Source organism: Lissotriton vulgaris, chromosome 7 (genome assembly GCF_964263255.1).
Source record: "Lissotriton vulgaris chromosome 7, aLisVul1.2, whole genome shotgun sequence".
Classification (NCBI taxonomy): domain Eukaryota; kingdom Metazoa; phylum Chordata; class Amphibia; order Caudata; family Salamandridae; genus Lissotriton; species Lissotriton vulgaris.
Genome location: NC_141695.1, coordinates 981,313,722 through 981,457,900, shown reverse-complemented (window position 1 = coordinate 981,457,900; position 144,179 = coordinate 981,313,722).

The window sequence follows — 144,179 nt, the reverse complement described above, 5'->3', positions numbered from 1 at the left end:
AGGAGGATATTTTTATTCTTCAAACAGACTGGCATAATTTGCTCCAGTAATTGTGTACTGAAATTTAATGTGCAGCCAGGAGGATTGTAGATTAGTACTCCTCCAAATAACACATTAGTGTTTAAGGACACTGAAAAAGCCATAGTTTCACAGTTTTCCACTTGTATGTCGGTCTCTTGCTTACAAGTGAGAAAGTCTCTAAATAAAAGAGCGACGCCTCCTCCCTTTGTCCTCATTCTATTCACGTTCAGAATCTTATATTCTGGAGGGAGGGCTGTGGCTATATCTGGAGTATTGTGATCATCCAGCCATGTTTCAGTTAAAAAAGCCAGGTCGGGTTTGTGTTCGTTTAAAAAATCCCAAATGTATGTGGAGTGTTTGGGCAGAGATCTAACATTCAAATACATGCAAATAAGGGGGGTTGTGGGGGTATTCATTGTCACATGAGTTTGTTTAGGAATGCTCTCCCATCTACAGTTATAACAGCTGAATGGGCCCAACGTCTCTGTTGGACCCACTCGAGCACAGGCATGGATATTAATTGGCGCCTTGTATTTGATCTCCTTCAACTCATGACTAGAGTAGGTTATAATGCTTGTGTTAGGAGCATTACTATTGGTTTGGGCAGGGGTTGTGGCCCCTGGTCCCGGCTTGTCACGGACGGGCGCAGACGGGCAGGACTTTGGCGTGACTTTGGCGCGGTTCCGGCGCGCCCGCTGCGCCAGCCCGCTGCGCCGTCTGCTCACGGTGCACATTTATAGGTAGCTGAGGAGGGCAGGAGTCTGCCAGCGACTAGCGCGCTGCCCTGTCTTCCTCCAAGATGGCGGCTGTCTCTCGCCCCAGCACCTAAATCGTAGCCTTGCAATAGTGAAAAACGAAAATGGCTGCCTTTCACTACCAGTGCAATTCACCTGCACTAGTACGTGCTCTACCTCTCACATACACTGCACCCTGCCCAAGGGGGTACCTTGGGCCTTCCCTAGGGATGACCAAAGTGTACAGAAAGGGAAGTGTTAGGCCTGGCCAGTAGAGACACTGATAACCAAGCATAATAACAATTTACACAGGGAGCACTTGCCCTTTGACACTGATCAGCAGTGGCAAAGGCCCCAAAGCATCTAAACCAGCAGAAACGAAATCCAGCACAGCATCAAAAATACAGGAGGTAGAAACAAAAATATAGGGGGAAAACATGCCTAGGAAGCCAGGTCTAACAAGCTTCTTGCTGGGTGTCCACATTACCCACTGCATGAAGTGGGTTATCTTATTGTCAATTATGCTCTGGCAGCATTCATTGCGGTTGAGCTTAGATCAACCTCAAATGTAATCAATTGTTCAACATTTTCTCTGGGTCTGCCGCCTTATTTCTCTAAACATACTTTAAAGGAGAATCGCCATAATCCAATTCTTAGCTGCATACTATGCAATAGTGCCCAGGAGCGTCTCAAATGTTGGTCACCATGCTCATGGCCATGTCTCACCTTCATCTCTGCATTTCAACTCGCAATGTGCAGAAATTATGATTCCTGCCCCTTTGGGCATATTGGCCATATGAGCACAAAGAGCGAAACTGATTAATGTTTACGTCAAGGAGAGTTAATGCGGCTACTATCTGCTACACCTTATATCCCTAACCTGCATATGAACAGTATAAGCTGCCTCCTATGCACAGCTTACATTTGTAATGGTTACCATCGGCCTTTCACACGTAGTAGCCATTGCAGGCTTAGCGATCGTTAACACACCTGCAAGACATTTACGCATATCATTGTGAGTTGCCAGGGAGAAAAATAATGCTCCTTGGCCATCGTTCATCGTGCCAGTGATGTATGAATGAAACCAGAGAAAGAGAGACTTTTAGCACTGTAAGCACTAAGTAAAACAATTAATACTCTGGAAGATGACACTGTATTTTTTCACTTTCCCCTAGGGTTTGAATTGTTACTTTTTGTCCGTAGCATTTCCTCCATGTGATGGTTTGTATATTTACCCCGTTGCACATGATCTAGTATTGTGCAACCACTGGGCATATTTTTTTTTGTATACAATTTTACTGATCTGATTATGAGAACCAAATATTTTGAACTTGAACTATGAGAACCAAATGTTGCGATGTTGTCATATTAATTCAAAAAACATATAAAACAATTAGGAAGGACATTTTTCAATCAACATCTCAATGTTAAATTTAGACAAACCGTTTATTATTGCATTTACCTACATTCATTTATTTACATTGAACATACATACTTTCACTTAAGTAGTTATCATGTTGCCACCAGGTCAGCTGAATATTACACTTTCATTAAGACACTTAAGCTGCAATATTTTCTGGTCAGCTTGTCCCCCAGAGCCTAAAGATTGAATTGCAAAAAACGCCCCAAATGTAGGACTCTAGCCACAACTGCCATTGGATGCGCTGTATTTCCCTGCTAAAGCTGAATACTGCCATCAGTACCCAGCTGTAGGGAAATGAGCTCAGGGCATTCATGCGTTTATTACACGCCGCATGGATATTAAAGTAGTAATATTAAAAATCATAGTAATGTGCAAAGATGACTCCCTTTTGCTCTTTACAAGCTGTCATGCGGTCAAAAACAAACAGAAAAACAATAGTTCTGCAAAAGGTGATTTGCGCATCATGTTTTTCATAGTTATTGGAAATGTTGGACTAGGGATTTCTTTTTAATAAAAACATGCACATGGAAAGGTTTATACTTCCCCAAACTATTGTGGACCGAACGGATGATAATTAACACTGATGTAGCTTCCGTTATGCCACTCAACACCAGTGTCTGAAATCGCTGGGTAGTCACTGGCTATGTTTTTCTAATGGGCTATCTCGATAGAATTATGGTTTTGCATTCATTACCTTGTACAGTGAGCAGCATTGGCATCTGTTAAAATTTAATTAAGAAATGTGGTGTAACGGTACCCAACATGTTGTTTTAAAATGCAAATGATATTGAACTAGTGTTCCACTGGTCCTAATGTTGTACCATTACTAATGTGCTGTTCTGCTCTCTTAGGGTCCAGCTTAGCTCTCAGTGGCACAGCCCAATAAATTATGCCACAGTGTTGTATTGAACCGTGTCAAGATCACACTATAGGCTGCACAGTGCATTCCCAACTCGACATGGGAGAAGCCATAATAACTCCTCCAGATAGAAGAAGAATTGATTAACTGTGATTGAAATTCCATGTGTCTCCCACAGATACATTTTTAGAAAGTTTGAAAAGATTTGTCAGGACTCCATCGCCGCTTGTTTAGGGTTTGAAGCTATTGCCGATGGCATGTGTGAATGGCTATACCACACTGTAATGTCTAGTTTATGAATTCAGATTTATCACTGGCAAACTAATGTCCTAATTTAACGGGTGTTCGCATAGGGTAGCCCAGTATGTCAACCTTGCTGCACTGCCTTACGTCAAAGTGAGAGAGCAGGAATGTACGGTATGTATCCAATACAGTTGATTCGAGTCCTTTCATCCTGCTCTGATGCAGTTTTTGCAGCCTAGTGCCAACGCAGCCACCATCGCACCTTGGTACAAGGATGTCTGTGCTGTCAGCAGGATTGTTTTTGTGCAGGACAAGGTAACTGCCTACACAAAACAATTCTGGGAGACCTTTTCTTCTTTCTATGTGTGTTGCAGAATGTAATGTAAATATAGTTATTTCTACTCTTTGCACCACCCCAGGAGGTGTAAGATTTTGGCCCATCCCCAGGTTTCCATAGTTTTGTAAATCTGAGGAAGAGTCAAATTCCATGAGTGTTACGTGAGAAAATCCACTGCAATGCCCATGCAACGCCTCCTTAGTGCATAGTAAGTCAATGCAGCGATTTGCACTGCCTTGCCTCACTCTATATCTATGAGACCATTCAAAGCCACGCAAAGTGGATTTGCGTGACCTCATAAATAAGATTTTGTTGTTTGCCCCGCACAACACTCACGAAAAGTGACCCTCCAGAGGCACAAGGGGCTCATAAACATGTCCCTGAGTGCGTTCATACATGCTCCCACTAATAGCACACCGTAAAGTTTTGGTGCATTATAACACTGAATGAATCATCCTAGTTGTGAGTCACAGAAACAAACCTGCTACTAGGAAATTACCTTGGCTACTAGCCTCTAACTAAAAGGAGATGAAAATCCTACTGACGTTACCACACCCTCAGGCATCAAACAAAAAACACAGGGGCATATTCACAAGGACTTACCTCTGCTTTATCACCATTTCAATGCATCAAAAGTGGAGATAGAACTAACACCCCATTCACAAGCTGGTGCCAACAGCAGACATCATCATAATTCCAGCGATAACGGACCAAAAACCTAACACCACGGCGGACACCACCAACTAACGCTAATGAGATGCAGAGTAGGTGTTCCCCTGCAGAAACAGACAAAAAAACAATAACACCACTTTCACAACATACTGACAGATCCGTGAAGCGAACCGAAAACAAACGCCGCCATGGAGCTACTCATCATGCAGCTCAGAGCCCCAATTAGGGTCACAACACCCACCCCCACCACCCCCAGGACCGCCACCACCCCCAAGGACCCGGACAAGACCCTCTCGGACCACAACAGAGGCAGCGCAGAGTAAGACAGGGGACCTACCAAAAACGCACCACTCTCACAGACCTGAAGCCCAAGGAAGCCATTGCCCATTACAGGCTCAAAAGCACAACCATTCACCACATCATGACCCACTTTGCCCACAGGCTGACGGTCCGAACACAGCGGAGAACCAACATCTCTCCGCAGGCAAAGCTGCTGGCTGTGCTGCACCTGTTGGCCTCTGGTACCTTCCAACCAACAACTATCAGAGTCAGAGGGGTCTCACAACCAGCCCTATCAAAGTTCATCACACCTGCCCTGGATGCCATCCTCAGCTTCATATCCCAGTACCTTTACTTCCCCAAACTGCGCAGGAACAGCTGGAGACAAAGCAAGGCTTCTACGCCATAGCCGAATTCCCAGCTGTGTTGGGTGCAATCGACTACACACGTGTCCCACTTGTGCCCCCTGCAAATACTGCACACCACTACTGCAAAAGAAAGCACCTGCATTCCATCAATATGCAGGCAATAGTGGACCACCGGGGACTCTTTACCTATGTTGTCGCCAACTACCCAGGCAGTGTGCAGGATTCCTTAGTCTTCTGACAGTCCATCATCAACCAGCGCTTCCAGGATGGCACATATGGAATGGGACTGCTTGTTGGTAGGTACCAAATCAACACATCCCAAAGCCTCGAAAGCACAATGCACAACTGTGGGGATGCACATGTGACCAAACCACAATCAACTTGTCAAACTACACGACCACCTACCGGAAATGACCAACCCACTCTATGGTCATCCTGGCCTACCCCTGCACCCAATACAGATTGTTCATGGCACCACAGCCACACAACAGTTGAACGTGTGGAGATGCGGAATGCAGCATTAACACATTAGAAGCACTGCTCTGCCCACATGACCCTACCCCAGTCCCTGGAAGGTCAGCGTCCCATGGCGGTGGGCCCGTGTCGGCCGCTGTGCATCCGGGGCCACTAGCCCTGTGTGACTCGAGTCATCCCCCCTTGTAGTTCTGACATTGCATTTCTGAGTGCCTGATGACTGTTGGTGTAGTTGCCAGCACCGGCTACTTCCTTAGGGTTGGCTTACACTCACCCCACATCCTGCCGAAACAAGTATTGACTCTTTTCTCCCTGTACTGTCACAGGTGATTAAGGATATGCACTCTGCCATTGGATGATGACACCCCTCCGAGATCCGAACACACCCACCCAGAGGCAGTACAGTGTGGCCCACATATGCACCAGGGGCATTGTTGAATGCACATTTACTGTGTTGAAGTCACGTTTCAGGTACCTGGATGGCACAGGTGGGAAGCTCCTGTACAGCCCGGACATCATGTGCACGGCGATAGTTGCATGTTTTTGTGCATTGGCCTTTATGACCACTTACAACTAATGCTACATGTTATGTAAAACACCATTCCTTGGTAGTTCTTTTAAGCAGGGATTGTGTTCCAATTCTTGATAGAGCACACAAAGAATCATCATTTGAATAAAGTTTAATTCCCGCAGTACAGTCAACCCTCATGTGGATACTTGTGGTTAATGCTCAGCCGAAAATGTCATGCTCCTGTAACGCCTTCAGCCAAATTAGACCTGGTATGACATAGAATCTTAAGAATCCTTAATTATATTTGTCTGCAAGCTGGATAGAGCAATTTTGCCCAAATCAACATGCATTTAGCCCCAAGGATAGGAACAATATAGAGTCAGCAGTTTGTCTGTGCAAATGATAGTTTTTTAAATATATTTCTCCTCTCAATCTTTCTCAGCTGTGTAAAATGTCAGATTCGCTTTCGTTGTTATCACAGGTGTTTGCAAATAGTGACCAACCTGCATAGTATGCCAAAAGTGGAATGTCTGACATAATATCGACAGACAGAATATCTACATACAAAAGTATCGACACAAAAATATCGAAATCAAAAATATCGGAGTCATATCTTCATAAAGGTAAGTACAAAAATATCGAAAAATTAATATCGTAGTACAAAAATATCGAAATTAAAAATATCTTTTTTAAAATGTATTAATAATAATGTAAAAATAATTTTAAAATACATATAATTTTACAAATATTAAATAAAAATATTAAAACATAATTAAAACATTAAAACTAATACATATACATTTAAAATAAATTAAAAACGTAATCATTTAATGTAATTTTTTTTTTAATTTCATTTAATTGATTTAATTTAAATTTATTTTATTTTTACCCTGTACGACTGTACCCCAAAAACCCCAAACTGACCCTGAACCCTAAAAATACCCCTTTACCCAAAAACTGAAAACTGACCCTGAACCCTAAAAATACCCCTTTACCCAAAAACCCAAAACTGACCCTGAACCCTAAAAATACCCCTTTACCCAAAAACTGAAAACTGACCCTGAACCCTAAAAATACCCCTTTACCCGAAAACTGACCCTGAACCCAAAAAATACCCCTTTTCCCAAAAACTTAAAACTGACTCTGAACCCTAAAAATACCCCTTTACCCAAAAACTGAAAACTGACCCTGAACCCTAAAAATACCCCTTTACCCAAAAACTGAAAACTGACCCTGAACCCTAAAAATACTCCTTTACCCAAAATTAATTAATATTATTTAATTACCAATTAATTATTAATTAACAATAACAATAAAGTAAATATATTAACACATTAGCTGTAATTAATTAAATTTAATAATTAATATTATTTTTTCCCAATTAATTAATTAACAATAACAAAAAATTATATATAAAAAAATTACTCTAATTAATGTAATTAACTAATTAATATTAATTAATTATCAATGAATTATTAATTAAAAATATGAACAAAATTATATTAATTAATTAACTACTTAATTTCAATTAATTACCAATTAATTAATAATTAAACATATTTACAAACATATATTAATTAATTAATTATTATTAAATTACTTCCCACCCTATTCCCCTATAAACCCACAACCCGCTCTGATACTAAAATGCAAAATGTAAACAAATTTACAAATTTTCAAACATACATTACAAAACATGTTTAACAAACATATAAACAACATAATAAAATACATAACACTAAAAATGTTTTCGATATTAGTAAAATTCGATATTAGTAATATACATACCTTAAAAAAAAGATATTCTGTCTGTCGATATTTTCGACTTCGATATTCTGTACTGTCGAAATTAAAACATCGATATTATTGTATATCGATATTTTAATTTCGATATTTTGTCTGCCTACCCCAAAAGTGAACCCCAACTGTGGCTGTAGTGCAAAATTTCAGGTAAATCATAAAAAGGTGTTGTGCAATTAGCATTCACTATTTGCTAATTATCTGTTCGTACATCAGCCATAGGTTACTTAAACTGCAGGAATCTATTTAACAATTTTTTTAACCTAATCCAAGTGTTTGATATTATAGGTAAATTGGCTGGGTTAGTCAGATAGTTTAACTTAAAAGAGTGCGTTTCAGAGAAAAGCTGACTACCTCTGAGAGAGTATCAATCAAGTCTGCTGTATAGAGTTAGAAGAGTACTGTAGCCTGCAAAGACCCTGTCTTTAGGCCACTGAGAGTGGCAAAGTTATGGGTTAAACATATCTTGCATGAGTGATTGACCCTGTCCGAAATTATGTCATTCATTTGGGAGGGGGTACCACTGTCAACTCAATAACCCACTGTGGTTAGGTCAAAACACAGGTCTGAGAGAATTCCTAATTAATCTCTGGTAGCTGTGCACAACCAGGAGGCATTCCCAAGATTAGAGGGTACTAAGTTCCCGCAGCATCAACAATTGCAGTGTGAAAAAAGTAATCCAATAAAGTTCCCAAATCACTTTTAGTGTGAAAATCAGCAACAAGATAATCAAAATAGGTTAATGGGAAACAAGAGGTAACACATTATTAATATTGTAGGTGAAAAAGTGTCAAGAAAAAGTAAGGTGGCAATTAAAAGTCACTGTTCACTGTTGAATGGGTCCTAGGTGTGATATTAGGCCAACTAAAATGGAGAAGGGTTCGGATACACCAAGTGGACCATCCCAGTCAAAGTCTTTTTTTCTGACTTGCTCTGTTGAAATGATGGAGGACAATATGTCAGCCATTCCGAGGGACCTCTTCCTGTCAAATTTGAAGTTGTCTGCTGGCAGTGAAGGCACCTTTCCACGTACACATAAATTACCATCATGGTGGTTCTGTCAAAGGAGGAAACATTTGACTGTCAGTATTGTTAGCCTTGATGGCCAACCATAAAACAACAGTTTTTTGTTTTCCAAAAGCAAACACCCAAAGTCTCTAATAATGAGATTTACCTTGTGATGATGAATGGGAAAAATGTATTTCACACCATTCACCCTAAACAGGACACATGATATAACGTTTTTGCTTCACCAGCCCCTACTTCGTTAGGCTGTTGGCTTTATTAATGGAATACTTACAGTCCACCCAACTCTAAAAGAGGCATGCAGTCCACAGGTTTGGGGACAGGGTATCTGTCTAATTTGTGATGGAGTACCCCGTCCACCAAAGTCTAAATCAGGTGTTTGTCTTTTTCATGGAAGTAAAAATTTGCCTGTAAGGCCAAGTTCACTGATGTAGTAGGCAAGGCTTTTTGGTATCAAGCTGTATTGGCATTTATATATAATCAAGCCATTTGTTTTGGTGCCAACCCTGTTCCAAAGTTTTACATTTCAGCTTAGCCACTTTTTTGGAAGTCAAACTGTTCCAGTAGGGCAGGCTGAAAGCTGCAGCTGGGTCTCAAAAAGGTTGTACATCTTCACCATCAGGTCTCACTGAATCAATTTCTAACATGGTAAAAAAGCTTTGTGTGTGACAAACCTGATTTTTTGTCAGTTTCTTGAGAATACACATGGCACCTTATTCCACAGTTTCAGAGGTCCATGACATGACTAAGTCTCAACTTTTTCAGTTTCGGAAACAAGTTTATTTAGTCAATTTGTACAAGCGAGCGTAAATTGCCTCTGGTGCCATCACCGAGCCTGATCACAGGCCACGCCCACTCGCACTAGGCCACGCCCCTAACCCCGCTTATAAGAAATGTGCTTTCCACGTACGCGCAGCGGACGGGCGCAGCGGGTGCGCCGTCTGCGTGCCGAAGGCGCGTAGCGCCTAAGGCAAGCCCGTCTGGGCCCGTCCGGGCCCAGCCGGCCCCAGGCCCAGTCACTATGCCCAATTCTCCTGCTGGTCGACTAACCTACACCAGAGACAGACTCCTTGCACTTAACCCCTCGAAAAACTCCAAGTGTAACTACACCTACTCAGGAGAAAAACCTTATATTAACTGTGACCTCTGCAATCCGGGGCCTACTGTCGCAAACTGCCACGGCCTTCAGCTTGGCCTTCTCAACTGTAGGTCCCTACCTAAACACTCCCACGAAATCAACCTCCTGGTGCATGATCATGCCATCGACATTCTGTTCCTCACAGAAACGTGGCTCACCCCTGCTCTGACTCTGACATTGTCAATGCTCTACCACCTGGTTACCAAATCCACTCTCAGAATAGACCCCTCGGCAGAGGAGGTGGCCTGGCAATAATCTACAGAGAGCAATTCTCCTGTAGAACCAATGATGGTAATATCGACGACTGCGAAAGTTGCCACTTTGCCTTACAGATATCTTCTGCAACCTCACTCTCTGGTCTACTGATATACCGCCCGCCGGGAGCCCCAGCCAAATTACCTGGCGCTCTTGCTGACACAGTCACCCAAATGGCATCTACTACTCCTAACTTTCTAATCCTGGGGGACTTGAACCTCCATCTACTAGACCCCAAGGACACAACAGCCACCGAACTCCTCCTTGACCTCATGTCATTTGGTATCCGACTAGTGAATCTAGAGCCCACCCACGACAAAGGACACCTTCTGGATCCCGTTTTCACCAACATCTCTGACCTCAAAACCCTCACTCCTCTTCCCCTACCCTGGACAGACCATTTCTTGATACCCATTCACTGGCCTCTTTTTGTCCCACCTACCCTTCCGTCTAAAACCCGGGTTACCGAGCCACGCTGGCACAAACTTTCGCCAGAAGAATGGGCTGCCACACTCAGGGTCACTACCCCCCCTTTGGCTTCCGACCCAGTCACTGCGGATAGTCAGTTCAACTCCTGGCTCACCCACTCACTGGACAATCTTCTCCGTAGAACTACCACCTTAAAACGAGTCAAAAGAGTGAACTCGGCTCCCTGGTACACTCCTGATCTTAACCTCTTACGGAAGGAGTGCAAAAGAACAGAGCGCGCATGGAGAAAGGATAAATCCATAGACAAAAAAGTCGCCTTCCGCACCTCCTCAAAAAACTACAAACTAGCCTTACGCAATGCCAAAAGCACATCATTTGACGAAAGGATAAAAAACTCATCCAGCTCCGCCAGGGAAACCTTTATCATTTTAAAAGAATTACTCAAAGTTCCAGATCCGAGACCAGAGAAACTTCCAGACTATAACACCTCGGAAGAGAAATGCATTAATCTGGCCAAATTCTTTGATGAGAAAATCCAGAAAATTCTCACCTCCCTACCCCCTGTCCACCTCAGTCTCATTGATGAGGGTTTCACTAACTCGGGCCGCCTAAACTCTCTCGGCCCGGTAACTATTGAAGAGGTTCTAACTACGCTAGCGACAATCAAAAGTGGTTCCCCTAGCGACCCGGTGCCCTTACGCATTCTAAAAAAAGTGGCCCCCACGATCGCCCCCCCCTCTAACTGACCTCATCAATTTATCACTGCTCCAGGGAAAAGTCCCCCCCAGCTGGAAGGCGGCCGTTGTCAAGGCGCTCCTTAAAAAACCTTCACTCGACCCCCTGGACATGGCCAACTATAGGCCAATCTCCCTCCTCCCCGGAACCAGTAAAATCACCGAAAAGCTAGTCAACAAAAAGCTCTCTCAGTTTCTGGAGACTAACAACCAGCTCAGAAACTTGCAAACCGGATTTCGCCCGGGACAGGGCACGGACATCGCCGATGCCAGAATCATTTTGGATGCAGGAGGATCAGTGGCAGTGATCCTCCTGGACCTCAGTGCGGCCTTCGACACTGTCAACCAGCGGGTCTTAATACAGTGACTCAAAAACATCGGGGTGGACGGCACCGCCCTGGCCTGGTTTACATCATTCTTGGACCATCGCTCCTTCCAGTTTTGGGAGAACGACACCCGCTCCCCCGCAACCCCCCTCCAATGTGGAGTGCCCCAGGGCTCGTCATTTTGCCCGACATTATTTAATGTCTACATGTCCCCATTGGAGGAGGCGGTCTTCCCATTCGGAGTGAAAATCATTAGCTACATGGATGACACTCAATTAGTGGTGTCTCTATCTCATCCCAACCAGGAACCATCTAACCTCCATAGCTGCCTCTCAGAAATTCAGGGATGGATGAATAGTTCATCGTTGAAACTCAACGGATCTAAGCCAGACATTCTACTCCTTGGCCAAAAGGGGCCTCCCCTTCCGCTAACATCTGGCCCCTCTGTTTGGGTGAACCTCCAGTCTCCAAGACCGAGATCAAGAGTCTAGGAATCTGGCTAGAAAAAGATCTGTCCTTCAAGACCCAAGCCAAAAAAATCGCTGGGACCTGCTTCGGGCTCCTTAAATCTATCAGGAAGATTCTGCCCCTACTCCCCCCTGTCTCCCAGAAATTGCTCATCCAAGGCCTCATCCTGTCAAGGCTGGACTATAGCAATGCCATCTATCTGGGTGCCCCCGAAGCAACCCTTAACAAACTGCAAAGGATCCAGAACGCCGTGGCTCGGATTCTTACCAACACTCCGGCCAGATCCTCGGCCAAACCAGCGTTGAAGCATCTTCACTGGCTCCCAGTGAGAGAGCGAGTCGAATTTAGAGTCCTCTGCCTGTCCCATAAACTCCTGCAGGACAAAGCCCCCCCCACATCCTTAACAAATTCATTAGGCCCTACAAAGCCACAAGATCCCTTCGCTCTGACCACGAACACCTTATCACCACTGTCAGAGTGAAGAGGGCACGCACTGGCGGACGGCGTTTTTCTGTGAACGCAGCCCGCCTGTGGAATACTCTCCCCCGCACTCTAAGGATGGAACCAGACTTCCTTCGGTTCAGAAAACTTCTGAAAACCCACCTGTTCCCTTGATTTCCTCCCTATGTCACCCCCTCGACTACCCTGATCTTAGCGCTGGGATGCTTACGGGTTACTACGCGCTTTACAAAACCCAAATAATAATAATAACATTCACAAAAAAAGTTCACTTAACAATTAATACACTTTAAAAAGAAGCCCCTCCTAGCTACCCGCCCCCCAACCCAATACATGTAATCATTAAAATTTTGTTTCACAGATCGTAAAAACAGAGTGATTCCAACTGCCACATCTAAATAACACATTTCTGACAATAGCTCCACAGCTTTCCTCCTATGGAGAACATCATATTTAAAAAACAGAGGTCTTAACGACTTGATTCAATTTGCAAAATAAAAGATGCAATCCATAAGAATATGCGCAAGGGAGCATTTAACTATCAGGGGCAGGGGCAGGGGCAGGGGCAGAGACCACTATTATTCAGCATCCTAATCCTGTGTGGGCGAGATGCATAGATTGGATTGCATCCCACCCTAGCCCTTAATACTTGATTCCTCAATCCTGGGTCTGCTAACTGTGATAAATAAGAAAAAACATTATTCTGGCCCAATGTAACAATGGAGAAGCTAATGGATTATTTCTTCATTAGATACAGTAGGTCAATTGATTCAGATGCCATAGCAACATATTCTCTAAGTGCACGTTTCCCTGGAAAGGGAAACCAAGATATAATTGTACCACTATTTAAATGGAGGTTCTTAAATGCGATTATTCTGGTTTTTACAGTCTTTGCCCACATCTTTTTACTGATTCGGATGTCTTCCCAACACAATTTAGAGACTTTAACCACTTCATCATCCTCCAACAACGTGTTGAAGTATCTTAGAACCAGAGTAGAGGCCGACATATTCCAAAAGACCAGATTGCACTCTCTCCTTGTGGATTGAACCATGGTACCTTGAAGGGTGATAGGAGTCTATAAGCACTATCTCTTCCAATCTATCCCATTAATAGGTTGGATCAAGGGAGAAAACCTCTCCCCCATTCATGCCTAGCTGAGGTATCTTCCCTTCATAAGCATTTAATAATGGAGTATGAGATAGCACCCCAAACCTACTATTGAACCTTAACAGACAGCTGGCCTGGTAATAGGACTTTCTGCTTAGTGGCATCTCAATGCGCACCCCAATTCAGGTTCCTCCTAAAATTAAGCCTAGATATTTATATTGATCACATTGCTCCAGCTAGATGCCAGGAAAAAATCTTTACTTTTTTACAAAAGATCATGAGCTTGGTCTTTTCCAGATTGATACAGAGCTGGTTCTGCTTACCATAAGTTGCCAGGGCGTTGAGTTTCTTCTGCAGACCAATTGGTCTGCATAAAGCAGACAGACAATAGGCTAGCTCCCAATTTTTGGTGACTAGGAATTAGATTGGGAAATAAAGGTTGGGATGTTGGCCAAAAAGAAGACTAAAAAGCAAGGGTGCTAAAACACACCCCTGACGTAGGCTGTTGTCAATAGAAATTCTTTGTGATAACCGACCCAATATATCTAACTCCACCTGGGCCCAATTACCAGAATGCCAGGATTGAAGTGCCCCAAGAAGGTTTGGTGGGAGGTTCCAAGCAGCAAGTTTTCCCCACAGAATATCCCTGTCCACAGAATCAGAGGCTGTCCGGTAATCTACAAAGAAATAGCATAGCCTTTAATTTTCCTCCAGAGCCTTTCGAATATTGTCCCATAGGGTAAAACAGTGGTCTATGGTGGAATGACCCTGATGAAATCCCCCTTGTACTAATGGGACTCTCTTAGTATGAATGGCCCAATCTTCTAAGGTAGCTAGGATAATCTTGGAAAGATTTGTTGTGAAATATCCAAGAGGCTGATAAGCCTACAGTAAGTAGGGTCTGTACCACTCCCTTTTATTAAAATCGGTTTCACTATAGACCCCTTTTAGGAAAAAGGGTACAGGCCAGACATAGCAATCCAACTGAACAAGGAGGAATAGATCGGGGCCCACCAGACACTATTTGTTTCAATTATTACTGCTGGGATGTTATCGGGGCCAGCGGCTCGGGAGAGTTTTACTCTCTCGATAACAGCCTTTACTTCCTTTACAGAGAACCATATAACTGGAAAGGTTTGCCCCTAAATTTTCTGTAGTCCATCTGAATAAGAAGGTCCCCTATATAAGTCTATCAAATAAGTAGCCCATTGAGCTTCCGGAATCATACACATAAGTTGCCCCTATTTTGACCAATAAACTCATTGACCTTTGGCCGAAATATTTGCTGATCATTTAATAATATGATTTCCTGCATCTCATACCACTTACTATGGTAAAAGGCTGTTCTTTTCATCTGCAAAAGAGATTTACATTGGTGTTAAGTTTAACCAACTCTTGGTTAACTCAGGGGACGTTCTGACTCCTAACAGTCTTGTCTCTCTGTCTCGCCAAACGTTTCAGCTTTTGGCATTCCAAGTCAAACCAGCCCCCAAATCCCTTAGGACGGGATTTTACCTGTACCCCCTTTTCACATATATTTACTGAAATGAAACCCAAAACTTGTTGCACAATATTATAGTACCACACAACAAAATCATCAACATAGATAGGGTAAATATAAATCATCTCCTCTAATTGGAGGGGGGCTATCTGTTGAAGATGCATGGAATCTAAACGTGCTGTGAGTCTACGTGGATAGGGCATCTCAAAAGGCAGAACCCTCTCAGGGGACACTGGCTCACATAGGTCAAGAACTGTTGTAGTTGCCCAGTGGTCACTACCTTCATATTTTGCCACCTCAAAACTCTTAAAAAGGTTGAAATGCCAAAGGGAAGTGCATATATATCAATAGGAACCAGAGACTGGTCCCGTCAGAAAGTCACTGCTGCTGGTGAATCATTTTTTAATCTTCAGTTTAGATAGATCAGACCATGGCTTGCTAGCCTTTGACTCAACACCTTAGCCTCTTTTTTGATGATACCAGGGGGAAACTGTGCTGAGGGAATATTATAAAAATCCAATGATTCCTCCAACTGCTGGTCTAGCTGAACAGGGAAGAGACGACAATTAACATCCCCAGCCATTAATATCACTGCTTCCGGATATTTTGCCACCAAATGCTGGAAAGGAGATTCAAATATTTTCAACCAGTATTTTATTTGCTGATGATCTTCTTTATGGAGATAGACATTTATGAGTAAAAAGTATCTAAGAACATTTTTACCCATACCCATTTCAACCAATGATAACTGCTAAGCATGGGCGGAAAATCCGTTTCGCTCGCGGATTTTGCGGATTTTCGGTAAATTCGCAATCCGCGAGATTCGCGAATCTCCCGCAAAATCCGCAAATCCGCGAGCAGCGGATTTTGCTCGCACTGTTCGCGTGAGTTCGCGGCTTCCCAGTACAACTTCGCGCCCCGCGAATAAGTGCAAAATTGCAGAAATACGATCTTAGCAAAACTGAAACTACTTACCAGGTTCAAAAGTTCAGGCTCATCATTAGTAGCCATTTCCTGTAGTGCTTCCTAAGGGGCCCCTCCAGAGTTCAGTTGCCAGTTGCAACTATTATGTGACCCTGCTCTGAACCTCAGAATAGTTACACATATGCCACAAAGGTCCTGAATTACAGCTAAGGGAGACAAGCAAGAGCCAGGCTGGAAGTTCAAATCCATTAATCAGCCCCTAATTCATTATTGTCAGTTGGGGCAGGGCAGGTGTTGTAACTAATTTTGCAACAATGAAAGCACTTAGCAAGTGCAAAAGATCACTAATCAGGAAGCACTAAGGAAGCAGGTGCCAGCTAAAAAAATATTCTGTGACACATTAATCAGCCCCAAATTAATTCAGGTCACTTGAGGCAGGGAAGGTGTGCTTGCATTGCCACAATAATGTACACTGACTGGACAACCAGAGGGTGCTGTGATGAAACAGAGGGTGGCATGGGTGGGCCAGAGCGTGGCATGAGTAGTCAGAGAGTGGCAGTGGTGACAGAGAGTGGCAGTGATGAAGAAGAGTGTCCCAAACAGGCTGGACACGTAGAAACAACAAGTTCGCGAAACTTGCGACCCGACAGGTAAGTTCGCAATTTGCGACATTGTACAAAACCCTCGCGAACTGGCAGAAACCCGCGCAAACACACAAAAAAAAAATCCGCAAATTCGCGAGAATTCGCGGATTTTGCGGATTGCGAGTTCGCAAATCCGCAAAATTCGCGAACACGAGATTCGCAAAATTCGCCCATGCCTAATAACTGCAAACCACTTGAAACATTTATGACCTCTAATGGTCTCTTATTCACCTTGGTCGATATTACTGTAAGCACACCAGCAGATGCTCTCCCCTTAACCCGGGACTGGCCTATTCTATTCAAAGCCATAAAGCCTTCTACTTACTGATCCTATCTTAGCCAAGAATCCTGAAGGAATACCAGATGGAGGGGTTTCAAACTGTCTTCCAATTCACTACTATTCCTCAAGCGTTCGAACCCATGGATATTCCAACTTAGGATTCTCAGGTTTTGAGAGGACCCTTCGTTCCAGGATAAACTGCGGGGTGGAGAACCTGTTACCTTGAGCCCATGCTGCTGCATAGACTGTGAAAATGGTCTGTCATTTACCATAACTACTCTTAGATCGGTGGGTGGGTGGCTACTTTGATGTGTACCTTCGGGCCTTAGAAGTGGGATATATGGTATAGATTGCTCCCATTGAGTATCAGATAACCCGCTGTGCATATTTAGAATGGCAGGTGGAAAACCGCCCAACTGGCGGGTTAATATATAAGGGCTCTTTTTTATAGGCATAAGGCCGGTAGACCTGCTTTAGCTAAATCAACTTCAGCCTTAAGTACTAGGTCCGCAATACAGGGGGAAATAAAAGAGACTCTGGAAACTTCCCTACCTTGTTCGCTCCATGTTGAAACCCAACAGACGTTAGATCCAACAAGGTTATCCCTGAAAGAGAAATATTTTGTTGGAATAGCTGAAGAATTTTGATTCAAAGGTCGATGTTTCTTGTCTTTTTTACCTCGACATATGATATCAAGCAATAGCTCTGGGCTTAATAATTGCGACCTGATGGAGGATTCATAAGCAAAAGGAAGTTCTTTGAGCAATTTATTCAGAAACTGAAACTCAACCACCTTACTATGGGCCGCTATTTTATATTCATTGGAAGAGGTGGGTCGGGCTGCCAGGGAAGTAGGAATAGGATCCAAGCTGCTTTTAAGGTGGGGTTTTACATTTTGTTTCACCTTTTTATATGGGGGTACATCCACGGAGCTGCCGCAATGAGGTCTAAAGTATTGGGCTTGGGGGCAGGTGCTATTACTTTCATATACAGGCATTTCTTTTTACCTAACCATGGGGCACGGGACCGTACTCATCCATTCTGAGATCTTGTGCCCACTGTATGGTACAACGTTGTGGTGAATTTTGAAGGAATTAAAAAATGCAGCTTTTTCCTCACAAGCATAGGACATTTAAAGATATAAACAGATCCTTGGAAATTTTTTCTGCCATTCAGGTTTCCCAGGAATTATACTATATGTCCCTCAAGGCTCTGCAACCTTTACTGCAGCAGATGATTGAGTATTCGTGGAACCACCTAAATTATTTTCAAAAGATTGCAATTTATTACAAATATCGTTCAAAAAGTTTGATTTGTCCTTATTGACACCAGCATTTCCACAATCCCAGGTAAAGTGGTCTGCATAAGTAACATACCATCCAACAAAGACTATGAAGAGATGGACTGGTATGATATAGACCTTCCCTGCGATCCAAGTGTGGAGTTTGGCGCCACAACCCTGGATAGCAATATATTTAAGATGTAGGGCTAGCTCAATCCTGTTGGTCTTCTGGACAAGGCTGCTGGAAGGAACTGGAATCATCAGAACCGAATAATGACAAGGAGATATTCAAGCGAGGAGAAGAAGACAGTCTTAGGCCCCTACTTGCGGCGGCACTTATAGCCCATATGGAGACACTGAAAGATTGACTAATTGGCTATTGGTTGTTAGTACTTTATCCAATCCTGTGCATAAAACTTTTATTGCCAATTCCAACCCACTGGGCTGCCCCTGGGGTGTCTTGTCCCCCTCCTTCGAGGGCAGTTTGACTCCCTTATGAAAATGTTTAAAAACAAAGTTCATTATTGAGGTTACTAGAGGTGAGCGTGAAGCCTCCCTATTTGATAAAGCACTTTGATTGTGTTGAACAGACCCATTATTCCCTCCAATTATCCTCTTTTTACAGGTTGTCTCCTGCGTTCTAATATTTGGGACGCTAAGGAGAGGTCTCTTGCAGCGCAGCACAGGGGGCGATGGATGATAGGAGGTATTCATTTTCCAAACTGGCAGAACTAGGTGAAGTTAACCACATCGCTGCTGCAGCAATTCCCCCTCTGTGCTGCAGATCCTTATTTCCCATTGTTTCATGACGAGCTCAGCTCGTCATCAGCACAGCTCCACTGTGCCTCATGACGAGCTGAGCTCGTCATGAGCATGGAAAGGGTTAATAACAAAAAGCAAAGTTTGGACTTACCTCCTTCTTGAATACATCCAACAACCGCCATCACCTCCACACCTCTTCACTGTGTAGTCCTATGTTTTCAAAGAGTTTTTCCAGGAAAGTCTTTAGGAGCCTTCAAAAAACAAATCAAAGGACTGTTTTTCCCTTTTTCCTCAGTTGCAGCTACCAGGCACTACCAAGCCAGGTAAAGGCTTCACGGTGGAATATTGTCCCCCCAACACACCATCACACTGTTGAACACATGTGTGGCCAAAAAAGGCTGCTGACTCTGGTTTCTCAACAGCTTCGACTGAGCATCCACCAGAAAGCCATTGGGTGTCAGAAAACCAGATATCGGGTGCCTGCGTGCCAAGTGGAGCCCCCCCCTCTCGGGCCGATGTTACAGATGCAGATGATGGCACTGGCCAGAGAACAAAAATACTAGGGCCGGAGCTGGAGCTGGAACGCTGATGTTGGATGGCGGAGTCGATGAAGGAGCAGCATGACCAGCCTGGAAGTGGAAACTCAAACTGAGCAATTGTCACTTTTCGCTTATCGGACTACATCTAAACTCTATAGCTATTATGTGTGATAAACTCCATTGTTATCCATGAGTGATGTAACTTCAATACAGCGACTAGGACAAAACATCACCCTTTTATTAAGCTTTCTATCTTTGAACAAGACACCTTAACTAATCCTGGGTATCTCAAATCCTGTCGCTCTCTATCTATTCAATTGTTTGGTTTGATTATCAACTATATACCATCATGTTATGTACTCTGCATTTTTTGCTGATATTGCAGTGTATACCCAGGTGACTATTATAGCCAGACATGGATAATAATATCTATGAAATATATATCCATTATCTTCATTTGTGAATGTCTATATGTCTGAAGGCATACTAAATCTTAATACATATATGTGTCAAATGTCATGACTGTCTGTCTTTAATTAAATTGAGACTTCATAAACTTTATTATTATGTCAAGCAATTTTAGGATTATTTGTTTAGCAATGTGTTTTTATGAATTTTAGGATCTGTGGCCTTACTTCCTGATGAAGGCGCTACACACACCGAAACGCGCATCAAACAATATACAGCCCTGCCACAGCTCTGTTTATTGTATTGTATCTTATGGAATAGAACTATTTTATATATATGATCTGTATTTTATTTCTTCTAACAGTGAATAGAATGTATTAAATATTTGTACTGTTTTTACTTTTATGAATGAAGTATTGAATAAAATAACCATGGAATCTTTTTTAAAATTGTTTCAACTTTATTGATTATGTTTGTTTGACATTCCTCGTATGAATTATGAGACACATACTTTGCATTTGTTCATCTTTTATTTAACTGTCTAGGAAGAGATATGTATTGCACAACAGTGGCACACGACTCAAGGAGATCCAGACCAATTTAAGAAAATGATACTGTGTTTATATTTTATTTTAAGACCAAGGTCTTCGCATTACAGTAAGTATGATTCTCATAAAAAAATACCTTTCAGGTTTCAAAAATCTGACAGGGCAAATTTCAGAGCATTTCAATCTTATCCTGTGGTGGCAAACAATTGGGTGGTGTAACATGTACATATACCATTTACATTTCCAGTCTTTGGGTCTCTCAGGCCAACACTGTAGATCGGATGGAGAAGTTCCACCATCGTCGGACCGTCACAGGTATATCATGGTCAGACAGGCAGTGCACAAGGGGCAGGATGAGGCTGACAGGGCCATTTGCACAGGATATGGGCTCTCAGGCACAGGGCTGGACACATTTTAGGTCATGGGTCTGAGTGTATCCCTCGAGGTTGTGGCAGCCAACCAGCTGTGAGGTGTTCTTTTAGCCGGATAGAGAAGCGTCAACACAAATGCCGGTCCTCTACCACTGCTGTTGTGTAGTTCTTTGGTAGCAGTGAATCACGTCAACACAAGGCTTGGTCTTCAACACTGAGGTTCCGGTATGGGCAGACGCTGTGGACTAGAGCCTCTAGTCCGAAGGGAAGTTCCTTGCATTTTGGGGAAGGTGAAAAGTTTCCGGGTTTTTATTGGAGGCCTGCAGCAGCTCAGTTCCTGGTCCACCAGCGGTCATTTTCCACTTTGGGTCTGTCAACACTGAGTATCAGATCCGGGGGAGCCATTTAAATGCTCAATTTAAAAGGTGTTTTAGGGGAGTAGCAGGGAGGGTCAATGGCACCTTACCTGGGGTGACTACATCCTCTATTATGGGCACAGACTTAGCCCTGATTGGAGGGATCCCCCATCCTCAGAGAAGGCAGGGACTGAAAGTTGTGCTTGACCTCGCTTCCCCCACCTTAGGGGTTGGGTTGGCAGAGATCTGAAATTTGCAAGTCTTGGGAGTCTCGGGTAGGCACTCTGGCTCTTGAGGCCTCACCTGATGTACCCTCCGTAGCACCCTCTATACCATGTTTGACAGGAGGGGGGATTGAGTCCCCATTCTATCCAGGTCACAATTAGCCTCTGGTGTTTTCCCTGAAAGTTGGAGTGAATGTGCAAGTGGCTAAAGGTGCAACCAAGGTAATAATCCTCCCATGCTAACATCGAATCTTACTCTGGTAATTAAGAGCATTCTTCCACAAGTCAATCTACCTCATAGTGTTGTCTTTTTGTTGTTGTTTTGGGAAACATACCTGGCCTGGATAACCCTCATAATTAGACCTTTGAACAACTTAAAAATATAGTATCCCATTGCTTTTCTTGCCACTTTTCCATGAGTAAGTTTCACAACATCTTGATGGTGAGGCATGTGATTTGGACTGGGCATTTGGAGAAATCTGTTCCCGGGGACAGTGTTAATAATAATTTCAGATATACATCTCGACCACCAAGTAATGGAGCCATTAATGCCTTTAGGTTTCTTTTACAGGCATTTGAAAGAAGATACAAATTCCCTATTTGTTCTATGTCCTCAACCCGTACCACAGAGGCCTATTTTGAGTATCCCATGTGATAATATGTTTCCACCACTAGAATGAGAGGTGTGGCATAGTGGCCAGAGCGATTGACTCAAGAGTACTGGCTAGCAGTTCAATCCCCGGATATGGTGGAAGCTTAGCACCACATCATGTGACTCTAGGCAATATCTCACTTAATCTCCCTGATGGCCCCCAGCACCTTGAAACCCTTAAGGAGTGATATGTTTGTGCTTTACAAATATGAATTATTATTAAAAATAGAAGGCCTACTGAGGTGGTTGTCCCTCCCATGAGCAGTTCTGTCCAATGACTCTATGGTTCCAATTGATTCCACCACCAATCTAGTTTCCTTCAACATTGCTGACGTGGTGTCAGAGTTGTCCTGCCCAGACTGGTGCCTTTTTAGAGACACACATGACATTTGTCTTTTCCAGGAGACTAGAGCTTTGTCCCCACAGTTTTATTCTGGGTCTATTGTTTTTGATCAGGCTGCAACATCCTCATGGAAAGGGAGACCATCAGAGGGCTAGAAACCTGGATTAAATCCACTTTACTGTGTGTCCAAAGTTGTTGATTTAGATGTTTTGTGTGTCATTTAGTACTTCCCCTCTGATTCCTCTCAGTTCATATACAATCAATCAATAAATCAAGAAATTTGTATAGCGCACTACTCACCCGGAGGGTCTCAATGCACTTGGGAGGGGGGGGGGGGGGGTCCGCTACTGCTCGAACAGCCAGGTTTTGAGTTGCTTCCTGAAGGAGAGGTGGTCTTGGGTAAGCCGGAGATGGATGGGGAGGGAGTTCCACGTCTTGGCTGCCAGGTAGGAGAAGGATCTTCCTCCCATGGTGGCTCTGCAAATGCGAGGAACGGCGGCGAGGGCGTGGCTGGTTGATCGTAGCTGAAGGGTGGGAGTGTAGAAGGTCAGGCGGTTGTTGAGGTAGCTTGGGCCCAGATCATGGAGGGCCTTGTGTGCGTGGGTGAGGAGGCGGAACATGATTCTCTTGCTGACGGAGAGCCAGTGCAGGTCTCTCAGGTGTCCGGAGATGTGGCTGTGTCGGGGGATGTCCAGGATGAGTCGTGCAGAGGCGTTCTGGATGCGTTGGAGTCTTTTCTGCAGTTTGGCTGTGGTTCCGGTGTAGAGGGTGTTTCCGTAGTCCAGTCGGCTAGTGACGAGTGCCTGGGTGACTGTCTTCCTGGTTTCGGTGGGGATCCAATGGAAGATCTTTCGGAGCATGCGTTCGATGTTGAAACACGATGATGAGACGGCGTTGACTTGTCTGGTCATCGAGAGGGAAGAGTCCAGGATGAATCCCAGGTTGCGTGCGTGGTCCGTTGGTTTGGGTGCTCTGCCCAGGGCTGGGGGCCACCAGGAGTCATCCCAGGCCGAGGGTGATGATGCCAGTATGAGGACTTCCGTCTTGTCTGAGTTCACTTTCAGGCGGCTGTTCTTCATCCATTCGGCTACGTCTTTCATCCCTTCATGTAGGTTGGTTCTGGCTGTGGCGGGGTCATTGGTGAGGGAGAGGATCAGCTGGGTGTCGTCGGTGTAGAAGATGATGTTGAGGTTGTGTTGGCGTGCGATGGCCGTGAGGGGGCTCATGTAGATGTTGAAGAGGGTGGGGCTGAGTGATGATCCCTGTGGTACGCCGCAGATGACTTCGGTGGCCTCGGATTTGAACGGGGGGAGGCGGACTCTCTGGGTTCTTCCGTCAAGGAACGATATGATCCACTCCAGTGCTTTCTCTTGGATTCCGACGTTGCTGAGGCATTGTACTAGGGTAGTATCGAACGCTGCGGAGAGGTACAGGAGGATGAAGGCCGCTGTTTCCCCGTTGTCGAGCAGGGCTCGGATGTCGTCAGTGGCTGCGATGAGGGCGGTTTCGGTGCTGTGGTTGGCTCGGAAGCCAGAGTGTGATTGGTCGAAGGATCTGTTCGTCTCGAGGAAGGCGGCAAGCTGTCTGTTGACAGTCTTCTCGATGACTTTGGCAGGGAACGGGAGGAGCGAGATGGGGCGGTAGTTCTTGAGGTCGGTGGGGTCTGCTGATGGTTTTTTCAGGAGAGCGCTCAGTTCGGAATGCTTCCAGCTCTCCGGGAAGGTGGCGGTGTTGAAGGAGCAGTTGACGATGTCCCGGAGTTGTGGTGCGATGATGGAGTCGGCCTTGTTGAAGATGTGGTGGGGGCATGGGTCGGTTGGCGATCCAGAGTGGATGGAGTTCATTGTGCAGATGGTGTCTTCGGTGCTGACCGGGGTCCAGGCGTGGAGGGTGGCGGGGGGTGTTGGTTCTGAAGTTGGGTGCGAGGTCTTTTCGTCGAAGCTGTTGTCTATGTCTCCGATCTTGCTGTGGAAGAATGAGGCGAGTGAGTCACAGAGGTCTTGTGATGGAGTGATGTCGTTGTTTCCGGCACTGGGGTTGGTGAGCTCTTTGACGATGCTGAAGAGTTCCTTGCTGTTGTGTGCATTGTTGTCTAGTCGCTCCTTGAATGCTGATTTCTTGGTGGTGTAGATCAGCTGGTTTTGTTTGCCCGTGGCGTGCTTGAGGGCGTCATGTCAGTACAATGGTTATTGTATGCTTGAGGTGGCATAGATGGAATATCTATTATTGATTTTATTATTAATTATTGATCTATGATTGATTTTATTTAGGCCCACTTAGCGACACTCCAATTAGGATATTTTCAAATCGAGGCGGTGATTTTGAACTGTAACTTTCAGCCTCTGGGTATTGATTACGAGACCATGTCCAGTGAGGAGGGTACAATATATTTGGTCCCAGTGCTCACACCTTCACCTATTAAGAGGTGGACAGCTGCCATTTTACAGTTAAATGCCTCACCTCCAGCCATGTAATTGGAGATCGTAGTCTGATAGAAAGGGGAGGCAACCTTTAACCACCTGCATAGATCTCATATACTGTATTTTGCTGGAGCTTAGATTGTGGCTAATGATTATTGACATGTCTATGATCCTCCGATATGATAGTCACAACAAATCATTGAGCCTCACTTTGAAATCATAGTTGCTCTAGCTCTCTTATGGAACCTTTTGACGGGAGGCTTAACCCCACTAGCAACCACCACAGATTTAAATAGAGTTCTGTGGCTGATTCCCTGGCATCTCTGAGGCAGGTTTATGAGATGGTTGCTATTGGTTTAGAGGTGGTACAGGCTGAGGGTTTGACCTTGCTGCATGCTGACTCCTTGATGAGAATTAGTGCATTCACACCACTATTATTTCTTCCCTTAGAAGTTTTTTCTTGGTGGAATGTCGGCTTGCCCAAGAGGGTAAAAAAGTCCCCTGGTATTCTAAATCATGCAGAACTGTGAAGTGAGCCCTGGCAATTGCTATTAAGGATGAGAATAGAAATGTGACACAAACAGCTAGGTCCTCTTTAAAGCTTTTCTAACACGTGCCAAGAGAGATTGGGTGAGTGCTAACTGCAATGGCATGATACCTACTGCCAAGAGAAAAGATCATTATTCGTTTTGGCATATTCTAGCAAATAGTACCTCTGATTCTAAGTTGCTTATTGATAGTAACATCTCTGCAGCTGCCTTGGCTGACTATTCTTCTAAATTGTATTCTTCTGACACGAGCATGGATCAACCTGCATAAAAGAATAATGGTACTTCTCCTACTGGTGGGAATAGCATTATAGCTACATTTTCCTCAGGTGTCACCAATCCAAGGAGGAATACTCATGAAACTGGGCTAGTTTCTACAGATGATGTCCATGAAGCAATCTATTGGTTCACTCCCAATTAAGCACTCGATCTAGATAAGTTTCCTGGGGACCCCTATGAGGCTGAGATGGATATCTGGAATCCTTTGTCCCCAAAAATATTTTGTCTTTGTGGTGTGTTCCGCGTATTTCCATTATGTCCTTGAAAAGAGTTGTTCAACCAGTAGCTTTCATAAAGTTTGTAATGATTGCTACTTAAAATTGGATGTTCAGGATATATTAATTACATTGAACAAAGAAATTGTAACTCTCCCGACGGAACCACTTCTTTATATACCACAAACAGAGTGGCCTGGAGATCAATCTCAGGAAGACCAAGTACATGCAGGCCCATTTATCAGCCTTTTTTATGGGCGCAAATGGTGTGATTCGCAAAAATTGCCCATTTGAGCCCGCAAAAAGGGCTTCTGCGATGCATCAAACTGCAAGGCTCAAGCAATTTAAGAAATCACAAGTAATTGTGATTTCTTAAATTGCGATTGCATTTAAGGAATAGCAAATTGCGATTCCTTAAATGCAATGCATGATGTAATCGCAAATAGCAATTTCGCTAATAAGAGGCCGCAAATTACCATCAATTTGAACTTGATGGTAATTTGCAAAAACATTGAAAAATGCACTAAAGTGCATTTTTCAAAGTTGTAGGTTACACACACAAATGCTCTTGGGGTATGTGTGTGCACAACTTGTGTGCACAGATCAATTACAGGGGTGCAATAGGGTGTCCTTTTGACACTCTTGCACCCTTGAAATTGCATGTGCAATTTGCGAGTACCTATTGGGTACTCGCAAATTGCGCATGCAATTTCCCATTCATTCCTATAGGCCTGCAGGCCCATAGGAATTAATGGGAAGGTATTCCATAATTGCGACTCGCAATTTGCGACTCACAATAAAGGAATGTTTGGGAATCACTAATTCTATAGCGATTCCTACATGCATAGGCTTTTGCAATTCCTTATTTGTGATTCCTTAATAACTGCAATTAAGGAATCGCAAAAGCCTACATTGATGCATGTGCCCCATGATTTTTAACCCCTGTTTATATGCCCCCAACCCTAAATGGTGTCCGTCTGGAGAGAGCTCACAAATGTGAATACTTAGGGTTCACAATTACAGAACAGTTTGACTTGATATCACAGATCCAAAAGTATAGATTAAAGACGGAGCATAACACAGGGGGAACATTAGGTTTAATCAAGATTCAGTATTCAGTAACAGTGTTCTCCCACTCCAAATTTATAATCTTTAAAACCAGGGGGCAATGTTCAATGGAGGGGTACTTTGGGTTCACATAGATGTTAGATGCTTGTAAAAAGAAAGAAATCTGTTCCTGCGTCTCCTCACTAATCTCCTTGTTAGTACTCAACTAATGCCCTTGTGGTGTGATAGGTCTGAGACCACTCTCTGATAAAGTGAGTCTTAGACCAATTTTCTATTGGTAAAGGATTTCGGTGACGTCCGAATTATTGCCATGCTAGCAGGATTTGGAGGATGTCAGAAGATTGCCTGGGGACACCAGAATGTTCCAGCTCAGGTTTTTTCAACACCAATTGAGTGAGATAGGGTGTAGGAGCCTCTGGTCTACCCCTAAGAAATGTTCTGTGTTTTCGAAAAAGACACTTTAAGCATTCACATTGGCAACACACAGACAACAAACAAATAATCTGTCCCCAGGTTCTGCGACGGTGGGTTCCCTCTCCACCGCCTTTCTTAGAAAACTAAGAGTTTTATGTTGCAGAAGCATATTTATATTTACATGAGATTGAGCCTCCCCTTGCCAAAACCTTATATATGAAATGTCAGTTTGGGAACCTGCCTCTTCATTCATTCACAACTAGGTGGCTGCATGCATCCAATTTATTTAATTTTTTTACGGAGTTTAATATAACGCAAACTAGACCCGAAGGTATCGGGTAACAGAGCGCTTTACACGAGCACCAGTTGTGTTGCATGAGGACACAATAATTTTTTTGTTCCGCACAGGGACATTAAGCCCAGAATCACAGGATGTTGGGCGTTCTTGCTGAGACTCAGGTTGACCGCCCTAGCCATTCGGTCAACTCCTCTCCCCAATGATTTTATTATTTATTTATTATTATAATGATTCAGAGGATAATTGCCCTTTTTGTCACCATGTGTCCAATTGACCATGTTGTAATTCTTTGCCCATCTTATGCTGGGTATAGAAGGAAGTGGATCCTACCAGTTTGTCATAAATTGTGGTTTAGAGACTGCAGAACAGCAATCATTCATTCATTCATTCATTAAACGTTATTCAGTGTTTAGGTACAACCATAAAAGCATACATAAACTACAGTACATCCAAAGTAGTTCATAACATAAAAACTCATAAAATGGCATTACAAAGATAGTACAATTACATTAAATCATCATGAGTTTAGTGCTCTATGGGAACAATTATGCTTTTAAGTATTTTACGTATATTAAGTGCATTTATAATAAAAAGTGCCACGTTAAAACAGACGCTAGGATCGCTGAGCTCGGACAAAACCTTTGCTGCAGCAAGATGTGATCCACCACCATATGCTAGCAAAAGTTGTTTAAGGTAGTAAATTCTAAAACCAGTATAAAATTTGCAAAACAACATAAAGTGCACAGTGCTTTGTTGACGTCGTCCGTCGCATGGTACAAGTGCTTCTTAGTTTTACATGGTAGTGAATACATCCTAAATTCTGTTTTCATTACTGCAGAACAGCAATCAGGTTCCTTAGAAGTGATGTTCGACAATTTACTGTATTTGCTGCTTCACATTTGTTAATGCTTCACTTTCCAATCTTTATTTCGGCCATTTGGCCATAAAAGAAAAACAGTACACATATACAATCACAATAAGTCAAAACATTAAAACATTGGAAGTACATATGTTAAAAATACTATAAAAACTGTGCATCTAAAATTTTAAGGGGGACCCAACACCTTTAAAATACGGTTGCGCGTATGCCAAACATTGGTAAGAAATTTTGATAATGCAAGGACAGTTGGGCCAGAGAGATCAGATTTTAAAATCCTATACATTGGAGCATATTCCCTGCCGCCCATATTCCTAATCAATGGGAGAAGCCAGTATTTCCGCGCTGCCCTGTAGGCTGGGCAGAAGAAGGCCACATGTAAATCGGTTTCCTCCATAGCATCACAGGCCGGGCACTGCGTCGTAGTGGGGGGCGATGACCAAGTACTTGTAAAAGACCGAAAGGGCAGTGAGCCGTATCTCCATTGGAGAAACAGCTTCCTAGCAAGTACAGGAAAGATAGGATCCAATACCCTCTCAAACCTATAAAGGTCCTTGCTTTGCAAAAACACAGAGGATAGAGACCCTTCTGCCTGGGTAACTCGGGCCCTAGCTAATTTGTGTTTGTGGTATACGTTAGTCAGGGACCTTTTAGAGATGTTCAGTGCGGCATTCGCAGGGTCAGTCCATAAGTCAGGGAGCCCTAGTTCCATGCAGGTGGATTGGATGTTTTTGACCCAAGGGATACGGAGCGCTTTTGGGTGGTTCAATAATTCTGCCAGTTCCGCCCTGTATGCTGCAAGATCATTACTGCTCCACAACCTACGCCAGAAGGCTATGGGTCTCAGGCTTATTTCATCAGATAATGGTCGTAGACCGAGGTTAAGCCTCAAGGGGAGGAGCGGGGTACTGGGGGGAAGCGCGGTTATCTGTATTATAAACTTGTTTTCTGTTAGTGACAGGCTACGGCATGGTGTGTGTCCCCACAGTTCCGCCCCGTACATGATCGCTCCCCTGGCCTGGGCCTTATATATCTGGATTAGGGCCCCCAACGGGCGATATGAGGAGCCGGTCATCATCCGGGCAATACCCCCAGTAGTTTGTGTAAGTTTGAGGTTCGCCCTACTCTGGTGGGATCCCCAAGTCATGGTTTCATTAAGAGTCACACCTAGATATTCAAAGGTAGCAACCCTCTCGAGCCGTACTACTCCCAATTGCGGATTCGGCCGCAATTTTTGGCTCGGATTTAAAACCATGAATTTAGTTTTGGCCGCATTGATTTCTAGCCCCCTGTCAGTACAGAAGGCTATAAACGAATCAAGGATCCTCTGTATCCCCATGGGGGTTTTAGATAGCAGCAGGGTGTCGTCCGCAAACATGATTGCGGGCACCCTGCTGCCATTTAGTTTGGGGGCGTCAGTATAATCGGTGGCATTTAGGTGGGCGATTACCCCGTTGACGAAGAGGCAAAACAGGGTCAGTGCCAACACACAACCCTGCCTTACCCCTTGGTCAACGGGGAATCTATCGGTCAATTCCCCCGACCTCCCACACCTCACTCGGGCATAATTATTATGGTGGAGCCTCTGTAAGATTACTAGGATGTCCGGGGGGACGCCCATCTCTGCCAAGACGCTCCAGAGTTTTCCCCTGGGCACCAGATCGAAGGCGGCCCGTAAGTCCACAAAAATTGTGTACAGACTGCCGCCCTCGAATATTGCTGCCCTCCAATAGATAAGGTTCAACCTAAAAACCTGGTCCACTGTGGATACCCCCTTCCTAAATCCCGCCTGATAGGGACTAAGGGCACCCACCTCTTCCATCCAATCCTGGAGGCGATTCAGCAAAACCCTGCCAAACAGCTTCTGTGCTACGTCGATTAAGCTGATGGGTCTGTAGTTGGCCGGGAGGAGAGGCGAGCCCTTTTTAAAGATAGGGACCACCTCTGCCCCCAGCCAAGTACCAGGGATTTCCATGCCGCTTAGAACTCCATTGAAAAGGGCAGTAAGGTAGGGGGCCCATACAATGGGCTCCTGTTTGAACATATCCCCAGGTAAGCCATCCAGTCCTGGCGCCTTTCCAGAAGCAAGACCTGAGATGGCAGCGGTGACCTCTCCCAGCGTTATCAGCTCTCCTTCATAGCCTGGCCAACCAACCTCTGTGACAGTAGGAGATTCTCCCGGCTCAGAACTGTAAAGAGACTGGAAGTGAGCCTGCCACACCCCTGGGGCAATATTGGGCTCTATTTCCGATTGAAGATGCCCCGACCCCCCATTCACTATCCTCCAGAACAGACGTTGGTTTTGGATCGCTAGGGCCTTGCTAAGTTCTTCCCACTGATTTTCCTCCCACTCGGCCTTAGCGTGGGCAACTAGTTTCTTGTAAGCATATATGGAGGCTTAGGCAAAAAAGGTTAGCCTCCTGATTATTCTCACTTTTAGACTGTAACACAAACGAGTCTAGGGGTAATAACCATTTTAAAGGACTCATGTTTAACATGGAATACATTTGGCCTGTGTTTATTGTATTTTTATGGATGATATTTTAGGCTTTTTATTGTTATTCTACTATTCAGTTTTCAAACTTTTTAGGATGATGATGATGATGATGAAATTGACTATGTGCTCATATCCTGTATGGCCATGCTTTGATATTTACAATATAATGATTTTAATTATTTTGATGGTTTACGCGTTATTTTTCACATACACCAGGAGCATTATGGGTTTTCTATGCACACCATGGATTGAGGGTCCAAATGTTTTTAACTTTTTATGTTTCGATTACTGTATGATGTGAATAAGCAATACCTATATTTGTTTGTTGTGCTTATTTTATGGATTTTACAATCCTATCAAAGATTTATGAGAAATATTCTGCAATATTGGATTGTCTGGATGATGTGGGGTATCCTAATGTGGGGTATTTGCTTTTGTACGCCGGAGTGCATTAGGAATGGCAAATACATTTAGAATAGGGTGCTGGGTATATCATGGCATTACCTGGCATTTGAAGTGGAATTACAGGCCATGTGCAGGCACTGAAAGTCATAACATGGTATCAGAACATATGATGAGTATTGTAATAATGCTGACTTTGTTCAGACCGATAGTAGACTTTCAATTCTGGTTCTATTTGGTCAAAGGAACAATTAATTATCGAGCAACAGAAATAGTCTTGGTTATAGTGTACAAATGTGCATATCAAGGCGGTACTGATTAACATATGGCCGGGATGCCCGTCACCCCCTCCCAACACAATCCCCAAGGATGGGAAGTCGGACGCAGGCTTGAACTTTTGGAAGGCGGGAGGGAGTCACCCTCCCGGCCGTATTTATTAAAATATGAAACAAAATTTAAAACATTAAATAAAAAGTTTCATAATCATGTACAATTTTACATTTATTACATTTCGATGAAGACATGTTCATTGGCTAACCTTAACAGATCTCTAATACAAAGGTTTCCTAGCCGAGTCTAAAATCCTCAAATGCATACATTCTAAATTAAAATTGTACATCCTAGCATTAAGGGCCAACGGCAAGGTCTTAACCGGTGTCAGATCCCTACTACCAAGACTCTCGCCCTAACGGTGTGAGTGGCGCATGCGCAGAGGACTCTACCCTCCTTGCCAACTGTAATTTCCCTTGTCGTGGTGGGGGCCCCCTTTCCACTCGACGCCATCTTAAAGGTCATCCGAGTTCCCGTGTGAGGTAATAGTAGGAAGGACAGCGTGGACTCCCCCCCCATCCCCACACTCTCTATCCGCCGTCGCGGATATCCGACCCCCGGGAAATTATTAGGAGGGGCATTTAGCCGCCTCCTCCCCTGGGAGGGGCCTATGGCCGTCTCCCCTTAGGAGACTCATCCTTAGTGGGTGCCGCCTCCCCGTGGGAGGGGCCAATGGCCGCCTCCCCCCGGGCGCTCCCATCCATTCTGGGTGGCGCCCCCCTCTAGGGACCTTGAAATTACTGCTCACCGATCATGACCTTACCGCCACAGGCCGGATAGTTGACCGACTATCCGGCCCCCCAAACTCCTCCTAAAGGTCATGCCTCCTCAAACCCCTTAGTCATGCTATGAAGTCTCCTATGAGTAAATCATTCCCCTCCCGGGACAGGTGAACCCCATCATTCAGATACATGTGATCACCCCGAATACACCCATGAGGAATGCTATGCAACTGCGCAGAACGAAACAATCTACCAAATTTATTGTTTACCCTCTTCACCGAATGGTTCAGTGCTGACACCGAAAGGCCCCCCCACCATACCTTCCTGGGAATCATGTGGGACCAGGCAATCGTGCACCCCGGGATTCTTTTCGCCAACCAGCTAACAGCAGACAAAACTTGTTCAAACAACACTCGTCTACCAAGTGTCACCAAGTCATTGCCCCCCAGGTGTACTATGACTACAGATGGCGGTGACCTTTGCCGCCCTAAGAGACCCTCAACAAATGACTCGAATTGGTCAAAACAGAGCCCGCCCTTCCCATGGAAGGCCACTCTGTACCCGTATTCCCCAGCTGTGCGTGTCGCGCCACCTGCTTTGAATACGTCCCCGGCGCGCCTCACGTATGAGTGGCCCACGACCCATACCACTCTCTCTCCAGTCGATGATCATTGACCGCTGGTCTCCTGGTGCTGGGTCGACTGCAAATTCTGCCCCACGTGACAGGCTCGCGAAACTGTAATCCAAACAAAAGACAAGAAGTGTGAGTGCATGTCAATTGATCATTACAACATGTGCAATCGCACATACCTTTTGAAGCAATTCGAGGACCATCGTCCCAACTGTTTCACTTCCTCCGCACTCTGACCCCTGGCTGTAGCCTCAGTAGCAGCCCCTATCCTAAAGGAGTGGGTCCCAAAATCGCACGAGTTCATGCCCGCAGCAGCGATTGTCAGTGCTAGCACCCTCTGGAACTGAAACCTCGTCAGTGGGGTGCCATCCATGTGCCTCAGCAAACTCCCCCCCCATATAGCCGCCCTCAGTGCCAAGTATTCCTCTATACACATTATCGGGCACGTGGGGGACCCTCGCGCGCGCTGCACAACAACACTATTTCCCATAGCCCCTTGGTCGGTCTTGGACCTGGCTATCGTGACCACCATCGAATCACCCCTAATTTGGATGTGATCCCTGCACAAGTCTCCCTCAACGTCTTTCTTATTCCTTGCGACCAGTTTGCTCACCCGCATAGCCCCGTGGAACGCTAATGCGAAAGCTGCCCGGAACAGAACTGCTTCGAATTGGGAGGAGCATGTCTCATCTAGTTTCGCTATGAGTAAGGACAACCTATGTAAGCCAATCGGGCGCCTTTCATCTTGCTTGCGACCCTCGAGGCGCTGCCAGCCGCGAAGGACTTTTTTCACCAAAAAGGAACCCGTTGGGTCTTTTATGCCATGCACCTGCGCCATGAATGAAATGGCCGCCCTATGCCTATTGGCCGTTGCCGCTGATCGGCCTTCCCTGTGCAGTGCTACCAGGAACCCTAGGAAGGATTCCTCCTGACCCCAGCTCTGATTCCCTGTCGGACCCAAAAATGTGCAATAGGAACGAAACGCTCCTTCGTATGCCTTCCTTGTCCGGGGGGCTAAGCTTGCTGCCACGAGGTCTTGTAATCCGGGGCACCGATTAGCCAAAGTGCTTCGGGGAATGGTGCCGCCACTAGGTCAGCTGTGGGTAGATAACCCCTGAACGCCTGCATATGTGAATGAGAGAGTGCATCAGCCGCATGATTCAGTACACTCGGCACATGTTTCGCCCTGAACTGTACATTCAGTCTCATGCAAAGCAGCACAACCTCTTTCAACAATCTCAAGATCCATTTGCAGCGTGCTGCCTGTTGGTTAATGCATTCGACAACAGTCATATTATCAGACCAAAACACCACTGAGCGGTCTCTGAAATCGTCTGGCCATGCCATCAGAGCAAACCAAATGGGGAATAACTCCAAGAACCCAATGTTCCTTGTGAGACCGCTGGAGTGCCACCACGCCGGCCATGTTTGCGCCGACCATCGATTACCAAAAATGGTGCCAAATCCCACGCTCCCCGCCGAGTCAGTCCACAGACCTAGCTCATCTGAAGACGCTGGCGGCTTGTTCCACACTACTCGACCGTTGAAGTCCGCCTGAAATGCCAACCAAATGCGCATATCCTGGCGAACCTCTGCAGACAGTCTCGTACGGTGGTGTCCTTCTTTGAGACCAACATAGCTTGTGCAATAGAGCGTGAGAAGGGGTGGGCCATTGGTATCACTCTCAAGGCAAAGTTAAGCTGATCCACTGCTTGCTGCAACTGGTGTAGGGTCACTTTCTCCTTACCAAGGCATAGTTCCAAGGAAGCCCTAAATTTGGCCACCTTTCCCAACGGCAAACGGAAACATCCCTCCACAGAATCGAGTTCAATTCCTAGAAACTCCAGTGAAGTAGATGGTCCAACCGTCTTACCTGGTGCCAATGGGACTCCAAACTCCCTCATGAGGATGCAGAAGTCGTGCAGCGCCTGCGCACATCTCGTATCGCCGGCTGCTCCCAAAAACAAGAAGTCATCGAGATAATGCATAACATGCCTATGCCCTGTGGCCTCGGTGAATGCCCACTCTAAAAAACAACAGAACATTTCGAAATAGGCACAAGAAATGGAGCAACCCATAGGCATGCATTTATCCATGTAATAACTCCCTTGGAATGCAAAACCCAGCAAACGCTGATCCTGCGGGTGTACCGGGAGCAACCGGAACGCTGACTCGATATCTGATTTCGCCATCAGCGCCCCGGGGCCCATTCGATTCAGCATGGCCACGGCCTCATCGAACGATGCGTACCGCACCGAACATACTTCTGGGTCAATGGCCTCGTTCACCGAGGAACCCCTTGGAGCAGACAGGTTATGAATAAGTCTAAACTCCCCTGGCTCTTTCTTCGGGACAACCCCTAACGGGGAACAGATGAAATCCGCCACTGGTGGGCGATGAAAAGGCCCTGCCACTCGCCCTAAGCTGACTTCCTTTGCAATCTTTCTCTCTACCACACTTGGATTATGTTGTACCGATAGCTGGTTTTTACAAAAGGAGTTCCCTCGAAAAAACCCCGCCGGGATGTGGAAGCCGTGTAAGAATCCCTTCCTCAACACCCCAGCGGAGACATGATCAGGGTATTTGTTTAACCAAGGAGTCATAGCCATGAGATCAACAGGTGTGGGCAATAGGTCACAACGTTCTACCTTACTCCTGCTTGGACCCTCCCTTTCCTCCCGCCCCGTTATTTTTTGACCTACATGAACTCTCCGGGTGTGGGGAATTCCCACAGCCCGCACACACATGCTTGAACCTACATGTTCCTTGCAGTCTGTTACAGTTGCCTCGATTGAAGCCCCAACAGACCCCCCGCTTGCCGCCAGTCCCGCCGGTTTTCGGCTGGTGATCGATACTGGCGCCTGCTCGAAAGGGCACCACAGGCTTTTGACGGTAAGCCCCCGACCCACTCCCGCCCGGCGAGGATGTACCTGCCGCCCCGGGCAGAAGCTGCTTATGCCATGAGACCGAGTCGAGGCAGTCCCATGTCAGAGAGGCATCATATTCTTTCGCTTTTCTGAATTTCATGTCATAACCTTTCCATTCCTCACCCTCATACATTGCATAAAAACCCATAATACGAGTTTGGTAGCAAGACAATTCAGTTAACACTTCGGGTTTACGTTCCCCCATAACTGCAGTAAAGATTGCAAAGGCCTTTGCCCAATTCGTTATCGTTTCATCAACCCTGAATTCCGCCATCTTGGCGCGCCACACGCTCGGGTGCCACAAATCTTTCTGGGTTTTAGCATATTCCATCTCGCAATGGTCAGTTAATAACGAAAACATATTGACATACTTGTCTCCCCATATTAACTCTTTTGTGGCCATAGGGATGTGCTGTGCCACCCTCTCCCGCCTTGAGGGTAATGAGCCCTCCCCCGCCACTGGCAAAGCGAGCTTACCCGGTTCGGTCGCTGTTCCCGCCGTTTTCTCGAGACCAACTGCCGATCCTACCGGTGTCACCTATGGGGAAACAAGAGGAAGATTCGCCTTTGCGGCATCTCTCGAATGCCGCAATTGCTCGATTAGTAGCTTGGCCTCTTCGGCCATGTCTCCGGGCGCCTTGGCCCCCCCTGCCTTTTTATTGAGCCATGCGGCCAACTGGGTGGCCAATTCAGGAGGCATATCTTCATCATTAGCGGGGGGTAATCACTACCGGGATCGGTTGACCCGCGTCTGGAATTGATACTGGGTTGTCTGCCGGTGTGACAGGGGTGGCCGGGGGTAATTCTGGGACCGGAACCTCTGGGACCGGAACCTCCCCTGACACCGCCCTCCTCTTGACCCGCTTCCCTCTACCCTCGGGGACGACTCCCGGCAAGGCCGGGCCTATTACCTTCTTAGGGTTACCAGGATTGCTCAGCGCAGCCAGTTGTTGTTTGACCTCCGCCAAACCTCGACCGATCGATGGGACTTGACCGAGTTTCCGCTCCATGCCAGCCATCCGGTTCACCAACATGTGTAGCACCTTGTCCGTCTCGGAACCCTTTCCTGCTTTCTTGCCAGCCATGGTTTCGATTATCTGCTCCTAGGCGGTCAACACGGTCCTGGACTCTTGGCCTTCGAGTAACTGAAAGAAAAACACAAGAATTACAAGTTCTCAAAATTGCTGCTTGTTCCGTCGAGGGCTCACGAGCAACGAGTGGGTGCAGCCTTCAGAGCACAGGAACAAGAGGACGCTTCTTCGGATTCCCGCTCTATTTATTCTTCTGCGGGAGGGCGTGTACCCTCCTCCGGTACGCCTACTGGGCGTGGTCATCGGTGTAGGTGTCTAGGACAACCCCTCTTGGGCGGGAAAAGGCGCGCCCCGGCTACGCCGCTTCGGGCATACCAGCCGAGACACGCCCCCCGCCCAAAATGGTTTCCCGGGAGGATCGGGGAACCCAACCATACGTTCGGGGGGACCAAGTGGTCGCCCCTTTCCATTTGTTATGAAACACCTAAGTGCATCTTGGCACTGACTATTTTATTACAGTGGTACTGGGGCACATTGTCCTTTGATATGCGATTCCTATACACAAGGTGTCAACGAATGCTACGGTTGGAATTGAGAGCACATAATGGCAATAATTGGAATATAATGGGAATGAGTAAAAAATAGAAATTACTAAAAGGTGCATTCTTACAAAATTATTAGCTGATAACTGAATATTTTATTTACTTAAGAATAAATGCGTTACAACATTTGATTATTTACTGAACCTGAAAGCTCTTGTTTAGAGACAATGGTAGCAATTCAGGAAGTTATTTTTCTGTGGGAACTGTGACATATGTATGACTTACTCCTGATTTACCAATTAATTTCAGGAGTAAGTCAAACGTAGGCATGAAAGAAAGTTTGCAGGTGATTTACAGATTGTAGTAATTGTAATTTTAGAAAATCGCAATCTAATGTTTGGGCTGGCATTAGAACTGAAATATTTGTGAGTAAGTTGTTAATACTTTGGGACAAAACAGGTGTTTCTGCAAAATATTTAGATGAGATACTTAGGTGTTAAACCTGGTAGGATTGACTTGCATCCAATTCGGCACATTTACTTTACTTGTAAGTCCCTAGTAAAAGGGTGTTGGGCCTGGAATTGATATGCTTTTGGATCTTCCAACGCTTCAACTGAATTAATCTTGAGACAGGACCCCTTCTTGACTGTGTCCTCCTTTTGGTTCTCCTCTTGCCTAACGTGGCTCCGTTACTGCGCCGTTACCAATATCACTAGCGCATTCGGCAACCCGGTCCTAATGAAGATCCTAAATCAATGGGATCGAAACGCCGTTGACCCAAAATACAGCGCAACTCATAGCGCAATACTACCTCTGGTTTCCAAACCAATTGTAAATACCCATTCACCAAAGAAGAACCAGCGATTGTATATATTGTCTCTCATCTTTGTTATAATTGCGTCCCTCGCTGTTTCTTCACGCATATGTCACTTGCGCCGTCACCGTTTGTCTCACTATCACATAGCACACTAAGCCCCCTTGGGTTGCCACAAGCATTATATGCCTCCAGTGCTGTTATTTCTAACTGTTTCCTAATTTTCCTTATGTAAATATGTCTTTAAATATATGATGCTATATGCACGTCTAAATCAATTGAAACTCCGAGTCTCTCTTCTATGTTCAGATCTTTTGTAATGTCTTGTACATACGAAAGCCTCTGTTAACAAAGTGAATCCGATTGAGATATTGTTGGATTTTACACCTATTTGGCCTGCAGCACCGATTATGCCACCCACATAAGTAGTCCTTTCCACATATATCAGGACTGCCACTGCTGCTTTTTTGTGCAGTTTTAAGATTGACTTGCACCCAAATTGGCACATTAAATTTATTTTTAATTCCCTAGTAAAGGGGATACTGGGCCTGGAATTTATATGCTCCTATTAAGCCTCTAATACCAATTGTGCCACCCACATAAGAAGTCCTTTCAACAAATATCGGGTGCCACTGCAGCTTTTGTGTGCAGTTGTAAATTGTCATTTTATTTTTGACCTGGAAAAATAAAACTTTTGCCAGGCCTAAACCTTCTTAATACATATATTTACTCTTATGGTAGTCCCTTAACGGTCCAAAGGTAAGGGTGCAGTGTATTTTAAAAGTGGTACAAGTACTTCTTACTTTTACATGGTAGAGAAAAAATCCTAAATTTCATTTTCACTCCTGCAAGGCATGCCTTTCCCATAGGATAGTAATCCTTACATTATTAAATGTAATAAGTGATAACTTGCAATTGGGAGCAGTTAGAAAGTAGGAATGGTAAAGCCATATTTTAAATCACAATTCGGAAACAGCCACCTTTAGAAATTTGCCCTGTCCTTGTCCTAAACATTTGGTGCCTGCAGCCTGTATCACATGACTAAGTGTAACTGGCAGTTGGTATTAGTGTATTACTGCCAGGCAGTGAGACAAAGATAGAATAGGTGTTGGCAGGATGGACTGTTGTATAGCATTTTAGGACCCTGGTGTAATTTTCCTGATTCATGCCCTTTTACAGGCATAAATCACCATGTCCTAATATAGGCATAGAAATCACAACCATATTTAGACATAGCTCATGCAGTCCAAATACGGCATGGCTACTTCCACTAGTTCGGAAAATCCACAACGATTTCTTGGAAAACTCGGCTTCAGCAGTTAGGGACTTCCACTTGCTTGAATATTGATTCGTCCAAGAACTCATGGAGTTTTCAAAGAACTGAGACTCTTTGATGACGTTATTATGTTCACCTTTACGTCAAACTCGGCACCTTCAATGTATAAATATGCCCACAGTTACCCAAGCAAACACATGGTGGTTTGGAGCAGTTTGACTATCTACTTGCCCAACGCATCTCGCTACAGCAAGTGCCGAAGGAAGCGGACCCTCCAGCAGACGCACTGAGAGAGACGCTGTCTTTTCTCTTGCTGAGAAATCCAGCTCCAGTGTTTCCAAGCTCCCCTTGCGGGGTGTTGGGAAATCGAGTCCTGAGACAGAAAGATACCAGACCTCCTTCATCTAAACCAAGGTACAGAGCTGATTAGACCCTAAGAGAAATCTTGGATAGAATCTTGGCAAAAATATACCAAACTTATGCTACACCACACTTACTTCTTCCCTCGTACTAGACTTAGGTTAGGTACATCAGGGTAGGCGTAGTTTAGAAGCACCAGTTGAGTACTTTTAGTCTTTATTTATTTATGTATGTATTTTATGGCTTAGAAACCATACCATGCCTTTACAGTATTATTTTATAATACTCATCTTGCTGTACGCATTATACTCTACAACCATTCTTACGATTGTAGCAATTCATTTCTTCTACATGAGAAAGAAGACTGTTCGATAAATAATTTTTATTGAAAACTTCAGTTTCTCTATTTCTCTGCACCTCTGGTGAAACGAAGCATGCACGAATGACTGAGTGAAATATCTATCTATTGTTTCCACGACTCTGAAGATCAGTTTTATCTTGGGGAAACAAAGTTGTCATGTTTATGCAGTTGTCAGAAACTAATCCCTTCTTTTGAATTCGAGAACACTTCTAGTGACCTCTGAGCTAGCTGGCACTCACAATTAAGTTTAATATATTCGATAGAGACATAGTAGACATAAGTCCTACGTCACATCTATAGGATATATTATTCCAATGCGCAGAGCCTATTGGGAATATAGGAACTACACTACAGGACCATCTATGACTTGAATGGGAACAGAGATGTCACCTACTACACTTGTAAGTCACAAAGACTCTGTCTCAGCACACTCACAAAGGGTTTCACAATAGTCTTTTGTTCACCCCAGAAAAGCTGGTGCCAGTGCAGGGAGGGAGGCAATTTCAGATTCTCCTGTAACAGGAGGACTCTAGAAGCTTCTCCAACTTCAAAGTGGGCACCAGGTATGAATAGTGCACCCTCAGACCTAACTCTTCAGCACACATCTGGACCTGTGGAAGACTCAGAAGAAGGACTGCTGTGCTACCCTGCGACAAGAACTTTTCTGCTGTCCTACTACCCTACTGCCTTGCTGCCTGATTGAGAAGGACTGGACTTGCATCTTGAACCCAGGACCACCAGAGTGACTCCCACGCTAGTTAGCTGGCCTCCTGACCAGCGACTAGCGAAAGAAATTCCTGAACCCTGTACCTGGACTCTGCCTGCTGTGATTCCTGTTCCCCAAGAGATTTCATCCCAGTCCTGGAGCCTCGGAAATTGACCTGAAGGAGCACTGCTAGTCCAACTGTGGTCCTAGCAGGATTGATACAGCACAACACATTACCCGACAGATCCGCATCAGAACCATCAGTGAATGATGCAGGACCTTGTAGCTCCTTGTAATCACTGCAATGCATCCTTGACAGAACCTCATTGCAGGACTTCTCATCGCAGCCCTGCAGCTCCTCAGAGCTGTCACTGGGTGGTGCACCCTTGATGTAGGCCCTCAACCAGGAAGGATTTAAGGTACTTTGTTTGCAGGCCTAACTCGACCCCTGTAGTTGGCTCACACTCCATTTTGGTCAGCTTGATTTTGTGATTTTATTGTGGTCCGACACAACAAGATAAAGTTTACACATTGTGCTTTTAAGCACTATTTCTACTTAAATATTTAAAATAGCATATCTCTGGTTCAACTGATTGGATTTTTGTTGTTTTGGTTTCAAATAATTAATACAATTTTACTCTAGGTATCTAATATTGTGTGGGGGTTGTCTTTGGTGCTTTTCCTGTTATTAAAGTTTGTGTGCTGAATAAATACTTCACAGATTGCCTCTAAATTAAGCCTCACCATTTTTGTGCCAAGCTACCAGAGGGTATGCACAGGTTAATTAGGGTAATGCTTGTGTTCCACAGACATGAATGATGGTTGCTGCTTGTGTAGGGTTTCACCCACCCCCCCAAGCAGTAACCCAATTTCATACAGTAATAATACATTTTAATTTGGGGCCACCTTATACTGGTTCATAACTCAGTTTACTTGGTCATGAATAGGATTTTCTTGCAACATTTGAGGCTTTAAGCTAAAATGTATACCCACCTGTTTTTTTTTAATTATCTTTTTATTACCAAATTAACAAAAATAGAGAAACATCAGGTGAAATCACAGTCTTCTCATTACAAAGGTTAAAGATATTGCATGTACAGAATCACATAAAACAATATATACTTGATAAGATCACGGCGATTCCGGCCCTTCTGCTTTCACTCGCCGCACCGGAGGTTCGTAGATCTCACCCCTGTGACTGTTCCATGCCCCCCAAATCTTCCCCCACTTTCCCGGGAAACCCTTGGCCTCGTACACAGATTTCGCCTGAAACATGCAAAAGTCTAGATCATGCACCCATTTGGAAACTCTGGGTGACTGGCTAGCCCCCCACAACTGAGCTATAATTCATTTTGCCACCATGCACGCCAATGTCATCCATTGCCTTCGATACACATTAAAATCCGTGAGCTCCCACACATTCAGTATACACCTCCGGGCTGCTTGTCGTATCTCTTTCCCCAATAATTCTTTCATCTCGTCATGAACCTTGGTCCAGAATTCCTGTATTTCCACACAATGTCACAGAACATGCATAAAAGTGCCAGCTTCTCCACATCCCCTCCTACATTCCCCACTTACGTTAGCCCCATAAGCACCAGCCGAGGCCCGGTTATATACACTCTGTGTAAGATCTTTAACTGTACCAATCGAAACCTCATCTGAATCGCCGCTACCTTCGGGATGATTCCTATATATTAAGGAGATAGTTTTCTTGGGCAGGTGCCCATCTAATACCTGATCCTCAAGAGGAGAGGCCTCTGGAAGCGAGGTGTCTCGAGATATATGAGCGAGGAGGGCATGTCTAACCTGACGATATCGGTAGTGCTCATTATCATGTAAACAATATTGGTGTTTAAGCGAGTCGAAGGTATGCATCTTATCTCCATCCCACACATCCTTGAACTGGGTGATACCAATGAGATCCCATTTGTCAAATCCCTTGGATTTCCACAAGCTCCCTAGTCTCTCAGAATTTAACAGGGGGGTCGGCATCGTTAACTTCCCTTCCCAACCCAAATATCGATTACTAACCTTGGCATATACTTCCCGTAGAGAACGTAGCGAGTTTCACAGAGGCTTTGGTGAGTAACTGGATAACTGGATACGGGTGGTAGAATTCCCCGTAATCCGGTGTTGTTTTGAAGCTTCGCTTCTTTGGAGCGATATCAGCGCGGATGCGCTTGGTTTTGCATTTGTGGAAACGTTAACTTGCTGGATCTAGTTAAGTGAGGTATTAAGGAAGAATAGGCGGTGGAGGTTAACCGCATTAACCCTGGGCTCAGGGGTTTGTTCCTCACTGTACTATTTGAACTGGGCATCATTTGACTTTCATTTGTTTTCATGAGTGTCATTTTCACATAAGCTGAACCCTGATTTCTAAGGAAGCTTGAAAGTCTCATGGAGAAAACAAAAGAGAAGGTGACGGTTATGCTAACACCGTGGAAGCCTTGTTCTCAGGGGTTATTTGTTTGGATTTAAATTAAAGCAAAATCAGCGGTGATGTAACCGCCGAGTTAAGTTGTGTTTCTAACATTTGATGGCTGGTCCTTTATTTGGATAGGGCAGCGGTATGAATACATTGTGGAAGCCCATCCAATTCGATCATTGGTTAAAGAAGAAACACTTTTCAAAACAGGATTGCTGTTTAATTTATAAGCTTACAGATGTTATATTCAGCTTTGACATTCTATGCTGCCTTTCCTTGTCCCCTAGAACCGGTGAGCTAGCACACATGTCATTTTAGATATTTCAAGGAAGTATTGTTAATAGGTTCTACATCACTCTTTGCTCTTTTGTGCATTAGATGGTATTGAATGGAGTGCTATATTGAGATGGATGGTCCCCATAGGGTATGCTGTTCCAGTTGATGTCCAAGGTATGCAAGGGCTATTTGGCAAGACTTAATAAGAGTAGATTTCTGTATTCTTTGTGTCCTGACCCTCTGCTTTTCTTCTTTCAGGTTCTTCTCCCCGCTGTCCCCGCCCTTTTTTCCCTCACCTGATAACCCTGCAACTCTGTTATATTTATATTCAGAGTTCGGGGATGTCTGGAGGTGGACCCCTTATTGGATCATCCAGATCCTGAGGAGTGCTGGTTCTGACAGAATTACGCAACCACAAATTGATACTCCTCCCGATCTGGGTGATACCAATAGCCATGGCTAATATGGATGATGTGGTACAGGCTTTGACCTTAGTGCAGCAGGAATTGATAGCTTCCCAAATAGAGACTGCAGCCTTGAGAGACAGGGTGGATAAACTTTCCAGAAACCCATTTGATGTTAATGTCACTAGCAACCCCCAAATACAAGTGACAGTACCACCCCCTATACCTTTAGCTAGTCCGGAAAGATATGCAGGGGATCCCCCTAAGATTCAGATTTTCTTGACTCAGGTATTACTCCATTATTCGTGTAAACCCTCGTCTTTCCCTAATCATCATTCTAGAGTGGCTTTCTTACTGGAGACGCAGCAAATTGGGTGGTTCCTTTAGTTAAGAATAATGACCCGATTTTGTCCGATTGGGACGCTTTTTGGACAGCTTATGAAGGAGTTTTTTAAAGACGTACTACAACTTTCCGTGCGGATAAAGTACTGTTAAGTCTGCGTCAGGGGAGGAATGATTTAGTGACATATCGCACATCTTTTATTCGCTTGGTGGCCGAAGCAGATTGGCCAGAAGAGAAGAGGATGTCTCTTTTCTATCAAGGGTTACGGGACGGTTTAAAGGATGTGATAGCCCAAATAGACCCTCAGCCCACTAGCTGTTCTGGTCTGATCAGTCTTTCCCTTCGCCTGGATGGAAGAATAGGCGGTGGAGGTTAGAGCGGGGGATGAATGGAAGACGGCTTTTAAAACTTGGTATGGGCTTTATGAGTACACCGTGATGCCTTTCGGGCTATGTAACGCCCCAGCCGCTTTTCAATTCTTCCTGAATGATGTTTTGAAAGAATATGTTGACCGCTCGGTGGTGGTCTTCTGGTCTATATAGATGATATCTTGGTGTATTCTAGGTCTACCGAGGAGCATACTCGTCATGTTGTTGAAGTATTGACACAACTGAGAGAAAAACACCTTTATTGCAAACTGAGTAAATGCAAATTGGGAGTGCATGAAGTGGAATTCCTGGGTGTGAACCTATGTCCTGATGGGTTGAGTATGTCCATACAAAAAGTACAGGCAGTACAAGAGTGGCCCCTTCCTAAATGTGTCAGGGATGTCCAATGCTTTTTGGGATTTGTGAATTACTATCGCAGATTCAGTAGGAACTTTTCACAGGTGGCAGTACCCATCACCAGACTGCTCCGTAAGGGCGTACCTTTTATCTGGACTCCTGAGGCATCCAGGACATTCATGTATCTGAAGCAGATTTTTACCACAGCTCCTGTGCTCAGACATCCACAATTAGAGTTTCCTTTTATTGTTGAGGCAGACGCCTCGGACGAAGCCATTGGTGCTATCCTCTCCCAAAGAGACAAAGAGACTGGCCAGCTGCACCCTGTTCCGTATCTTTCCAGGAAGCTCAATGAAGCAGAAAGAAATTACACCATTGCCGAGAAAGAACTGTTGGCTATAAAAAGAGCTTTTCAGGAGTGGCGTCATTTTCGGTGGGGTGCTAGACATCCAATCACTGTATATTCCGACCATCGCAATCTACAGTACATGAAGTCAGCCTGTCATCTCACACAAAGACAGATGAGATGGTCACTGTTTTTTGCCGAATTCGACTTTGTGATTACCTACAGGCCAGGGTCGGCTAACCGCAAGGCGGATTCGTTGTCACGCCAAGACACTGTAACGGAAAGACAAACCTCTGTTCCCAAGGCCATCATCAATCCAGCGAAAGTAGTATGTGTGATCCATATCGACTAATTTCTTACGGAAGTGATCAAACCTAAATCCACAGAAGGATGGCTAAAGTGGGCAAAAGGTGAGAACAATCGCAGTATCAAAAAAGGATTACCTTTCCAGAAAGACAGGCTGTTCCTGTCGAACAAATCCCTACAAAAAAAGGCGTATGAATGGTGTTATGTGGTGCCGTTGGCCGGGCATCCAGGTTTTCGCAAACCCATGGATCTGGTGCAACGCCATTTGTGGTGGAGAACCATGTCCAAGGATGTGCGTGCTTGGACGAGTCTATGCGAAGAATGTGCAAGGGGAAAAGGAGTGAACACAAAGAAAAAAAAGAAACTCATGCCTCTGCCTACTCCTCTTCGTCCCAGGCAGAACATTAGCATTGACTTCATCACTGGTCTCCCACTGGACCAGGGGTTTTCTGCCATCCTGGTGGTGGTCGATAGCCTCTCGAAAATGGACCATTTTCTCCCCTGCAAGAACATGCCCACAGCAGGTCAAACTGCCCTACTGCTGTTGGACAGTGTTTTCAGGTTGCATGGTTTGCCAGAAGTGATCGTTTCAGACCGGGGTCCTTAATTCATCGCGAGCTTCTGGAGAGCGTGGTGTAAAACTCTTCAGATAGAGTCGGCGGTCTCTACAAGTTTTCATCCTCAGACCGACGGCCAGACCGAACGATTGAACCAGACTCTAAAAAAGTATCTGCGTTGTTATGCGATGGAAGTACAGGCCTCCTGGGTATCTTTACTATGGATGGCGGAGTTGGCCTATAACAACGCTTGGCATAGCTCCACTGGGTTGTCTCCGTTCAAGACGAACTATGGTTTTGATGCTAAGACCTTGCCTATCACCATACCTGGGAGTCTGTCTGATCAGCCTTCGGTCTTGGTGCACGTCAGGAGGTTGCATGCTGTTCACAAGGCAGCCTGCAGACATTTGCTACTCACTAAACAGGAGTACAAAAAATGGGAGGACAAGCATCGGATAGAGGGACCACAATACCGGGTGGGCGGCAGCGTCTGGTTGTCCACAAAGAACATCAGATTCAAGATGCGTAGCATCTTTCATCCTCGATTCATCGGCCCGTACAAGATAGTGTGTCAGGTACAAGCTGAAGCTACCGGGCAGTCTTCGCATACATCCGGTTTTCCACTGTAACCTTTTGAAGCCAGCATTGGGAATGCGGCGTCGTCGTCCTCCGCCTGTGATCTATGATGGTGGTGCAGAATATGCAGTACGGAAGATCCTAGACTCATGCTATTGGCGTGGTAAGCTCTGGTATCTGGTCTCCTGGAAGGGCTACACGTTGGAGGATGACTCCTGGGAGCCTTGTATCAACATACATGCCCCGGCGGCTGTCCGTGCTTTCTTTCTCAGAAATCCCTCTAAGCCTGGTTCTAGGAGGCGCTGAGTGGGAGGACCTACTGTCAGGAATAGTTCCTGTATCCACCTTTAGTTACGTGCCTGCCTAAAGACTTCAACTCCCAGAAGGCCGTGGGAAGTGTTCAGGGGTCATTTCGGCATCAGTCACGCACACTTGTGTGCGTAATTCTTTTTCCGTTTCCTGCAGTCCTGCCAGGAGGATTCCGCGTTGAGGACTCCCGTAGAGAACGTGCCGAGTTTCACCGAGGCTTTGGTGAGTAACTGGATAACTGGATACGGGTGGTAGAATTCCCCAGAATCCGGTGTTGTTTTGAAGCTTCGCTTCTTTGGAGCGATATCAGCGTGGATGCGCTTGGTGTTGTATTTGTGGAAACGTTAACTTGCTGGATCTAGTTAAGTGAGGTATTAAGGAAGAATAGGCGGTGGAGGTTAACTGCATTAACCCTAGGCTCAGGGGTTTGTTCCTCACTGTACTTTTTGAAGCGGGCATCATTTGACTTTCATTTGTTTACATGTGTGTCATTTTCACATAAGCTGAACCCTGATTTCTAAGGAAGCTTGAAAGTCTCATGGAGAAAACAAAAGAGAAGGCGACGGTTATGCTAACACTGTGGAAGCTTGTTCTCAGGGGTTATTTGTTTGGATTTAAATGATAGCAAAATCAGCGGTGACGTAACCGCCGAGTTAAGTTGTGTTTCTAACATTTGGTGGCTGGTCCTTTATTTGGATAGGGCGGCGGTATGCTACACCACGGAAGCCCATCCAATTCGATCATTGGTTAAAGAAGAAACACTTTTCAAAACAGGATTGCTGTTTAATTTATAAGCTTACAGATGTTATATTCTGCTTTGACATTCTTTGCTGCCTTTCCTTATCCCCTAGAACCGGTGAGCTAGCACACATGTCATTTTAGATATTTCAAGGAAGTATTGTCAATAGGTTCTACATCACTCTTTGCTCTTTTGTGCATTAGATGGTATCGATTGGAGTGCTCTATTGAGATGGATGGTCCCCATAGGGTATGCTGTTCCAGTTGATGTCCAAGGTATGCAAGGGTTATTTAGCGAGACTTAATGAGAGTAGATTTCTGTATTCGTTGTGTCCTGACCCTCTGCTTTTCTTCTTTCAGGTTCTTCTCCCCGCTGTCCCAGCCCTTTTTTCCCTCACCTGATAACCCTGCAGCTCTGTTATATTTATATTCGGAGTTCGGGGATGTCTGGAGGTGGACCCCTTATTGCATTATCCAGATCCTGAGGAGTGCTGGTTCTGACACCCTGGCCAAGGGATTCGTGTACAATAGTCTTACCCATCCAATAAACTCCGCTCCAACACCCAATTTCGCCAGCACTGCAAACAAATAGGCCCACTCGATCCCATTGAACGCCATTTTGGCATCCAAGGATACTAGGACCACCGGCTCCTGTATCGCAGGAGAACCACCCAGGACACCATGCAACCTCCGCAAATTTAGAGCTATGTTCCGGCGAGGCATAAAGTCAAATTGATCGGGATGTATCAAAGTTGTAACTACCTTAACCAGCCTTGTAGCGAGTAGTTTAGTCAAGACTTTAGGCTCGGCATTAAGCAGCGAAATAGGCCTTTAAGAGGAGCATAGTGTCTTAGGCTTGCCTGCCTTATGGATAACCACAACATTTGCCACACGCTGACCCTTCTCCATACTCTCCAGGAACATGGCTCGGCTATACGGGCGAGTCTATGGGCATTTAATTTATACAATTCTATTGGTATCCCATTAGGGCCAGTCACCTTCCCAGACTTTATCACCCTGATTGCCTGCGCGACTTCATCGTCCGTGAAGGGATATCCAGATACTTCCTATCATCGTCAGACAATCCAGGCATACCAATATCCCTGATCATTTCACAGTTGTCTGCCTCCGTAAACCCACCAACTGAGGTGTACACCCCTCTATAATATTCTGAAAAATCATCGGGCACCACCTGCGGGTCTGTGACCATGCCAGAGTCCTTCCCCTCCAACTCAGGCACCATCCTAGATGCCCATTCCCCACGCTCAAGCCACGCAATCAATTTGCCAGCCTTGTCTCCATGCTGATACACTCGACTCTGTATGGCATTATTCTGGACATTCGCTCTCTCTCTGGCAAGGTCTTTATACTCGTCCTGTCTTAACTTCAAAAAGTAGAGATCCTCCGGAGTGGAAGAGCTGACCACCCTTTCCTCCAATCTTATCACCTCGGCCACCACCCTGGCCATCTCCACCTGGCATTTCCTCTTCTTCCCCGCCACCAGAGACAGGACCTCACCCCTCACCACTGTTTTATATGCTTCCAACAAAGACTGCGCAGAAGTGACAGTGCCCTCATTTTCCTGGAAGTAACTGTCCGAAACTCGGGCAATTTTCTTCTTGGTGGCAGGTTCCTTCAAATACCATGCACTAATAGGGACAACCCTGCCTACCGCTTGCTGCCTGAACTCGACCTGCAACCACATTGGAAAATGGTCTGAAATGCCCCTATCAAGGTATCGTGCCTCTTTGACTATAGCTGCCATAGCCGTCGGTATCAATACGTAGTCTAATCTGGACATGCTACTATGTGCAGCGGATATGTGAGTGAAGTGTACCTGTGTCAGATTACGCACCCGTCAACTATCTACCAGCCCTAACGTTTCAAGGAAGTCTGGGAGCCACCTCTGCGATGGTCTAAGTATCCGCTTCGAATATCTATCGATCTCCCGATCGAGCACCGCATTAATATCGCCCCCCAACACCAAGAGGCCCAGGGGCAGGGCGAGAAAAATGGCACTCAAGTCCTGGAAAGTGTTGGATTGAAGGCCAGGCGGTACGTATATTGACAAAAAGGTAACCGTCCTTCCCCCTAGCTGCCCGAGACACCAACATACCTGCCTCTCTGGTCCGACCATGAGGCACGGATTGCCAAGGGGAAGGAGTTCTTCGTTGAAATGCCGACTCCTCTAGACCCCGTTGTAAACCCTGCATGTGCCACCAGTTTATACCCTCCTTTGTCGAGGGCCATGCAGCGATTGCCAATCAGATGCATCTCCTGCATCAATACAACATCTGGGGAGTGCCTTCTAACAAACTGATTTACCATCCCTCTCTTAATCCTGTCACCCAGGCCGTTTACATTCCATCTCAGCACTTTTATCCCCGATCCCTGACTACCATGCTGCACCAATAACGTCTAGCTGCAACATTCTCACCTGATGAAAACAAAGGAAAGAAAAGAAAAATGCAAAATGAAAGCCAACAATGCAATTATCACTACGTAGGATATGATCACCAAACCAAACAACAACTGAACCCATCCCAATATCCCCCCCCTCCGTGCACCCCTGCATACGGCAAACGCCCATCCCCAACTAGCAGTGTGCCTGTCGCCAAATATCTCCGGTGATCACTTAACTAAAAGTAGAAACAGTAAGGTAACCTTAGCCCTGTCCCTCCCCCTGCCTCCAAGGTAGCATCAATTGCCCTGTATTTGTACATTTTCTGAATTATGGCCATTCAGAGCCTAAGAAATGGCTGCTTGCTTGCCTCGTCATTCAAGTCTCACCACCCGTGCCAATGGACCCCTGGTCACAGTCTTACTGTTCAAGTCCCTCTTCAACAGTTCTGGATTCATGTTCCGCTGCCCCAACCACGGTCCTACTATCAATCAAGTCCGCTGCCACTTCTGGATTATCGCGGAACCAGGCCATTTCTCCATTTCTTCCACTTCCACATGCAGACGAGCTGGATACATCATCGCATACCGCAGCCCTTAATCCCTTAGCTTCCTCTTTACTGGAAGGAAACTTTGTCTTAATTTCTGGATGGTCTGGGTGAAGTCCGGGAAGAAGGAGAGCGTTGAGTTCTCATACCGCAGTGGGATCCCTGCTCTCGCCGCTTGCAGAATAGCATCTCGGTCACGGAAATTGGGCACTCTGGCGATCATCAGGCGGGGAAGTGCCCCAGGTCTGGGTCTCAACCCCGGCACTCTGTGGGCCTGTTCTATTGTAAAAAAGTTGGTAAGACCCTTCGGCTTGAGATGATTTAGGACAATGTCTTCTACAAATAGATCTAGCGCCTGACCTTCTGACCTTTAGGGAACTCCGAGAATGCGCACGTTGTTGGGCCTGGCTCTCCCCTCATATTTATCCAGCTTCCGATCCGTGGCTTCCTGAGAGGTTATGAGGGTGCGCACCTCCTGTTGCAGTTCCGCTACATCATCCATCCAGCTCACCGTCTTGATATCTACTGACTTCACCTTCTCGTTGGTCTTTGTAAGATCTGCGCATATCAGATTCACCACTATAGTGACGGTATCCAATTTATTGTCCAAGAACTCCATCTTACCGCCAAGTGAAGACTGAAATCCGTTTATCTCTGCCATGACGTCTGTCAACTTTGGCTCGGTTAGAGCGCCCGCGCATCGTCCCCCATCGACTGGACCTTCCTGGGTTCCACCGGTGATCCTTTGGGCATCGCATAGCAATCCAGTTTGTTAGATTGCACATGCTTCACCCCCTTCGAGAACCTAGACATTAGCTTGTCGGAGTCAGGCTTCGTCGCCATCACCTCACTTTAACTCTTGTGTGGATAGCCGCTAGGATCAAACGGGCACTCCACCCCTGAGATCAGCAACAGTCCACCCGCAAAGAGAACATGGTGAAGTTCTCCACTGCTGCCTCCCTTTGTGGCTTTTTATTTTATTTATTTTATTTTATTTTATTCGATTTATATAGCGCATTATACCCCCGGGGTCTCTAAGCGCTTGTCAGGTAAGCTCAGCAGGAGTTCCTAAAAAAGCCCAACGAGGAATTATAGCCCAACCCACGCCTTCTGAAAAAGAACCGTTTTCAGCTTCCTCCGGAAAGACATCAGATTAGATTCCTTCCTCAGATCAGCCGATAGATTGTTCCAGGAGAGAATTGGAAATGGCGCGGCCACCCACTGTAGCCAATCTGAAGCGTGGTTGGGTAAGAAGAGTTGCTTCAGCAGATCTTAACAACCTACCCGGTTTCTAAGGAATCAGGCGGGTCTTAATATATTTTGGCGCCTTACCGTAGAGCGATTTATGTGTGATGCAAAGCCCTTTAAAGAGCACCCTCTGCCTTATTGGCAGCCAATGTAGCTCGCGCATAAGTGGGGACGCATACGAGCTCCTTGGTTTCTTAAAAATTAGCCTAGCAGCATCGTTCATCACCACTTGAAGTTTGTCCAAGAGTTTTTGGGGAAGACTAAGATAGAGCGAGTTGCCATAGTCCAACCTTGATAGTATCATTGCGGACACCGCCCGTCTCAAGGTGGAAAAAGACAATAGTGGCGCAATTTTTCTGAGTGGTGACTTGCTTCCGCATAGAAAGCTTATCATCCACATAGATGCCTAGGCTTTTTACCTCCACTGCAGGTTCTGGGGGTGGCCCAAGTTCCCTTGGCCACAGCCCGTCATGCCATGGATTTCCAGCAATGGTGATCGGTAAAACCTCCGTCTTATCTGGGTTGATTTTTAAGGAGTTCAACGACATCCAATTCACTGTATGTTTAAGAATGTTATGCAGCCTTGCTGATGCCCCAGGAGCGTTATCCAACTGGATAATGATTTGGGTGTCATCAGCGTAGTTATATACCTGACAATCCATTTGATTAAGGAGTGAAATCAATGGTTGGAGATATATATTAAATAGGAGAGGCGACAGGGCAGATCCCTGTGGTACTCCACAAGAAATCGGTGTTGCAGTGGAGAGCAGTTCTCCCAGTTGTACTCTTTGCGTCCTCCCTTGCAGGAAAGATGCAAACCAGGCATGAGCTGTGCCCTGAATGTTTAAGTCCTTCAACCGCGACAGAAGTTGTTTGTGACACACGGTGTCAAACGCCGCGGAGAGGTCTAGCAGCACCAGGGCACCGGGTAGCTTCTTATCTGACCTAATCCTGAGCTCATCAAGGATGGACAGCATGACCAATTCCGTGCTGTGATTCGCACGGAACCCTGATTGATTTGGTTCCAACAGTCCATTCCTTTCCAGATGGTCGGAAAGATCGGAAAAAACATGCTGTTCTAGCACTTTGGCAAGGAAAGGAATCTGAGAGATAGGCCTGAAATTTTTCAGGCACTTCACGTCTGCCCCAGTTTTTTTTAGCAGCAGAATCAATCGTGCTTCCTTGAATGCTGTTGGAACCTTGCCTAGTGCTAAAGATGAGTTCAGGAGAGCCAGGACCTCTTCTTCTATTCCTGGCATGACCAGTTTGAAAACTTCAGGAGGGCAGGGATCAGCCTGGGAGCCAGACATGACTCGCCCCATAAGCAGGGACAGTTCATCCCTCGTAATCAAGGGTAGGGTGTCCAGAGGTCTATCCACCGGCTTCTTAGCCGGGGCGGTCTGTAGGGGGCAGGCATGCATAGGAGTACGAGCAATATCCGAAATGAGGTCTGTGATTTTGCTAGTAAAGAAGTCCTGAAACCTCTGACAGTCATCTAACGTGAACTCCGACCTCTGCTCTTTTGTTTTCCTGAGTTCATTTAGGACTCGAAAGATTTCTTTTTGTGGATCTTTAGCTGTAATGATCCTTTCCTCATAGAACTCAGCCTTCCTGGCTATTATTGCCCGTTTATAGGTCGCCAGTTCTATCATATAGAGACTTCGCACATTAGTGTCATAGGCTCTGCGCCAAGCTCTCTCCCCCTTGCGTAAAGCCCTCTTCTTCTCCATTAGAGAGTCATTATACCACGGGGATCCCGAGCCTCTGTTTACTAGGTTGACTCTTCGTGCTGGCGCCACGTAATCTGCCGCCCTACGAAGTCTATCATCCAAGCAGCAACAAAGAGCATCCGCATTCTCATCCATAAATTTCTGGGGTGGATTCGCTATGAGGTGTGCTACCATTCTGTCTCCATTGATGTTCTTCCATTTCCTCACCAGCCTCTGACCTTCAACAGGTTTTGTTTTTTTTACCTGGTCAGATCGCTTGCCTACGTGTTGTGTCATGCCCAAAAGACCACTAAACCAACATGTCCTCACAGTGATAATACTGGGTTAGAAAAATTCCCATCAGCCCACCCTTATTGGCGGAGTGTCGTCATGTGGGATGTAAACCATGAACCCTAATTTCTCCCAATGCACCTGGTAATGATGCGGAGATAGGTTCTGGAAGGTGTTGTTCTGAACCACAGTATTTCAGAGGTAGGACCGATGGAGTGCAGTGCTCGTGCAAAAAGAAACAGAAGTGAATAAAATTGGCTCCTGGGACAAAAAATATGTTTATTCAGTATTGTCCAGGGTCAAGAGTAAAAACAACGCCCCATAGTCTTAAAGAATAACTATGTCATGGCGTAGTGCGTGGAGGTCGACATGTTTCAGCTGGGAGGACCACTAGTCCAAGCTTTCTTCAGGACCATTAGATGTTACGCATCTGCACTGTGTGAAACATAAAGTGTATTAACATTTTGGATTAATCCTACTAGATCTTTGAGCCCAAAGTATTCCCTGGTGTTTATCCAACTGGTCGTGATTTTCCTAAAATGGAAAAAAGCGGTGTGAGAGGCATTTGTGATATAATGGAAATTAAAAACACAACACAACAAAAGTAGGCAGGGCGGCAGAAAACTGTTCTCCGCCTAACAGAAGCTACATAGGTCTCCTGATTTGAAAACTGATTCAGTTACACAGTATTAGTTTATCTATGTTCTACTCACCCAACAATCTGTGGGAGAACACCTCACCTCACCCGGCACCTACTCGGGAAGAAGGAGGCCCCGCTCTGTTAGGGATGGAAAAGTATAGTGACCTCAGATGAAGGTTCTATTGAGGTACAGAGTAAACATGCTCTACTTATCCATATGTATATACTAACAAACACTAGTTGATTAAAAAGAGAGACTCAACCCAAACAGAAGAAACCACCTCTTGAGACACTAACATTTGTGAGTACTTTCAACGCACAATCCAACAGACTTCAGCAAGCGGTGCGAAAACACTGGGGTATTCTCAATACTACGAACGCCAACATCCCCTTACCTCTCTTTTCATTTAAAAGAGCACCAAGCTTACGTGACACGTTGGTCCATACGAGACCTAGGTTACAGAATACCGTAAGACCAACCACCCTGTGGGATCTTCCTCCGGTCACTGGCCATCATCCATGCGGATCCTGTAGCGTCTGCCCCCAGACCAGCAAAACCAATACTATTGATTTGGGTTCGGGGAGGACTTGGGTCCTTAAGAAGCACACTAATTGTAATACAGAAAACGTGATCTATATGATCACTTGTCCTTGCTCTCTCAGATATATTGGGTATACAACTCGAAAAATCAAACTCAGGATTGGAGAGCACAAGAGCACTATTAGGTGTCACAAACAGGCAACTAAACTCACAAAGCACTTCTTGATTTGCAAACACACAGCAGAGGACATGAGATGGGTGGTTCTAGAACATCCATACATCCCCACCCATATAACTGATGTCTCGAAATTCCTATTCAGAAGAGAGCAGAAATGGGTTTTCCAACTACAAAGTGACTCCAGGGGGCTCAACGATGACATACCTTGGGCGTCCTTATAACTTACCAAGGCTGCGCTAACAACATATCTGCACTCTTAAACATACAGTGCTTTAAAGTTTGGACTGCATTCAATACAACTACTGATAGACATAGACATATAGGGACCATAGGATTACATCTTCCCCTTGCCTCTTGCTAGGTTGACATTCTTATACATTTGTTGCCCTATACATCTGGAATGTACACTCCAGGACCAGTCATTCACGCACACAACAGACATAAATGTGGGTCATACACCAACCTCCTAGCCCCCCGCGTGTGGATTGACAACCTTCCAATCCTATTATTGTTATGCCTCTAAGCACAGCATTGATCAGGAGGCTCGTTTACATACACCGCGATATGCCTGTTAAATATAGCTTTTTTTCAACACGTCCTCTTGTGCAAACACATTTAATGGAGGGCTAGAATCACACTATGGTAATGCGCAAATAACTAGTAAAGCTAATACAGCGCAAACAAATGCGGGTGATGTTGTTCGCTTTGCGCATGCGCGCTATACTTTACAGTGTGGTCGCTACCGCTGACATACGCGAGCGATGTCTTCGCCTCGCGCATGCACAATACATTCCCACTCGGCGCATGCACGATTTGTTCAATTCTGCTCAAGAGACGAATCGCGCCAGAGTGTCAGCGCGTAGGTTTGAGGCTAATTATCGGCACATGCGCGTTTAGCGTTTGCAGCAATTGAACATAAGAGTCAGGCAGCGCCAGCCAATAGGCATTGCCCTTCCATAAAAAGTGCAGTTTTTTCACGCTAATTGACCAATTAAAGCGGGTATTTAACAAAGAGGTTTTCACAGCTCAAACCACCTCCACTCCCACTCGGACGCTGGCCATTGGGGTACGGACGGACAGGTATGGCTCCCAGTAAACCTAAGATCTAACATCTAGGAGTACCATTTTAAGTCCTCTTCACTTAATTTTTGTTGTCCTGTATGCACCAATCTAGACCCTTTGGTCTCTCCTATACTATGCTCTCAAGAAACTGTTTTGTGTAGGTTAAGCCAGTATCTATAGCTCATCTATAGAATCTTATTACAATCAGCATTATCCCCAAGCCTGGTCATGACCATGTCTTCTGTTTGGGTTGAGTCTCTCTTTTTAATCAACTAGTGTTTGTTAGTATATACATATGGATAAGTAGAGCATGTTTACTCTGTACCTCAATAGAACCTTCATCTGAGGTCACTATACTTTTCCATCCCTAACAGAGCGGGGCCTCCTTCTTCCCGAGTAGGTGCCGGGTGAGGTGAGGTGTTCTCCCACAGATTGTTGGGTGAGTAGAACATAGATAAACTAATACTGTGTAACTGAATCAGTTTTCAAATCAGGAGACCTATGTAGCTTCTGTTAGGCGGAGAACAGTTTTCTGCCGCCCTGCCTACTTTTGTTGTGTTGTGTTTTTAATTTCCATTATATCACAAATGCTTCTCACACCGCTTTTTTCCATTTTAGGAAAATCACGACCAGTTGGATAAACACCAGGGAATACTTTGGGCTCAAAGATCTGGTAGGATTAATCCAAAATGTTAATACACTTTATGTTTCACACAGTGCAGATGCGTAACATCTAATGGTCCTGAAGAAAGCTTGGACTAGTGGTCCTCCCAGCTGAAACATGTCGACCTCCACGCACTACGCCATGACATAGTTATTCTTTAAGACTATGGGGCGTTGTTTTTACTCTTGACCCTGGACAATACTGAATAAACATATTTTTTGTCCCAGGAGCCAATTTTATTCACTTCTGTTTCTTTTTGCACGAGCACTGCACTCCATCGGTCCTACCTCTGAAATACTGTGGTTCAGAACAACACCTTCCAGAACCTATCTCCGCATCATTACCAGGTGCATTGGGAGAAATTATGGTTCATGGTTTACATCCCACATGACGACACTCCGCCAATAAGGGTGGGCTGATGGGAATTTTTCTAACCCAGTATTATCACTGTGAGGACATGTTGGTTTAGTGGTCTTTTGGGCATGACACAACACGTAGGCAAGCGATCTGACCAGGTAACTCTCGTTTGTTTCTTCAGTTGATAAAGGGGTTTGAGCTACCGTGGTCGTTAAACTTTCCCCTTCTGACCCCCCCACCTTCTTTTTCTAGTCTTTTGTTTTTTTTACCCCTTGCACAAACCACACACCAAGCCGCTCTTCGATCACAGCTGCAGAAGTCTGTTGTAGGAGGAACCGTATCCCACTCCACCCTATATCGCCACGGTCAATGCGGCTGGCGACTCAGCACTCAACCCCCAGTGCGTTGTGCCCCCGATGCTGAGATCAATGCCACCACCAACAATACTTCTTACGTCCTCCTGGAGCTGCTTGACGACTGATCCATACTTTACTTCCACTGATGTCTGGTTATATACCAATTCTAACTGCAGGGCCGAGACCTCGTCTCCAAGTGCCATCGAGTCTGAGATCTGCTCCAGGCCTCCCACGAGGCAGACCTCAGCCTCCTATCTAGCCTTAGTCACCCACAGCCGGAGTTCAGCCACCCACTATTAAACAGCAGGTAGTACCAAAGCACTGTACTGAGTGTAATGAGTCAACTCCTACCAAAGCTGGTCAACTCCCGCCAGCCTCTGGTGCAGATTGTGAAGCCATGTGATGATGGACTCGAGATATGCCACCCAGACTCCCAGTTTCTTTGCGTCGGCTGCAGAAGCAATGTTATTTGCAGGCAAAGCACCCCTGATCTCATTCAAGGCCTGTACGGGCCTCTGGACGCAAACGTTTCCAGCTGGAACCAATGGCACTGGCCGGTGCTAAGGCAGAGCTCTTATCTGATTATCCTACTTCCGCCTCAACATCTAATTCCACCGTCCACACACCGGTCAGGCTGTCATACAACCAATGTGGTCGCCCAGATCACCAGCGACGCCCTTCCACTCTAGACTCAGCCGGGTCTCATCGCCTCTTCTTATCCCACTGATGCACCACATACAGTCCAAATGACTGGGCCCCTGTGGTCATGGACGCACTCCTCAGCCCCCATTGCAAGTTTATAATCCAAAAGTACCCGGGCCACGCACCCTGTCCACCGGCCCCCGGACGTCCCTCCACAGTCCGCAGTCCGCCACCACCGACTCACCACCAATTAATGCCATTTATCCATGGGCTGCTCCACAACAGTGCTTCTGATCGCTGTCCCCATCGGGGGCATCAGCAAGTGTCCCTTATACCTCGTCCGGCAGACCTGGCCAGCATCAGGGCCGCCAGCGGGACAATGCAGACTCTGCCACTCGCGGGGCCATGCTGGTGACTTCCGGTTGCAGGCCCCGCTGTTGTTCAACTACGGCCGGGGTCAGGAACAACTCGAGACCCCTGCTTGGCAGCTCGCAGGCCACGAACTGAAAGGCGGCGTTACTCCAAATGTCCGCACTGGAGCGAGATGCGGAACACAGCATCGGGCGTCGCTTTCCCTCCGCCGCCGAAGTCACGGCACAGGGCACAGGGCACAGGATTACATACAGGATAGTTCCGGAGGCGGCTGGGGTCTCGGGACCTAAGAGCTCACGTGGCCATCTTGGTGTCTTACGTGGCTCCTCCCCATCTCAGCTGTTTTTGGCCTTATTGTTCATATATCACTTCTCTCTGAGGACAATGCTTGTGGATATGTCTAATTTACCTAGTAAACCTACTGGCATGTGACAACTGTAAAACTTACTAGATGGTGATTGTGTCTAAGCCCTGTAATTGGGAGATCTGTGTAGCTTAGATTTTTAGTTAGCTTATTGTGGAATGCAACAATGTCAGGTGGGCAGTTTCATGGTCCCTTACAAATAAAAACATCAACATTTTGGAAAAATCCAATACATGTATATATGTGAACAAGCTCATTTATGGAGTGAAACGCGTCATGGAAGTCTATGAATTTTCTTGAATAAAAGAATAATACTGCTTTCACAAACCTTTGGTGCTATGGCTCGTCATTGAAAGAAAAACCTCGGGGAAGTGGTCTGCGCCTGTTGTAATCCGCCTTGCCATTGGCGGTCAGGATCTGCACTTAGATATATATATATAACAGAGAAACCTGTGTGATATACATATATATATATTACCTACTGGCGGTCGCCAGTAGGTATATATAGTTAGGATTTTTTCTCTATGGGATTTTTGAAAATTCTATGTCTAATAACTTTGGCGTTTGTGGACGGAATTGGCTGAAATTTTCAGGAAAATGGCACATTTTGTTTCTGAGCAGCCCCTGAAAATTTGGGGGGGGGGGGGGTTCGTCAAGGGGGGGCCGAGAAAAAAGGGGGGTCCCAAAACGCGTTTTTCCCATGTTAATTTCCATAGGGCGGTTGGCCTCACTTTTAGCTCGAACGGCTGAATGGATTTGCATGAAACTTGCAAAATTGTAGGGACTGTTAGCCCGATGTGCCTTTGCTAGGTCTCAATATATGTGCTCCAGTGGATTTTGATAAATTAACGTTCAAAAAAATATATATATCTGTGACAGCGCTCCGGGTAGCGCTCCGGTTCGCGTACTTGACGCGTAACGGAACTTTGCGAAGCGAAGCTGATTGGCTCTCCGGTGTCTGTCAACATTCTAAACAGTCCGGAGCGGCCGCCATCTTGTCTCTCGGTAGGATCGAGAGACAAGAGGAGGCCAAAACAAAGGGGGAAATGACTATAAGGGGGCATAGTAGATCCTCCCTGACCCCCTAGGTTTGATGTGGAGGCTTTAAAAGGGCCCCGCGGGGCAAAAAAAAAAAAAAATAAATAAAAAATAGTTTTTTTTGCGTGGGGAGCGCCCGGTACGCTTTTGAGCAATGGGCGGTGGTAATCTAAATGATGAGGAGGGGGGGGGCAGCGTTCAAAGCACATCAGCGTGCATGAACACGAAAATGTTTTCATCTACCACGTACTTGACTTATCTCTCTGAGATGTATTCCCTTGTGTTTCAGCAATGGTAGTCTGTTCATTACATAGATCGCCCGAGGGCGGTAGTACAGACCGCGCGTAGGAAAGGGTCAAAAGCCAGGGGTATAGGAGTCTCCAATAAGTAGCGGCAGGACCAGAATCCCTTTCGGTAGTTCTGGCTTCGTCATTACGAGCACTAGAAAACAAGACATTCTGGGCAATATCACCCTTGACGCAGCCCATTATTGTACAAGATGGTGTCTTTCAAAAGCCAGGGGTATAGGAGTATGTAACAAGCGAGCCATTTAATTGAAAAAACTAAACGTGACAAACGGTTGCAGGATCAGTGAAGGTTGATTTTTTAATTGAAAGTATAACAGGATCAGTTACAATGAAATCGTCCATACGCACACCATGGGCGAGTATCTTGGGTAACATTACTTCGAAGCTTTATTAATACAATAATCAATAATGAAAAATCAACATCAATAGGGTTGTCCGTATTCCCAGTCAGTACCCTTCCCCGCCCACCATGTGCACAAAGACCGCATACATTCCCCGTAACGTCAAGGCTAAGTGACTAGAACGTCATAAGGAGTTGCAAGTCACTCCCATACTGGCGCCATTTTGGTCGAGGCCAGGCAGGTTCACAGTATAGTTCAATGTCTCCAATAAGTAGCGGCAGGACCAGAATCCCTTTCGGCAGTTCTGGCTTTGTCATTACGAGCACTAGAAAACAAGACATTCTGGGCAATACCACTGTTGTAAGCAAGACAACATAGAAGGCAGGAGTTATATTAAAAGTGTTTATTTAGAATAAATCAGGAAAAGTAAACCCACAAGAAAAGGCTAGGAAAAGCGATGCTGTCGTGTCCAGGTAACGGAACAGAATGACACGACAGCAAAACTCAATCATAGAATACAGAACATTGTACATGTCATGAAGGAACATTATACATGTCATGAAAGAATAATTTAAAGGTACAGATACAACAACCACCCTTGACGCAGCCCTTTATGCTACAAGATGGTGTCTTCCATTCAGAAAATATTGTTGGCAGCATTTTGAAAGGAAAGATAAACGGTCGTTCTCCTAGAGAGTCTCACATTGTTACATTTATGAAGAATGTTGAAGAGTAGTATGTTGAAAATCTGAAGCCATCATTCTACAAACTCTCAACCAGCCTTGGATGGAAAAATCCTGAAGAATGTACAAACTGAAAATCAGTTTTTGTCTGCATAGCATCAGCAGCAACACTTGAGTCAGCTTTGTGTGAAGCCGCCATCTTGATCCAATCAATACCTTCCCCCTGCACACATTCAGGGACCAGGCCGCAGGACGTGTCTTCAGGTTAAATGGATTGTGGGACAAGGTCCAGAATTGAAGAGTCACCAAAAGGCAAAAAGTTCCGCTGGACCCCGGGAGCCGGCCGCCTATGTCGGGGGCGATCTCAGGCCACACCAGGGCAACAAGACTTGGGGAGGGGGCAGGAGCCAAGCGCCCCCTCCGAGTCCGCGCCACCACACCGCCCCTCGGGGGCCTCCGTCAAGCGGTTCAGGGAGGCACCGCAGGCAGCGGTTCTTCAGATCAGTGGCTCTCACCGGCAAGGCTCCCCTCCGTCAGCAGCGATCGTTGGCACTGTGGTTGGGGCCGAAGGGCCCGCCTAGTCAACGCCCCGGCCTCTCCATGTAGTAGGCCGCAGAGTAGTCGGGGAGAAATCCCGGGAACGGCGGCATTCATTTGGATCGATGTTCCAGCAGGCTGCCATGTAAATAGTTATTTAATAAAACTTTTACCCTGTTACTTTGCTGGTGTGTTGTATATATTTATAATATTTGCATAGGGTTTGTCGTTGTTTTGGGCGGGGTGGGCGGCGGAGCCGAGCTGTCTTGCAGCCATCATGGCGTCGAGCTCAGTTCCTCTCACTAGTTTCATATTTCTCATGAGGGGTTGTTCCTAATGTTTCTATTTTAGCGAGGTCAAAAAGAGATCCCATTAGTGGCCTACTGATTTTGCTTGATTCCTTTTGTTTTTTCTAACGAATTTTCACTATCTGCAAAGACTAAACAGAGTATTGCGACTCTGTGCTTGTTTGTAAATAGAGAATGAACCAAAGAGAACCAATTCCAAAACAGTAAATGCTTGGATAACAATCAATCAAATGGAGAGGGAAGCAGGCACGACGGATTACAACAGGGGCAAAGGCCTGCGTTACCTACCCTTCACTATCAGCAAAGAGAGAATACTCCTAAAAGAAAAGAGGGGGGGGGGTGGGCAGCGTTCAAAGCACATCAGCGTGCATAGACACGAAAATGTTTTTACCTACCACGTACTTGACATTTTAAAGCTTTTGATATTTGCTATTCAAAAACCATTGAAATTCCCTGAAAAACCCATAGGTTATAGACCATATATAGTTAGGAATTAGCATTTACAAAACCTTGAAAATTCACTGAAAAAACCATGGGTTATAGACCATATATAGTTAGGAATTAGCATTTACAAAACCTTATTTTACTCACACAAAACCATTGAAATTCCATATATAGTTAGTTGCACTAACTATATATCGCGCACCCGCAATCCACTGCTGATGATGTCACATATTACATCATTCATGACATGGTCAGTGACATCACTGATGACATCACTGATGACATCTCAAATAATACTGCTTGCACAAACCTTTGGTGCTATGGCTCGTCATTGAATGAAAAACCTCGGGGAAATGGTCTGTGCCTGTTGTAATCCGCCTTGCCATTGGCGGTCAGGAACTGCACTTAGATATATATATATAACAGAGAAACCTGTGTGATATACATATATATATATTACCTACTGGCGGTCGCCAGTAGGTATATATAGTTAGGATTTTTTCTCTATGGGACTTTTGAAAATTCTATGTCTAATAACTTTGGCGTTTGTGGACGGAATCGGCTGAAATTTTCAGGAAAATGGCACATCTTGTTTCTGAGCAGCCCCCGAATTTGGGGGGGTTTCGTCAAGGGGGGGCTGAGAAAAAAGGGGGGTCCCAAAACGCGTTTTTCCCATTCATTTTTCCATAGGGCGGTTGGCCTCACTTTTAGCTCGAACGGCTGAATGGATTTGCACGAAACTTGGCAAAATTGTAGGGACTGTTAGCCCGATGTGCCTTTGCTAGGTCTCAATATATGTGCTCCAGTGAATTTTGAGAAATTAACGTTTTAACAAACAGATATATCTGTGACAGCGTCCCGGGTAGCGCTCCGGTTCGCGTACTTTTCGCGTAACGGAACTTTGCGAAACGAAGCGGATTGGCTCTCCGGTGTCTGTCAACATTCTAAACAGTCCGGAACGGCCGCCATCTTGTCTCTCGGTAGGATCGAGAGACAAGAGGAGGAGAAAAACGAAGGGGGAATTTAATGAAAGGGGGCAAGGTAGACCCCTCTTGACCCCCTAGGAATGATGTTGGGGTTATTAAAGGGTCCCGTGGGGCAAATAAAAAAAATTTGATATTTCGCGGTAGAAGCGCTTCCCGGTTCGCGAACCGGGTCGCAAAACAGGAATTCGCCATTTTGTGTTTCGTTTTAATTGAATTACAAGATGGAGGAAAAACAATGTGAGAAATGGGTATAAGGGGGTATGGGAGACGTATCCTGACCCCCTATGTTTTCTGAGGATGGCTGAGGATGCTCATATATGTTGATACATGTCTTCCAGCGGCTGCGCGTGAGCGTTTTTTTTTTTTTTTGCTGCGTGACGTCTGTTAACGTTCGATTCAAAGGAAATCAGGAAGTGTTGACCTCCATTTTGTCACTGCGAGTAAATATATTGTTAAAAATAATTTTTATAAATTAATCCGTATTGATAAACATTGTCTGCGCCATCTTGCCTTTTTTCCAATGCCACACTTTTGTCGTGCACGGCAGCCATTTTAGATGCCTTGACCAGACCCAATCTCTGCACCCGCAGATCCTCAGCATGGCTCCCCACCCTCGCAAGCATCTCCCCCACGCACAGTTCATCCCCGCTCTCTCTCTCATGCATGGGCCATAAACCTCCCCCCATCTGCGCTGCTCTTCCCTGAGAATCACACCCTGTACCCGCCCGACACCTCCCTTTCACCCTATTCACTACCGCACCCTCTGACACTCCTCTTCCTCTGTGTCTAATTGTCCAGGCCGGTCCCAGGCTATCACCTAGCCCTGCGGATGTAGTTTATGGCCCCAACTGTAAAGAACAACCCCTCTTCAAAGGAGTTACAGTAGATCAAGGCCCCCACCCCATGAGATCCGTCACACCACACGCATTCCTACTATCTGATAACGATCCTGTATTGTGATTGGGGAGGGGATTCTCACTGTAAGGGTGTGTGGGACCGAGCCTGAAGCGGAAGATTCCAGGGATGCCTTTTTGTACATCAAAGTCTTCACAATTATGTGTCACATTAGAAATATATAGCACTCCAACAAAGTAGTAGGATTATAACACTTTAATAACTTATAAATATATACAACGCTCCAACAAAGTAAACACATTAAAAAAAAAAATGTAAACAACTATTTACATGGCAGCCTGCTGCAACATCCATCTCAAAGCAACAATGGGTTGCTTTGGTCTGTCTTTTAGTCGGCAAAATCCGTCGGCCTGTGAGGTGGCGTCAGTAGCGGTCCGTTGTGCGAATAGGCCGAAGGCAGCACAACGCGCCGAGATCCGGACGGCACCCAGGAGGTGTCCAGTAAGTTGCCGCACTGGTCTGGACATCCTACAATGCTGTGCCAAAAAACGGCGTGGGGCGCCCCGGGGGGGGGGGGGGGGGGGGGAGGCGGCGCGAACGGGCCTCCCCCGCCTCCCCAGGTGGAGGCTCCTCTGCTGCAGTGGGGCGCCCTTTAGCATTTCAGTCGCCATTCAGCTGTTTGCCGCCCGCTTTTGCGGCACTGTGCCTCATCCGCCATTCAGCTGAGTTGCGCCCGCTCTTGTGGCTACAGCGTCTCGCCCACCGTCCAGTTGAATTGCGCCCACTCTTGCGGTGCAGCGATAGGCGGCTGCCACAGGACTCTTAAAATGGCGGCCGGCTCTTCGGATTTGTGCCTGGTCCACTAAAATGGCCCTGGGACACAATTGAACTCGGACATTTGCCTGCTAGGGCTTGGGCCCCATTCCCGAAAGCGTCCCCTCAGCCTTGAAGATTCTACAAAAGTCATCGGGGCCCCCGACTCCCGCAGGGGAGCAGCTGCCATGATTGCTTGCGGAATGGCCACGACGGAGCTACGAGATGGTGTTGCTCTCATACACTGTAGACTACCAATGCGATGACTTCCAGTGGAGCCCCAACGTGACCCGGTAGGGAAGAACTTGCCCTCCCCTCTTTTGACTGATGGTTCTTGTTGCCTGTCCCCTCTGTTGTCATCTAACTGAACCTTTTTGGACTGCCGAGTGAGAAAAAAAAAGGTGGGGCTATCATCATTTGGGAAAAAAAAAATGTTTCAATCCAATGAAAAGTGTTATTTTTAGGTCATATGATCAAGCCTTCCATCATTAAGAAACCAAAAGTAAAATGAACCAATGAAAAGTTTTATAAACAAGTCACATGACCTGTTATGCGACTTTGGGCTATAAAAAGCCTACAAAATCCGTTGGCCTGTGAGGCGGCGTCAGTAGCGGACCGATGTGCGAATAGGCCGAAGGCACCACAACGCGCCGAGATGCGGATGGCACCGAGGTGGTGTCCAGCAAGTTGCCGCACTGGTGTGGCCATCCTACAATGCTGCGCCGAAAGACGGCGTGGGGTGCCCGGGGGGGGGGGGATGCGGCGCAAACGGGCCTCTCCCGCCTCCCCAGGTGGAGGCAGCTCATCTGCAGTGGGGCGCCTCTTAGCGTTTCACTCGCCGTCCAGCTGAGTTCCGCCCGCTCTTGCGGCACAGTGCCTCACCCGCCATCCAGCTGAGTTCCGCCCGCTCTTGCGGCACAGTGCCTCACCCGCCATCCAGCTGAGTTGCACCCGCTCTTGCGGCTACAGCGTCTCGCCCACCATCCAGCTGAATTGCGCCCACTCTTGCGGTGCAGCAATAGGTGGCTGCAACAGGACTCTCAAAATGGCGGCCGGCTTTTTGGATTTGGGCCTGGTCCACTAAAATGGCCCTGGGACACCTTGGAACTCGGACGCTTGCCTGCTAGGGCATGGGCCCCATTCCCGAAAGCGTCCCCTCTTTTGACTGATTGTTCTTGTTGCCTATTTCTTCTGTTGTCATTTAACGGAACCTTTTGGAATGCCGAAAGGGGTTCTGGTCCGACCGCTGGTTGGTGGAGACATTTTGACTATATCCTGGACCTGCCCGGCCTCGCCCAAAATGGCGCCGGTATAAATGGAACTCGTAACTCCTTGTTGTGTACTGGTTGCCCAACCTTGATATCACGAGATACGTATGCAGTTTTGAAGCACATGGCGGGCGGGGACGAGTACTGATTGAACATTTGGACAACCCTATTGATATTAAGTTCTGATGTGTTATTGATTACTGTACTATTGAAAGTTCTAATTAACGTCACCCATGGTACTTGCCCGCAAATGTATATCTAGATAATTTTATTGTAACTGGCCCTGTCGTACTTTAATTATAAATCGTACGTCCACCGATTCCGCAACTGTTAGACACCTTAGTTCTTGCAACCTAATGGCCCGCCCGTTACATTCTTCTACAGTGTAAATGTCCCCTCATCATATACGATTACAGTTTGCTCCGTGGCCGGCCCTCGTGGTTATAGGCCCGTATTTGTATACTGACATTTTCACAATAAAGGTTTTTAAAACAAAACATGGTAGTAGTACCTAGATTGGTAAAGTTTTGAATAATAGCCACTGTTTTCGAATCAGTAAAAGGCAAGTGAAATAAAGCAGCCCGATTACATGACGGTTAAAAGGTATAATACGCAGGAACGCAGTAAAGATAAATGGTCAAGGGCTGTTGTGTTTTCCACTTCTGCAACATAAAGTGATCGATAAGAATCCGATATTCATGCCTATCAGCGACTAAGACAGCAGGTCGAGCCTCTTTTGTTCAACGGCTCCCTCATGGGACGAAGAAACGCCCTTTTTCTCGAAATAGGAATATTTTACTTGCAGGACAGTTGTAAATTTCCCGGGAAAATACATTAGCCTGGAACATTGTTAGTGATAAACTGTAAATGCATCTGGGTCCTTTGCTTTACAAGTCAGAGTGAGAAAAAAAAAGGGAGGGCTTTCATCATTTGGGAAAAAAAAATGTTCGAAAGCAATGAAAAGTGTTATTTTTAGGCCATATGACCAAACCTTCCATCATTAGAAAAACAAAAGTAAAATGAACCAATGAAAAGTTTTATTAACAAGTCACATGACCTGTTATGCTTACGTTATGCGCTGCGCGCCGCGCCCTGGATCGCTTCCGGGAAGCTGCGCCTCGCGCACCGGAGCACTTCCGGGTGCGCTAACGCTGCGCGTCATATGACGCATTACGCGACAAAGCAGGTCCAGATTATAGTCAAAATGTCTCCACCAACCAGCGGTCGGAACACAACCCCTTTCAGCAGTCCAAAAAGTTCTGTTAAATGACAACAGAAGGGACAGGCAACAAGAACCATCAGTCAAGGAGGGGAGGGCAAGTTCTTCTCTACCGGGTCATGTTGGGGCTCCACCGGAACTGATCGAATTGGTAGTCTACAGTGTTTCTGGATGTTTCAGACTGAAGCTGGCGTCAGCATGAGAGCACCACCATCTCGTGGCTACGTCGTGGCCATTCCGCGAGCAATCATGGCAGTCGCTCCCCACCGGAAGTCTACGGGTCCCGGTGACTGTTGTAGAATCTTCAAGGCTGAGGGGACTCTTTTGGGAATGGGGCCCATGCCCTAGCAGTCAAGCGTCCGAGTTCCACGGTTGCCCAGAGCCATCTTTGCAGGCCAGGCCCAAGTCTGTGGAGCCGACTGCCGTTTCGTGAGCTCCGTAGCAGCCGCCTGTCGCTGTACCGCAAGATTGGGTGCAATTCCGTTGGATGGCGGGTGAGACGTTGTAATAGCAAGAGCAGGCGCAATTCAGCTGTCCGAGCGAGGCACTGTGTCGCAAGAGCGGGCGCAAGTCAGCTGGTCGAGTGAAGCACTGGAGTGTAGCTGAGAAACCTCCACCTGGGGAGGTGGGGGAGGCTCGTTCGCGCCGCCTCTCCCTTCTAGTGCACCCCACGCCGTCTCCTGGCGCAGGTATATGTGATGGTCGGACCAGGGCACCGCAGGACGTGTCTTCAGGTCAAACGGATTGTGGGACAAGGTGTGGAGCAGGCGCAATTATCTCGGGGGCCTCCGTCAAGCGGTTTAGGGAGGCACCGCATCACATTGTTTTCCAATGCAGTCAGGTCCACAAACAGCCCCCACTTACTTTGAGAATAGTGAAGCTGCAGCAGGTGCAAATAAGCTTCAGACAGTGTTACAAGCGCTGCTCGGAATCCTCAACTGTGGCACCCAACATCCAGGACTTATGCCATTTGTGCAAGGCAGTGACATCGAAGCATCTCAGGGACCAAGCAACATACCATATCCAGAGTCCTTACCACAACCTCTGCCTTCCATCTTACCTAGTTATTGTTCTTTCACTCCTACTCCAGGCTTTTAGTCTGTGGATGGAAAACCATGAACCTACACTCACCTATGAAAATCTTACTATTGATGGTTGATTTTGAGCCACAAACACAAAGGCTTGTTTGGATCGATGTTGCAGCAAGCTGCCATGTAAATAGATATTTAATAAAACGTTTTACCCTGTTACTTGTTGATTTTGAGCCCCAAATACAAAGGTTTGTTTGGATCGATGTTGCAGCAGGCTGCCATGTAAATAGTTAATTAATAAAGCGTTTTACCCTGTTACTTTGCTGGTGTGTTGTATATATTTATAATATTTGCATAGGGTTTGTCGTTATTTTGGGTGGGGAGGGCGGCGGAGCCGAGCTGTCTTGCAGCCATCATGGTGTCGAGCTCAGTTTCTCTCACTAGTTTCGTATTTCTCATGAGAGGTTGTTCATAATGTTTCTATTTTAGCGAGGTCAAAAAGAGATCCCATTAGTGGCCTACTGATTTTGCTTGATTCCTTTTGTTTTTTTAACGATTTTTCACTATCTGCAAAGACTAAACAGAGTATTGCGACTCTGTGCTTGTTTGTAAATAGAGAATGAACCAAAGAGAACCAATTCCAAAACAATAAATGCTAGGATAACAATCAATCAAATGGAGAGGGAAGCCGGCACGACGGATTACAACGGGGGCAAAGGCCTGCGTTACCTACCCTTCACTATCTGCAAAGAGAGAATACTCCTAAAAGAAAAGAGGAGGGGGGGGCAGCGTTCAAAGCACATCAGCGTGCATAAACACGAAAATGTTTTTACCTACCACGTACTTGACATTTTAAAGCTTTTGATATTTGCTATTAAAAAAACATTGAAATTCACTGAAAAAACCATAGGTTATAGACCATATATAGTTAGGAATTAGCATTTACAAAACCTTGAAAATTCACTGAAAAACCATGGGTTATAGACCATATATAGTTAGGAATTAGCATTTACAAAACCTTATTTTACTCACACAAAACCATTGAAATTTCATATATAGTTAGTTGCACTAACTATATATCGCGCACCCGCAATCCACTGCTGATCATGTCACATATTACATCAAATTTGACATGATCAGTGACATCACTGATGACATCACTGATGACATCTCAAATGACATCACTGATGACATCACTGATGACAACATCCAATGACTGCATGTTTCTGAAAAGTCAAAATATGTCTTACATATTGAAGAATGAGTGGATGTATAAGTGTCTGGATGAAGGATTTAGTAGGTGCATGACTGACTGTATGAGTGAGTGAATAAATGTGTCTCACTGAGTGCATGGGTTAGTGACTAAACTGTCTTAATTTGTGCATCATTATATCTGTTGTTCTGTAAACTGCTGCATGTGTTGATCAGTAGCTTTATGATTAAGTATATGGGTTATTGATTGGTTGCCCAAGTATTTGTATGGGAGACTGAGTGTGTGTGTGGGTGGCTGGGAGGTGTATGACTCTGTGCATAGATGCGTGAGCAGTTGATTCACTAGATGTATGGGTTCAAAAGTGCATGTGGAAATAGCTGTATGGGCGGTTGACTGTGTGCATGAGTGTATTGGTGAGTGAATGGATATCTCAGTGCTACATGTCAAAGTAAGTACATATGTAAAACACAGTACATGTGAGAGTTGACATATATAAATAGCTGTGCATAAGAGCCAGTGAATTTGTGAGTGGCTGTATGGATCATTGTGAACTTGTATCAGGGATTGTATAAGAGAGTAAATATGTGTTAGTATATGTTTGAATAAGTAAGGTGTGTATAACTGTATAGTTGAGGAAATGGAAGTGTGATTGATTCTTTGCATGACTGACTAGGTGTGTGAGTAACTCCATGGATGAGTGACAGTCTGTGAGTGTCTATTTACTCTGAGTGTATCTAAGAATATATTAGAGTCTGAAGAGGTTCACAGTATTATCACATGAATGATGTCATCAGTGATGTGATCAGTAATGTCAAATGAGATGTCATCAGTGATGTCATCAGTGATGTCATTTGAGATGTCATCAGTGATGTCATCAGTGATGTCACTGATCATGTCATGAATGATGTAATATGTGACATGATCAGCAATGGATTGCGGGTGCCCGATATATAGTTAGTGCAACTAACTATATATGAAATTTCAATGGTTTTGTGTGAGTAAAATAAGGTTTTGTAAATGCTAATTACTAACTATATATGGTCTCTAACCCATGGTTTTTTCAGTGAATTTTCAAGGTTTTGTAAATGCTAATTCCTAACTATATATGGTCTATAACCCATGGTTTTTTGGTTTTTTCAGTGAATATATATATATATTCACTGAAAAAACCAAAGGTTTCACACCAGTTATAGTTAGGAATTAGCATTTAAAAAACCTTTGAAATTCACTGAAAAAACCATAGGTTTCACACCAGTTATAGTTAGGAATTAGCATTTAAAAAACCTATTAAATTCACTGACAAAACCAGTTATAGTTAGCTGGAAATTTTACTGACATAAAACCATTGAAATTCCCACGTTATAGTTAGTTGGACTCACTATAACTTGCGCGCCTGCAATGCACTGCTGATGACGTCACATATTACATCACTCATGACATGGTCAGTGACATCACTCATGACATCACTGATGACACCATCCTTGTGACAGAGTGACAGACCTAATTTCAGTGTAATGTAACGCTTGAAACAAATATTCAAAAATAGAAACAAACATTTTCAAAAAAATGGAGATACCCAAACCAGTAACAACAACCAATTCAGTAATTCCACCATCTATATACTCATCCACTCATTCACCAACAGTTCTATATAGTCACTCATATATATACTCACTCATCATATGTAGTGATACACCTATACATCCTGTTACACATCAGCAGTCATCCAAAAGTTACTCACACACATACTCACACATGCACATAAACTATTGAACATCCATTTATTTGCATATACATTTATACACACACTACCACCTTACTTCTAAGGAAACTTCTAAGGAAACTTACACATACTTACTCTCTTAAACAATCGCTTATAGAAACACATACTTATTTAAACAGGAACTCCTACAATCTCTCACTATATATACTATACTCACTTATATACATCAATACTCACATATACTAGATTAAAACATATGTCGTTAGTAATGAAGACACTAGTGAGACAGTCATTCACTCACTAACACACTCACTAACACACACATATACACATATACACACTCGTCCACCCATACAGTCCTGCACATATTCTGTCTTCAAAACACATACAAACAGTGAGTCAGTCACCAACCCCTGCAGCCACTTATACACAAAGAGAAACACTGATACAAACATTTAAATATTTAAACAATACTCGCTAATATATGTATTCACTAAGATACACTTAATAAGCCAGTTAACCAACCAATTTTTTTTAAAAAAAACATCCATTTACACACTTATTTAAACATTTATTCTTCCATCGACCTTTACAAATACATATATAAAACAAATTTATTTTTCAGAAAGACACACATTCACTGGATGGTGTCATCAGTGATGTCATGAGTGATGTCACTGACCATGTCATGAGTGATGTAATATGTGACGTCATCAGCAGTGCATTGCAGGCGCGCAAGTTATAGTGAGTCCAACTAACTATAACGTGGGAATTTCAATGGTTTTATGTCAGTAAAATTTCCAGCTAACTATAACTGGTTTTGTCAGTGAATTTAATAGGTTTTTTAAATGCTAATTCCTAACTATAACTGGTGTGAAACCTATGGTTTTTTCAGTGAATTTCAAAGGTTTTTTAAATGCTAATTCCTAACTATAACTGGTGTGAAACCTTTGGTTTTTTCAGTGAATTTCAAAGGTTTTTTTAATGCTAATTCCTAACTATATAAGACCTGAAAGCCCACCAGGAATCTCCAGTATGCGCCAGGGGACTGCATTGCAGAGAGGTGTAATGAAGCCACAACCCTTTTTACACCTCTCTGCAACCCCGTGCATGTTTGTAGAGGGGGGACTAATTCCCCTTGCATACTGGGGGTCCCTGGATCATATCTGCCCAAACACCGATATTCCGAACGATTGTAAATGACTTTTCTTGAGAAACATTTGGATTTGGATTATCATGTCCTATACTTTGGAATTTTTGAAAGACTGACTTTGAGGATGCTATAAATTACTCAAGTCTGCCCGAATTGTGTGGGTAAAATTGATACCTAGTCACTTTTAATAAGAATATACTTATGTCTCGTCTAACATTTGGAAGAAATATCTAGTTATATGACAACGGGATACCGACATAACTTGAAGGAAATAAGAACGCCCTGAAGAAGTTCTGTTGTACAGAACGAAACGTTTCGGCTGGCTGTGGTACATAAACTTAAGGAAAATAAAAGCATTTGAATATACACCAAGATTCAGCGCTTCAATAAGTACTCTAAGTGATATGATTTGATTGGACTCATTGTGAAAGTGGTGCTGTGCCAAACTTTGGAATATTCTCCACTACTCTCTACTACTTACTCTCTCCTACTCTCTACTACTCACTCTCTACTGCTCTCTACTACTCACTCTACTACTTACTCTCTACTACTCTCTACTACTCACTCTCTACTACTCTCTACTACTCACTCTACTATTCACTCTACTACTCTCTACTACTCACTCTGCTACTCTCTCTACTGCTCTCTACTACTCTCTACTACTCACTCTCTACTCTCTATTACTCACTCTCTACTCTCTACCTCTCTACCTCTCTCTTCTTCTCTCTCTACTAATCTCTACCTCTCTACCGCTACCTCTCTACCTCTCTACCTCTACACCTCTACCTCTCTACCTCTCTCTACACGCACACATATAGACATATATGCATATATATATGTGCATATGCATTTATATATATGTATGTGTATGTATAAAAAAAACAACTAAACATTTTTTTTTCTAAACAGCTACTTTTAAAACTGTCATTCTTTTTTCCCATGGTACGCTCCCCGGTACGCGCACCCGTGCGCGTACCGGGCGCTCCCCCCGCGAAAATCAAAAAAAAAATTTTATGGCCCCCACATCAAACCTAGGGGGTCAGGGGGGGTCTACTCTGCCCCCTTATGTTCATTTCCCTCTTTGTTTTGGCCACCTCTTGTGTCTCGATTTTACCGAGACACAAGATGGCGGCCGCTCCGGACTGTTTAGAATGTTTACAGACACCCGAGAGCCAATCAGCTTTCCTCGCGCAAGTCGCGTGGCGCGCACGGTACGCGCACCCGTGCGCGTACCGGTGCGCTGCTATAGATATATATATTTTTTTGAACCTTAATTACTCAAAATCCACTGGAGCACATATCTTGAGACATAGCAAAGGCACATCGGGCTACCAGTCCCTACAATTTTGCCAAGTTTGGTGGAAATCCATTCAGCCGTTCGGGCTAAAAGTGAAATCGACCGCCCTATGGAAATTAACATGGGGAAAACGCATTTTGGGACCCCCCTTTTATCTCGGCCCCCGCTTGACGAATCCCCCCCAAACTTTCAGGGAAGGACCGGACCGCCATGAGACCATTTTCCTGAAAATTTCAGGCAGATTCGTCAACCGGCGCCAAAGTTATTCAAAATAGAATGTTGAGATTTAACATTGAAAATTATCCTAACTATAACTACCTACTGGCGACCGCCAGTAGGTAATATATATATATATATATATATATATATATATATATATATATATATATATATATATATAAGTCTCCAACTTGAAAAACGGCAGCGCCTCTGCCCGTTTTCCCAGCGCGCAAACAGCAATTATCGTCTGGAGTCAGGCTTGTGGAATTGCTTCTATTATTTTGCCATTAAAGTGCAGGGTGCAGAAATCATCATACAGACGCGTTTCGGGCGCGGACGCCCTTGCTCACTGTCAGCGAGAAAATGGACATGGTAACCATCAAATAACAAACACTAATGGTCAAAAAGCGCGCCAGTGCACTCACAGAAGTTAACATGGACAGAGGACTAGTAGCTTAAGACCGGATAATAGGTAACTACCATAGCGGCCATTGGTAAGTGGTGAAACATACATTGTCCATTCATATATGTATAAATACAATAACAATATTAATGGTGATCACATTAGTGCAAATAGCATTATATTCAACCGATATTAATGTAAACATAAGACACATGTGCAAATACGCAAGTTGATGTGCAAATAGGCAATTTTTTAAAATGTCAAGTGCAAATACGTAATGCCTAAAAAGACATGATTTGTATGTTTAAATACATTTCAAGTAAAAGTGCAAAGTGCCATGTAAACTTTATAACTGTGCAAATACGCAATTTGAAATGCTATCACATTAATGGTAGATACAACTTCAACCATATATGATCACACAAATCTTTTTTGGCATTTTGATGTTTTGCTAGGCCGACTATGGATTGTTACAAACTTATTTAATGTACATAGGTAATCACATGTATTCTATGATATTTGATACCTGCCTCTGTAGGTTCTATAGATTAAAGATACAATATTGTGCTTGAGGGACTTGCGCGCACCTCGTCATGGTTAATTTCATGTCCATCTAATAAACAAATTGTTAACTTAACATAACGGTGGGGAAGGAGTGTGCATCAGTATAAACCAAGATGGTGCCAAATGAAACTTAACTAAATCTGATTAAACGTGTGCCAGTGCTTTTGTTACATATAAAATTAAAATCAAAAAGAATTCTTGCCTTGCTCTAAATGATAGGCAACTAAATGGTACTAGACTACTGCCTCTTGTCTGGTGTAATGTTGAGGCATAAGGAAAAAAGATTGTGAATATCTGATAAGGGTATGGGTATTTACAGGAAGTTGCTAAGTGCTTCACCCATGTTGAGCCCCCCCCCCCGGGCTCTTACTGTTCAGCCGAACAATATATTTGGATTCTAAACGTCTAAGTTGTTTTTCATAGTCTCCCCCTCTCTTTAAAGTTCTCACTGCATCAATCACATAATACTTGAGATGTGACAAATTTCTATTGTGATGTGAGTGGAAATGCCGAGCAACAGGGTAACTTTGGTCATTATTTGTTATTGCTCTTAGGTGTTGTAGAATGCGTTGGTGCACAGGTAATTTTGTGCTCCCAACGTACCGTAAATCACACGTGCAAGTGAGAACATACACTGCCAGCTCAGTTCTGCAAGTGAAATGTGCCCTGATGTTAATGGGTTTTGGATCAAAGGGGGTGACATATGATCTTGTGTTCATACCAAAATTACAAGCGCGGCAAGATATGCACTTGTAAAAGCCCTTACGTGGTGAAAGCCAATCATCGTTTTTTGGCATCTCAGGACTGCTTGAAACCAACTCATTCCGCATGCTAAAAGCATGCCTATATGCGACAGTTGGTTTGGGGGGTAAGATTTCTTTTAGCACTGGATCTGTGAGGACAACTGGCCATTGTTTCCTAATAAGGCTGGAGATTTGGCGGGCCTGACGGCTGTATCCTGTTATTAACCTGATACCAGTGTTGGTTTCTTCCTTCTTATTTGTGTCTGTTTGTGATTTATCCTGGGGAGAAGCATTGAGCAGCTCTGATCGGTTATGTTTATTTGCTCTAGTCATAGCTGAATCTAACATGTTCTTGCTGTAACCTCTAGCTTCTAGTCTTAGTTTGGCCCCAGATTGGTTTTTGTCCCTGAGCTCTGTCGTACTGCAGGCTCGGTGTATTCTGAGGAACTCTCCATAGGGAATGGCCCTAATGGTGTGTTTGGGGTGGAAACTTGCAGCGTGTAAGATGGAGTTACCGGCTGTTTCTTTTCTAAATAGACTGGTTGTTATCTTATTGTCTATAAGTTCCACCATCACATCGAGGAAACTAATTCTCGTGCCATTTATGTCTGATGTAAACACAAGGTTACAGTCATTGTCATTGATTGCATGTACAAAATTCTGAGCTTCTTCTCTGTTCCCCCTCCAGATCATGAATACATCATCTATATATCTCATATACATGACTATATTCCTCGACCATGCATCAGAGTGTTTTACCCTGAGGACATGCTCCTCCCACCAGCCAACGTGGAGCCCCGCGTAGCTGGGAGAGAAGCATGCCCCCATGGCCACCCCCCTGAGTTGCTTGTAAACCCGATTATCAAAGAGGAATACATTATTGTACAGGCAACGTTCAATCATGGTCAGAAGCATGGCATTATGTCTGTATAATTCTATTGGTCTCTTGTCCAAATAGAATTTCACTGCTCTAAGTCCATCAGTGTGAGAGATACTTGTGTATAGTGTAGATATATCCATGGTCATGAGTAACAGGTCAGCCGACCAGTCGCAATTTTCAAGTACTCTCAGGAATTCAGTAGAGTCACGTATGTATGAGGGTAATGAAGTGACGAAATCCTGCAGATAGAAATCAATGAATTTTGATGTATTTTCAAAGAGGCTGTTAATCGCAGACACTATGGGTCTCCCTGGAGTTGGTGTAATGCCTTTATGTACTGTTGGGATGAAGTAAATGTTTGGTAAAATTGGGAAATCTTTCAGTAAAAATTTCGCTTCATCCTTGGTAAGAAGGCCCTCATGTCTCCACTCATTCAGTTCTTTGTGGTATAGTTGTTGTATCACCTTGGTAGCTTTGAGATCAATGGTAATATAACAAGAAGTGTCATTAAGATGTCTATATGCCTCTTCCATATACTGTTTCTTTCCCCAAAGGACCACATTGCCCCCTTTATCTGATTGATTAATAATCACAGTCTCATCCGTTCTGAGTTTCTTCATGATATTATTATAGGGGCGCATTCTGATATTCATAGATCTTTGTGTTTTTCTTACCTTGGTCTGCAGTTGTTTCAGGCCACTGGTAATCAACTCTGCATAAGTATCTATTGAGTCCTTCGGCATATTGGGAATAAATGTTGATGGCAACCTAAATGCACTTGTCGGCGCTGATCCCAAATTAATATCCTCTTCTATTGCAACTTCTTGGGTGTTAAGTTCCAAAGAGTATCCACGACGTAGATGATGCATCGTTTTTAGCAAACTTGAGTCTTTTGCTTGCAAGCCACTTTTATTTGGTGGTAAAATGTCTGTGGTCTTTTTCTTGGAGGCTAAGCTGGTTTTGATGGCATAATATTTTTTCAATTTTATTTTTCTAATGAACTTAAAGACGTCCACCCTCGTGCTGCAGTAATCAAAATTGCTTTCAGGGCAATATGAGAGGCCAAGAGTCAACAGCTGTTTTTCAGCCTCATTTAGCTCGATTTCTGTCAGGTTAATGATGGTTTTGTCATTCATTGTTTTTTGTTCACCCATGTTTTCTTTTTTTGTGGCCGTCCTCTTCCTTTTGGCGCATTTTCTGCACTCGCGCCTCCTTGAGTTCCTGAGGAATTGCCTTGTTGGTTCGTGTTCCTGGACCTCAAGGTACCTTTTCTCTGTATCCTCATATATTCCAGTTCTTCCTGTAGGGTTAGTTGGCCCATATCCCCTTCCTTTGAACCGGAGGAACCACCATCTGAGTCCTCGCTAGTGGGTACTAGACTCTCATTTGATTCTGATGCATTGGACTCACTCCGCAGCGAAGATGAGGCTTGTGCTTGCACTGGCGCAGGTCCCTGTTTGAAAGGTATTTTATTTAACACACGTTGTTTTCGCAGATGATCATATTTTCTTGCGAAAGTGTAAATCTGCCCCAGCTTATAGTCCTGCTCATCGCGGGCAAATTTATATACCTTTCTCTGCTTGATGGTATTTTCATGTTTTGACAAACGTTCCTTAATTTCTTTTTTGGTTTGTTCAATTAGTGCTTTGTCCTTCACAAACACCTCTCTGTCCAGTTCCTCATTGATGCAGGTAATCTCGAATAGATCCTTATCACAATCTATTTTTGCGTACTTAACTAGGAGGCAGAGCAGTCTCATGGAAGCCTCCAAGTTACTCTCTGCCCAATCCTTTAATAATAGTGGGTTCGGATTTTCAAAGCTGGGTACCAGCATAATTCTTAAACCACGAGGCACTCTTCCAACCTCGTGGTACTTCTCCAAAGATCGTATTTCCCACCATTTTGTTAGTTCGCTTTTCATATGTTTCTCCAGTTCTTTTAGCAATCTCTTAACATCTGCCTCATTATCCACAGCCGTGGTTTTAGTTTTTGTAGCGTTCCCATTTGGTCCTATTTTAGGCAGGTTTAAAAACAGCTGGCCGAACGCCTCTTCCCGTTCTCGCTCTTCTGACATCTCTGCACCCCAATACGTTATGCACTGTTGTTAAGTTATAAACTGAGGGGAAAGTGGAAATGAATAACACCGCCCCCGATTGCTGACTCGTAGGACACCTTTCTAACCTGTGCGGTGATTTTGCAGAAGCCTTCCGTCTCGAAATTACCAGGTCTTTTCTGCTCGCGTGTTCCGTCCGCCGACAGTCACTGTTGCAGTTTACCTCCCTCGGTAATCGGAAACTTTGCTCCACCTTGTTTCACTCGCTCAGGGGGCCGACAGTCCTTTACTTTCTTCAAGTAGCATTCACTCGATATATATATATATATATATATATATATATATATATATATATATATATATATATATATATATATATATATATATATATATATATATATATATATATATATATATATATATATATATACTACTGTTATAAAGAGAGAACACAAACCTTTGAGCCAGGTAAGCTCGGGAACCACAGCGCCAATCCACACACCCGATACATCGTTGAAATTGCCAGGGTGTGCAGATGGACATAGGCTATAAAAAATAGAAATTAAACGTAAATTTAAAAATGTAACTAAAAAAAAAAAGTAGTCCCCTGAAAGTAGCGCCGGCCGCGACGTGCGTGATAAGGAGGAGCGGTGGACATGGAGCGGCGGAGAAAAGAGGACCGCGGGGAGAAGCGGCGGCTCAGGTAAGGCAAAGGCGAGGCAGGGCGGGAGGGGGGCGGGGGGTTGGCCCTGCTTCCATCTGCTCTGTGTCCGTCCCTGAATACAACAAAAAACCAGCAATAGCGGCGGCTCAGGTAATGCAAAGGTGAGGGGAGGTGGGAGGGAGGGGGTCGGGACAGGAGGGGGGCGGGCGGTTGGCCCAGCTTCCATCTGGTCCGTGTAGCTAATAGGTGTCTTGGCGGCTCAGGAAAGGCAAAGGCGAGGCAGGGCGGGAGGGAGTCGGGGCAATGTCGGGGCGGGCGGGGGCCTGGCTGGGCGGTTGGCCCTGAAGCCTCATTGCCCCCGGACAACCACTTCTCAATGGACTTGTGTACAACATATCTCTCTGGAGCGAACTTCCACTTTTGTTGCTAGGCAGGGCAAATCTTTAAAAAGTAACCACTCTCCCACTATGCATATTTCAGAGTTGCCTGACCGCATGACTACAACAGCCCGTCCCCGCCCGGCCCGTCCCCCGCCTGCCCCGACCACCACCTGCCCGACATGGGTCCCCTTACCTCCGCCGGCGCTCCCCCCGCCTGTCCACTCGCACAGCCGCTGGCCTGTCCGCTGCTCCTCACGTGACCGCTCCTCCCCCACCCCATGTCCGCCGCTCCTCCTCCGCCGGCGCTCCTCCCGCCTGTCCGCCGCTCTTCCCCGCCTGTCCGCCGCTCCTCACCGCCTGTCCGGCGCTCCTCACCGCCTGTCCGCCGCTCCTCACCGCCTGTCTGCCGCTCCTCACCGCTCCTCCCCGCGCCATGTCCGCCGGTCCTCCTCGAGCTCCTGGACGCCGCTCCTCACATCGGGCACGCACGTCGCGGCCGGCGCTTTTTCCAAGGGCCAACTTTTTTTTCGGTAAATTTTTTAAATAACGTATATTTATTACGTTTATATAGCCTATGTCCATCTGCACACCCTGATGATTACAACGATGTATCGGGTGTGTGGATTGGCGCTGTGGTTCCCGTGTTTACCCGCCTCAAAGGTTCAAAGTTCTTCCTTTATAATAGTAGTATGTATATATATATATATATATATATATATATATATATATATATATATATATATATATATATATTACCTACTGGCGGTCGCCAGTAGGTATATATAGTTAGGATTTTTTCCCTATGGGATTTCTGAAAATTCTATGTCTAATAACTTTGGCGTTTGTGGACGGAATCGGCTGAAATTTGCGGGAAAATGGCACATTTTGTTTCTGAGCAGCTCCTGACAATTTGGGGGGTTTTCGTCAAGGGGGGGCCGAGAAAAAAGGGGGGTCCCAAAACGCGTTTTTTGCATTGAGTTTTCCATAGGGCGGTTGGACTCACTTTTAGCTCGAACGGCTGAATGGATTTGCACGAAACTTGGCAAAATTGTAGGGACTGTTAGCCCGATGTGCCTTTGCTAGGTCTCAATATATGTGCTTCAGTGGATTTTGAGAAATTAACGTTTAAATCAAGATATATATCTGTAACAGCGCTCCGGGCAGCGATCCGGTTCGCGTACTTTTCGCTTATCGGAACTATGCGAAGCGAAGCTGATTGGCTCTCTGGTGTCTGTCAACATTCTAAACAGTCCGGTGCGGCCGCCATCTTGTCTCTCGGTAGGATCGAGAGATAAGAGGAGGCCAAAACAAAGGGGGAAATTTCGATAAGGGGGCATAGTAGATCCTCCCTGACCCCCTATGTTTTATGTGGAGGTTGTAAAAGGTTTCTGCAGGGCCAAAAAAAAAAAATATATATATATATTATTTATGCGTGGTGAGCTCCTAGTACGCGAACCAGGAAGCGCTCTGGGCAGCGTACTATAAGGATAAAAGAATGATAGACTTTTCTAATACTGTATGTTAATTATTTGTTGTTTTTGTTGGGTTTTTTTTTGTTTTCTTTATTTTTTTTTTTTTTTTATTATGATTGTGTTTCATACTTTATTAAATTTTCTAACATTTCATTGTCAGAAATGTCATAATTTATTATAGGGTGTAATTTTTTTTCATTTTGAAGCAGGTTGTCCACTGCTTCAACACATTGTAGAAGTTCGTGGTCTCTACTGTCATCCATAAAGTCATCAATTTTGTCTTGGCTGCTCTCCTTCAGTTCAATTGAAAATGTAACTTGTTGTTCGCCTTCCATTTTGCCTGAAATTTTGAATAAAAAAATATATATTAGTAGAGATTGGGCACTGTTGGGATTAATTTTAGATAGGTAGTTTTTATCAGTGAATTTGTCTTTTGGCAGTGTATAGTATCAGAGTGGAAATATGACTATAAAAAAGTGTATGTGATTTAACGAAGAGAAGCCTAACTCCATTCCTAACTATAACAGAGAAGTCTATCTAAATCCATAACTACTACAGAGGGATAGTGTATATGTTTAAGAAAAAGTGTACCATATCAAGTTATAGTGCACAATATACTTCATTTTTAAAAATAACAACTTACCTTCAGAAACAAGTTGAAGTCTTAGGTAAGTTTTGTAATGTGATGTACAACAAGAAGTAGCAGTCAAAATGGCTGTGTTTTCTTCTGTTCCTTTATATATATACAGGTATATAACCAATCAAATATCAGGTAATAAAAGTAGAAAATGAAAGTAAGATTTTTATTGGTTGTCAATTCCAACACTTCAGATGTGTTTTGTGAAGTAATTTACCTCAAGGTATTTAGAGAGTTCTACAGGCTTAATGGCTAAATGGAAATTCAATCAAATTTGTGAAAATGAAAGGGATTGTTATGTAGTATGAGCTAATCTATATTTGGTGAGAGTGTCTCCAGTTCTTTTTTTTTGTGAATTACTTTCCCACCTTTTTTTTGGGCCGCTTCCCGGGAAGCAGTTTAGTCCACGAACTAGAAGCGTAACGAGAGTCCACCATTTTGTGTTTCGGTCGAATTAACATATAAAATGGAGGTTAAATAATGTTCAGAAAGGGTAGAAGGGGACACGGTACAAGTATTTTGACCCCCCAGGTTTTCTGAGGGTGGCTGAGGAGGACCATATGTGCGGAGAAAAAACATTTTTAAAATAATTTTCGGCGGTTAGCTTCCAGTTCGCGTACCGGGTAGCGCTCTTTGAGCGTAGTTTGTTGAAAATTACAGAAATAAGTTAGAGAAAAGTATTAATTGTGAGTGATCAGATGAAGGGTAGCTCTGAGAAGAGCTTTTGGGTTTATGTTCCATTTAGGTACTTATAAGTAGGTACCAATGCACAGTCTTAAATTCAGAATGAAAATTCTGTTGCCCTCATCTGAGAAGTGAACTCCATCTCCTCTGTAGATATCTTGCATGTAGTAACGCAAGTTATTATTGTACAGGGAGCCCATTCCATGGTCTCTCATGAAAGCTGAAACAGATTTGTTTACATGCTTCCTCGCTTTCTCAATTTGTGGACCAAATTGGTTGGACCACCTCCATTTCTGTCTTTGGCATATATTGGAATATACCAAGGCAGTTTGAGGAAAAAGTGCCATTAATTGCTCAAAGGTGTCCTTTAAAAGCATTTCCAGACCTACTCCTGTTAAAGTGCCCAAATCATTACCTCCACAATGCACTATTAACAGGTCAGGTTTTGGCAAATGCATAAATGTTTTCACCAATGGTATCAATTGGTGACATTTTAATCCTCTTTGGCCCAACCATTTAATTTCCACATCTTGTAAATTGAGGTTGTGTAAATTTCTGTTGTCAGCATACCTTTGAGCCCAGTGGATGTAACTATGTCCAACAATCCAGACGTTAAACATGGTGGGAGAAGGTTGTGCTGCAGTCAGATGAAGTGTGGTAATGAAAGGGCAGTTGAAACAGTAGGAGTTTGTAAAGAAAAAAAACTGTGGATTTTCAATGCTAATGATTCATTAGCAGTGATTGGTGCATTTCCATTTCTGAAAACAGAAAGTTAGGGTGCATGGATGTGTTCTTTGAAAGATGTAATTTCAATGGTCAAGGAAGAAACTTTTAATGAAAGATTGCACTGGATACGCAGGTGCACTGAGAGTTCAGAGTTCAATTGAAACATTGTTGTGTGAATTTGCAAACATGAGAGGTCTTCCAGGAGGTCGTTGCTATGGAAAAAAGGCAGAGAGGGCAGAGGGGGGAAGGGTTTTGATTTGAAAAAAGTGAGGGAAGAGTTATGATTGGCTAATATGAGAGATATGTGAAATGAATATCTGTATTTCTGTGCTTTCAATAGCTGCAGCCTCTGGAGTGCATCCTGTTTGATCTGCTCAAGACAATTTGGTGTATTTCTGAGACTGTTTTGAAACTCAAAAAGTATTTGCTAAGGTGAGAAAAGATTTATTTAATTTAGAAAGAGAATAGTATGATTTAAGGAGAAAATGATGAAGAAAGCTGTGTTTTTAAAATGTGGTATACAATGCAGGTATACAATTGATTTATATGCTGTGTTTAAAAACGATTCTTTTCTATGATGTTATTTTTTCTCTTTTAAATGGAAAGCGTTCCTCATGGGGCTCTGAGCAGTTCTTAGTCATGTTATCCAATGGGAGGTGGATAACATGGCTAAGAGCATTTGCTGAATAATGCATGAATATCGTTGACTTTTCACCGTTATTCATGCATTGCGGCCGTTTTTTTTCGCATTTGCGAGCAGTTCTTAGCCATGTTATCCAATGGGAGGTGGATAACATGGCTAAGAGCATTTGCAGGATAATGCATGAATATCGCTGATTTTTCAGCGTGATATTCATGCATTGCTACCGCTTTTTATCGCATTTACGAGCAGTTCTTAGCCATGTTATCCAATGGGAGGTGGATAACATGGCTAAGAGCATTTGCAGGATAATGCATGAATATCGCTGATTTTTCAGCGTGATATTCATGCATTGCTACCGCTTTTTATCGCATTTGCGAGCAGTTCTTAGCCATGTTATCCAATGGGAGGTGGATAACATGGCTAAGAGCATTTGCAGGATAATGCATGAATATCGCTGACTTTTCAGCGTGATATTCATGCATTGCTACCGCTTTTTATCGCTAAGGAGAAAATGATGAAGAAAGCCGTGTTTTTAAATTGTGGCTTTGTCTGTAGTGATATAGAAATAGATTTTGTTACTTTGCGAAATTGTAATTGCATATGCGGTGCAGCATTCTGGCATGCAATAACACAAGTGTTCTTGGCAAATTTAAATTTTGATTATGGGAGTTACATAGCCATGTTAATAATGTCCAAACAATGGTGCTGAGTAGTTTTTAGCCATGTTATCCAACATGGGCTTCGATTGGATTTCCACAGAGCATATTATGAAGCCCATTATCGCCGCTTTATCAGCCGTTTTAGGCCGATAATGCGACGATAATTTTAGTGTACAGGTTTGATAATATTTCCCTATATTCGCAGGGCTAGGTGATAGGCTGAGACCAGCCTGGCATGTAAAATGGCTGCCGTGCACGACAAAATTGTGGCATTGTAAAAAAGGCAAGTTGGCGCAGACATTGTGTCTCAATAAGGATTCATTTATAACAATGTGGTATTTTATCAAGCCTGTGCGCTTCAATTATCGCCGCTTTATCGGCCGAAAACGACCGATAAAGCGGCGATAATGGGCTTGATAATATGCTTTATGTATTTCAAATCGAAGCACATGCTAGATGTGAAGACATCTAAAATGGGCTTCGATTGGAATTCCACAGAGCATATTATCAAGCCCATTGTCGCCGCTTTATCGGCGATAATTTTAGCGCGTAGGCTTGATAATATGCCCCAAAATATTTTATCGCACTGAGAAATTGGTGGTCAACACTTCCTGATTTCCTTCGAATCGAATGTTAACAGACGTCGCGCAGCAAAAATAAAAAGAAGCTCACGCACAGCCGCTGGAACACATGTATCAACATATATGAGACTCCTCAGCCACCCTCAGAAAATATAAGGGATTAGGATACGTCTCCCGCACCTTCTTATTCCTAGTAATTTAATTAAAACGAAGCACAAAATGGCGTATTCTCGTGCAGTTTGCGGCATAGCTCGGTGTTTGGGAAGCGGTTCTATCGTGAAAAATATATATTTTTTTATTTTCCCCAGGGGACCCTTTAAAAATCCCAACAACATTCCTAGGGGGTCAACTGGGGTATACCTTGCCCCCTTTCATTAAATTTCCTCTTCGTTTTTCACCTCTTCTTCTCTCTCGATCCTACCGAGAGATAAGATGGCGGCCGCTTCGGACTGTTTAGAATGTTGATAGACACTGGGGGCCCAAGCAGCTTTGCATTACAAAGTTCCGTTTCGCAGGTGGGAGCGTATTTACAAGAAACTTGCACCATGAAGAACGCTTTCCATTTAAAAAAGAAAAATAACATCATACACAGTCATATGCCTTGATTTGCTATGTTAAATAATAAGTAGGGCATTAAGTTTTTGATGACTGTTATTCATTTACTGTTTGGTAATAGTGGTTATTAACATTTTTTATTACATTTTTCAACAGATTCAACTGCAGATTCTTTCACAGTTTGGAAAATGCCTACCAGAAATAGAATTAGAAAGGCTCGAAAACGTCAAAGACAGCACAGTGATGTTTTATTGCAGCAGTCCTCTTCCCTAAATACTTATCAAAACACCAAGAAAGCTCCGGGTAAGAGCACAAAATCTTTCTTAAAAAATATTTGTAGTACAAAAAGTATTTCTCGACGAAATGTTTCAGTTCAGAAAAAAAAGAGTAATTTAAATGGAAAGCAAAGACCCATGAAAAATGTTACTGGTAGAGGAAGAGATAACTCTGTGCATGATAGTAGAAGGAAAGAACAGTTTAGGGACATTCGACAACGAATGTTCCGTAAAAGGATAATAGTTAATTTAATGAAAAATATTAAGAAATGCAAACAGAAAGCGGCATTTTATAAGAAGAAGAAAAATGTCGAGAAAATTATTGATCATGCTTTTGAAATTAAGCGAAAGTTGTTTATTTTGGTAATTAATAGAATTAGGAAACTAAGCAAGGTAATTTCTGATTTCCAAACAAACAGTAGATGGAAGAGAGTAGTAAATCGTACTAACTTTTGTGAAGTTTTTTCCGGAGAATGGATGCATAGTTCAAGTTCTGAGGCATTTTTTAATGAGGAGACTTATTTTCAGGATAATGATTTGGTGCATGCAGTTGACATCAGTGGTCGAGCTTATGAAGTGAAGGATGGTTGTCCAGTTGAAAAAGAAAAACTTGTGACAACAGAGACAGAAGAGGCGCTAAGTGATGAGGTTTTAGGAACACGTCCTAAGGTTCCTGTGTACATTTGGAAGTGTAGTTCTATTTGCAGTGTGCGACAGGTTTCCATCAATTTGCTTTGTGATTTTATACGGACATTTAATAAGAAAAGTTTGAAGCAGAAAATGAAGTTGTTGCAAGATTTAGATCCTTGCAGAGTGAGACAAATAACAGGTTTGCGTGGTCATTCACTGGCTTGTCTTTCCAGGAGAGTATGCCAGAGTGTTTTTCATCACTTCAGGATGCTAGCAGTGCATCATAATAAAGTGAGAAAATTAGTGAGAATGTTGTATTATGCAAAGAGTCCAGCAATTATGCTTAAACAATTATGTGCTGCTCTTTTGCATGGTTCTGAAATAGATGTGAAGAATATTTGTGAAGAAATTGAGTTTTGTTACTTTAGTAGTAAAGATGAGAATGTTCAAATTGACCCTGAAGTAGAGAGTAATGTGGAAGATAATGTACAGGTTTACAGTACAGATAATTTTCAGAAGGAAATTGCCACGTTTCAGATGAAATCAAGTGAGAGGCCTAATTTCACTTGTGTTTGTTGTCGACGCACTTATTATAAGAATCAGACTAAGGTAGTGGATTTATATGCAAAAACTGAAAGGGAAAATAATAGTGAATGGAAGGATTTGGCCACATACTTGATGGTAGAAAATTATTTTGATTTGGGATCGGATCAACGTGTGTGTACTTATTGTTGTAATAAATTAAACCAAAACCAGATGCCTGCTAGGGCAGTTCATAATAATCTTGAATTGGTTGAGATTCCTTCTGAATTGAAGGATTTAAATACTTATGAATCTATTTTGATTCAAAGTATCCATCCCTTTCAGGCTATTGTAAGAATGGAGCCAAAGACAGGGAAGTTGCCTCCAGCAGATTTACAGAGAGGATTAAAGGGAAGAGTTGTTTATTTGCCTTTAGATTTGAATAAAAACATTAACACAATTGGAGTAGAGGAAGTGGAAGAGGAACCTCTGGTTATCTTGGTTAATGGGGTTCCGACAAAGAATAAGAAAATATGGCAAGATTTAGTGGATGTTAGGAAAGTCAAAAAGGCAACAGTGTATTTGAAGAAAAATAATAAGTATTATAAGAATGTGTATGTTGCAGAAGAGGAAGTAAGTGATGAAGAGGATAGCGATTTGTGTGCTGGCCAAATTGAGAAAGTAGAGGCCTCTAAAAGTGAAGAAATATATGAACATTATAGTGTTCATCCTTTGCATTCCAAGGAAGTCATGGGGAATGCTATTGAGTTGTTTCAAATGAAACAAGCCAAAGGGAGTCCCATTAGTGTTTGGGAGGAAAGTTTGGAAGCTCGGTGTTTCCCACAGCTATTTCCCACAGGTCGGGGAGGAAGATATGATGAGCGATCTCATCAAATTCCTGCGTCTGAATACCGGACTTTACGATTGTATGGAGAAGATCCTAGGTTTCGTCAATGCATTCCCTATTTGTTTCATCTCCTGTTTGAAAGCGATCTGTCTGGACTGTCATATGCAGTGAACCACATCTTAAAAAGTGGTATACAGATGCGAAATATCTCGGCAAGAGACTTTATGCATAAAGTCAATGTCCAAGATAGTATTTTGGATTCTCACTTAATTAATCTCATGGCGTGTCAGCGTGGTACTAATGAGTACTGGTATCGTCGTCATGGTGATTTAAAATGTATGCTGAGGAACTTAGGAACTCCGACATGGTTCCTCACTCTGAGCTGTGCCGAGTATGGCTGGGAAGACTTACTTGAATTTCTACGAGAAGCAAATGGAAATATTGAAAACATTGAATTCAAGACACCTGGAGAACTGTGTTCTTTGGATCCTGTGAATGTATGCAGGTACTTCAATCATAAATTTGAAGCTATGATGTCTTTCATTACAAATAAGAAGAATCCACCTCTTGGAGAGGTGTTGGATTTCTTCTGGAGAAAGGAGTACCAAGCAAGAGGTGCTCCTCATATACATATGTTGTTGTGGATCAAGGATGCACCTAAATTTGGAACAGATCCCGATCACTTAGTGATGAATTTCATAGAACAGTATTCTACGTGTGCTGTTCCAAATGCAACGGAGAAGAAAAGCCTAAGAGAACAAGTTCTACGTTTCCAAAGCCATCGTTGTGGAAAGTACTGTCGTCGTAAATTCAGAAACAAGGACAAGTTCTACACCAAATGTCGTTTCAACTTTCCACGGCCGGTGATTTCTAAAGGAAAAGTGAACAGTTTGATGTCTTCACTACGACATAATGTGACGAGGAAATCACACAAAAATACATACAATTTGAAAAGGAACGAAGAGTCCAAGTACATCAACGACTACAACCCAGTGATTTTGTCCATGTGGAATGCTAACATGGATATACAGTTTGTGGGTGACAACTGCATGGCTGTGGCTCGGTATGTGACATCTTACATCACCAAAAAAGAAAAGACAGAACTGAAGGATATGTGGGAGGACATTTCCCATGAAAAGAGCCTCAGCAAGAAGTTGTACAGTTTTAGTCTGAAGATGTTGTCGCATCGAGAAATCGGAGCTTACGAATGTTCAGATCGATTGTCTTCAGCAAGTCTCTATGCCAAATCTAGGAGTATCGTTTGGGCGAGTCTTGGTCTTGCTGCAACGCGAAATCGAGTTCTTAAACCTGTCCGGGAAATTGAGTATTTGGCGGAAAAGGAGCCAAACAGTACCGACATTTTGAAGACCAACATGTTGGATACATATTATCCAAATCGAAGCAGTCACCTTGAGAATGTTTGTCTATATGAGGTTCTCCAACATTATATATTCAAGAGGAACATCAAAGAAGATATTGAGAAAGGAGTGTATGCTGTAATTGGAAGTGAGGGATGCCTGGTCAAGCAAAGAAAATGCCAATTAGTAAACCATCGAAAATTGAGTGGTGAATCTCCAGAAAAAAAGGAGTTTTTCTATTTAGCACTTTTGCAACTTTTCAAGCCTTGGCGTGCAGAAGAGGAACTGCTTGGAGATTTCCTCTGTTACGAAGACTCTTTTAATGCAGCCAAGGAGTCCATAGCATGTCCTGCTTTTCCTAAATATCAAGAAATGCTAACTTTGGAAATTGAGCAGGAAGCAACGATTGCAGCCGAGATTGCCAGAGACAGTTCTCAGGACAGTCAGAGTTCTGTTTCATTGAGTCAAGATCCACTTGGAGGACCTATTATCGAAAATGAAGCTGCCACTGCTATGAATGAAGTGGAAAGAGCCATGGCACATGCTCAGGAGGATTCAGTTAACTTAGAAGACTTGGAAAAACAACTCAACGTTGAGCAGAGGAAAATATATGATGAAGTTACCAAGGAAATTGAGCACGGATTAAGTCATGAGAAGAAAGAGTGCTCATGTACGTCGTTGAAGCCTGTCCGACTGTACGTGAGTGGAGAAGCGGGAACTGGAAAGAGTTTTCCTCATTAAAGCAATTTCTTGTTATTTGCAGGAAAGGACTGAGTCATCGCTGTCTTGTGTTGTCACCGCTCCTACTGGACTGGCAGCACATAACATTAAAGGTATTACTTTGCATCATCTACTGATGCTGCCGGTGGAGCATGACAACAAATTACAATACAACAAGTTATCTGGAGATGCTTGCTGTGAAGTTTCAAGAGTCTTGAGGAAAATGAAACTACTTATCATTGACGAAGTAAGCATGGTTTCCAATGTCATGCTTGCCTTTGTGCATTTGAGAATGCAAGAAGTACTTAAAACTGAATATGATGTGTTATTTGGTGGCAAACACATCATTGTTTTCGGAGATCTTCTGCAGCTTACACCAGTAAAAGGTCAACCTGTGTTCAAAATACTCACGCATGAAGATACCAGGAAGTGCCTAGGGAGCATTGGCAACGTCAATATATGGTTAAACTTCAATTATGCTGAACTGCATCAAACTTGAAGCTATCGACAAATTAGAGCATATGGGATCAACAATTATTTTGTCAGACAATTTGAAATCAAAATTGGATTCATTAGAGAAGACTATATCTAAAACAGCGGGTTTTGAAAAGACTTTGAATGTGTGTTTAAATTGCCGAATCATTTTGAGAAGGAATTTACATGTAGAAAGAGGTCTGGTAAATGGATCAATGGGTAATGTTGTTGATTTTGAGAAATACAGAAATAGAGATGGAATAGAATTTTTAAGAATTAAATTTGATGGCATTGAGGAAGTACAGCAAATTGGTCGTTGTTCTGCTAGGTTTTTGCTTGTTAAAGACTTATATGTTCGCCGGAAACAGTTTCCTGTTTGCTTGGCATATGCGGTGACAATCCATAAATCGCAAGGTTTAAGTGTAGACTGTGCATTGGTCAATATTGGCAGTTCTGTGTTCAAGGAGGGTATGGCATATGTGGCATTGTCACGAGTTAGAACTTTATCGGGATTGTACTTGATTGACTGTGATGTCACAAACATTTGTGCGGATCTAGATTGTGTTAAGGAATACAATAGGTTAAGAAGAGAGTATGCGCCACATTTGCCTCAATATCCTTTGTTTGAGAAACGTGTGGTAGGCCAGAAACGTAGAAATATCAGTAATAGTAGGGAGGTTGTTCCAAAAAGACCAAAACTCAATGAACCGAAAGTTGTTAGCAGAAAGAAAGTGGATTCTGTTGAAGATGTTGTCGGTTTTCAATTTGAAAACAGTTCTGGTGTCAACTGCTATGCAAATGTAGTGGTTAATGTTCTCTTTTCACTAGAGAGTTTAAAAGAACAGATTGTGTTCAATTCGGAACAAAGTTTATGCTGCTTGTTGAATTCTGTGTTAGAGAAACGTAGCACTGATCGAACAAAAGTAGAAAGTGTGTCTGATGTTCGTTATCTGTTAGATGAATGTTCAGGTCAAACAGACTTCTCTGAAAATAATCAGCAAGATTGTCAGGAGTTTTTAATGTATATGCTTGATGTATTGCAAGATGAGGGTGTAGATGTAGATCACCTGTTTGGGCTTTCTTATCAATGGCAGCATGACTGCGAGAACTGTATGGTATCAAGTACTACTAGTGTAGACTCAGAAAGATTTATATATTTAACTTTGCCAGACAGTAAATCAGTGTCCTTTAATGCAGCGGATCACAACATGGAGTGTAGCCAATGTAAATCTGAAATGATGTCAACATTATTTATACGTAGATATGGCCAGTATGTCATTTTAATGATCCAACGATGTAGGCCTGATGGATCAAAATTGTCAACTTTAATAAAAAATTTTGTGGCTTCTCAGCTGTCAATATCAGGGAGGACTTTTGTAACTGTAGCAATTATCTATCACGATGGTCCATCAACAACATCAGGACATTATACAGCTTACTTAAAGTCTGGAAACGGCTGGTCATTCTGTAATGATTCCGTTGTAACTTTCAAAAAAAAATTACCTGGTGTTTTTAAAACCAAAATTTTAAGTAGAGGAAATGTAAGTCTGCAATGCTGTCTAGATTAAAAATCCAACTATATAAACCTGATGCAAGTAAGTCTGCTTCATAGTAAGCAGTATCAGTGTCATAGGAAAAGGAGAACATGAGTGACAAAGAAGAGTAAGATATTAGTAGTCCAGGATTGTGAATATAATCTAAAATATTTTATTTTTGAAAGTTGCGAAAATAGAAAATGTCGGGATTTGATTGGAAGAATTACAAGACTTGCGAATCGCGGCAACATGATTTGGCCTAGTGGAAACATGTGATAGAACGAGAGAAGTTTTTTTTTCTATGTAACATATTTTACGTATCGATGGAGGTTTTCTTTCAGAAAGTGGCGGGCTGGAAATATTTATAGCACAACAGAGTGGATGCTGTTTATAGGAGATCCTTCGACGTCATTGAAAGTAAGTTAATTTTAAGGAATTTTGAAATCAGATTTCTTAGGTTGTATGGGTTTTTTAAACACAGTCATTTTGATTGTGTTTTTTTTTCCCCGCTGTTACATGATGAATACCTTCAAGTCACTGATTTAAGTGAAATTTGATACATTCTGAGAACAGCAAAAATAAACCGTTTAACATGTAAATTTAATGTTATGCTTTTTGTACTTATGATATACATTTAGAAATGTGAGGTACATATGGGTAAGCTGAGTCTTCTGAAACTGTCAATTTTAATGCTTAAAGTGCTGTACTTCTGGGTACTGTTTTTTTTTAAAAAAAAGAAAAGAGGCCTCACCTCAAAGAAAGCTCTTGAAAGCACACATCTTATTTGCATCCTAAAACAATCATTTTAAATGTTAGACACAATTTTCATGATGGTTTTACATCTCTTTTTGCGCTGTTATGGCATCACTATTGTGAGACATAAGGAATGCAAAAGAAGCATCATATTTCAAAATAGGCCTCATTTCATCAGCATGAAGATACTGTTTGTTGAAAATAAATATATTTAGGATTGTGTAGGGATCGTAGAGAAGTAGAGGTTTCTATAAGTGTCAAAGTTGTTTAAAAAGTGTTTCTTCTTGAATGTTTTCCCTTCTTTTTTCTAATTTTTAAATATATGTTTTAATATTTTTGGAAATGTTTGTTCTCTCTTTTACAGATTGAATGTATGAAAAATTTTCTTTAAAAATTAACAAGAATTATAAGGTAAATGTTTTCTACTTTTTTAACCTGCATTCCACTGCTGATGATGTCACTGACTATGATATGAATGATGTAATAAGTGGGCATATCTGTTATCTCGTTAAAAAAAGGAACAGTAAGTTTAAGGATAGAAAACAGACAGTTATGTTACAAAAAAGACAGCTATAGGACGTAAACAAAAAAAACTGTTACTCGCAATCCACTGCTGATGATGTCACTGACCTTTTAAAAAATAATGTAATATATGACATGATCACAAGTGGATTGCGAGTAACAGTTTTTTTTGTTTACGTCCTATAGCTGTCTTTTTTGTAACATAGCTGTCTGTTTTCTTTCCTTATACTTACTGTTCCTTTTTTTAAAAAAATTTTTTTGGTGCGCTCAAAGTTCGCGTACCGGAGTGCGAACTGGGAGCGAACTAATAGAAATAGAGCTTGGCAGAGTTCAAAGAATTCTACCAATTTTTTTAAATAATGGGGAGGTAGTTCTGAAAAGAACTTTTTTTTACTTTTTGTTGTTTTAAATTTTTTTTATTACTTTTCTGAACATTTTTTATATTTTTTTGTTTTTTTCTGAACATTTTGTATTTTTTTTACTTTTTGGGGGGGAGGGGGGAAACAAAAATGATTAATCGAAGAGGGCTCAACAGGAGCAACAAAAACAAAGATGAATTTATTTTTTGGGGCGTTTTGGACATGCATGATTTCTGATTGCTCTCATTATGAGAGTTATGCTACTTTCGCGGAAGCATAATGTTTGATTGCACCACACGCACATTTGTTTCACTTCCCCCATGTCCACTTGAATATTCGGGATCAACTCCCTTGCTTCTGGTCTCGAAACTTCTGGCACGACCGATCTTCTGGCTATTGCTGGGGAATTTTGTTGTTCGTCCCGAAGCTGAGCAGCACTATAGTTATTTGGGTGCCACCTGCTCATGTGCCTGTGCATAGTGAAATTCCCAAAACTATATTTTTTGTCCGTCCCTCTCGAAAGGCGTTCATCACAGATACGGCAGAAGACATATCTGGCGTTCACTTTCTTTTGTCCTGGTGGAATTTAAAAAAATTGCCATATGAAATTTTCCTTCCGGTTGTACCTCCTGGGCTCCTCTGGCAAATATTCAGGTTCTTCCTCCTCTTCCTGATCTTCCTCTTGTGGAAAGATTGGTTGAGTAGGTGGTCCTTTTTTTCCATGAGGAGGTGGAGGTGGTGGTGGAGGAACACTACCAGAAGCAACAACAGAAGCCATTTCTCTGGATTGTACAAAGGTCTTTCTCTCACCAAGATGAAAGTCAGAGTGAGGAAAGAAGGAGGGGTTTTCATCATTTGGGAAAAGCCAAAGTTCTAAACCAATGAAAAGTGTTAATTTTAGATCACATGACCTAGTATTACATCATTAGGAAACTAAAAGTGAAATGAACTAATGAAAAGTGTTATTATCGAGTCACATGACCTGCTGTCTTTACGTTTCGCGCTTTGCGCCGCTATCCAATCCGCTTCCGGGTCCGCTAACTTGGCGCGTCGGAAAACGTATTACGCGACAACGCAAAACGTCATGATAACGTAACAGTTACGCTTAAGCAACGATTACCGGCTCGCGTACCAAGTCGCGGCTTTGAATTCCGCAAACGGGAAGCTGACCAGTTCGCGGACTAGGAGCGGAACAAATTTTTTTTTTTTTTAAATGTATAAGAAAACATGTACAATATATTTTATGATTTAAAGAAGAATACATTTTATAGATAGAAATATTAGCTTTCAAAAAACCATTGAAATTCAATGAAAAAACCATAGGTTATAGTCCATATATAGTTAGGAATTTGCATTTACAAAACCTTATTTTACTCGCATAAAACCATTGAAATTCCATACATAGTTAGATGCGCTAACTATATATCGCGCACCCGCAATCCACTGCTGATGATGTCACATATTACATCATTCATGACATGGTCAGTGACATCACTGATGACATCACTGATGACAACTCAAATGACATTACTGATGACATCTCAAATGACATCACTGATGATATCACTGATGACATCAGTCATGTGATAATACAATGAACCTCTTCAGACTCTAATATAATCTTACATACACTCAGTATAAACAGACACTCACAGACTGTCACTCATCCATGGAGTTACTCACACACCTAGTCAGTCATGGAAAGAATCAATCACACCTCCATTTCCTCAACTATACAGTTATAGATACTTTACTTATTCAAACATATTCTAACACATATTTACTCTCTTATACAATCCCTGATACAAGCTCACAGTGATCCATACAGCCACTCACACATTCACTGGCTCTTATCCACAGTTATTTATATATGTCAACTCTCAGATGTATTGTGTTTTACATACGTATTTACTTGCACATGTAGCACTGAGATATCCATTCACTCACCAAGACACCCATGCACAGTCAACCGCCCATATAGCTGTTTCCACATGCACTCTTGAACTCATACACCTAGTGAATCAACTGCTTACACATCTATGCACAGACTGACACACCTCCCAGCCACCCACACACATACTCAGTCTCCCATACAAATACTTGAGCAACCAATCAATTACCCATATAGTTATTCATATAGCTACTGATCAACACATGCAGTAGCTTACACAACAACAGACATACTGATGCACAAATTAAGACAGTTTAGTCACTAACCCATGCACTCAGTGAGACACATTTAATCACTCACTCATACAGTCAGCAATGCACCTACTAAATTCTTTATCCAGACACTTATACATCCACTCATTCTTCAATATGTAAAACATATTTAAACTTTACAGAAACATACAGTAACTGGATGTTGTCATCAGTGATGTAATCAGTGATGTCACTGACCATGTCATGAATGATGTAATATGTGACATCATCAGCAGTGGATTGCGGGTGCGCGATATATAGTTAGCGCATCTAACTATATATGGAATTTCAATGGTTTTATGCGAGTAAAATAAGGTTTTGTAAATGCAAATTCCTAACTATATATGGACTATAACCTATGGTTTTTTCATTGACTGCAGAGATGAACATAACTCAGCCAGAGTCTGCGAAGGAGATTTCCTCCGAGCCCCTTGTGCTGGAAAGTGTTTTGGGGATGACGACAACATGAAAGAACGGAATGCGGATGGTAGCGAGAATACCTTTCGGAGACGCCGCTGCCAGGAAACACGAGCCACACAGGGAATTATTCCTCAGAAAGGCACTGAAACAAGGCGGTCAGCTGAACCGAAAGAGACATCTTGCCAAGGACAACATCGAGGGATATGACTCCCGAAGAGACAGCAAGGGTGCATTCTGGGTACTGTGGTTCGATTGACACAGTGAGAAAACAGAAGTGAACAGAGTCGGGTAACAAATATAAGGAAATACTTTATTTCGAATGGAACTGTCCAGAGGTAATTAATATGTACTTCCCGACTCTGAGACATTAATAATGAACTATGAAAACCTTGCTGCCACTTTAAAATCTGAACTGTTGGACACTAGTCCCTCCTCGATGTTTTAAGCTACGTTAATTTTAAAAGCTAACGAACCCATCCAGTGCTAAGCAGCATATGATTAAGCCTCATGGAGGCGAAACGCGTCGTGCTATGCTAAAGTCTGCATTAAAGAAACTTGAAACAGCACAACTGGAGTGGCCGTCATTAAGTTACTTACTGTAGCTTACAGGTGGTGATTTTGGAAGGTATCTGACATACCTTGGAAGACGGCCCCGACTCGCCTGGTTGAGGCGCTTTTTCTGTCAGGATCGTGTAACATTGGAGAGTATCCAGTTTTCAAAGCGCCCACCGGTTGAGGAATCGAATCTACTATAGAAGGATGGAAGTGGCCTCAGTGAGGGGCCCACCCCGACTGCAGAGATGAACATAACTCAGCCAGAGTCTGCGAAGGAGATTTCCTCCGAGCCCCTTGTGCTGGAAAGTGTTTTGGGGATGACGACAACATGAAAGAACGGAATGCGGATGGTAGCGAGAATACCTTTCGGAGACGCCGCTGCCAGGAAACACGAGCCACACAGGGAATTATTCCTCAGAAAGGCACTGAAACAAGGCGGTCAGCTGAACCGAAAGAGACATCTTGCCAAGGACAACATCGAGGGATATGACTCCCGAAGAGACAGCAAGGGTGCATTCTGGGTACTGTGGTTCGATTGACACAGTGAGAAAACAGAAGTGAACAGAGTCGGGTAACAAATATAAGGAAATACTTTATTTCGAATGGAACTGTCCAGAGGTAATTAATATGTACTTCCCGACTCTGAGACATTAATAATGAACTATGAAAACCTTGCTGCCACTTTAAAATCTGAACTGTTGGACACTAGTCCCTCCTCGATGTTTTAAGCTACGTTAATTTTAAAAGCTAACGAACCCATCCAGTGCTAAGCAGCATATGATTAAGCCTCATGGAGGCGAAACGCGTCGTGCTATGCTAAAGTCTGCATTAAAGAAACTTGAAACAGCACAACTGGAGTGGCCGTCATTAAGTTACTTACTGTAGCTTACAGGTGGTGATTTTGGAAGGTATCTGACATACCTTGGAAGACGGCCCCGACTCGCCTGGTTGAGGCGCTTTTTCTGTCAGGATCGTGTAACATTGGAGAGTATCCAGTTTTCAAAGCGCCCACCGGTTGAGGAATCGAATCTACTATAGAAGGATGGAAGTGGCCTCAGTGAGGGGCCCACCCCGACTGCAGAGATGAACATAACTCAGCCAGAGTCTGCGAAGGAGATTTCCTCCGAGCCCCTTGTGCTGGAAAGTGTTTTGGGGATGACGACAACATGAAAGAACGGAATGCGGATGGTAGCGAGAATACCTTTCGGAGACGCCGCTGCCAGGAAACACGAGCCACACAGGGAATTATTCCTCAGAAAGGCACTAAAACAAGGCGGTCAGCTGAACCGAAAGAGACATCTTGCCAAGGACAACATCGAGGGATATGACTCCCGAAGAGACAGCAAGGGTGCATTCTGGGTACTGTGGTTCGATTGACACAGTGAGAAAACAGAAGTGAACAGAGTCGGGTAACAAATATAAGGAAATACTTTATTTCGAATGGAACTGTCCAGAGGTAATTAATATGTACTTCCCGACTCTGAGACATTAATAATGAACTATGAAAACCTTGCTGCCACTTTAAAATCTGAACTGTTGGACACTAGTCCCTCCTCGATGTTTTAAGCTACGTTAATTTTAAAAGCTAACGAACCCATCCAGTGCTAAGCAGCATATGATTAAGCCTCATGGAGGCGAAACGCGTCGTGCTATGCTAAAGTCTGCATTAAAGAAACTTGAAACAGCACAACTGGAGTGGCCGTCATTAAGTTACTTACTGTAGCTTACAGGTGGTGATATATATATATATATATATATATATATATATATATATATATATATATATGATACACAGCAAGAGGGTTATTCTCCAGGATCCATTTCCCTTTGTCAGGTGGCGTGTTCTCTCGTCAGACCCCGCCGCCGAGTTTTCAATAACTTCCATAGTTCTGCCACAATAAGCACCACACGCACTCGAGGAAGTACAGCAAGTTTGCGTTTATTTCCCAAGTAACGCTACTTGTTTCAGCACAAAAAGTGCCTTAATCACACGTGTGCGTGTGGTGCTTATTGTGGCAGAACTTTGGAAGTAACATATATATATATATATGTATATATATATATGTATATATATCTCACGAATATGGCAGACTAAACATTATGCTTTAGGAAAACTATAAAGACGCATCCTACCAGGAGGGGGTTAAGGAATCTTACACTTGTGGCAGAGCCATGAAGCGGGCAAGACAGGAGAGAAATAGTCCTTTCTAGAAGATTGAAAAAATGCTAATTTGCTTCCCTTTAAAGATGATCAAATTGTGTTTCAAACTTTTATTTTTGGGAAGATCATTCCAAAGTTATGCACCGGCACATTATAGATCTGTCTCCAAAGTCGGTCTGGAGCCATTGAGAGATGGTCTGAATTTGATCCTGGCAAGATTGGAAGAGTCTGGCTGCCTAATAATAGAGATGACCATCTGGCAGAAATTTTGGGCGGTATGGCTCACTGCTATCCAGGCAAGGCACAAGGCTACATAATGAATGTGTGGCTCCACTGTCACACAGTGAAGTTTAAACCTTATGTTAGACGCAGAATATTTTTTTCTTCCACCTCATATAGCGATTTATTCTATTTTTCTTCATTAGTAAAAACTTCACATCCCATGTCAGCCACATTTTTTAAATATAATCCATTTGTAAGAGGCATGTTTTGACAATGAAAATATATAAATTTGATAATGAACGTCATCATTTCCAGTTTTTGGAAAACAATTAGAGGGGAAATGAGTAATTGTATATCTATGTTATTTGATCTGTCTGGAAAACATTTGGCTTGTTAGACAATTGTGCTGTAAATAAAAAGGGGGATATTCATCATATTTTCACACAACCTGGCAAGCCACCTTGCTGTGCTATGCTGTCCTGCACTGCGTGAAAGTGAAAAGGGCAGGAATATACTGTATTTAACATCATAGAGCACATTCCTGTCCTTTTCTAGCACTGGCACAATTTTGGCTGCCTAGCACTAAAGCAGGGGGGCCTGAGTTGTAAGCAGGATTGTTTTTGTACAGGAAGTGATACTGTGTTACATGTTACAAAAAAAAAAACCTGGGAAGCATTTTCATCTTTCTATATGAGTTGTAGGATGCAGCAAACATAGAAAGAGGAAAAAACGAGGAGAATAACAAGATATTTCTCCTTGTTACGCCTCCCCCAGGGAGGCGTAGCATTTTGATGAATTCCCAGGTCTATCAATAATGGCAAATCTGGGAAATCCAGTGGTGGCTGGCATGGCTAATGGGTGAGGGGGTAGGTGTGGGGGTCACCGGAGAGTCACATAAGGGTCGCGGTGGAGGCGGGGATTAGAAGTACAAAAATTAAAACACTTACCTTGCGGCTGGGTCCCACATCTTCTGTGCCCTTGCTCTCCTGAGTCCGCATCCAGGAACAGGAAGCAGGCAGCCAGGCTCCCTCTACTAAGCCAATCACAACGCTGCAGTGCAGTGGTTTGATTGTTCTGAGTGCCGTGACACTAAAGCCTGCATGTTCTCCATGCAGGCTGTACTGCAGACTGCATGGAGAACAGGGAAGTGCCCATGACTGCTTTGGATCGGCCCTCTCAGGCTGACCAAACAGTCAGTGCGCACTTCAGTGGGCAAACCACTCGCCATCTGACCTGCTCCGTGAGAAGAGCAGACAGCCCAACCTCCCACTGTCAAAGAAAACATAACATGATAATAACTGAAAGTTATTATGATGTAATGTTTTCTCTTCAGGTACTGCTTGAAAGCAGTAGGGTGACGTGCCTCAGTCATAGCGGAGGAGCCACCACCGGGGATGGCACCAAACTCCATAGGTAGATGCACGGTAACACCACATTCCACCCATGAAACTCCTTCTTGGGGCAGAGTAACGTAAAGCAGCGGTTTGTGCCACCTTGCATTTGTCCAAATTTAACAAGCTATGCAGGGACACGCAAAATGGCCTTGATTGCGTTCATAAATATGATTGTAGTGTTGCATTGCTTTTGTCACCCCCTTGCATTCCACAATGGCGGTGCAACACTATGATAAATAGGGGCCATAATCTTTTAGGTGGAGATCACCTTCATTCACCACTTGGAAGAAGCAGCTGATCATGAATTATTCAAATTCATGACTGTGCCTTTGAAATTGCTTTACATTGATTTGAAGGCAATTTCTTTGAGGAGTGTAAAATTCACGATTGCATGTCATAAAAAAAATAATAATGGATGGAAATCTCTTCTCAAACTCCTTTTGGAAAAGAATATGTATTCGCCCACTTTGTGTAGTGTATTTTCAGTAAACATGCTGTAGCTACACAATTTCTGCAAAAATATTGTTGGAATAAGATTCCCTTGAGTGCACTGGCCAATGTGGCAACCTGTCTAAAATACAGACAGCTAAACAGAATCCCTCTGCCTAACCATCATCCATTTAAGGACCCTTAAAAGAAAAAGAAGTGACCCTGTATCTATTGAAAATCATACTAGCATTTTTTGGTCTCTTCATGGATGGAAGATTGAGGTGTTTTATCGATCCTTTTGGCTGGATTGAAATCATGGATGTAGAAGTCACGGGCAGCTCTTTTAAATGGTTTCCTCAAATTCAGGACTTATTTATGAGCACTTGCGTCACTTTTGCGCTGCTGGTGCGTCACTTTTTGTGATGCACTAGCAGGGTAAAAAATGTGCCATGTTGCGTCATGTTTACAAAGTGACCCATCTAGGTAGATGAGCCACTTTGTAAACTCCTGCGTAACCTTATACCTGCTCCAGGTAAAATGTATGCAGGATGGGCGTTCTGACGCAAGTAAGCCTCGTAGAAGTGAAGCAGTGAAATCTATAAGATTTCACTGCGTCACTTCTAGGTCGCAAATGTGTCACTATCTTACGCCTGCCTCACAGCAGGCGTAAGACTGATGCAGGCACATTTGAAATGTGACTTGCCCATGTAAAATGACCCATTGATGGAGTTAACAGCAATGCATAATTTTTGCGCCTAGAGATATGTCAGAAATACTGAAGTATCTGTAACTCCTTGCGACATGATGCATCATACTGTAAATATGACGCATCCAGCTTGTCACAAGGAGGGAGCAATGAAAAGTGACGCATCGCTATTTTCAAGGAGCAATGCATCACTTTTCGTAAATGAGGCCCCCAGTATTTTCTAATATAATAAGTACCAAATAGGGAAATGGAGAACTAGACCAGTTCTCCACTTTTGAAACTAAGCCCCCCTGCACCACATTATATATCTAGACTATTTTTTTACCCATTCATTCTGAAGGGTATTGCAAAGTCAGAGTTGGCTAAAATGAAAGTGCATATAAAATCTGAAGGCTATAATTATCTACAGTTATAAAATCCTCAATCAAGGATTACAAATGACTTACTGAAACAATGGTGGCCTTCCCAGTGATTGATTAGCATACTATGTTGGTAGTTATCTATTTTCCAGAAGGTGGATTGGCAGATGTGTTACCGAAATTGAAAGAGCCGAGTCCGTTTTGTTGTCAGCAGCAGAAAGCTTCACAAATCTGTGCGGTGCCAGGAATCATTCGAGTGTAAAATTAATCTAGTTCCAGTGCGCTGAACCTCCTGTGCCATTTGTTTTTGGCATATTGTTTTGTAGTTGCACCTAACTTGGAAGTTATTTTTCGGGCCCCAACAATTGTTTGGAGACAATTCTTTTCAATGCCCTAAACACAGAATAGAAAACTCTGCTTGCATCTTTGTTTGAGGATTTGCTTTTCAAAGCACACCCCATTGTTATTATGAGTTATCTGAGAAAGAACCAAACATGCATGGCTCTGGCAATATCTCTATTCCCGACAAATTTCCATTGAAAATCCTATAATTTCTAAATTACTGTGGTTGTTTAAAACAATTTTCCCTTATTTTCCTGCTGGGAAAAAGACAATCTTTCTGAAAGTAAATGATCAAACATATCTTAACCTCTTTTTAAAATGCATCTGTTTATCAAGAATGTACATGTTTTTCTGAGTTAGAGATGAGATTATCAATCCTATCTGTATGCATTGAAATACATTAGAAACCTGTTAAAGTAATTTTACCCCGGTATTAATGTTGCCTTTATAAGGGTGATAAACATTTTTATATTTTTGTATTTAACAACACACTAAGGCACATTTACTTAAAGTTGCCGAAGAGTGTCGTTAACCCAAGAAGGCTAACGACACGCTCTGTCACCTTAGAAACGCAGGGCTGCACCATATTTACTAGAATATGGCGCAGCCCTGCATTTCCCACTGCACTGGCCCTAAATTAAGCTGTCTAGCGCCAATGCAGGCACACTTGCACCATAGTGCAAGGTTGCCTGTGTAGAAGGGAAGATAGTTCATGTGCAGGAAGGTCCCCCTTTCTGCACTTAAACAATCTTTAAATGCCATGTTGTAGCTTCTATGTGTGCTGCGTAATGCAGAACACATGGTAGTTGCAAAATGCCATTAAAAAAAATAATTGTTTATGTGCAGGAAGAGGGACCTTCCTGCACATAAACAATCATTGGTGTTATGCTGCTTTTATTGTGTGCTGCCCAAGGCAGCATACATGGCAACAGCAAAAACGACCAGGTTTTTCATCAAAGACCAGGTTTTCCATCAAAATCAATAGATGTTGCAGTGAAATCCCCAACACAACACCCATTGCCCGCCCTTTTCACACTAAGTGTAGCGTGAAAGGGGGCCTTATTTACAAGATAGCATTAAGCCACTTAAGTGGCTTAACACTGCCTTGTAAATAAGGCAAAGCTCTTATCGCCATCACAACATCACTAAAAGTGATGGTGTGGTGGTGATAGGGGCTTCTACATATGCCCCTAAGACCTGATAAAACAGTTCAAAATTCAGCATTTCCCTTTACAAACACTTGGTAACATTTTGAAACCAATTCTGCAAATGTTATCTGAAATAGTGAACCGCAAATAATGAAAGAATGAAGGCTGCCATTATCAAAAGGTTGGGCTCGGCCTCCCCCCTGGTCTTACCTGCGGCCGTCATGGGCGGCAAATGCAAGAATCACCAGCAGCCCCCCACTCTTACATGCAGTCGCCATGAGCGGCACACGCAGGGACCGCCACAGGAGGCACCAGGTCTAGCTATGCCACTGACTTGGATTTTTACCTGATATTAGGGAGGGGGCATTGTATTGTATTGTTTGAATTTTTTTCTTCTTCTCTAACGTTTTCATCATAGTTTTGTGGATCCACCTGATGAAGTTGGTGCGGGAAGCTAGGATTAAACCTCTGACTTTAGGCAGCGAAGATTGACTTCAGCTTTCACCAAAGTCTATTTTGCTCACCTTTGGACTACACTAATGTCATAGAGCACCCCATTTACCTGGTCTACGTTAAAAGTGAAGTTATCATGATGGGTGAGCGTATAACAAGTATCTAGGGCCGGATGTGTCAAGCCCATTTGTAGTCTCAAACTGCCTGGTTCCCAGAATCAGGTTGTTTGCCCATGCAAAAAAAGCATTTTGGAATGCATTAACCTCAAATTGTTATTTGGTGACATGTTATTGAATCACTATTTTGGGATTGAGGACCTCATTTACTTTAGTTTGATGCACAGCAGCTCAGACAGCCTTCCTGCTGTGCTGCTGTGCAGGGAAATAAAAGCAAGCGCAGGTATTCACAGTATCAACAAGATATGGCACATTCCTGTCCTTCTCGCATGCGTCAAAGCACAAAGAGCAGCCATGCACCAATGTAGACACCCGTGCCTGCGTGACAGGGATGATTGTTGTTGTGCAGGAAGGGGCATCTCCCTGCACAAAAATAATGAATAATGGTGTTGTGCTCCGATGTTTGCTGCAAAATGCAGTACACACAGAAAGAGCAAAAACCGAGAAGAAATAAAAGTATTTTTCCTTGTTGAGACAATCCTATGCCTACCCTGGGGAGTCGAAGAATTCCGATGCATTCCCAGGTTTATGAAACCTTGCAAATCTGGGAATGTCAGGTTCCTTGGTTGTTTCATGGAAACATCGACAGAAACACCCATGGAACGCTCCTTTCATGCACAGTAATGTGTGAAAGGGGCCCTTATTTACGAGGCCATGAAAGGTCATGCAGATGGACTCTACATGGTCTTGTACATATAGGCAGGCACACTGCACTGCCGTTGCATCTAAAAAGAAACACACCAGCAGCCCAATGGCCATGTAAATGAGGCCCTGAGAATGCAGCAATTCGGTATTTGGAAGGGGCTTCTTTAGAGCATCCCTTCCAAATACCAAAGTGAATGGTATGCATTATTATTGTTTTGCGACTTCATAAATAAGCAAGTGCACCGATATTCTCTGCTGGATTTGTTCATGTTTAAAGTGGCACACAAGACCTGCTGAATCCCATCTCTGGAACATAAGAGTATAAGCGGAATTCTGACTGAAGAGACTACAGGCATGTAAAAGCTCACCCTGCTTTGCACTAGTCAGCTTTTCAACCTGTCAGCATTTAGGAACGTTCTGTCACGCTTGATATCTCTATGGTCCACTGCCCAGCACTAAAAAGGAGTTACTTTGCACCTTTTTGTTGGACTCTATCAAATCAAGCAAATTATGGAGTTGTAAACCTGGGGTGAATGAGAACAGTGATTTGTTGCCAGCCTTGTGGGATGTACAGCTTGAAACGTTGATTTAAAAAAAATCCCACGTGGTAGATTATATCTATCAAAAAGAGAGATGGCATATGCAGGAACATGTCACATCTTTCTTTGTTAGTAAGATAGCTTAGTGGACTACACCATCCATTGCAGAGATCTCGAGTAGTCCAAAAGGTGTACAAATGTGAGCAGGCCCACTCTGCTTTACATCCTTCTAAATATGCATATTGCCTATTATGGTCTACATTATTTAGGGTGCACAGATATATACAACCATTCTGCCTCCATGAGGCAACCCATACTGTTATAGGCAGTCAGGGCAGCATGTTCACATCAAGTGACTTTATATATAAGCCTGCTGCCATCTACTTCATAACATACAAGTGCTGTGTTTACTGACTAACGTCAGAGGAGTATGTCTTCATAGACTGTGCAATGGCGAAAAGTAGCTTTATAAGCAGGTTTTTTGTTGAAAGGCTAGCAGGCTTCCTAATCAGTATTCAGTATCTTTGGCACGGGTATCACAGGCCTGAAAGGTCTGATCGTGTTACTTTGCAGCATTTGTGAGTTACTCTGCTCAAAGCAGGAACACCAGCAGAACCAGGTCAGAAAAGCATTGCCAAAGGAAGGGGAGGCGATGAAGAAATAATATCTGAATCACTCCAGGAGCAGCAGATGGGCACTAATTAGGTTTGATTAATATGTACTTGGTCCCTGCTCCCCGCAGGCAAACAGAATTGATGCTTGGGCTGGGCTGGCCAGTTAGGAGGCAGCAAAGAAAACTGAAACTTGAGCCAACAAACGGTAAGCTATGGGCAGGCTGCAAGTAGTTTATTGAACACACTAGTGACACAGCCAAGGTTCACAGGACCTCAGGAACATCAATTGAGTGTTAAGGCTTACTCCAGCAGAAGCTACCGGCAGGGTGCATTCTAGGTCCAGTGGAAACTTTTCAGGAAAAGGGTTTCTAGAAGCTTGTAATATCCCGGTGGTTTAATAGGAAGTCAGTGACTGAATCCTATAGCCCAATTCTTGACCTGTGAAGGCAGGTCTCCCCAAAGGTGATTAAAATACCTTTATGCAAACTATTCATTACAAATCAGACTTTACCAGTAAATTGGGCGTGAAATAAATATTTTAAAAATTGCAAAAATTAACTTTGGAGATGTTTCATAGGTGGAGATAATATTATTAGTTTTGTTTATGGTGTCCCATTCACACTGCAACTACATATTTAACATTAAGTGCCTGATTCAAAAAGGATCTCCACATTTGTGGTGGAAGCCTTGCAGTCATGGTGGAGGGCCCGCTCTCGTGGTTGGGCATCTTTAAAGAGAAACTACATATTTCTCATATTGATTGCGTTTCCTGTCTTCCATGAACACTCACCTGGTTCATCATCCACCCAGATCTTCGTTGGGCACATCTTCATCTTCTGGTAAATTCTGGAGACCTGCAGAAGCATCATTCTCTGAACCCAAGTGAAAAGAAGAAACAGTAACACAGTTTATTGTCAAATGATCAGTGCACTAAACCCTTTTTGAAGTAAGAATTCATTGTGATACAAAACTGCAAAAAGTACAATGAAGTAAAACTAATAATGAAAGGCATAATCATTGTTTGAGGACAAGTTTTTTTCTTGCCAAGAACTCAAGTATGTTTAGAAAAAATAATTTACATAAATATTTTACATAAAAAATCTATTAAAACCTTTTTAGTACCTTTAGAATTCTTAGAAGGAGCGAAACATTCACTAACAATCTGTGTTGGATATTATTTGAAAGATAGAGAGAGCTACAGAGAGAGAGAGAGGCTGTCCTCCTTCCAAGGTGAGAGAGAACATCAAACGTGCACAAGCCATGTGCAAAAAGTGTTATGATTGCAAACATGGGACCGATTAAGTTAAACTTTAAATTGGGGAATGGGTACTTGTGAGGAAACCTGGAATAACTAGGAAGTGGAATAGCATCTTCTCTCCACCTCTGAGGGTCATTAAAGTATTAAACAATTAAACTTAAATATTGGAAACCTATGGCATTTCAGTAGGTTGTCGTACAGCATGAATGTTCAGAAGAAACACATGGGTCTCAGTAAAGGACACAATATGTTCTATAGTGGATGGATGGATGATGATGAAACACTAGTTGGAAGTGGATCAAGTCTGTATCTTACGTGATTTGATGCTTAAAATTTCACCAGAAGTTTTAAATAAAGCTGAGGCATCTAGTGTACACATCTATCTACCCATCTGCCTATCTGTAAATGCTGCTTATTTAATGAGCTACATCTTTGTCACAAAGCTTTTTGTGGCTTATTTATGCCTTATTTACATAGATGGTCCCTATGGTATATTCCTAGCTGATCCTTAGCCTCAGCAAATGCTAACCTTGGTATGGTCTTTCTCTGTTCCCGGGTACACTAGGGAGCCAGACTTGGCAAATTTACCGCTGTCCAGAATTATCTCCCTATTGAAATATTATCTAACTCTAAATTGATCTGTAGCCATGAATAAACAGTGGTGGAGTGAGCCGCGCCACACTGACATCCTGCCCTTCTGGGGACTCGGTGTCCGGTGGGCATAACAAGCGCCATTGACCCGCGGTTGTTGTGGCCATGAATAAACAGTGTTGGAGTGAGCTGCGCCAGATGGACCTTGCTGGGGACTTGGTGTCCCGTGAGACTTTGGTCATTCTTCACACATAAAAAGCACCAGCAGCCCAGCAGTTGTCATAGCTGCAAATAAACAGTGGTGTAGTGGTGGAGTGAGCTGAACCAGACTGACAACCTGCCCTGCTGGGGACACAGTGTCCTGAGAGCCTTCTGTCCTTTTCCACACATTAAAAGCACCAGCATCCCTGCGGCACGGGATGCGCACGGGGATGCGCCCAAGCAAAGCCCGGACCAAGGGCAGGCCAGTCCATTGAGGAAAATTAATTCGTATTGATAAACATTATCTGCGCCATCTTGCCTTTTTTTCCAATGCCACTCCTTTTGTCGCACATGGCAGCCATTTTAGATGCCTTGGTCAGACCCTCTCTCTGCACGCCGCCGATCTCCAGCATGGCTCCCCACCCTCGCAAGCATCTCCCCCATGCACTGGTCACCCCCGCTCTCTCTCTCTCTCTCTCTCTCTCTCTCATGCATGGGCCATAAACCCCCTCCATCTGCGCTGCTCTTCCCTGAGAATCACATCCCGTGCCTGCCCGACACCTCCCTTTCATCCTATTCACTATCGCACCCTCTGACGCTCCTCTTCCTCCGTGTCTGATTGTCCAGGCCATTCCCAGGCTATCACCTCGCCCTGTTGATGCAGTTTATGGCCCCAACTGTAAAGAACCACCCCTCTTCAAAGGAGTTACAGTAGATCAAGGCTCCCACCCCCTGAGATCCGTCACACCACACGCATTCCGGGAATCGGCGGAATACCCTGCTGTTCCTACCGTCTGATAACGATCCTGTATTGTGATTGGGGAGGGGATTCTCACTGTTAGGGTGTGTGGGAATGGGCCTGAAGCGGAAGATTCTGGGGATGTCTTTCATACTTCAAAGTACCTTTATTGTAATAAAGAATGTCTTCCTGCCATAAATGCGTGTATAAGAGGCCAGGCCTCAGAGATGCAGTTAGAGCACCTCGAGAAGATTCCCTGTTGGTCTGATCTGATGTGTTCTCCTCCGGAGAAAATAAACCCTTGTTTCCTGCCTTCCAGTCTCCAGCGCCTGCCTCTTTATTGATCAATACTCTCTGGGTTAAGAGGCGACATCGCCGGGCAATACTTAAGGTTATTTCGTTCGTTGATAGCCTTCCCGTTTTACACCATGACCGTCATTGCCTGGTAGAGGCTGTGCTGGGCCACCATCCTTTCCTGCAGAACCTGGAGGGTAGATCATAATGACTCTGGACTCCTTTCTGATCACACCGGTGGACGTCCTCTTAAAGGAAATTGAGATCTCTGAGCGACGCCTCTCATTGGAAGAGGTAAGACTCCCCATTAGCAATAACATTGAAGAGGAAGTGAGGGAGGGGGATGGTCCTCTGTCCCCTGGATTGTTCAAGCTAGCACCCCCCCCCCCCAAGCGGTGACATTCATGAGGGAGCCCTTAAAGGACATTAACCTCACAGAAATAGATTGTAGCCAGTCTGATGAACCTCCCGGAAAATTGAAGAGGGGGAGGGCCAAGTTAGGCAGCAACAGCATTAGCAATATGAATGGAAAGGTCCCTAAACAGCGTAAAAATATTGTGACATTGACAAACTAAGCAAAAAGGGATACCACAGCCACACCAGCTACATTAGCATTCATTCACTCTCCTACACAGGATGCTTTAATGGAAAAACTGGACCTTATCTTGGGTACCGTCTTCCAGCCAATCACTGATAGGCTCCCCTAAATAGAAGACATTCTTCCGACCCTCAACCTAAACAACATCACAGCTAATGAATAAGGCCTTACATTGGCTCTCCAAATTCATAGCTCAGGCTATATGATGATATTATAATGGCAAGACAAGTGAAATGGGTGGATGCAGGCATAAAATCTACAGGGGGGATTTGTGTTGTGCTAAATTTTAACACTCAAAGGATGGTGGAGCATTTGTTACATGTATTACCAACTGCACTTAGCCCCGATTGCAGATTTTCATACTGCCACTTGGTTTCTTTTATAGAACTTTAGAACCAAGAAGGCACCCTAATAACCTTCAGACAAGGACTCCACCTAACGTACCACAACATTGTCTCTATGCTATTTGGTCATTGGTGCAACTGAAAACACATATGATCCATTAAGTGACCTGGAAGCATGCAACTGACACCTTAATCAATTTATAGTACAGACCCCAAATACTGCCCTTCCTTGTAAGTTAACATTGATCCTGGCTCCCGAACAGTACATTATGGCTTTTTTCCCATGGAATATAGTGGGAATCAGGACTACATCACAGGATCACGCATTGGCACAAATCATTCTAAATCATGACATTGTGTGTCTCCAAGAAACTTGGGAGGTGAAAACAATCAGCATTAATGGGTTTAGATCTTACCAGACCCCAGCACTACCATCGCGAACAGGTCATGCAAGAGGGGGTCTAGTTAGTCTAGTAACTTGCAACAGTGGGATCAAGGTAAAAATCTTTACAAACACTTCATTCTATTATCACACTTTATTGTGGGAAGGGAACCAAAGAACAGATTGGCTCCTAATTAACGTGTATAATAATAACTTTGCTGGCGATATGGCAAGGGTAATAGATCTAATTGAGAAATATATATACATCAACTACTAAAAAGTAACCCTATTCCGCTAGATATCTTATGGATAGGGGATTTTAATATTCACTGGTGTCACACCTTCCTGTTTGTGGTATCACAGATGATCAAGGAGACCTGATTTGCCATTTCGTTCATAACAATCGTAGCACTTCCTTAAATAGATTATTATTGATCCATAAGCTAAAGAAAATAAATTCAGTAGATACCAATACAGGTGGAATAGACTATACTTTTTTGCCTGATCCTTTAGGACAATAGTAGATTTTATTTTGGCCTCTGAACACCTAAGAACTCAGGCCTTTTCTATTAAGACAACAATTTATCATTTTAGTGACCAAGCAGCAATTAGCTGTCAAATACCCTAGCATAGGAAGATGTCTCTATCAGGTGAACAAATTCCTAAACCCTCTATTGTGAGGAAAAATGGTATCATATTAAAGTGAGGGAATGTGGAGATACCAAACTTTACACATAGAATAGTCACCAACCTGACACAGGAAATCACAATCTGCCTAGATCCACTCTCGCACCCAGAGGAATTAGCTGCAGCCTTTGAGCATATTTTATCAAACATTAACAATACATTGGTACACCCCTGCAGTAATGTGGCAAGGGTTCGAGTGCACTGGTTTAACGACCGCTGCACCAAGGCACTCAAAAATCTTCATACTGCGGTGCGAATGAACCCAAAAGACACTTCCTACGCCACATATATAAAAAGAAAGAGAGAATAGATAAATGGAAGTAAAATGTGATATATTAATAAAAGCAGCTACTAATATAGTAAGGACTTTTGGCCCTCAATTAACGCCCCGTTTTTTAGGGAAGAGTTGGACTCATCGTTAGACCAGCATGTGACAGAGGAGGACTGGATCAGATACTTTTCGTGGTTTTTGGTATTGATAATGACATTTTCATAGAGGAATCTCTGTGTCAAATCTGATTACTTTCTACTTTAGAAGAAATTAAACTGGCACTTAATCAATGCAGCACTTTGAAGGCAGCAGGCCCTGACGGGGTACCCATTGCCTTTTTTGTAAACAACCAGGAGCTCTGGGTCCCGTTCCTCACTAACGCTCCTAATGCAGTGTTCAAAATGAACCCCCCTGACTGTGGAAAAAATTCGTGATTATACCAATTTTTAAAAAGGGCGACAAGGCACTAGTGAAAAATGATAACCCAATTTCGAAGTTAGATATCACAGAAAAATTGATCGGTTGACTATTGCTAAATAGGCAAGGCTTGTGGGCGGAAGAGAACAATATATTAATCCAAATGCAGAACAGGTTTAGGAATCCCAAAGGAACAGTGGATCAGTGTCTCAATTTAAACCTCTTGGTCGCCAAATATACAGTGACTAAAAAGGGTCAGCTTTACATAACCTTTATGGACCTGTCAACCGCTTTCGACTGAGTGGCTCATTCAAAGCGCTGGTCCATAATGGCCAAAATGGCGATAGATAGAACTATGATTAATTTTATGCACAAATTGTATTCCTCAGCAGAGGCCTGTGTACACATGAGGGAAGAGGGGGAATGTTCCAGGTATTTTCCCTAAGCTCGTGGTGTAAGGCAGGGTTGCGTCCTTTCTCCCTTTCTATTCTCTCTTTACACAAATGGTGTGGAGGCAGTATTGGTGGGGACCACGAGCGATGTTCCTATCATTAATTCAGCTTGAGTACCTATAATTCTTTACGCAGACTATGCGGTTCTGCTGGCTCAAACAGGGAACGCATTGCAGAGGCTAATAGACACCGCTTTATGATCTGAAAGTCAATTAAACAAAATCATTTGTACTTGTGGCAGGACCAAAATTGAGATTGTAAGCAAGGTGGCATGTCGAAGGAAGAAATGTGAAGTAGTCATTTGTTCTCCTACTTGGGGTACTGTTCGACTCAAAGCATAATATGGTAGAAAATCGAGCTCTTATGATGTAAAGAATTTTGGAGGGCATTTTCAGTTTCATTAAGACACTAGGGTCTAAGCCAATAGAAACCATTAAAAAAATTTACCAAGCGAAAACAATTTCAGTTGCAACTTATGGTGCAGTAGTGTGGGGAGTTGCTTCTGATTGCAGATTACAACAAATAATTGCAAACATCTTTTAGGTGTTCCACAATCTTGTCCTTCTATTGCTTGCCACACTGAATTAGATCTTCCTTATGTCTCTGACCAACTTTTTGCCACCCCCACTCTTCTCTGGCATTCGATATGGAGGAGGAACACCCTAAAGTTGACACAGATATTATTTTAGATTGTCTAAAACTAGATGGGTGCAGCAAAATAAAATGGTTGCACTTTGTTAGGACAAGTTTATAATCTATTGAATATAAAAAGCTGTTTGAGGATCCGATTACCTGTTTTTCTATCTCAATGTTAGAGTTGAAAAACGACTTATTTGAAAAACAGTATAAGGAGAAGTGTGAAATTAATCAACTCAAACCTAGGGTACGACAAAATTATTCAGATCCTCGAACAAACTCACTTGATCTTAACTACTTATCATTTGTGACCAATCATTACCACAGATTTTTATTGTTAAGATTCCGTATGAAATATATTCCACTGATGCTTGGTTATCCTACTAAAATGTACTCTATATCTACTCAATGTGTCCGCCATTTGCTATTCTTTTGCACATTTTATAGAGAGAAGAGAAAGAGATTATTATGCCCTATGTTGCAGACACTTGGACTGAGGCAATGTCGACCAGACCTTTTTCTCTTAAAGCAGTTGCCGGATCAGTATACCTGCTATTGCATGGCTCTGTTTTTTCAAAGTGCTATAAACACTCGTAAATTTCAATCATGAGGACAAGTTTATGTAAATTACATGTCTAAAGCATGTTTGAATCATTCTATAGAATTTACTTCAATTTTAAGTGTTTTTATAATGCACCTCTCATTTTTATTGTCGATGAAATACTTTTATGCTGTTTGTTTATAACTAGCGAAATAAAGTACTTTTGATTTTTTTTTACTTTTTGATCTGTTGCAGAAAATAGTTTAAAACTAATTCTGCCACTGCTCTCTTTCTTCTTGACATTCCTCTGTACCACTTTACCACTTTAGTTATAGTGGCAGAACATGCTCTTCATGAGTATTGGCATGCTGTACAAATAAATAAATAAATAAATAAACAAACAAATAAATAAATAATACTATGCAGACGAAAGCTTGATTTTGACAAAATCAAAAGATAAAGTTTGTCAGGGAACCTATAAAGTTAAATCTAATTATCGAAAATGTTCAGATAGCCATACATTGAAGCAATTATAAATAAAGGAATAAATCAAGTTATATTTCATTATATTTAATTACAAAACATAACCGAGTTCTAACGCTATCCACATCCATAGTCTTAAAATAGTCTTAAAATATTTTTCTTTCAGTTAAATAACATTTGTCCCTAATTTAAAGTTTAAAACCTTTCCTTACCCTAAACCTTAAACTATTTATTAATAATAAATTAAGTGGTCAATACTAACTTACTAACAGTAAACATAAACATAACACAACATCATTTTTGTTTTAGTGATAATAAAATCAAATTAACCTTAACCTAATACTGTTGTCAAACATAGCCTAATTAATTAAACTGAAAATCAATTATATCAGGTACAAATGTTGCCCTAAAGATCATCCTGACCGTATTGAAATATTATTTTAATTTTAGTTATATTAATTAAAGCTCAATAATCCCCTAATCATTAAAACAACCTTTATTCCAGCTCTTTACCAATGTAAATTTATTGCATACAATTCGGTACAATAAATAAACTTTAATACAAAGCCAAACACAAAATCATATTTTCATTGAAATAAAATTTCATAAGATTAAACAATTACAGTTAAACCAATAATAACACACACTCTGTTTGTGCTAATACAATATTTGTATTTTTATTAAATTAAATGCAAATTATCCTAAATTTACTCGAGAATCAGGATGCCAGAGAGCCCCTGAATACTGCTAGACTAAGGCTAGGTTCAGGTTTCGGGGGAAAAAAGTTTTTTACCATAACCTTAACTGTACCTTGTATATGAATAACTTCTCTAACCCTTAGACTACATTCTGCCTGATAAAGGTGCTCATGAGAAGAATCTCCTGGTGTGTGACCTTAATATGGTTTCAAAACTGTTAAAAGAAACAAATATGTATTGTTAATAATATTGGGATATCAAAAGTATTATGAGAACAAATATGGCAGGTAAGAATATGTGTGTTTTAATTCTTTATATATTATTTCAATATTGTTCTAAATATTATAGTTTTTTTTGTTAATATATTAATTTTCAACAGTATAGTGGTAGATGCTAATATTTAGTGTTTAAATAAGATTATTTTATTTTTGATTTGTTAATATATTTAAATATTGTTTATTTTAGCTGAAATAATTTGTTTTTTGGTGGGTTGTTGGATTTGTAGGGAAATAAGATGGGGTGTGTTCAGCGACGGCTCGTGGAGGGAGTTACGGTGGGGCAGGAGGGCGGGGAGGGGGAGGGGCAGGGCGGAGGTTGCTAAAAACCGGCATATGGATAATTGCAGGTAAGTAAACAATTTAATTAATAAAACGAATTTCGTAGCTCGCACTGCATTGCATTTTGCGATGCAAGGCGCACTACGAAATTCGTTTTATTAATTAAATAGTTTACTTACCTGCAATTATCCATATGCCGGTTTTTAGCAACCTCCACCCTGCCCCTCCCCCTCCCCACCCTCCTGCCCCACCGTAACTCCCTCCACGAGCCGTCGCTGGGTGTGTTTAATACATATTTTTGCATTATTTATAAACATATATATATATATATATATATATTTGTAAAACGCAAAACCCCAGATTGTGGGTTAAGAAATGAGAGCACTCCAAGCCAATGCGGCGTAGGTTCGCCAAGTCTTTTATTGATCAAAGACCTCCTCAGCAGTCACTTTACAAACGCGTTTCGGCGTTGCCGCCTTCGTCAGTGTAAACTGACATTATTTACACATTGCATTTAAATCAAGAACCGTGATCATCATCAGTCACTTGGTCTACAATCATGAACGTAAACATAGAAAACGGTACATAAGGTAATTCATTCATTATTATTGCGGCGGCCATCTTTTAACGGGTAATTTACTATTTCACATATATACAATTGTAAGAAAAATAAGAGAACCAATTCATTGTTAAGTAAAATTAAAACATGAAATCACATTTTCTCCAATGTTTGTTCTCTTTAAACATAGGTCTAGATGGTATTTATGCCGCAAGTACCTAAGTCTGTGATTTCCATACTCAAATTTTAGTGAAAATCACATCAGTTCACATCATTTCAAGTCACCAAAATGGTGTCGCAGTTGGATTATTTACAATTTAGCCCTGGATGGGCATTTCTGTTTATGGGAATCTGAGCACGTTTTATCCAATTTTTTACTGCGCTTCATCAAAATTTACCAAATTAATTAAATAATACAAAAAACATTTGTGGTGACGGGTCACACTACTCTGTGTATGGTGGAAACTATATACATGTCTATATTCCGGATTCTTTAGAAAGAAGGTAAGGAAAAACAGGAGGAATGTTCAGATGTGAGTCCACATCTCTTCTTCATTATTCATCCCTCCCGGGGTCTTGGTCTGTAACTGGATAATGAATCTTGATTCTAGTGTTCTCAGTTTCCTTATCCAGTTGCCCCCTCTTTCTGTTCTGACTAGTTGGTCCAGAATAAAATAGGTCAATAGGTTGCTATTGCTGTCATGTTTCTGCTCAAAATGGCGGGCTACTGGGTAGTTTGGATCCTTTGACGAGATAGCCCTCATATGCTCTAGGACCCTGAGTTTAGTTTGTTTCACTGTACTCCCTATATACGTCTTCCCACAGGAACATGTCAGACAATAGACTGTGTAGTCAGAATTACAGTTCACCAGTTTAGTTATTCTGCCTTTCCTCTTTCTACCCGGAATGTAGTATTCCTTGACTTTCTGAGAATTCTTACAGGCCTTGCACTTCATACAAGGAAAGAAGCCTGAAACAGTTGTTTTTCTCTTTTTTCTTTTTTCATAATGGCTATTTACAAGATGGTCTTTGAAAGACTTCCCCTTTCTGTAAGTGATCAGAGGATAATCAGACAATGACTTCCCGATTACAGAATCAGATTTAAGAATCTTCCAGTTCTTGCGCATTATATTGAAGATTTCTGGAGATTTCTCAGAGAAGTCAGTAATTAGTCTGATCTTGTTATCTAAGGGCCTGATTTTATCAGTCAACAGGTCTTTTCTTTCTACCAAATTGCTTCTCACTTCTGCTTGTTTGAGAATTCCTCTTCCATAGCCTCTTTTAGAGAATCTAGTTTTGGACTGTTCCCTGGAACTCGTAAACTCCTTTGCGGTCGAGCAGTTGCGTTTGATTCGCAAAAACTCTCCCAAAGGGATATTGTTGATGACGCTACGGGGATGGTAACTTTGTGAGTGTAATATGGTGTTACCCGCCGTAGGTTTTCTGTAAACGGCGTTTTTTTTGTATTAAAAAAAAAAAATATATATATATATATATATATATATATATATATAGATAGATATATAGATAGATATATAGATATATATATATATATTACATTTGTTAAAATGCTTACCTAATCAATTGTAATTTGCAACAGTTACTACAGGTACAATGGATAAGTAGATGATTGAGTCTGAAAATGATTTAATTGTTTTTAATAATTTGCATATAAGTAAGTTGCATAATGTTTTTGATTTTAATATTATAATTAATCTTTTTAGCATTAGTATTATGTTAATTTGTTTGTTTTAGACTTTTCGATTTTTGGGGTAAAAGGCTGGGAATTGTTTGAAATATTTTTTAATGACTAATTTGTAAAGATATTATTATTGAATTGTATTTCGAATCTTAATTGTAATTGTGGATTTTCTAATGAGTATTCATTTTTACTAATTATTTATTGAGTAAAATAATATTTCTTCTATGTTAAATATGTTCCAACACATTCTCTACTGTTGCGTACATTGGAGTGGAAACTGTAAATTTGGACCTCCGTCCAAATCCCATAACTTTCCATATTGTTGCACATGTTGGAGCAGAAATAGTAATTCTGACCTCTCCAAAATCCAACAATTCCCCAGCTATTGCCTCAGTTTGTGTGATAATAATTTTAGCATTTTTATTGCATATGTAGTTTCTACAATTTGTATTATATTCTGTTAATCATTATTTTTGCAATTAGTAATAACATTTTTATTTGTTGAAATTTATAAAAATTAATGTTAGATTTTTTTACATTCTGTGTATTTTTTTATACAATGTTTTTAGTTAATGATGTTTAATATTTGAAATTTAATATACTTATCAATGTCTGGTGGACAATATTGTGGTCTTCTATTCCTTTGTAGCTGATATTGTGTACTCTACATACAAAGTATGTAAGCACAATATTTGCATAGTCAATATGTTTTTACAGTATTTTGTTTTGTAATTTTTTGTCTACGATATTACGTCAGACAACACAGTCTGCCCCCATTGTGAATGTATATATGGACCAGCCATTATATTAACAATAAATGCAGTGCTCTCTATTTTGAGGGAAATAACCAAGGACCTTGAACATTACTGCAAGGTTCATCTAACTGCAAGAAAACCTTTCTTCTTATCTGAACCAATACTTCTCATCACTCCAAAAACTCGAAAAATAAAAACTGTGACTCGTTCCTTCGCCTGAACCGTGCCCAAAATCTGGAACTCCATTCCCCTGCACATCAGAACCATTCCCTCCTTTGTAAAATTCAAAAGCCAACTAAAAATCCAGTTCCTCAACCGTGCCCCAGGGAGTCGATAGGAGCACTCAGAGTTGGGTAACAGACTCCTAATTATCGCTCCACCATCATGTCAGCGAGACTGAGAAACAGATGTTCCCTCGACTACAAAGCTGACCCCTCAACATTGCCATGCATTATTTGTTATCTCTTTCTCTTGTCTAGTTTGTTATCTTTGCAAGGTTCACTCTGTAAAGTACTCCAATACCCTTGGGTCAGGCTAGCACTATATAAAACTACTAAAATAAATACAGAAATAAAATAAACCTCAATCCACCCAAATGGCATTCATTATCAGCCCAACCTGCGGAGCATGACTGGAAGGGAGGAGAACAGCACCAGATAGCTCACTGATATCACAGCCACAACATTGTGTTAAAAAACATGAAACCTGGTAAATATATAGATGTTACAATTACCTCTCATGAGCCTGATATACAGCTAAACAGGATCACCCCCAAACATTTTGTCTTCCTTCTCCCCTTTTTGCTGAATTTGTTTTTGTTGGCTTTTGGTGGGCGTAGTTCGCGAAGTGCACTTCGCACTACGCAAACTTCACGTAGCACTACGCGAGCTGCGTAGTAGCATGTTCGCACTGTGCAAGATGCATTTTCAATGATTGCACAGTGCGGACAAGCATACGGCACTGTCCAATCATTGAAAATGGCATCTTGCACAGTGCGAGCTGTAGTTTTCTACTGCTCGAGTAGATTTTTACTCAAGCTGCAGCTTTCTCAACTCGAATGGGTAGTTTCTCATTGCGAGCAGTCGCGAGCTTGCGCAACCACTCGCAAAGAGAAACCTGACCTCCCCGCGTTGAGAATCTCACTTGGATGTCATTTTGCTTGCTCGCGGTCGCGAACATGATATTGAGGACCGCGAACAAGCAAAAAATGACCGCTGCACTACGCTGCCCTCACTACACGTGTTCGTACTGTGCGAAGTTGCGCAAACTTCCCAAACTACGCGAGCGTAGCGTAGTGCTTCGCCCAGGGTTAGACTTTACCACTGCTGACCTGTAGCAAATTGCTTGTGCTCTCCCCCATTAGCATGGTTTGATTGGATTATCCACAATTGGCACATTTAATTTTACACTACAAGTGCTCAGCCCAAAGCCTGTAAATTAAATGCTACCAGTTGGCCAGCAGCACTAATTGTGCCACCCACTTAAGTAGCTATTTAAACATGTCTTATTTCTCAGGCCTGCTACTGCAAAGCTTGTGTGTGCAGTTTGCACTGACATACCGAGTTTGCAGTTAAATTCCCTGGCCAAGCCTTAAACTCCCCATTTATTACATATGTCATATGTCACCTCTTAAATAGGCCCTAGGCAGCCCATAGGGCAGGGTTCTGTGTAAATAAATGGTAGTACACATACCTTCAAGTTTTACATGTCCTAGTAGTGAAAATCTTCCAAATGTATTTCTCGCTACTGTAAGGCCTAAACCCTTATACATGTTTTTTTTAAATCGTCTTTATTGGTTTTTTCACAGGTTTACATATAATGCAATCTGCCAGCTTTATCATACAAAAACAGTACAGTGGCAGTTACACTTTCAACGCTTGGTGGGGAAACAGGCGACTCTGAACATTGGCGTGATTGGATTAAAGAAAATCATATCTAGTCTTTTGTACTTGTCTCTGTATATAGACCACTTTATAAATAAAAGAGCCAACTGACAATTTCTCTACATTTCACTGCTATGCTTCACACCAATCAAGTCACAATAAATACAAACATTGCGATCTCAACCAGCCCATATGTACTATATGTTTTGGGATCTGATGTGAGCTAGGATAGCTGCTTATCTGTATACCTTTCAGAGGACGGCAGGAATACCAGAGAGGGGGAAGAGAAGGAGGAGGGAGGAGGCCAAGGAAGGAGAGAGTGAGAGAGTGGGGGCGGAGAACGGGGGGTAGAATGATATTAAACATAGCGTTCTTTCTCTATTCACAGGAGCCGGAGATTCTGTCTAGTTGAGTTGGACATTGCCTGGCCAGATGCCCTCCTTACGCGCCAGTATATGTTTGTATGTTATTACCATTGTTCCATATGGGGGGCCTTCTCATCCTTGAGAGGAATTAGATGCATTTAATTTGCCTTCCACAAATGACAAATACTCCTGCCACTGCATGGGGTTGGTCTGTGAGGGGTCACAGGGTGCCTTCAGTGTTTGTGTCATGTGCTCCGCCACCAGTGCATTACGGAGATCCAATTATCAAATGCGTGTACTGCGGGCTGTGCTTGATTTTGAAGGCATGGCAATTCTTCGTTTTGCTAAAACCAATGCCAAGTTTAAGAATGTATTGAGGTTTTTGCGCCCGGCAGTGTGCTTGGTGACACCCAGTTAAAAATGTAGGGCTTGTGCTGGAATTATGATGTTGGTCGCTTCCCCTAATGTCGCCGCAATCTTGTTCCAGTGGGCATCCAGGCGGGGCATGATCAGACCATGTGAAGGAACTTTACATCTGCTCCTGAGCAGCAGGGAATATGTCAACCGATGTAGGGTACATACGGGCCAGTCTGTGTGGCGTTAAGTATGTGTGATGCAAATAAGTAAACTGCGTATACTTCAGTTTGGCATTAGTGGATATACTTTTGGGCTAGCCTATGCACTGCACCCACTGCTTATCACTCGTGGCGGTTGATAGCTCGAAATCCCAATACTCTTGGACCTTTGCCAGTATGGGGCTTGGCTCAGGCAATTATATATTGCTGTCACCGCCTGTCTGCCCTTGCAATGTGTCAGCATCGTCTAGAGAACCTGGGACGTTTCCGGCTCTGTATTCACGTCCCCCATGGTTGATGGAAATGCCTTTCCAGTAATGAATAAAGCATAAAAGTACCTTGTGTGATACTGAAGTCCTCTACCAGCACTTCCAGGCTCCACAGCTGTGCATCTACAAATAAATCGCCCCAGGTGTACACTCCTATCTCTGCCCAGGACTTTAATTCTGGACTGTCATGACAAGCAAATGTCCCCAGCAGCATCACACGCGGTAGCATAGGTGCATATGGTGAAGCCTGGTTTTTAGGAATCAGTTTATCTTAGCCAAATATGCCTGGCTCCAGTCATTAGCAAGTTGCTTTGCTTTTTTTGAAACAAAGTAGTGGCACCCGATAGCCATTCCATTATAGCTGTGCGTCTTAAGGGCATTGCCCAACTAGACATCGTTGTCCCCTGGGTGCTCGCCAGCCGTCTCATTAGCCACTGGAGCTGTGCAGCTGCGTAGTAGTGCTCATAATTTGGTGAGCCCAATGCCCAGTCTATAAGTGGCAGATACAGTTTATGGAGTACCACTCGACGTCTGGAGCTTCCCATATAAGCTCCACCAGTAGCACTTCCAGCTCCTTAAATATATTTTGAGGCAGCCTATGTGGGAGGGCAGTAAAGAAGTAGAGAATCCATGGGAGAAGAAGCATTTTGGCAATGGCCGCTCTTTCCATAGGGGAGAGGGGAAGCCTGCACCAGAAAGGCAGCATTGAGCGCACTCTGGGTATCGCTTTACCAAGGTTCCCATCTATAATGTCAGCAGTAGAGTGGTAGATTTGCACTCCCTGGCACTTGAAAGTATCAAATGACCATTCCAACGGGGTCCTAGGCATACCCTGCCTCTGATCCGGTGGGATCGCTTTCATAGGAAAAATCACTGACTTAGGCTAGAGGCCTGTGCATGGGCTTCCAGGAGCGCCATCAGATCGTTCAGTGCAGTGCCCTCCTCCCGAAGGTAGACCAATGCATTATCTGCATATAGCAAGATGATATGCCATTGCCTATCTGCAAGGCTAGCCCAGTCCAACACCCACTGTTGCAGCTTGCATGCTAAGGACTCCATAGCGAATTGAAATAGGATAGGTGACAGGGAGCAACCCTGCCTAGTGCCTCGCTTAATGTCAAACTGTGGGGATATGTTGCATCCTATTTTTACTCATTCCTGTGGGTTAGTATATAGTATACACACCCAGTGTAAGTATTTTGCCCAATGCCAAATTTGCCCAGCACTTACAGTAGATACTGCCAACCTTGGGTGTCAAATGCCTTTTCAATGTCCAAGGCTGCCAGCCAGGGTGTGACAGTCTCTGCCCGGGCCCAATCCAGCAGCCTTAACAGCCTACACGAATTCAGTCTGGTACTCCTCCCCGGGATTAAACTGTTTTGATCCTCACGTATCAGTAGAGATGCTGACTCTATTTGTCTGTTAGCCAATACCTTTACCAGTATTTTATATTCGGCATTTATCAAAGATAGGGGTCGGTATGAAGCCATCAGCAGTGGGTCCCTACCCGGTTTAGGCAGTACTACTAACAGTGCCTCTCTCAAGGAAGCCGGGATCACTCCTCTGTCATAAGCATCCTTATAAACGTCAATAATTAGGGCACAAGTTTGTCAGATTATGTAGAATAGAACTCCGATGGCCAGTCATCAGTACCCGGGGACTTACCCGATGCCAACTGCTTAATAGCGTCAGATATTTCGTCCTTTGTAAAGGGTTCCTCTAGTGAGTTGTATTGGGATTTCGTAATTTGCGGGAGCAGCACCTGTGACAGGAAGCCATGTATGCAGGGGATGTTATTGGCCACTGGCACCCTATACAAAGTTGTATAGTATTTATAGAATGAGTCGTTAATTTCCTCCTGTGTGTTCACTAGCACGCCTCCATTATTGTATAGTGCTGTGATTGGAAGTTGGGAAGCATCAGTTTTTAAGAACAAGTCTAGCATTTTACCTGCTTTATCGCCTTCTGTGTGTTATCAGGCCAAATAGTGTTTGTAGTCCAGAAACATAGACTGTCTGAAGTCTCCTTATATGCCAGCCGTGCCTTGGCCAACTGAGGGGTCTCCAGAGGGTCCGCAGGTATCAGGCCTTCACAGCGCCAGATTTACTCCTCGTGTCTACTCAAGTCCGCCATCAGTGCCATGCGGGAGCCATATGATGTTTTAATGGTGTGTCCCCTGGTAACTAAAAGCGTCCCACTCTATGCCTCTGTTGGAGGCAGTGTCCATATTTTCCTGGAATTATGTGGTAATCGTCTGTGATATGGCAGAGCGGAACACCGCATCCCTAAGTGCAGTGACAGGCAGGCGCCAAGTCGGTATTCTTGCTCTGTGAGCTCCCCAAGCTAGATGCAACTGCAATGGGTTGTGGTCTGAGAATGCCCACGCTAAGTATTCTGTTTGTTTTACCCTCTTCAGGGCTTCCATGGAATACAATATTGTGTCTACCCATGTATGCAGGTCATGCAACAAGGAATAGTGGGGATAAGTGAGTGAATCAGGGTGCTGACTACTCCACATGTCTTTCAGGTACATTTGTTCTGCCCAGTCCCTCAAGTGTTTTGAAGTCTGACTAGATTGTGCTCCCAGGAGTGGCAGGCATTATCAGTCCATGTCAAGGTCGTATGTGCAATTATAGTCCCCCCCATAGTGCTGGTGCTGCAGGGGCAGATAGCAGTGATGGCAAAAGTGTTTGTAGGAACTGTGCTTGTCCAGTATTCGGGGCATACGGGAATCCCAATGCCAGTGAGGTTCCATCCAGCTGACCTTCCAGTGTTACATTGCATCCTTGAGGGTCAATTCAAGATTGTCCCACCTTAAGAGGAGTGCCCGGTGCCACCCATATAAGGGCGCCTCTAGCATAACCAGAGTATGTGGTGCCTATGATCGTGCCCCTCCAATGCTTGCGCAGTGAGGCTAGTGTCTGTGTGGTAAGGTGCATCTCCTGTAGTAATTCAATGGAGACCTTGTGGGTCCATAGATATTGATATATCTCATGTCTTTTAATGCACCCTGCTAATCCCCAGACGTTCCAAGTTAAAAGTGTGTATTCAATTTTAACTATGTAACCTCTGCATGCAGAGGCACGTAAGCACACCTCAGCATAGCGATTACCCAGTTAGTTGCTTACCTCACATCCCCATTCCCCCACCCACAAGCATCCCACCGGATGCCTTACCGTCTACTTGCAGCCCTTGCTCTGTATAGTAGGAAATAGAGATCATATTGAATAATAATAACATTCCCCCAACTCCCCACCCAAGGTTGTCTTGACAACGGGCTATTGGCCAGATGCAGTGATATGCTTTTAGACTTCTTATAAAACAATAGCTATCTCAGCTACTTAACATCTACTGGGATCGCAGCTGGTTTCTACAGTAAACTTACTCTCAGCCACCAGTTTCAAATGACATTATGATACCTCAAGAGTCAGAGCGGAAGAATTAATATGGATTACATCAATTCCAACGTTATTGTCTGATCATCCAATCACCTACTAGTATTAGTTTATTTTTATTTGCGCATATACTTAAATTAGCTATGTAGGGGAGGGGGGCATGCAGCGCTGGGGCTATGCGAAGTGCGAAGGTGGGCATAGTTTCTCTCCCACTTTGCGTAGCTTCGCGTAGCCCCACTACGCATACTACGCCCAGGGTTAGTACTTGGTCGAGCGGGACCTTCCGGGACCATGTGTGCCCTTTCTATGGAGAAGAATTTTGAGAACCTATCTTGAAGGATCCAGGTTTCCAGATATAAGTCCATGGCTGGTCCTTCTAGTCGCTCTGGCAGTCCCACAATGGGGATGTTGTTCCTGTGGGACGGACCTTCCTGGTCATCAAGCCTACTTGTCAAATATGCCACCTCTTGCTGCAGGGATTTGAGTTGATCAGTGGTCATAGACACAGTGGGCTGCGTAGCTCTCAGAGCCGATTCTGACTCCTCCACTCTTGCCTTGAGTTTCTTTTGGTCCTCTCTCATAAAGCTCATATGCATGCATAGTGTGTCTATTTTGGGACCTAGCATGGGCTTGATGTATGATATCGCTGCCATGAGTTCCTCAAACCAATTCAATTACGCCGGTGAGCATTTACATTAGGAGCACCAAGTTGTGCAGTGTTGCCTCCATCCACTGTAGTCGCCGAGGTTCCCGCTTGTTGAGGTTGCAACTTATCAACTTGCGGCTTCCCCATTGTGCGTTGGGCTCTTGGCAGTTCCCCAGTCAATAAAGGTATTGGGCATGTCTCACGCGGCAGGCCTCCACCAGTTTTCTTGTGACCTGCACCCGCTCCTCACGGGGATTCGCGTTTCATCACCTTCGCTCGGTTTCACACCACGTGCTCACCACTACAGGCTCATCACTGAACTGTCCTTTGATGGTGGGGGAGGGGAAGCACATGTGGTTCCTCAGGCCCTGTGGGGGGGGCAATTCCAATAACCCTGTTGCACAGATGACTGTACTGTAATTGAAGAAAAGTAGGCCCGCGCACAGTGGGGGGGAGCCCGGGCACCCAGGGTGCGCTCACAGCAAATGTGCCAAAGAGAGTTCACCATATAGATCTATGTCCTGGTTTCTTGGATCCTCTCACTGGAGCCTCTTCTGTCACCCTTTTTTTTGTTTCATATTTTAACGCCCCTTTTGAAGGCCTCAGGATCAGCAAGGCTAATGACAGCAATTCAGGGGCCTCCGTGGTATCCCTGGGCAAGTTTCACTATATTGCAGTACCCTGGGCACTTTCCACTCTTTTTATAGTCCTCTAGGTCTCAGCGCAGGCCTCCAGACCTCTGATGCGGGCAGTAGTCCAGGCAGTAGGGCAGTAGGGCCTTGTTGCAGGCACGGGTAGTGTTCTGGTAGTTCTCCACATATAACAAAGTTGATGAGCCATTTGGGGCTGCTGCCCTACTACTGCAACTCAAACCAGCCCCCACGAGGGGGTGGGAGAGAGTCCAAGTGCGTGTGCCTCAATCAAGGCTACCAGCCTCGCCATCTTCAGGGCCCGGGAGGGGAGGAGTGGTTGGCCAATTTCTCTGTATTAGGCCCGGGCCTGTTGGTTCACTGGACGGGTCGGGCGTTAGACGTCCAATACAGTACTAAGGTGCCAACTGGTCCAGGGTAGCCAGGCTCTCACCTCCTTGCTCGAATTCGGTCACCGGTCCTGGCTGAAGAAAAGAGGTAGAAACACTGCTTTTCACGCCTCTGGAGATGGTGGCAGCCTCTGCCTCCCTTGACTTCCGACGTTTGCAGACAGCTCAGTCGGAGCCAAGGATTGTGGGCGCCAGCAATTCCAACTCCGCATCTCGGACCTCTCTTTCACGCCATCTCCACTTCAACCTCAGGGGTTCAATGTCCATGTGGGGAGTGTGCATCACACCACTAGACCCCTGATAGAAAGCTCATTACTTGTGCTGCAATGTAATTTTAGCAAGCCACTCACAGAGCTCAATGGAGTGCATCCGCACTCGCCCCAATCTTAGCCATGCCCCGCCCCTTCCATAGGTTAACATTGGTGATTCCTTATTACATCTAATGAGCTATAATTCCCAATTTGAAGGAGTTAGAGCTATCATATTTAGTACCTATGGTCATGTAAAGATACATTCTTTTTACCAGTAAAGTCAAATTTTTCACTACACTTTTAAAATTGCCAAATTTAGAGAGATGGCATTTTTATGTTCTTAGCACTGTGTGCCTGCATCCTGTCTCTAATACACGTCTGGGGTGGGTGACAGCTGGGCTTTGTGTATTCCCTCTAGACAACCACATACAATGGAAGCTTAGGTTTGCCTTAATAGCCTCAATTGGCCATTATCTGGATTTATGGGGGGGCAGAGCTGAGCTGAGCCCTGCCTCACTTACACCTGAATCAGCTTTACCCAATCCCCATACATACAAAAGACTGCATAGCCCTTGTAGTGAGTCTGGAGCCAGTGCAGGAAAGGATGACCTTTGGGCACCACAAAGCCTCTCTTTGAAGTATCCTCCACTTCAAAGAAACCACTGAGAATATGAAGTGAACTTCTGACCCTACCAACTCAGTATACTACTGGACCTGTGAGGAACTCTTCCAGGAGGAAGGACTGTTGTGCTGCTACAAGGACTGTCAGTCTGCTGCCTTTGAAGAACAGTTTTTCAGGTGTGTTGTGCTGCCCTGCTCCCTGCTACACTCTAATCTGCTGAGGATGGACTGCACCCATCTCACTCAAATCCACAGTGACTTCAAAAGCATGCTGTCTTACTCCCAGTTTTAAGCCTCAGGGACATCAAAGAAGTTTCATCAACATCCACCAGCACCTGGACTTTGTTTGCTGCAAGTCATGCCCTGATAAGTGGTGACAATCCAACACTGGGCCGTTGGAAGTCGGCATAAAGTGGTGCAACTGCTAGAATTCATGCATCAATGATGGTGCACCAATCAGAACGGAGCCATCTTCCTTGATGCAGATGCATCGCCGCTGCTACGTGGACCTTGGACCTTGCATCACTGACTGCAGAGCACATTGTCTCCAGTTTCCAATGCATTTCCTGCTCTACGCAACTCACCACTGATGCATCACCTTCAACCCAGTGGTTCGATGATGACGCATCCCTTTGCTTCTCGCATCTCATCCCCCCTCCGGACGCATTCTTGGCATTGCGCAGCTTGGAACTGAGAGTTACATCCATTGTAAGCATTGTCTCCTCTGCTCCCTGCATCACCTTTGACTTTGATGCATTTAAGGTAGTGTTTCAGCGGGACAAGGCTGGTCCCTGTATCCAACCCGTGCTCCACCGCAGTAGGCCTGAACTTTTGGATTTGCCTGTTCTAGCATGGCATTATAGTTCCGATTGAGGCTATTTGCTTCTAAGCATTTCAAAACAGTTTTTCTTAAAAAACTTAGATGTCCACTTCTACATATTGGATTTTGTCATTTTGGTCTTGTTTTGTTCATAAAAATATAAGCTGTTGTTCTAAACTCGTGAGTCTTTTTGGTGTTTTTCTGTGTTCATGTTTGAAGTGCAGCATTAATACTTTACAGATTGCCTCTTATTTTAAACCTGCCTGCTCAATGCCATGTTACCAGAGGGTGAGCACATGTTAATTTATGGTTTGTACTGACTCCCAGAGTAGGTCTGTGGTTACTTTTTGGACAGGGTGCATACCTCTGACAATCAGAAACCCAATTTCTAACTGTAATCTTTTTACCAAAATATCAGTCACGTAACGCATCTTCGGTCTGGTCTCTCCTTTGATTGAGATCACAATGGGAACTAATGCAATTGAAAAGGTTGTCCATTTCAACGGAGCTCATATTGTCGATTAACTGAAAAACTCATTGATTTCTGGGTTATCAAGTCTTTCAAACAATAGTTCAGATGGAGCCAGTTGTTCAATTTTCAGTGGGACTTTTCAATTCGATATTTATTTAATTTCTTACTTTTCAGTTATATATTTCTCTTGTAAGCAGATGCTGTAACTGGATTTTAGTTAAAAAATTATTATTATTATTATTATTATTATTATTTATTTTTGTAGAGCGCATAGTCACCCAGAGGTATCCCAGCGCTAGGGAACCCTAATTCTACAGTTCAGCGGGCCAGGGGCAGAGGGAAAAAGGAGGGGGAGGAAAGAGGAGGAGGAGGGGGGGTGGGGGATAAAGACTCAGAGTACGGGAAGGGCATAACATTAGGGAAAGAGATGAGTCTTTAGCTGCTTCCTGAAGCGCAGGTATTTCTTAAATATTGCAAATCAGTTTCAGGTATTTTGTAAGCAGTTCAGAACTTAATTATTTTTTCCAAAATGCTACCATTCTAATTCTTTTGTAGTAAACACAGTTTAATACTGATGTTCTAAGTCACTGTTTGCTTTTGTGACATATCATGAATAATGACGAGGTTAGAACTGCTATTTAGTGCCATTTAGTGCAACAAGGTAATTCCGTTTATTACATGGAATCAAGTTAATTTAGATTAAAACATCTGCTATCCTATTAGTATTATTATGATTATGGTTGCTACAATGTTAGCATAACTTTGTTAAAGGTGATCACCTGAACTCCCCAGCAGTGGGTCCAGATGGCATTGCATGGCCAGAAAATGTAATCAGCAATCCTTTGTTAAAATTTAGAGGGAATAGTGTAAAAATATTTTTGTCCAGAAAACATTGCATGCAAACTTTAGCACAAGTGCACAATGGAGCAACACCTGTCCAAAATAATTACTTTTTCTATTAAACATCTTTTATTTACAGCTGTTCTATTTAAATCACAGATTAATTGTTTGAAAGCACTGCATCATTTCGAGGCATTTCCTGGCACTACAGGCTCCAGCCTGCTTCAAGGGCAATCTGCCCAATTCCCCTTTTTTGCTCCAGGAGGTGCAAATACGAAACCTGCTCTACGATCCTACAGCACAGAACAGCTAATGTGCAGCATCATTTACAGGCATTTACAGAGAATATATGACGTTACAACGCATACATTTACAATGCATGCCTTTACAATGCAGATTTTACATTGCAACATCCTTTACAACACATTCTTTTACATCGCATTCCATTACATTGCATTTTCGGAAACTACCTTTACAACGCATTCCGTTACATCGCATTATACCTTTACAATGCATACCATTACAATGCATACCATTACATCGCATTTAGGGTAAGTGTTGGATAGTATAGGGTAATATTTACTATTCTAACTCCAGTGTGTGCAATAGTAGGGTATGTGTTGAATAGTGTAGGGGTAAAAATTACTATTCTAACTCCAGCGAGTGCAACAGTAGAGTAAGTGTTGGATAGTGTAGGGGTAAAAATTACTTTTTTAACTCCAGTGAGTGCAACAATAGGGTAAGTGTTGGATAGTGTAAGGGTACTATGTGTTGTAATGGTATGCATTGTAATGACCTGCAATGTAATGCCTGCGTTGTAGTGACATGCGTGGTAATGACATGCGTTGTAGTGACATGCAATGTAATGGCTGCATTGTAATGACATGCGATGTAAAGGATGTTGCGATGTAATGACTGTTATGTAAAGGTAGTGCAATTTAATGACTGCGTTGTAAAGGTTGTTTCCCATTTCCAGAACTACAGGCTCCAGCATGCTTTAGGGGTACTCCAACCAATCCTCTTTTCGTACCAGGAGGACAAAACCTGACTGGCTCTCCTGCAGTGTGGGAAGGCTAACGTACTTCATCAGTTGCCGACATTTCCAGGCACTAAACGCTCCCACCTCCTTCAAGGGCACTACGTCCATTCCCGTTTTCGTGCCTGGAGGTGCAAGGACAAAACCTGCCCGGCTTTCCTGCAGTGTGGGAAGGCTAAAGTGCTGCATCCATTGCAGTTAATGTATCTGATGGTCGGAATTGACAGTGCATTGTCCTTCAGAATCTGAACTCAGGCATCGATGATAGTGAATCAATTCAGGGGCATTCTGGTGTGGTTGCTCAGCAACAGAATGTTGATGGGACTTCGTGCACTTCCACATCTGAGGTCTGTAAGACTGATACCCATTTACTTATATCTAGTGTCATTTTGCTAGCCGAGGTTCAAGAGAGGGACCAGCATGCTGAAGTGATAAGCGTTTGTAAACATTTTGCACTTATAAACTGGAATGTGACTGGGCTTAAAAGCAAGATCTCTAATCCTGAATGGCTTTCTTTTATTGATAAAAAATGATTTTTTGTTGTTTAGGAAACTTGGGCTGTATCACCAATTGTATGTAATGGTTTCTCATGTTATTTCGGCCTGGCTACAGCCTCATCTCATGGTATAGCCACAGGAGGTTTTTCTATATGGGTTAAGCTCAATCTCAGAATAAAAGAATTCATTATGAATACAAATGGTAAACAGGCATTATAATGCGGCTTTAAGACCGCCTATCAATTACATTGCATGCCTTACAACGAATGTGATTTAACATCGCGCACCATTACTACGCATGCCATTATATCGCATGCGCTTTGTTGCGACGTAGAAGAAGGCTCTTCCACCTGCTCTGGTTCTGCGGATGCGTGGGGTCTCTGCCAGGGGGAGGTTGGTGGAGCGGACATTCCTTTTGGGTACGTGGAAGGAGACTCTTTCATCGAGGCATTTGGTTCTGATGTTGTGGAAGGATTTGTAGGAGTGGGTGAGCAGCTTGAAGAATACTCTTTTCTTGATGGGAAGCCAGTGGAGGTCTTGTAGATGCTGGGTCATGCGCTTGTGTCGTGGGGTTCCGAGGACGAGTCTGGCTGCGGTGTTCTGGATGGTTTGGAGCCTGTGTATCAGGGTCTTGTTGATTTTGGCATAGATGGCATTACCGTTATGAGTGCCTGGGTGATTGTCTTTTTTCATTCGGGGGGATCCACTTTAAGGTCTAACAGAGGATGCGGAGGGTGTTGAAGCAGGTGGAGGCGACGTCGTTGATCTGGTGGGTCAGGGTGGGGGAGGAGTCTAGGTTGATGCAGAGGTCCGTTGGGGTGGGGGGGGGGGTTCTAAGGCTCATCCAGGCTGCTACGTCTTTCATTCCGTCTTTGACTTGTGTATCACCATGAGAAGGTTTTTGGTTGCTGCTTGACCAGACATAATACCCCAGTCAACCAACAACTACATTTCTTCCAACAGTAAAGACAATTTATGTCACTGTAAACTGTTGGATTTCAAATCAAATTCTATGGCCCACTTATATATGATAGAGTCCCTCATGTCTACCAGACCTGAGCATGACCAGTGAGGAGATTAATACCTTTGTTCAGTCATAAATCACTACTATAAAGCAAGGTCCAAATGAGATTACTGAATTTTCAAAACTGACCAAATGCATTAAATAAATCTAACAGGGAAAATCTCAGTCATATCACAGCTTGAATTATTAGTGGCGTGGGTGACCTGTGCTTGGCTTCAGTTCAGAGGTGTTTCTCACAAGGATGTGTAAGGGTATCCTTTAAAAATTAAGGAAAATATTTGTGTGTATGACTTGCCTCAGGACACAGACATCACAAAATGTGATGTATATGAATTCACTCAAGCATTTCTGTGGAGCTTAATCATGTGGAATTACCCAAGAATTCTGCAAGATTATGCAAAATTACGAAAGAATAGCAATTCTGCGTTTAGTGATAGGCACACAATAAGGATGCAGTTGTGTACCAAGAAATAGGACTAAATGAAGTAGAACACAATTTGCAAGCGGCCACTCGCTCTTCCTAAATGTGCTCTTGGGAAAGATTTTTTCCTCAACTTCAGGCATTTAGCACTATTTTGGATGTGAGTGAATGTTTGCGTTATTAGCGCTGAATGCAGCAGAAGATGATTAGCGAGTGGCTGCTTGCACTCACTAAATGTGCTCTCATGGAAAGATTTCTCCACACCCCCCCCCCAAATTATGCAAGCAGGAGTAATTGCATATTTGTCAGTAATTCTGCATTAAATGGTATTATAAAACTATTTAAATGATTCTGATTATACTGGAATAAATGGAATTCCACCCATGCCTGATATGAATACTCTAATTCTTCCTAATCACTGATTGACCTTAGATGAATGCCTAATATTTTCCATCTAAGTACTTAGTAGCACCTAAAGTGATACTGCAAAAAGGGAAACCAAATAAAGCTACTTTGTAACATAAAGTAATGTACCTTCAACTCTAAACTCCACCATTCTCAATCTCATTTAGGTTGTTTGGTAGTTGCTATTCCATTGTGGCGTGCACCAAACAGCTGTGGAACTTAATAATTGTAATCTTAGAGTCAGAAAAAAATACGACTGTATACACAAAATTGGAGAAATCTCATATACATACTAATACAATTCTGTCCCCAACATTTTGTGACAATAGTTAGTCAGGGGTAAGTAGAACTGTGTCATATGTTTTACTTGAGTTTTAAGGATACTGCTGTATTATAAGTGTATTGATGAGCTCACTTTTAATGAAATATGGGAAATAATCGAGAAGAAATTGGTAGCATACTCATGGGCTGTTCAGAGATTTAAAAGTTACCTTTGGAGCACATGGTTTACCATCAAGACTGACCGCAAAGCTCTATTTTTTATTTTAACTAGGTCGTGAGCACATTGTGAGATATTAACACCAATTTTAGCAAGGCTCAGTACAAAGTTATCGGAGTTCAACTTTTGCATTCAACAATTCCCTAAATGGACCAACAACAGCACAACATTATTTTTACATAGCCTATTATAGACGAGTGTGATATAGAATTAGAAAATGGAGACATGAAGTGCATTGCTGCCAAAGTTGATTATGAATCCTAGACTTGAATTTCTGAAGATTCTTGGAAACAATCCATGAGCAGCACAGCACTTTGCTGAAAGTTCTACAATAGGAGATATCTAAGTCTTGATATTCAGTCCGTTTCCAAAAGTTGCTCCAGAGCTATCTATTGAAAGCTGGTTACTAAGCAGGGGAGATAAATTGATCCACTTTGTGTGTTTAGAAGCAGGTTGTTTAAACAGCCCCATACTGGCCATTTAGGGATGACACTCAACAAGGAGACACTTCCTGAAATATACTGGTGGCATACAATGAATTCAAATGTAAAATTCTTGGTTGGGGGTGCAATATTTTTAAGGATTCTGACAAACTTCCTATTATCAGGAACTCTCCTATAGTATCTGTCGAATATCCTGAAAATGCAGGGGTAAAATTGGCTTAGATTTCTTTGGGCCTTTTGCAAGGTTTGGCTTTTGTTCCCCTAAATTACAGGCCCAAATGGATTGACATAGTATTTTATAGGTGATCAGACACTGTATATGCTATTGATTTTATAGAGGGCATTTTCCCCCTGAGTGCCTTCCCCAGGCTGTTGTAACTGACAACGACATCCAATTTAAGTAAGATGCTTGTTTTCCTAAAAAAACAGACAGTGAACACAAGACAACTAGTCTGTACCACCTTCATCAGGGCCTACAGATTGATTAGAGATTGTGTCATATCCCTGGTCTAACTCCCCCCGCTGCTGCAGGCTGAGCTCCTTCTCAAGCAAGTAACGTTGTCAGCCAGACATCTCCCCACTGATCTCAAACTCTCCCAATAACCTTGTTCTACTCCTGCCTACCTTCAACCTTTTTGGATCCATAAATAGTCTTTTCTCCCACCTAAACATATCCTTTTGCCTCTATAAGCAGTCCTTTTTCACACCTAAACTTAACCTATTGCCTCCTTTTTTCCTCCATAAACAGTCGTTTTTCCTGTCTAAAGTTAACTTTTTGCCTCCATAAAAAGTATTTTTCCCAACTAAACTTAACCTTTTACCTTCTTGCTGCCTAAATGATCTTTTTGTCTGTTAAAAGTAACCTTTTGCCTCCATGAGCAGTCTCTTCCCTTCATAAACGTAACCTTTTTGCCACCTTTTTGCCTCAAAAAACCTTGTTTTCCTTTTGCTTAATATATCTCTTGCCTCCTTTTTGCCGCCATAACCTTCTTTTTCTCCTGTCTTTGTGTGACCTTATTTCCCCCAAATTAGGACTCTTTTTCCTCTGTTTTGTAACATTGCATTTTTTCCTAACCAGGTTTTCTGATTCCCACCTAAACATAACCTCTTCTGCCTCCTGCTTCCCGTTTTCTCCTTACCCCGCTCTTAAGAGAGGCCACAGCAGGCATACCACTAGCACGCCAAAGGCAGCCCATCTATGCCTGTCTATACTTGGAGCAGGCCCGGCACCAGGACCCAATGATTACTAACCACCTACAGCTACTTCAGAGCAGAGTTAACTGCCCTGATCCTAAAACCTTGCAGCGACCACTACAGCCTCACTTGCCCTCAATCAACAGCAGGACCCTTCTCCTGCTCATATTGCTGATTCTCCTGCAATGTCGACTATGCACCCCTCGGAACCCAGCCCATACCCACTGACAAAAGAGAAATCCAATGCCTCCTGATCAACACCAGATTACTCCACAAACATGACACAGAAACTGGGATACCATCACCCCCTTCACCCCTGATGTCCTCTTCCTCACCAAGATATGGCTCAATCCCACTTCTTTACTGGACATTACCACTGCCATTCTGCTACAAGATCAGACACCCAGAGCGAGTCAACAAACATAAAGGTGGCGTAGCCATCTTCAACAAAGAGTCCCACCAGTGCACAGCATCCACTGATGATACCACTCAAAAAATGGAAAACCTCAATTTAAACTCATCACAGACAGCAAGTCCACCATCAGGGGCACCCTGGCATACAGGCCACCAGGACTACACAACGCTTTCTGCAAGGACATCTCCAGCTTCATAGCCCCACTGGCCACACACTCAGAAAACGTTATCTTCCTCTGAAACCTAATTTTCCACATCGATGACCTAAGCAATGGTAACACTGCAAACTTAATTGAGAGCATGTAAACCTCAGCCTCACCCAAATCATCATCAACCCCATACACATAGGTGGATACACTTTGGAGCCAATCTTCACAGCCAGCAACAGAAACAAATACAGTCACACCTCTTAGATCATCTTGTCCGACCCCTCATCCGCCCACTTCTCTGTCTCTACCACCCCCAACACTGCCAACAACCAGATGAGCACCACCCATAGAAGCTGGAACAAGGTAACTGAAAATCTATGGACCAACACCCTCATCAACAAACTTGGTGAAACACTTACAAACCTTTTCTTTTTCATTTGGGAAGACACACGAACTGCATGACCCAGAATGCACAGGGGCAATCCAGCTGAGAAGTGGAGCAGCGTGCGCCCAATCCTGTTTACTGTTTAAGGGCTCCCGTGAGCCTCCCTAGCTGACGACCTAGTGTTGCTGCACCTGTGCGCCCAGGAGGCATTGAAGCCTGTGACGGTTGTTGGGCAGCCTACTCAGCGGCCTCATTACTTATCTCTACTGATGAAGGATATTGATCCAGAAACACGAGTCCAGTGTCGTGTCTAGAGATGCCTGGAGATACCAAGTACCTACTTGCACCAAACTTGGGGAAACACTTACAAACTCTTTCTTTTTCATTTGTGAGACACACGAACTGCATGACCCAGAATGCACAGGGGCAATCCAGCTGAGAGGTGGAGCAGCGTGCGCCCAATCCTGTTTACCCTCATCACCTTCCCCCTGACAACACTGCTGACCACAAGATGACCTTCAAAACCTGGATCACCAAATGCACCAACATAGTGCACCCCGCAAAACAAGGCCCACCCACAACACATACCAGCTGGTTCACTCTTGAATTAAAAGCCTCCAACACAGTTGTAAACTACTACAAAAAAATCTGGTGCACCTACAAAACACCAGTGACCAAGCGAACTTCAAATTGGCTCTCAATAAATATCACATACACCTGAAACCTAGCTCCAACCATTGAAGGGAACTCTTCAGCATCATGAAATATTTCACCAACCCCTCAGCAACCAAAAACACCATAGCCCCCTCGCAGGAGCAATGCAACAACCCTACAGACTTCTTCTATAATAAAATCAGCACTATCTAAGAATACTTTGACCCACAACCAACTAGCTACAACTTCGACAAACTCCTAAACAGCAGCGACTCCGACTCCAGAACTATAAGAACTGCGTGAGACCAACTAACCACACAAACTACCACTATCATCCTGACCTCAATCCACTCAAGAGCACCCAGAGACACCTGCCCCTACCACTAGCTCAACCTTGGGAGCAACTCCATCAGTAAGGAACTTACCACCATCCTCAATTCATCCATCACCTCTGCCTCCTACCCAGAAGGATGAAAACAGGCAGAAGTAAAACCTCTGCTAATTAAACCTTCCACTGACCCAGAAGAACTCAAGAACTACCAGCCTATACTCCTGCTCCTGTTCCCGGCTAAAGTCCTGGAGAAAGCAGTAAACAGACAACTCTCCTAACACCTAGAGATCAACAACCTCCTGAATCAATTCAAATCAAGTTTCTGCGCTAATCATCGCAGCCACAGATGACATCCAATCTCTCCTAGACTAGGGGGAGACCGCCGCCTTGATCCCTGACACTATTTCACACTGCACCCTCCTTCATAGACTCTGATGGGGATCCAAGGAAATGCCCTTAAATGGAACACTTCCTTATTCATTGGAAGGAACCAGAACGTCTGCCTCCCACCTTACACCTCAGGCCCAAAGAACATTATCTGTGGCATTCCCAAAGGGTCCTCATTGAGTCCAACCCTTTTTCAGCAAATACATGGCTCTCTTGCCACGCTGGTCAAATCCCATGGTCTGAGCATCATATCATACGCTAACAACACTCAGCTCATCCTCTTCCTATCTTCAAACCCCATTAACACTAAAACTAATTTCCACAGGTGCGTGACCAGAGTAGCCACCTGGATGCAAAAGGAATGCCTCAAACTCAACACCGACAATCCAGAGGTAATCATCTTTGAGAGCAACACCTCCCCATGGGACGACTGCTGGTGGCCAGTGGAAAAAGGCCCCTACCCCACTCGCACAGACCACGCCAGGAACCCCGCCATCATACTCGACAACAAGCCCACAATGAAGAAGCAGATACATGTTGTCTCCTCAGACTGCTTCCTCATCCTCTGCATGGTCCGAAATATATTAAAAGATCTCCCTTTTAACACTAGATGCACATCACCCAAGCCCTTATCACCAACCACATGGACTACGGAAACTCATTCTACGTGGGCATCACCTCACAACTACTGAGCAGACTGCACATCATCCAAAACACTGCAGACAGGCTCATCCTCGACCTCCCAAGAAGAGACCATGTCATTCCCCACCTCCACTTGCTACGGGTCCAAAAAAGTGCCAGTTCAAACTGCTGACCCATGCCTATAAGGCCCTGCACAACAAAGAACCACAGACTGAACTTCCACCAACCTGGCAGACAGCAACGCATTGCCTCCCTCTCTCTCGCCCACATGCTCCACTTCCACAAAAGCAGAAGCAGTGGCTGCACCTTCTCCTACCAGGCTGCCAAGTACTGGAATGGTCTACTATTCCACCTCCAGCGTGCACCCACCCTACAGAAGTTCAGAGTTGGCCTAAAAACCTGAATATTCAACTGACACCTCCCAGCAGCAGCCCCCCACCCCAAGCACCTGGATACCTTCACGGGTGATAAGGAGTGATCTACAAATCGTTGATTGATTGATTGAGCAATGTCTAGGGTACTGAAAGTTGAAAAAACTCTACACAATATGTTAAACTGATATTATGCAACTGAATGAGAAAATGTGTGATGTGTGTAAAAGTTAGGAAGTTATTGATTGAGTAAATCAAGGCATGAGAAAGCACACAGAATATAGCATCTGTTAAAGAGTTTTTAGAATAAAGAATTTAGAGCGGACGACAATGTTAAAATGAAATTTCCCAGAAGGATCAGAAAGAGTAAATACAAGTTCATTAATGAATAGTGTATTACTAAAATGTCCAAGACAGCTGTTTATTTAGGAGGGATAAAGTAGTGTACCAATCTGAAATGGCACTTGTTTCACATTATGAGTTTATTGACATCATAACTAATTCTGGTGGTGCACCTCCAAGATTATTTGCATTGTCAATTTCGACAAGGCAGGAGATCAATTTTGATGAAACACAGCATAATGGGAAACGATGCAGGACACAACCAGTGTTGATGAAGGATTATGCAAGATATTTTTTGTTTGATCAGACTATAAATCTTCTTTTGGTCCAAATGTTTTTAATACATGCACCACTGTGGAGTTTGTTTTCTGTTATGTAATAAAGTTATGATGCATGTTGAATGTTTTGACTGTTTGTGAATCGGAATTCCTCGTTTGTTATCTTGTAAAACGTGTTATCTCTACACGTTCTACATGAAGTGGAAGTTGAGTTGTATTATTTGTGTCTCATAGGAACATGAGGATGTCCCCTTGATAGCAACTTTCCTGTGTCTCAAGCGGATGATGTGGTCTGGTGCTATGGAGCTGGAGGAGAAGAAAACAGTTGAAAGGAAGAGTGTAGTTGCTCTGAGAGGATTGCTGCTTCTACTCGATGGAAGAATATGGATAAATAAGATTCATATTATGTGTCAGAGTTGAAGGTTTTTAGTTACCAGTAGAAATATTTCATGAAACTACTCACCACCCAAAATGCATTACTCTGGTTTTATTCATGTTCACTGTACACAAAGTCATTCTTGGTACGAAATAGCCATTGAAGAAACCACCAAGAGACTGGATTGTGGTGAACATTTCTTTTAACTGTAAATCGGACATGTTTATGCTCCAGCCAAATGCACAGCTATGTGCTGCCTTTGCAACTTTGAAAACTCTATCAATGGTTCATCCAAATATTCATTTTTAACATTTACATTTTACTCTGCTTTCATCAACTCTTTCATTTGTGTTCTTGTGATCCACATGTGGAATTAAAGGCCATTTATCACATTTCTTGTATTTAATCTGTGCCCATCCGGACCTCTTGAATAAATACGAGTAACGCCAGGCTCATCTCTAGCAGTGTTTATTTCGTTAAAACCCTATGCATTTCGGGCGACAGAGCGCCCTTCTTTGGGGGTCACTGCTATAAGGGTAAAAATGCTTCTCCTCCGCCCCAACGGTCATTTGGGCATGCCACATTACTAATCTGCACCCTCTCAGGAACCAGAATGGAGGAAGTTGGATAAAGTTTTTTGAAAAGTATTTTGAAAAGTATGTGTGCATCCCTCATCTATCAAAATTGTCGAACATTTCTTTTAGTCATCTTCCCAAATCAGTTTTACAGTTCCTGCAAGTCCTTTTCTCCTCAACTCAATCTGTTGAGGGCAAAAGTTTCAAACAAAGCATAACTACTCAAAAAAAAAAGAAAATTACAGAATATTTTCCCAGAGCTAAGAAACAAACAAACGTTATGTATTTTTTCTTACTAAATGGCATTAATGACAAATTGCTATTGAGCAATAAGGATCGTTTAAAGCCAATATAGGATGCTTTGTTGTATCTTCCATAGCTGACATGAATAATGCATGTAATTGTAACATCAGGTCCTTCGAAAAGAACGCATCAAGATCATGGAGTGTTTACATATCAACTCGTTTATTAACTTTATTAGGTTATTACGTAGAAAAAATAACCATAAAAGTACAATTGAAAAATCACAGTTTAAAATATATAAAAGCAATCATGATACATTAGAAATAAGCTTATTAAGTTTCATGCATGAATGGATTTTCGTGATCTAAAAACATTTTTTTAAAACACAGAGACAGATGCAACAGTTAATATATTGTCTAATTTCTAGATGGCTAAAAAAGCAGGGCGACACTGATTAAATTCCATGCTCTTCAATATGGGTAGAATCCATCTTTTCATTGGAATAGTATAACATTTTGCAGAAAAACAGAATATGCTTATCCAATGGATAGGACAAGTCATCACATGGACATTTACTAAGTTGCTTTGTCCAGTCATTCATCTTGGGGAAACTTAAAAGTCTAAATAACATTTTTAACCTAAACCGCGTTAATAGAAACCTTTCAAAATCGCTCATGTGTAGCTTAACATATGGTTGGATATTGCTAGTGGTCATTGTTAAGTGGTGGGCCACCACTGTGTTTTTTGTCATTTCAATGTTGGTTCTAAGATCTCCCAAGTGCATCATACAAAGATTTTTAAATTATTTCCTAGAAACATGACACATCAATAGGGGATCATTATTGAAGTCTCGGTGGCCAATTTGTATGAGAAACATCTTTACATAACACAACCATCTTATCTTACTGACTTTATCTAGGCTTATCGCATCCCTAAAAATAGAACGGTTAAAAAAGCACTCCTCAGTGGTCCATTCCCTGTGACACAGAAGAACCGGTTGTACTTTAATAACATCTTCTAGATATGGTTGTCCAAGTTCAGCGTGACAAATAAACATGGAGACACTATCTCATAAAACAATTTTCTGCCACCTGCAATGATTTCTCATTTGCATAACCCCATATTCCTGCACCGTAAGTGGCAGTCGCTACGCAAATTGCTCTATAAACGCATAAAAGTTCCCCAATCGTTTTTTTACCCATTTTTTTTTGTGAGGGCCATCATAGATTTACAAAACAGTAACCTTCTTTTTTTATCGCAATATTCCATGAGCCAGATTGATCAAACAATACGTATCAACTCAGAAACTCGTCTGTAGAGTGCGGTCTTTTTGGGTTGATTAGCATAAGGATGAATAATGTCTGTGGTGGCATAGTCAGAAAGGAAGAGGTTTGGCGCAGCGGCCAGAGTGCCTGACTCCAGACCGCAGTGTTCATGGTTCGGTCCCCTGCTTCGGTTAACCCAGCACCATGTGACTCTGGGCAATAGCTTGCTTAATCTTACTGACAGCCCCCAGCCCTGGGACACCTCCGTCAGAGGTAGCTGTGTGCTTTACAAATGCTGGCATTTACATTTTTTATTTACCTATATAGACCCAGCTGCAGAAGTCCCACCTAATGAAAATTTCCTCCAAGGTCCACATTTTTTAGTCCTCAAAGAGACTCTTGTTTCTATAACAAGAACAAATGCTGCCACACTTTTGTTTGAGGATAAAACACTAAAGCAAATGATTTCTACAGGTTTTTCTCAGACCATGAGGTACATTTCTATGTTTTTCACTGTCTGGGGCTGTTGTAAAAACATGGAGGTCACAAACATTTACCTGCACAAATATAGTCTGGAGAATATCATCAACCACTACAAGGTCAAGGTAAGTATATAGATAGGTAATTGTACATTATCTAAACCTAACTTAGCAATTAATAGACATCCTCATGGTATGTAGATGTGAAGCAACGAATGGTAAATCAATAATTGTCTATAGATACTATACCATATTCTGGAGTCAATAGTCATTGAATATTGATGTGAGATGCTCTATATTCTTGTAAAAAAGGGCTCAAGGGCAACCATGGTGTAAATGGCTTCTCTGAAGAGGGAAACAACCACCGGACATGGTTCTGGAGATCTACCTTAATAGGTTTGCTCCTCCAACTCTATACATGGAGGAAGCACATCTACCATTAGGAGTTTCTGGTGGCAAAAAGAGTGAATGCTCCATTGTAGAGAAACCCACCCTTCCCTGACCTCTAAAAATGACGTTATGAGAGAGGTGGGCATGTGGGACCCATACAACCCACCTCTAGTTGGGACCCCAACGGTTTCATAAGGGTGGAGAAATATAAAAATAAAATAATGAACAGCATAAAATTTAGGAGGGAGAGTGCTAGCCATTACACACGGGGATTCTAGGTGGAGAGACTTTTGAGATTGGAGAAACAGTTCACAATGTTGGTAAATTCTTAATAATATATTGAAATTACATTACCGCCCATTCACATATTGCATTTTGTTCTTGCAATACAGACATTTTCCCAAATTGGATATTGATGTTATCAACTCCACACCTACTGCCTACAGCCCATACATTGTAAAATCTGATGGGAGATACTTCATGGATGCCCCGTCATAGTAAAGCCTAAACTTGGGAAAGACCTAATGTTGGTAAGGAGCTAAAGAACACAAAATCATTTCTAGTGTTAACATTTAAATGAAAATGCAATTAAACCTCTTGAACAACCATCCAGGGTTCCTGAAAGTAGAATTTTGTGGAATGATACAAATATTAAATGTCATAATATTGCAAAAGCTTTGAAATCTCGTATGCCAGAAATGTCATGATGCTAAATGCAGAAGAAGCCTTATACCTCAAGTTGAGGTTTCATCTATTTTGAGTTTTACATGACTTTGGTGTAATTGAGGGTTTCAGGAAACTTATACATTCCTTGGGCCTTATTTATGAAGGCCTTGCATCAGTTTTGCGCCGCCGGTGCTTCACTTTTTGTGACGCACCAGGGGTGTAAAAAATGCGCCTCGTTGCGCCATATTGAAAAAGTGACGCATCTAGGAAGATGCGTCACTTTTAAAACCCCTGTCTCACATTATACCTGCGTCTGGTATAATGTATGCAGAGG